Source organism: Pseudopodoces humilis, chromosome 11 (assembly GCF_049639895.1).
Source record: "Pseudopodoces humilis isolate 2021_Gansu_Grassland_sample_001 chromosome 11, ASM4963989v1, whole genome shotgun sequence".
Lineage (NCBI taxonomy): Eukaryota > Metazoa > Chordata > Aves > Passeriformes > Paridae > Pseudopodoces > Pseudopodoces humilis.
In genome coordinates this window covers 21,724,196-21,868,069 of record NC_142210.1, presented here as the reverse complement: position 1 = coordinate 21,868,069, position 143,874 = coordinate 21,724,196, and the positions used below count along the sequence as shown (strand labels likewise).

Sequence of the window (143,874 nt, the reverse complement as noted above, 5' to 3'; positions counted from 1 at the left end):
GACCTTAGATCTCCTAAATGTAGAGGAATGATTACATTATTTTGCTTCCATAAACATTTATTTTTCCATAAGACTGAATACAGTAATGGCTCTTTATTAAGTAATAGTGATAGAAAAATTAGCAAGCTCCTATTTTTGGTTATAATTATCTGTGGAGTTTGTGGTTTTTATTGTTCTCTAAATGCCTCATGTCTGCAGCCCTCAATTTCTGCCACAGTTTTCAGGCTGCAGCCCTGCTTGGCTCAAGCAATTGGGCAGAATGTAGCCAGATTTTGTGGTGATCCTTCTGCATTGCCAAGGGTTTTGCAGTGCTAGGCCTGCTAGTCCCTGCTCCTGGCTTCTCCTGCTCCTTCACCACAAGAGGGTCTGGTTTGGTGGAGTTTTTCAGAGTTTTGCTCTGCCAACCTTTGGGAATCTTGAGAAGGAAAGACAGGTCCAAGCAGGAGTGGAAGAGTAAAGACTGCAGCGAGCAGTCGGGTGCTGAGAGTGCGAGTTGTACAGCAAGGACGATGTATTCCGTGACCTCTTAAGAAAAAAACTGCTCTTAAAATAGCTTCCCAAAGCCTAGAAGGGTATGAAGAGCTTCACCTTAAAGAGTGAAGTTTGGAGTCCCTGTCATTCTGCAAGTGAAGGTCAAGACTGGTCATTCCTGCCTGGAGCGTGTTTGTGCTCCTGGAGTGAAAACTGGGAGGTGCCTGTGAGATTTTAAAGCTTTGGTTGTTGGCCCTGCTCAGGATTGAGAGTTGGCCTTGAGTTTTCAGTGTTGCTGCTTAATTCAGTACAGTAACATTGGAAATCTTCTGTTAGGAAACACTAAATTAGCTCTTGACTGTAAATGGAGGTTATATAAATGAGACATGATAAATCAAAGCTTTCTTTTTTTTTTTCTAAGGGTGTAATTTGTACTGAATAATCTTGGAATGAGTTTTGTGGATTTGGAAGCCGAATATTACAATTTCAATGTGGCAGAAATATGTTTTGGTGGGAATTAATTCCTGAGTAACAGAATTATGTTTGTCTACTCAGCCTCTCTTCTCTCCAAGGCAGCATCTGGCTTATTCTCCTTCCCAATTTTACATTTGGATAAAGTCCGAATGAGAAAACTCTGGGCTGTTCTGCAGCTCCCCAAGTAACTCAGGGAACCCAGTGCTGCTGCAGTTCTTCCCCAGCTCTCTGCTGGAACAGGTCACAGGAAGTCTCTGAATACACAAATGATGTGTTTGTCTCTTTCATCTTCTGACTCTTGGTGAGAAAGGATTCACAGAACCATTAAGGTTGGAAAAGACATCCACAAATCACTAATTCCAACCTTATGTATTTATAATTTGCTGTGTAGCTTGACCAGATGTGCAGACCTAAATCCCAGTAAGGACCAAAAATCCAGGACAGTTTTTAAGTGCAGGAGCTTCTCTTGCTGTTTGGATTTGTGTCATGGTGTGGGGACCTCTGCCCCTCGCTGTGCCCTCCCCAGGTGAGAGCTGGTAGGAATGAGCTGCCTCTGCCTCCTCAGCAGCTCCTGCCTGCGTAATAATCCTGCAAAAACAAAGCAGGAGAGCTGGGAGCATCTCTGCTCCTGTCGAGGTGGGTGGTGGTGTTTTCCCAGCAAGGCTGTTTTCACCACTGCCTTCTTAGCCTTTTCCCATTGCTTCTCCCTGTCGTGTTTGGGGGCTTGGCTTCTGTATTTTTGTTAATAAATTGAAAATACACAGTGGCATTCAAATCTTGTTAAATGATGTTTGGGTTGCCTCATAAAACAAGGTAATTGTGCAATCACAAAATGGTTTAAACATCTGATTTGGATTAGAAACAAAAATGCTGTGTAATTGCTCTCTGAAACTTGTAACTCAGATGAAATGGATGTTATCAGACAGATGTTCTTCTGTTCACCAGCACACTCGGAATCTCTGGCTCTGAAGTGCCAGGATGAGTGAAACATGCTCAATTAGCTCAGTAGGCTGTGGCTAATCCTCCTGCCCAGCCTCTCTTCCCAGGTCCAGCACTGCAGTGGCTCCTGACAATCTTCTCAGGCTCTGGATGAGCCTGGGCTGCAGGACAGACAAGATGGTAAAAGTTTGGGAACAGCACCTCTTACAGCTGCCCCCTGAAATTGTAAATGGGATTTTGTGGTAAATAGGCTCTAAAATGGTATTGATGTGTAAAACCACTCACACCTTGCTATGGAGTTCCTGGATGGAAGCCTCCCAACAAGACTATAAAGATAATAAAATCTGAATTCTTTCAGGAGTTCAACTTTAAAACCCAGCTTAATCTTTTGCTGTCCCAAAATTAAAGCCACTCATTTTTGTGCGTGCTTTCTCTTAGGTTTCGGGCCTGTTGGCATGCTCTGAAGTAAATAAAGTAACATTTCCTAGGGAAGGGCCACAAACCTCCCAAGTGAATGCCACCTCTTCCACCAATCCAAGGAAAATTCCAAAGAAATTTTAGCCTTTAAGTAGTGTACAGGTCTGAAAGGATCACCCTGATAAAGTACAGTTCCAGCAGTCCTGAAATCTCTCTTCTGAGAGAGTCTCAAGTGCTTGGAAGTTCTCAGGACTGTGGAATAAGAAGTTAAAGATGACTGAAAAAAACCTTTGCTCACCAGAGTATCTTCTGGTATTTCTGCTGCACGTTGGTGGCTTTCCCCTCATCCTGTTACGTGTCCTGTTATTGCCAGGCCTTTCTTTAAGCCCAGGATGAGGCAGAAATTGCTTTTTAAGGTAGTGTAATCAGAGATTGTGTCTTTTTGTACTGAGCAAAGCCCAAACCCTGGGTGTAAAAGGATCGTGGTAGGTTTAAAATCCAAAACTTGGTTCTCATTGCCCTTTAATGATGTGTTAACCTGCTAAGACTGGGGTGTTTAATTTGTCTGGCTAAATTTCCCTTGAGGATTCAAATTAGACTCTTCTCCCAGCTCTCTGTTGCTGCTTGCTGGCAGATTTTTCCTTCTATCCTTTTGTCAGTAACGTAATAAGAAATTAATATCCTCAAACAGAAACTCTTTTTATTGCTTAGATGGGACCATATTCTTTCAAGTTCATTTTCTTTGTGGTACCTCAGCTCCTAAAGGCATAGTACATGAGTCTAAAAAAGAGAAAAAGGCAGAAATGGTGTCTGAGGTTTGCATTACTCATCATTCTGAATAAAACACAGGCCTGAGCTGGAGATAAGTGTAGCTGGAGATGCACTGAAGCAGCACAAAGGGTGCATGTAGACATCTCTCTCTTCTGCAGACAGGCTTCCAGGAATCCTTCTTCCTCCAGAAGAACTATAATATCCTGTTGCTGAATTAATTAATTGCTAGGAAAGGGAAGTTTGGGTCATAAAAGCAAATTAAAACCATAACCACCATACCACAAAGCACCTTCCAATTTTATCAGAAACACTGATCATACTTAGAAGCATTTATGGGATCATTTTTCAAGTAAAATTATGACAAACAGAGGAAAGAAGCCATGTGCAAGCAAGGCTTCCAAACTAATTTTAGGAGCCTAAAACAATGAGCAGATCCCAAGATGCAGCATGGGGCCGTAAAGAGATTGTAATTTGTGTAGCTGACAGTCTAAGAATCCATGTGCAGTCATCCTGAAATATTGTTAAATTAACTTAAAGTTGCCTCATGACAAAAATTGATTTTTTTTTTCTCCTTATCAGACTTACCTTTCCTACAGGAGAAAAAAAGCCATTATCATATTTGCTGCATTTAAAGTGTGCCTAGGCACCTTTGATTAAAATGAACTAGAGGTGGCCACGGGTTTATTTCTGGTCAAAACTGAATTTGCCAGCTGAAATTTTGGTGGCTTTTTAGGGGTCTGCTCTGGCTGTGCTGGACAAGTCTGTTGAGGACAGCTGTGCAGGAATTTTGGACTCCTGGTTCTCATTAACCTGCCCAGGATCTCTGACACAGGCAGTCAGGAGATCATGGAAATATGGCATTGCCTTGCAGGACCTGTTTCATTAAAAAAAAAATGTAAAAATAGCCTGTGCACTTGTACTGGACTAAAGAGAGGATTTAACCTTTCCAGCAAATTCGGGTTTACCTGGCAGTGAAATTGGGCCAGATCTTAGAAATGCCCTGTTTTGTGCAAAACAGGAAGGTGGTCATGAATCTGTAGCAGCTGGATGGAGGAATAAGATAATTTTGCAGCTAATTTTTCTGAGGTTTTTAGTGCCTGATTGGTTGCCTTAGAAAGAACTTAGAATTAAAGTTTAGTTTAAGCCACTCTGTTGGTTCCTTTAATGCATTGTCTTCCTTTGGGGTGGAAGAGGAGCAAGTGAATTTGAGCACAGAGCATGAGGTACTTAAGTTCCTGCAAGTCGTTGTGAGGTTTGTGCAGTAAACTGTAAATTACTTATCAGTATTTAAAACTCTTCCATCCAGAAGCTGTTTCTAACTTGCTAATAAGAGTAGGAAGGATTCAGGAAGTAATTTTGATAGTCATATTGTGTGCTGTGATAAGGGAGTTACGCTAATGAGGGCTGACTGAGATTCACTGATCTTGGAAGAGGTAGAATTGGTAATTATTTCATCAGAGAGAAGATGAAACCACTTAGGGGGAAATGGTTGGTGTGGTGAGAGCAGCGTTCATGGGATCACGTTATAGAGGAGCTCAGCATCCCTCCTGGAGGGTGGAAGGGGGTGAAAATGTGCTAAGTGGGAGAGGGGAAGAACAGGCAGCTGCTATTTGCTAAAGTAAATAATAATAGAAATGAGCTTGTGGGGCCTGGGAGGACTTGAGAGCACCAATTGTTATTGGGGTTTCTGACACTTGGGGAGAGCAGGGAGAGCTCTGAATGCACACAGTGTGCAGGTGTGTGGCAGCAGCCTGGGGAGGTGTGGAACTTGAGATTTCACTGTAGGTAGAACAAGAAAGGGAGTGTTTCAGCGAGGAGACTTTGAGGGAACGCGCGGTGGTGCTGAGGCTCTGCTCGCCAGGGCAGCTGAATTCTCCTCCCCTGGGAGCACAGATAGGGCTCTCCAACTCCCTCTTTCCTGCTAAAATGGAAAGGTTTGTGTTTCCTTACCTCACAGGAGAACACTGATAGTAAATTAAGAGATTCTCATGAAATAACATAAACCTAGGACTGGAAGAAACTCCTGGGCCACTGATGGCATTTCCAGCTAGAGCAAGCAGATGTGTCTTATTAATCCCTCTATAAACTTGTCAAGCAATTGCTTTAAAAACCTTATGTTCTGGTATTTGTGTCTTTCTTTCAGATCTTACTGTCACTAAATATTTTTGTCATTGCTGTTGCTGGTTAACCATCTGGCAGCGGATGCTGATTTCTAGTTTTTCTAAGGTTTTCTCCAATTTCTCCTGTTGGGTTTGGGGTTCCTGGTTTAGTACCAGATGTAACTGCCAAGAAATGAAGAACTGAGGGACTAAACCACTATTAATTCTTTTATTTTATGACCCATTTGCAGGCAGCACTTATTTGAACCACAGACTGAAATTTGACTATCAAGATGGAAATTTTGCTTTTTCGTATGTGTTTAGTAAAACACACAGTTCAGAGCACAAAATATTTATAGATCTTGGACTTGTTGTGTCAAGTCCCTGCTTTTTTTCTTTTTTCAGGAAATAAAGTCAGATAAATCTGGGAAGGACAGCAATAGGAGAGGTGAATCACAGGATATCAGATTGGAAAGAGACCTCAAGAATGTTGTGATCCAGCCTTTCATGGCAAAAGCAAGCAAAAAATGCTGTGGTGATGATTAACAGGAACATCAAATGTGAACAACTAAAACATTAAACAGGAAAGAAGAAAAAGTGATGGAGAACCAGGATGAAATTATGTTTGAAAATGGTATTTTAGTTGCTATGACATTTCATTTAAAGGACACTCTGCTGTAGGTGAAATGCAAAATATCTAAAAAAATTGCAGGCAAAACTCTGGATTCTTTTGCACAACATTTATGGACACAAGGTACAGCTTTCCATGGTGTGTTTTGCTGTCTGTTTACATGTAACTAAACCACAGTATTTCAGTTCCAGTTTTCAGAAAGCAAATTTGTGACATTAATGAAACACTCCTTGGTACTATCTCACTTTGTTGTATCTTAAATCCAATCATATTTGTCTATGGAAAGAAGAGAGATTAGCTGTGGTAGAAGACCTTAGGTCACATTTTTCCCCCCATACAGACTTGAGTGCAGTTCTTTCCCCTCCTTTTCTCTTTCTGGCTCAAGAGGAAGCAGAAATGGCTGCTGGTCTCATCTCATTTCTCACCTCATCTTTTAACAGGCTGTTTTATGTAAGTTCATTTTCACTTGGGTTGGTGAAGGTCACGCTCCTCTCTGATGTCATTAACTGTGTGACACTTCTTATCAACCTTCACTTCTGTAATAAATCTCAGAAATGCCAGTTGGAATGTGGGATAAAGTCCTCTTGCTGTCCTTCCATGTTTGCATGTTTGTTTTGTGGGGACTGTAATTATGCTCTCTATTTTCTTTGTTTACAAGGTCAAGGTACGACCCCTGCTTCCACCTTGCCATTCTGGTTGGAATTGCAGCTCCAGCAGTTTAGGTTGATATCAGATATATCTGCTTCCCCTCCAACAGCTCTGAGAGCAGAGAAGTCAACTGCACACTGATATTAAGTTCTGTTGATGCCACTCTTTCTTCGGGCCCCTTCGAGTCACTCTCCAGATAAACATTTCCATCCCAGTTATTTCTGTGTGGTTTCCATCAGTGTAGCAAATTTTTGCTTGTATTTGTATTCCATTTTGATACATTTATTTGAGGCAGAATTTGCGATAAGTGTAATTCTGCACCAAAAACAAGAGTGTTTTTTGTGCTTCAGGCTGCATCAGTTTGTTAAGCATCCTGTCTTGCCAGTTGGATTTTGGATCCTCTCATCCAAACTCGCTTGCAGACTGACACCAGACTTCCAAGAAAGTCTTGGTGTGAGCCATGCTGCCTCCACCCTGGAGCTGTGAGCTGTACAGCTGCGCTGGTGCTCTGTATTTACAAAGTGATCAGTGTGAAAGAGGAGCCATCCCTGTGGCAGCTGCTGCTGTTCTGGCTTCCTGGCCAGGGTGGCAGCAGAAGAGCACATCAGCATCCTCGGTGCCATACGGCTTGAGACTGTTGTGGCGCACACCGTGTGCAAGATGAGAGGGAATCATTTCAGCTGAGTATTTAGGGAAGGCTGGTGGGTATTTTAGGTGACTCTGTGTCCTCATCTCGACCCTTTCTCTGCAGTGTGTCTGCTTAGTTAAATCTTGTCAGCATGAGGGTTTGCGACACGAACCCTTCCTTGTATCGGATAAATCAGTCTTGAGAGAATATTACTCCATTGATTGATTTTACCCCATGTCTCCCCCTCACCATCTCTCCTTCCTGTTGTGAGCAGGCTTTGCATCCTGACATCCCCTTTAAGTTTCTTCACAAATGACTGAATTAACTTTCTTTTGTGAGTCTTATCCTGTGTGTTAGACAAGGCTGGCGTTGGTGGAGCTGCTTTCTAGTTAAGCATTCGTATTTGATATCAAATGCCCCTTTTTAAATGCAAACAAAACATATTCTGCCAAAATGAAAACAAAGCCTGTTAAGCAAAGACCAGGCACACAGGGCTTGCCTGATGTTCAGAAGTTACTTCTTTTTTTTTCTGCTGTGAGCTCCTGTCAAAGCCTGAAATCCATGAAAGTAAAAAAGAGCCTTGATTCACTTCTCGTGCCCTTGGGGAATATACATGGCAAAAAGATTTAAAATTCTGATCCAGCTCCTTCAGGAACATGGCATCTGAGATAAATTATTTTCACTCCACAGCAGCAAGCAAACTTTTACACTGAAGCTGTTCCTTTTGAACTGGTGAGGGGTGTGCAGCACGAGTGCCTCGAGCCACGGGCAGCGAGCAAGCGCCGTCGCCAGCCCGGCTCGGGCTGGTCCCAGCAGCTGTCAGCCTCCTGTCTGCCCTCTGCTATTGATCACTTGGCTGGAAAATGAGAAGATAATTAAGAGTCTGAAATTTAATAGGGCATTGTTTAAAAAACAAGGCAAGGGTCTAGATGGAAAGGATTCCTGGTGGAAATCACCTGGAGAATGCGTGTTTCACTTAACTGCAGGTTTGCCTCATAAATCTTAATGGCTCTGTTCCGTATTCAGTGAATTTAGTGTCAGCAAATTTTAAAACTCTGTCTAAAGTGTCTAATGAATTTATAAGCCACTAGAGAAGATAGGATGCTTTGCTTGCAGCGTGGAGCTTAATTTGATATTCAAGGTCAGCACATCAAACTTCTTAATCAGGACCGTAATGAGGAGAACATTCCTGCTCGAGCAAAGGAGCAACAAATAGGATCAGTGCAAAAAGGAGCATTTACACAGCTGATTAACACGTTCTTGTTTCAGTCTCCTGTCAAAGTAGTACCGAAATTCTTGCATGCTCTTCCATTTAACTGGTGCATTAAAATGTAAAAAAGTTTCCAAGGGATTGGTAAATGGCTCTGAAACCACATCATCCCATTTTATTAGCAAGGTGACAGTGTTCTGGTGCCCTGCATTTCAGATGGAAAATCTGGAACTGGAAGCCTTCCAGTCTGAAAGCATTGGGCTGCAGTAGAAGGAACTTTGAGGAAAGCTCTGCAGAGGAGCTGGGAGCTGCTTTGGGGAATTAGTGAAGGTATTCTGTTTATATTAGCAAATGAAGATAAGAACTCCTCAGTTCTTTCGCAGCAGAGTTAAAATCTCAGTCCTTAGGGCACTCTTTTCAATGGAAAAACAGTCTGATGCTTTAATAATTTTATTTGTACAGCTGATAACAGGAATTGCTTCTGTCTTCACAAGCTGATGTCCAAGGGTTGAAGCAATAGTGTTCAAGTATGGCTGCTTTCTCTGACTGCTTCAGGCATTTGACCTTCACTTTGCCCTTCAACTGGGTTTTTTTTGGCTCTGCATCTGCAGACAACACAAGCAGAATGTCCAAAATTATTTCAGGCTGAGATACTGTCAATATGTCATCAGCTACAGCCCTACTGGGGAGTTTTAAAATTCCTTCCAACACATAATGGATATATCTGTTTAAACACTTCTTAAAATTCTGAGGAGACAGACAAATCCGGCAGAAAATCAATAGGGTGTTGCTTGTGGCTCTATTATTTATTAATTTCAGCACCATCCAGGACTGCTAGGTGAATACCAAAGGCCAGGATTCTTTTTTTTTTAGTACATTATGAAGATAATATCTTATGGGGGTGGGAGGATAATTTGAAAGTCTTTTATCAGATAAATATCTCCAATGGGTCCATCAACTCTACTCCATTCCTTTTGAAGTCTGGGGTTCATTTTAGAGTAAAACCTGGGTATATAGACTAATATTTGCATGGATTTTTGTAAAGTTACTTTTCTTCCCAGTGTTTTATTTTCTCTGAAATTAGAATATGTAACCTTTGGTGTGATCCTCGTGTCCATGATGTTCTGTAATCTTTCTAGGAAATGAACTGAAAAGCCTGGTATATAGAAATATTTCCTTTCCCTCGTTGGGCTATCTGGTGTGCTTTATAAATAAAGAGTTAAGAAAAGCTTCTGCAGTAAGTATATTTATATTGACAATAAATCTGTTTCATCGCAGTACAAGCCATTATTGCTCATCGTGGGTGTCCACTATAAATTGGCAATAGCTTGGGGCAGCTTCTCAATGGTGAATTGTGATTATGAAGGTATTAAAGCCAGGCACTCTCCTCAGAGTAAGTAGGTAGTGATGACTCCATCTGACTTGCAGATCTACTTCCTGCAGGTATTTATGGTCCATCCTGCTGATGGAAGAAGCTGAAATAGGTTCTGTTTGCTGACTAGCTCCTGGAAATGGGGCTTTTCTCAGGGCTAAGCAAATCCAGGCATCCTTCTTTGGAAAGCTGTGATAGCAGGATCTTTCAAGGCCAGTAATGTATTCAGCTTAAAAAAAGAAAATTGATCATGCTTTTAGATTCAAAATGAAATTGCTATGCTGTTGAAAACCAGTGTGAGGAAGCCAATAAACTGACCAAGATAAACCTAAAGATCTCCTGGGAATGGGACAATCTCCTGGACCATTCAAGAAAGTACTGGTAGGAGGGAAGTGTATTCCTTCGCTGCAGAAATGTACCAGTGTAGGTAAAAATGTGGCAGGCTTTGTGTTTTTATCTTTCTCTTTCAAATGCAAAGTGCAAATCTGAATTCTGTGCAGAGCCTGGTCAGCAGCACACAGGGCTGGAAAGGGAAACTGAGTCTAGAGCTAACAACTGCTTTTTTTGATGTATTCTCAGAAGCACGCTGAGGTAGGATGCAGTGGCACTTTTCAGGACCCTGGTGGTCAGCTGGAACTGCCCATCTGTGGGGAATTTAGGGCAGCTGGGTGACCAGCTCCAGTTTTCTGCTGCTGTGGGCCAGACATGCCACCTAAGCCCGCAGATATTTTTGTTTTCAGACCGCTGCTGTGTTTCCATTTCACTCTCTTCCTTTTCCTGTAATCAAGTGACCACTCTTGGAGTCCCCTGTTCTGGCCACCCCTCCATGCCCTGCTCCAGTCTGCAGCAGCTCCTGCCAGCTGTGAGAGTGATTCCATTTCCACAGACCTGGCTGATGTCCTGCACAGTGCCAGGCTTCCATCTCCCTGTTCCAGGTGGCTGGAAGGAGCTCCAGGTGAATGGGCATGGCTGCTGTTCACCCCAGGGCCGTGGGATTCCCTCGGTCTCTGCCCATATTTAAGTTAGTGCTAGGTGCCTGCTGGCCTTCACAAAGTGGTGATTAGTTATTACATTGAATTTCTAAAATGGTTCCCTGAGAGCTTTCCAGTGGGAGGAGGGAGAAGTATCAGCGTTCCCAGCACGTTTCAGATCCCTGGAAGCAGCTGGGATTCAGAACTCACAGTTCATCCTCAGCCTGTGCTGGGGAATCCTGTGGCAGGTACCCTCCTCTTTAGCAGTAATAAACTTGTTAACTAATTGTTTCTAAGACTGGGATTATCCTCCTGTAGCCATCTTAGAACCTTTTTCTTACACCATCCTTTTCCTTCCGTGTACTGAGAATGAAAACAACTTCCTAGAAAGTTTTTCTGTCATTATAATAGACTGAAACATTTTTTAGTAAAACCATAGCAGAAATTTTTAATGCTGCAGTTTAGAAGAAAACTTCTTATGAGGTTTTTATATTGTGTTATTTCAATATTATTTCATTCCTGTTGTTGGGAATGTGCCATTCCCATTTTGGCTTCCATGCTTGATCTGTTATTTGTAATGGGGGTGTAAATTTTGTTTGGACAGTTTTATGTACATTGTAGGTTCTGTGACTTGAGAAATAGTTCAAACTATCTAAAACTAGTGGAATCTGATCCTGAGCTGTGGAGTCAAAGTCAACAGTAAAAATGGTTTTATTCTCATCTGAAATAAAAACATAAAAAGCACATGTGATAGTAGTTTTTAGAACCCTCTTTGGTTTTTTAATCTCAGAGTTGTTTTCTAGTATAAGGAGTCTAAGTACTTTACTATCTATTCATGTGTTTGTATACATAAAATCCCCTTTAAATCATGTGTGGATTAGGTCAAGGTCAGTCAAGGAAGAATGTTGGCCAAACACAGTAAATCATGAAGTCACACATGAAAAAAAAGCTTTAATCCACTTAGCAGGTTCTCTGTACAAGTGCTGTGAACCATTTTGTGCACTGAGTGATGGGGTGTGGATGTAGGACTCCTGTGGGAAATTTATGAGTGGGTATTTGGGAGAAGGTATGTGCTGCAAAGGCAGAAAAATCTCATTCTCATATTTCTTTGTGTTTTAACAGCAATATGCATTTTTGGGTGTTTTTATTTATTTTTTTTTAATTTTATTAATTCTATAGGTGGATTATCTCTGCCAAGTGGACTGTGTAGCTGTCTAAATCTAGTGCAGCTTATTGTTTTATTTGGAATTCCAATTTGCAATAGAAAGTGATTTCTTAATGTCAGATTTGAATTAGCATAGTTTTCTGTAATATATTTGAACATGCAAATATTGTATTCTAGTTTATGGTATCAGAATACCTGCTAAACACACTTTTATCTTCCCTTTCACTAGAAAAGGCATTGTTAACTGAAATATATTACTTTTGTTGGAGACAGATATTCTTCATTTTCAATAATTTATTACATATAAATCTTTGCTTATAACTTCATGAAGCCTTCAGGCTGGAGGCATTGTTGAAGAAGAGTTATAGAAGGCAATAATTTTTTATATGTCCCTAATAAATGGAACTAGGCCAGGTAAGGGTATAAAAAAGTCAATCTGTAAGAAGCAGACATGAAGCCAGTGGATTGCATTTGTGTTCTCATCTGAATAAGAAGCAGTGCAAATGCTACAGAGATTTCAAGGAAGGTTTGTTGTGCATGTGGGTACATAAAAAACTCAGTGAAAGGAGAATTCTTATTCTGGGTGAGTTATTTCTTTCTTCCAAGGAGCCCACGAAGGGGGTGTGCCAAGTGCTTGTGTCCCAATGCACTTTGGTTTTCTTGGCTTTCAGATCCTGAACAACCCCTTAGATCTACGTTTGCAGCTGAATTGTGGATGTCATTTTTCACCAGATACACTTGAAATTCTCTGTCTCTTGACTGTGTGAAGCTGATTTTCCTCATACAAACGCACACACAGGGACAGTTCTCATGTTCGGCCTCACTGTGTGATGCCAGTGCCACCATGAAACCTGAACTGTTTCTGCTGAGTCACAGGGACAGAACAGCCAGGATTATAGAGCTGGGGAGTATAAAATACAAATCAGATTCCATGTTCATATATTTGTATATTAAATAGCCCAAGGAGAACAACAACAAAAACTCCTCCCCTCAGGATTTCTACCCCTGCAGCACAGGCGTCTTCTTGGCTGCTTCTCCAACCACTTATTATCCTAAAAAAATTACAGGTGCACTCTGACACCACCCTGGTGCTGTCAGAGCAGCAGGTAAGAGCCTGCAGTGCCTGTGCAGCTGTGTCAGATGTAAAATCAGCGTGCCAGGGCGTGCACACACTCACCTGAACCGTGCTGCTGCTGGAAATACCCTGTGGGATGGCACAAGCCAGTGCCGTGTCCTTGCCCTTCACATCCCTGCCTGACCTGGGGAAGACACTCAGCTCCTGTAAACCCTCCTGGCTGCATTTGTCAGGGCTCACTCAGTGCTGTTGACAGCCCTTGAGGACGTGTTGCACCCGCTGCTGGCGCTGGGGCAGTGTGACTGTCCCACTTGTGCCTCCTGGGGTTCAGTGGCAGCTTCTGCTTGGCACCTGCACAGCAGCAGAAATCCTGGTTTGTCCTTAATGGGAACACAAGGAGTTGAAAAATTCAGAATTCTTGCTAGTGGAAATGATGGTTTGCAGGTTATTGGATACCCTGAGAAAAATATGTTTCTGTTTGTGCTAAAGCAGACGAGCATCAGGGTCAGCCTTGGCACAAACACAATTGGGAGCTGTGGGAGAGTTCAAGGTTCCTGGTGTTCAGATGTGCAAACAACACAGTAAAAAATGAAAATAAAACTCCATCTGGATTATTTTTTAGGGGAAAAAAATAAAATTACTAACTCTTCCGAATCTAACAACTCTTAGACAGAAGCAGGGTGAGTAGGAGTGTGACCTTCCCCAGGGTGGGGACGTCTCTCCCGTCTGTGTCTCCCCAAGTCAGGGCTTTGCTGTTGGGAGCAGTACTCAGTCTGAGACTCTACCTGAAGAGAAAGATTAATGTGTCAGTGCTGGCTTAAGTTGTCAAGCGCGTAATATTTCTTTTTTTCTAAAAAAGTAATTACTAGTGAAGTAAAGGATGGGTTTAGGCATCCAGAGGTTTGAACTGACATGAAGTATTTGGTGCTACTGTCCTAAGAGCTGATTTATCCTGGTGGGTCCAGAAGGCTGGGGCAATGAAAATATTTCTGGTTACTTTTACTGCTTACCATGCATAAAATCCCTGAAAGAGAAGTATCTGAACCATCCTGAAGAGTAATAGTGGAAAGAAACCCAGGATGAGTGGTTCCTTGCAGTTTGTATTCATCATCTCACTCTCATTGTTTTCTTTTTGTTACCTGGAAAATTCCAGTGTACTATGAATAATATTTACTGCTAAAACACCCCAACACTTCCACTGTGTTTTTAAAACTACAAGCTGCAGACCTGTAAATGAAGTGAACGCAAGGTTATTTGGCTGATTACCCATTTTCACAATGATAGGTTTCCTTGTTGCGTGTGAAAACTGAATGATGATGTTTAAATCACGACTGCACCTTGGCAGCCTTTGAATTTGGATGTGCAGAGCTTTCCTCGAGGTAATATCAGAGCCAGGTAGCACCGAGCAGTAATTGATGGGACTGATCTGCGAGTGAACCCTGCAAGGTGGAAGAAGAATAGCAATGACTTGCAGGAGCTGCAGTAATGAGCCAGGCTGTGTTTCACTCTGCTTTTCTAGGCGTCTGCAGCTGCAGGTTGCACAGACCAACTCCGTGCTGCACAGTAAAGGGCATCCTCATCTAACCCCAGAATTTGAGTTTTCATTCATTTCAAATAGATCTGTAAAGGGAGGGATTTTATGGGCAGTATGAATTCTCTTGTATGTACGTTGTGCTAAAAAGGGATATATTATTTTTCTTTTCATAAATCTTCCCTCTGAGCAAAATCCCTGTGGTATTTGGCACGTTGCTTTTGTGTTGTTTCATACCAATTTACAGGATGGCTTCTTGTATGTAACAACACAGATTGCTTAACTTAGGTATTTAAAGAGTTTCCTTCTGCTAAATAGTCCTTAAACTAATAAAGTATAACCTATGGTTTACTATTAATACACTTACTTCTGAATTTGGCCGTAGTATTTCTTCTACTGAAAGAGCTCTGTGCAAAAAGCTGGCTTCAAACAAGGGCTGCAAAATGTCAGACTCACATTCTCTTATTTTATTCCCTAGCCAATATACTTCAGATTTCAAATGATGCTTTTGCTTACTTCTTGGTATAAAACACTTCACTTGGAAAGCCCCTTTCCTTGGCAGCAGAGGTGTTTCTGAGGACCCTGATGCTCCAGGAGGTGCCTTCAGCAGGGCTCACCTGGCCAGTGCTGAGTTTAGCTGATTGTTCGTGGCTTCAGTCTGGTGACTGTGGAGCTGTGGTGGGATATTTCAGAAAAACCACCAAGTCTTGTAGGCCACGATGAATGAGATGTTTTCTCGTGGTTTTTTCCGTTCTTATCAGTGAAAGTGAGTGTGATGAAAGCAGAAAATTGAGGGGGATTAATTAAATTGGTAACAGCTAAAGTGAGAGAGCCCATCTCTCTGCGTGTGGTGTGACACAGCAACGATGGTTTGCACAGAGCTCTGGCAATACGAGGAGAGTGGATGTTTAATCCTCAATTTCCTTGGTGTTTCCCTGTCCTCTGCTTGCACCTCCAGCCCTGGCAGCACTGCTAAGTTTGAATTTGTTTGAGTTAAGGTGAGGGGAAGGCGAGTTTGTGCTGCTGAAGATCAATGGCAGCACTTTCATTGACTTCCATGGGGTGAGGAAACAGCACCCAGGAATCAGGGATGGGGGAAGGAGTGATGGGCCATTACTGTTTGGATCTGAGGGGAGGTGGGAGCTAAAAGGGTCATGAAGTTTATGCATTATTGACAGAATACCCATAATGACTCCTTAGGAGCTATTTCACGGTGATAAGTGAAGGCCTTAGTTGGGGATGGTTTAATTTATGAATCATTTCTGTGATGGATTGCCTGCTCTGTCAGCCTGGCTGCTGCACTGACTCGGGGTTCTTAATTCATTATGGAACGTTTTATGCAAAGTAATTGCTGTACAGCACCACTCTTCAGAATGAAGTAATGTGGCTGCTTTTCCCCCTCTCCTGCTGGTGAAAGCTTTTGTTCACATTCTGAGCCATGCCCCGTTTGTGAGGGATCATCTGGAAAAGCTCTGCAAGGGAGCAGCTCTGCTGAAGAAAGGAGTTCCCGAAATGCCCAATGTTTTTGCACTTACAGGTCTAATCTTTCAGGTTTCGGCTTCACTTCTGTCTAATGAAGTCTCATGTTAATTCCAGCAGAAGGAACATGTTGAAATTCTTCCTTCACAAATCTTCCAGAGGAATTCAGGACTTGGTTCTGAAATATCAGGGGTGAAATTTAAAAAGGTCTTTTTATTATTTTGGTGGTTTTCCTGGCTCATAATCTCTCTCTGCCTTTCTCTTCTTACTGCAGAACAAAATTGCCCACATGTCCTTTTTTTGGAGAAAGTGAAAATTACTTTTTCAAGCAACACAAAATGAGGGAACTCAGTTTTACAGTGTGTGGAGCCCCAAAAAAGTACAAATGAGTTCTGAAGAATTAGACAAATTCTGTTCCTACCTGCAACGCTTGGATTCTGTGGCCCAGATTCAAGTTTTGTCTTGGTAAATCTCAAAAGAATACGAATAGAGTTTAGAAGGATGGAGAACCCCTGCCACAAGGAAAGGCTGGGAGAATTGGGGTGCCTGGAAAAGAAAAGCTTTGGAGTTACCCAGTTGTGACCTCCTGAAGGGAGTACAGTAAAGATAGAGATTGTTTACAAGGGCCTGGAATGATGGGGAATGGCTTCAAAATGAAGGAGGGCAGGGTTAAATGGGATACTGGGAAGAAATTTTTGCCTGTGAGGATGGTGGGGCCCCAGCACAGTTTCCCAGAGCAGCTGTGGCTGCCCCTGGATCCCTGGCAGTGCCCCAGGACAGGCTGGACAGGGCTTGGAGCAGCCTGGGACAGTGGGAGGTGTCCCTGCCATGGCAGGGGTGGGGCTGGATGGGCTTGAAGATCCCTTCCAACACAGGCTATTTTAGGATTTTGTAATTCCTCCTTTCCCTCCTGATGTGCTGATTTTCCAGTCAGCAGCCAGCCAGGACATCTCCCAGTCCTGAGGCAGCCAGGATGCTGAGCCAGGTCAGGCTGTGACCATCCGGGGCACTGAGGACCCTCTTTGCTCCCCCTGTGAGCCCTCCCAGCAGGGACTGGAGGTTAAAGTGTGAGGTTAAAGTCCTGTTCCCCCAGGCCTGGAGGAGCTCATCTCCTGCACACAGTGCAGGGCCATGCAGGGATGTGGGAGTCAGCCCCAGAATGAGAAGCTCGTTAATATGGTGCATGCTTAATTTATTCTGCCCCTCAGGGGGTGAGTGGCGAGTCATTACTGAGCAAGAGCACAAACACAGAAATCCAAGGCATGGTTTTGATAGTTATTTTAAAGATCTTAATTCCTTCATTCTGCTTTCCTAATTCAAAGCAGGGATGGAATTGTACTATATTCTTCTGGGAAACACAAAAACGGATTCCTCTGGGGGAAAAAATTCAAATTTGAATATAAAAATAACTTGAGTGATCCTTTTTCTTTCCCTTAATATGTCCTATTTTTGAAGTCTAGAGATGAAATCTTGTAAGATTTTTTTTTTTTGTCTTTTTCTTTCAAATAAATGGATGAATAACTTAAAAGTACAGTCCCAGAAATCTTGTAAGAGGGTACAAGCTCTTCTGCCTTGGACAAGATTGATGAGGTTAGCCTGACTGGCAAGTGTGCACTTTACATGCTAATAGCAAGTAGGTTGTCTTGCAGGGAGAAAATGCATTGCAAAGTAAGGGTGGAATGTTTATTAGTCCCAGTAAAGTGCAACAGAGACAGTACAGATGATGTAAGAGGAATGCTGTGCAAGAAATATCAGTCACAAGATGAGGCATGTGTGTTTCTTGGCCAAAACCCCTTTGTTTTATAAGGGGTCTGTGAGGCCTCGGTGCAGACAGACGTCACCCTCATCATCCTCACCCCAGGCTGGCTCCCAGGGGGAGCAGACCCTGCCCAAACAGCCCCATGGCTCCAGAAATCAAGGGTGGGTAAGACCTCGTAAGCAAACTCTAAGGCGACCCATACTTGGTTTCAGGGGCTGTGGGCGCTCGTCTCCGCCGGGTTCCGATGCTCACACGAAATCCAAAATCCAAAATCCTGCTCCTCCCCTGCTTCCAGCAAAGCCTGGGACAAGGAAGAGTTGAATGGGGAGTGGTAAGAGCCTTCTGCACCGGGGGACACCAAGCTCTCCTTCCGCTGGTGGAGAGGGACAGGGGGGAGCGTTTGAAATCTCACCGGCCTTTTTGTCCTACGAGTTGTAAATCTGAGGGAGATTTTAAGGCACAGGGACTGGGAACAAAATGAAATGGATCCTATCCTGATGCTTCACAGATGGTACTTTCTTTGTGGAAAGCACCTTGGTGTCATTGGCTGCAGCTTCTTTGTTTCCTTCTCCACTTTACATAACCTACTACTCACTAAAATCAACATGTGATGAATTTATATTGCTGTGATTTTAGGATGTGGACAGGGATCATGTTTTTTTTATGCTGTACCTACTTTTCTCTAGATTTTCTTCTTGAAGAAGAGAAAATTCAATTAGTTTTCCTTTTGAGAGTGTTGGTTTTATACAAAAAATTCATAAAAAAAATACCCTGTAGTAATGACTGGTTGTCTTAACTATAATTTTTTAAGTTTGTTGGACAAATCATTTGAGTTTTCATTCAGCACAGCTAAAGATTTAGATTGAAGACACTCTCACATTCCTATTTGCCAAATTAGAATGGAAATTTCCAACAAACTCTTGTGGCATTATCAACTGTAAATAAACCAAAGGAAAAGTTGGCAGGAAGCAGGAGATGTCTGTGATGCCTGGTATTGGAAAGGGTTATTTTTCCCAGTGAATGTGGTTCTTATCCTTGTTAATATTTCTCCTGGTTGTGGATCTGATCATATTTCCTGTGCAGGTGTAGCTGTCTGCACTGATTATTCCAATATATCTTGGATTTTGAGTCCCTTGAAACAGGTGACAAGTGTGGTGGACCAAGGAATCAGCACTTGGCTAAAGAAAATCCACTCCATGTCTTTGGGTTTTGGTTCTGCCTCTGGGTGCAGACAGAAAAATGTAAATCAAAGAAGGATGGACAAATAAAAGCATCTCTTACATGATCAGTTGTTGACAGTAATCTCAAACAAAACAAGCCACCTGCTCTAAATATTCTCCAAAATTCACTATCAGTGGCTTTCCAAGCTCAAACACCTAGAAAATAAATAAATAAGGTAAGCCTTAAATTGATACTTCACTATAGAAACACAAAGCTCAAAAACTGCAAGACTCTAGCAAGAGTTTTAAAAAATAGAGGAATAAAATCACATCCCTGCATGCCATTTATCCACATCCTTCCTCATTTGCATTCTGGCAATCAAAATAACCTGCTCCCCAATCCTCTGAACAGGCTTTTCCAGACTCTTTCTTTTTTCCTTTAATTACCCTATTTCCTTCTGGCATGTAACACAGGGTATTGGCTTTTTTCTTACCTCATACTTGAGGTGTAATATTTTTCAGAGACATGCTTTTCTAGAAATATAAAATTTTGTGTAGTATATTTTTAAAGCTGATTTACTGTTTTTCTTTTATTAGCTTAAGGGTTAGAAGCTTTGGACAGATTTTAAAGTGTTTGATCTTTTTTTATTATTTTTTTTTCCCCCTGTGAAGATGACAGTTCATGGCAATCAGTGAGCTTTATCTTTCTGCAAAATAAATATCTCTTAATGTGAGAATATAGTTTCACATTTTCAACAGGGGCCATTTCAGAAAAGGCCACACTTAAAAAAAAATTTGAAACAATGGTAATGATGAAAGATAATCCTTAAGAAAATAATCTAAGCTTTATTCTTTTCTTTTTCTCAGTGCAGATTTTTCAATTTGTAAGGAGAGAGCCAGTGTAATATCTGGGATTTGTAAATCAAAGCGGGAGTCAGGCATGCTCAGATGTGTGAATGGATGTTGGTCATGGAGAGGGCTCATAAGAAAGGAAAATGTTCCTATTTACAGAGGAACTGTAAATTTTCCATTCTTCTTTTGTCTGTTGACATCCCTGTATTTTCTATCTAGAGCACACACCTGCTCTACAGAGGTTTCATTTTGGATTGCAGCTCCGGGTGCAGCTTCAGTGGCTCCAGGGCTGTTCCCAAACCTGGCACTGCCCCTGAGCTGCAGGGCGAGGCTGGGACAGTCCTGAGCTGAACATCTCAAAGTTCACTCTTCAAATTCAGCAGGGGACAACGACTCTTTTTCTACTTAAAAATCAATTTTCTTCCAGTTCCCTGCTTGGCTTCAGCCCCGCGTCTGCCGAGACAGCCTCTGACGGGGCTCAGGCTTTCCTGCTGTGTTCTGCTGGAACTGGAATATTTCTTTGCCCACCTCTGGAGCCCCTTTCCCCTCTCTTTTGCACTGCTCCTTTTTTGTTTCCTGTGTGCTCAGCCCTCCCTGAGTGTGTGCTGTTCTTGCTGTCCCTCTCCCAGGATGGAAGGACCAGAGTAGCTGTTCACTGGAACAAGGCATCACCTGACGTCTCCTGGGTGTGGATAAATGACATTGCATCAACACCTGTTGGTATCTATGGAATCTAAGGAACGTGGTTAATATGGGACACATATAAAAGTGCCAGAGCTATTACTCTCTTTCAAAAAAAAATTAATTTGACTGTGCTGGGGAATTATTTGTAAGAATTAATCCTGTCCCCTTCTCCCAGTGAAAAAGGGGAGAGTTTCTGTCTTGCCTCTTTTTGGAAAGCATTTAACCGTTCAATTAGCAAGTTCATCTGGAAGCATGTGAAAAAAGACACAAGAATCCTCCTGGGCATGCTGTATGAATACCAATACATTAATTAAAATCTACCTAAACATGTCAGTATCATGCAGTTAGAGCCATATCACGGGGCCATCTTTTATCCTAAAGTTCCACTGTACGCAGACAGCTTTTGGTGTTTATCTTTTAAAAAGCACTTTATTTCTGGGGTATAGTGTGTAAAATTCTGGAAGGCTCATGAGTTTATAAAAATGTCTCTTTTCTGCAAAGAAATTGTCATTCCAGCAGGGAGATGTGCCCCACGCTGGGCCCTGGAAAGGCAGGGCCTGTTTGGGTTTGTCCCTCTGCTCTCCCTTCTTTGTTTAAACCATGGAACAACACAATGTAAACACACAGCTGAAATAGCCAAGCCCAAATGTAATCTGTTAATTTTTTTTTTTTTTGCTTTGGGCTTAGGTTTTGTAAAATGCTCTGGAGTGCATGTTCCCAGGCTCCTCAGACTTTGTTCTGAATCAGCAAATCTGCCCCTTTCTCCTCCCTCACTGCAATGATCTGTTCCACCAGGCTCAGGTCTTGTCACCTCATCTGCTTCCCCTCCACTTTCTCTTAACTTTCTCCTGTTCTTTTTAATTATCCTCCCTTTTCCTCTAGAGACCTTCCTACTCAGCTTATAAAAAAATTGCTATTTTGGGACCCCAAATCCATGTGAACTTACAGCTAGAACAGATGCTCGTGCTTTGGCGTCCATATTTCCCCTGACCACTATTACGAAAAAGACTAAAAAAGAAAAAAAGACTAAACCCCAAGACCTCCCTGCTGGCTAGTGGCAGGAATCCAGGAGAAGGATTTTTTGGGGGGAAAATTAGTAGCTACTGCAAGGCTCATGCTAAATTCCAAGGGTGGGAGACCTCACGTAATACTCTCAGCTATGGGGTGAAACTGGGTGCTGTGCTGGCAAATATTTAAAACATGCTGGATTTTATATTAATTTAATATTAATATCTGCTGAAGGTGTTTAAAAGATGTATGGATCTGGCACGTAGGGACATGGTTTAATGGTGGGCTGGGCAGTGCTGGGTTAAAGGTTGGACCTGATGAACTGAGAGGTCTTTTCCAACCCAAAAAATGATGGTTCTGTGGGAATGCAGTGAATCCTAGGGGCAGCAGCATCAGTGCACCAGGACACACATCCAGCCAGCAGTGCCTGTGACCAGTGCCACATCCCTCTGTCCCCTTGGTCAGGGGCTAGGGGAGCAGGGCACAGATACAGGTATTTCACCTGTCAGGGATGGGGCTGCCTTGCCACTCTCCCTTTAAGCCCTTTGTGCCTTATGTGTTGCTTTATAAAGTTCATAAAGTTTTCCCATTCCATTTGCTGTTGCTAGGTGCTGGATATTTTTTTTTTATTTTTTTTTCCATTGTGCTTGTTATGAAGAAGCCTTCAGCAGGCTAAGAATATTTTATAAGGTTAGAAAATGGTGTTAAATGTTAATTAGCAGTTGCATAATCCCAGGTGGCATCCTTTCACATGCACTCGTCAATTTTTAATGAGTGTCACTCGTGCACATCAAACTCAGAATTAGCTTTCTTTCCCAAGTACTCTGTTTGATTTTCACACTCACTTCCCCTCCCCTTCTCCTTTGATGGTACTGACACAATATATCATGCTGGCATTTGCTTTGGTTTCATCTCCAATGCATATTGTCATGTAGCTAGTTAGTTATCTGCAACATAGACACACACTCCTACCCGCAGGAGCGCCGTTCACAGAGACACAGGATGGAGCTTGACTTTTATTTCTCCCTTCTTAGGCGTAGCCTCTTGTAACTGCAAGAAGGAAAACCTGATGCAAAGGCATTTTAGGTTTTGATCTGGGAATTCTGAGTGCTGGAGCTGCTCTCTGAGCTTAGCTGGAGGTGCCCCTCGCTGATCTGAGTTGTGTCTGGGGGTACTTCATCCAAATTAAAATTTGGAGCAGAGAACTCTGTGCGCCCTGGAAATTTATCACCAGCTAAACACGGGGAAGTGTTGTACTTGCATGTATCTGCTCAGTGGTGGGATAATTCCCCACTTTTTCAGTGCATTGTGCTGCTGGAAAAGCATGACCGCTCAGAGGTGGAAAGGAGATTTTTATCCCCAAAACCACCACCAGCCCAGCCCGGTGCCCTCAGTGGGGTGGTTTGGTTTCCCAAAGGGGTCAGGAGTGGCAGTGCCCAAGCCCAGTGCTGGCTTGCAGCAGGTGAAATAGTGTAGGTGAAATAATCTGGTTATTGCTGCTCTCAGGGAGGCTGGGCAGTGCTGCCCGAACAGCTGGGGTGGCAGGAGGTGCACACCTGGTCATCCAAGGGCAGCCAGGCTGAGATGATCCCAGCTCCTCTGGAGTCCATCTCTGGGATTTCTCAGTGCAGCAGAGCTGGAAACTCAGATCTGTTTGGTGGCTTCATGGTAAATAATGGGCCAGCGGAACAGAAGCCCAGATAACTGAATTTTCACCGCTGATCATTTCCATTAGTCTTCTTGCTTGTTAAAAGCAATACTCCATCCCCCTTCCCTTCCCCAGCAGCACAGCTTGGCCCTTAGCTTCTGATTTGATCATGGAAGTAATTTCACTTTGGCCTGCATTTTGCTTTGATTTTTATTTGTTAAGGAAAGAGTTCTTCTAAGCATTGGGATGGTTTTGTTTTGTTAAATGGAGTTGTTAGCTCACTTGGCAGGAGGCTCTGTACAGACTTTGCTTTGATTTCCCCTAAGAATACCATGTGTTTGTAAAATATTGGCTTCTTGACACCATAGTGCCAATGACCTCTCTTTCCAATGAACAAACTCAGCTTTAAATTATTTTTATTAATCAAGATTTTATCTCTTACCAGAGATTGACAGTTTTCCAAAATCTTTTTGACAGCTACTGTTACATGCAAGAGGTGAACCAGAATTAATGATCAGGGGTTAGGGGGGTCTGATTCCTGCTGTTACTTCCCAAAGTGTAAATGGGGGGAAAGCTTGCTGATCCTCCTGTGCTTACACCAGCACAAATGAGATTAGAACCCAGTCGTGTATCCAGGAAAATGAAAATGTCACGGCAATGACTTGTGTCCAACTTGTGGAATAAACAGATCAAGCAGGAGTAATTGCATTTCTCTTTCCCCCTCTCTGCACACAGATACTTTTCACCGTCCTTTGATGATCTCTACAGGAAATAGAGATGATAATAAATATTTCCACACCCTTTGCTAGTTTGCAAGACTAATGTAGCCACTTAGAGAGAAGAAAGTGGCAAGATAATACACAAGGTGTTGAAGTGCCAAAATACCAGTGTATTTTCTGAAAGCTTAAAACTTAAAATGTGGGGTTTGTTGTTTTGTTTGTTGGTTTTTTTTTTTAACTTAAAGTAGCAAAGAGGAAAAAAAAAATGCTGCTTGGTTTTTCTGGTTTGGGTTTTTGGTGTGTGGGGTTTTTTTATCCCAGCAGTACAGAGAAGCCCCAGTCCTGGACAGACCCCAGTGCTGGCACTGTGCAAAGAGGCAGCAGGGATAAATCAAATGGTGCTGCTCTGCCAACTCCCTCAATGCTGTCCTCCAGTGCAAGCAAAAACACAAAACACTCAGATGTGCCCACTGAAACATATTGGGCTTTCATCTTAGAGCTCTTACTGCACACGAGTCTTAAAAGATACCTCTAATGTCAATTAACCTGCTTTTGATCCTTTGTGACAAAAGGCAAGCTGTTGTGATAGGAATCCAGCCTGGAACTTACATCTGCTCTAGAAATGGGAACTCAAATGCAGAGGGTGACTCAAGGAGAGAAATGATCACTGATTTTTTTTTTCCCAGTCTGGATGAGAAGCTGAATGTTGGAAATGGAACGAGGTAATTTGCTGTGGTGGGGTTTGGAACCCCAATGGAGTTTCCTAAAAGCCCCGACCAGGGCACAGCATTTCTTAGGACTGATTTTGGGGTTGTTTTGACTCTCCCTGTCATCCTTCAGGTTTTCATCTTTTCTCTTCAAGAGCTTTGGACTGCCCATTGAGGCTTTGAAGAGCTAGGTACCATTAAAGAGGATGTAGTTTCCAGGCTATTTTTGTTGGCATGCTATCAGACAAATTATCAGCTGCTTCTGGAAGATCTCCAGTCATTTTGTGTGCATTTGTGACCAAGCATGCACTGCCAGGCATTTGCCTCCTGAAAGCAGCTTATTCTTCTGTGTCTGCTAAGCCTTGTGCATCAGCCTTAAAATGCTGCCTGAAGAGCCTGGGAGAAAGCAGCAGAAAGGTGCTCTCAGTGCATTACTTCATGTCCTGTTTCCTGACTCATAATTAGGTATTTTCCAACACACATACTGCAATAAGTGAAACCCATTCATTTGGAGGGCAGGGCTTTTTTCTTTTCTCTCCCTCCTTGCTTTTGAATTATGATTTACTTAATGTAAGATACTCTGCTTTCCAAGAGACAGAAAATTGGTTGCTTCTGCCAATATTTGGAGTTATAAACCATTGCTTAAACTTTATGATGGCATTAATCCCAGTGTATAGATTGTTACTGTGGTTAAGGACTGTCTTATCAGCTTTAACAGCCCTTGGAGTTGCTTCAGGCCATTAAGCAACAAATTGTCTGTAAGAAATAATTTGTTGCATTGCTCCTACCTTGTTTTATAATGAAAAGTATTATATTTAATGTTATGCTTGCCTGGGTTCAGTTGTCACCCCCAGACAATGCCACCAGCTCTTCAGTCTGTGTAACTGGCCAGTTATTCCCTCTCTTGGGAATATAGCTTGGGGAAGGTGACGTGGATTTTAAAGTATTTTGGAGTAATGGCAGAGTTTGCTTGTTGAAATTCTGAGTCCAGCAATCCTGTGTAATCTCTGTTCTTGTGGCTGGGTTTGTTTTTTAGCCTGTGACAGGCAAATGCAGAGTTTTGATCATCCATTGGCACGTCAGTATTGAGTTTTATGAACGCACATGCTTGGCTTACAGAAAGTTGTGACAGAAGAAGGATGTCAAAAGACAGAATTACTGCAGAAATTTAATTATGGAATAAAAATTATTCAATGAAATTAGAAATGTGACAAAACTAGAGTATGGCCTTGTTTCGAATTAAGACTATGGAGGTGTTTCATGTCATCTTCTTGCTTGCATTGTGTTAAATCCTGTTAATTCAAACCCTGATTGACTCTAAGCTTGTTCTTGGTGGGTTTTGTTCTCCATATTTACAGCTTGTTTTGCCAAAGAGAGGAACAAGGGCTTTTTTAGCCCTCATGAGTTTCACTGTAGTTTAAAGGAGGAAGAAGCAAAGGCACAAAGTCAGGAGAGGATGAACAGAACTTGCTTGGCAGCAGCAACATTGACTCCCTGTGTGTGCTATTGACAACAAGGTCCCTCCTGCACATGAAAAACATTCCTGTCTCCATCCAGGGACAGGTGGAGCAAAGCACTTCTCTTTAGCCAGCACTCACTTGGTTTTTCTTGATTCATTCTGTTGGTTGATTGGAAAGAATTCAGTTTCTCTGGAAATGGGCTGAGAAACGCCCCAAGAGCATCTCTGAGGAAGGGCTGGGGGTAATGAACGATTCCACTGCATTGCATCAAGGATCCAGCTGGAGCTGGGAGATCACAGGGGCGGAAAATGCTGTGGGAAAAGGTAGGGAACGTGTTTGATGGTTCTTTTCCTTCCTCCTGGACCATCTCCTAGTCTGGCTCACTTTGAAACAAAGGCTGGATTCCAGCCACACCCGCTGCTCTGCTCCAGACAGGTGTTAGCATTTCACAGTCACTGATTCGGGCAGGATGATTTAAAAACCTGTTCAAAGCCTTTTCTCCTTCTGCCTGAGACTCCAGGAGCCAGCAAACCCAAGGACAGTGCTGTAGAGAAAGCTGTGCCAGAGTGAACTCCATTGATTTTGATGGAGAACTCCATCGATTGTGATGGAGCCACACTGACTGACACCACCCAAGGAATCTGCCTGAAGGGAGAGCTGCATTGGATTTTTTTTTTCCCTTATTACTTGGAGAATTGGGAGGACTTTACAGTCTAGTTAGCCCAGAAATGTGTAAATTTGTTGAAAGACACAGGGAACAACAAGGATGTAATTTGGCTCTGTGGAACTTTCAAGCAGGAAAATGGGAAACTGAGGGGTTTGATTTTCCTTTTAGGGAAATGTAAATCAGAAATAAGCACTGAAATCAGTGAGCTCCACAAATGTAAAAAAGGGAGAAAGCAAAAAGCAAGTCTTTCCCATTAGCATTTTACTTGTATACTCAATGCATCTGATAAAAAAAATCATTTAGAAATAATAAACATGCCATTTTTGCAGTCACATTTCCGAGCAGAACCACACTTTGAGGGCTATAATTGTGACCTACATTTTGAATTATTTGATAAGGCTGACCCCCCATGATGATCTCAAATTAAAATCTTATAAATTACCACTTTCTGACAAATAGGCTTGCTGTTATCATTTCACTCTGACATTTATTCTTTGCTATGGGTCACTGCTTTATTACTGTAAGAGCTTTTGGCCAAGTGCTGTTCCCAAAGCATAGAGAAGACGTTAAAGGTTAATTTCTTGCAAACTGTGAGAAAATGTTATGTCTCATTCATTTAGACTTGCATTACTGAATTTGCATTCTTTTTATAGTACGTGTATTAGTATGTAGCTAAAATCCCTCACAGCAAATCAACCAATAAATTGCATTGAATTGCAGTGCAGTAATGAATTGCTTGTCATCTGGTTTCTAACAACAATAACAAGAAGGTTTTTTATGCTCTTGGCCAGACAATTGACATATTCTCTCGTGGTGTAACTCTGGAGTCTTTGGAGCTCTGCCCTGCAGAGAGCTTGGCCCAAAAAGTTGCAAGTGCCATAAAAGTCCATTGTCATATCTTCATCTGAATGTGCCTGGGGCTGCAGCCTTGCTATAAAAATGATGATGATGAGAGCTTGTGTTTGGTTCCACTCTTCACTGGGTATTCCAGTGGACAGGCAATTCCCCTGGAAATTTGCAGCTGTACCTCAAAGGTAAAAACCATTCCTGGTTGTCCAACACAAGACCAGATGGGCTGATTCCCCCCAGGAAGAGTGTTTGTCCTGCATGTAAACAAGATTCGTTTGGGATTTGACACGGGGACTGTGTATGGAGGACTTACTGGGGTTTATCAGACCTGCTTTTCAGGTGGTGACAAGGCCAGAAGGCAGCAGGAGTGATCTGAATGTGCAATTGCCTTCTGAACACACAATACTCTCTCTGTGAGGGTTTCTTTCCAAGGTATTCATGTGTCCCTTCCCATTGGGAAATGCTGTGGAGGGAGCTGCTAATTGTCACCACACTCAGCTGGTACCAAGGAGGAGCTGAATGACTGTGATACCTTCGTGTTGCCTGCACAACACTTCCCTGGGGGATTGCAATTGTCCTCAGAAAACACGGGGTACAGCACAGAGGTGATAACTGTGAAGGCACCCACACACACCTGGATCCTTCGGTGTTCTCAGAGGAGCTGGGCTGGGAGGAGGAGGAGGAGGAGGCAGGGGAACACTGACACAGCTTTTTACCAGGCAGAAATGATTAAAAAATGACTCATGGTTCTACACCATGCGAGCGATCAGTGGGAGCTCCCTGAAGAAGTAGGTTAATAAAGTTGTGACCTGATTAAGTCACAGATCTTGTCTCCTTGCCCATTGGAGACTGACACCTCCGAGACTTTGCCGTGGCACCAGCCCCTGGTGCAGGACAGGGCAGGCAGGTGAGGTGCTCTGCACTCTGAGCCAGTGAATATTCCACTTTTACCTCGGTTGTTGACTTGGACTAGCCATTTTATTGTTTACCAGTTGGGCTTGCATGCCGTTTCTGCTCAGCATCAGGAAACATCTGTGGGATGTCTCCCAAGGCTTTTGTCATGACTGCTCCGTCTAGTCCTAATTCTCCCCAATTATTTTGGCAATCATGCAGTCTCCCAATGCTGCCAAGTTTGGAGGCTTCAGTAAATAGCAAATCAGAAGTGTAAGGAAAACCTATATATCATAAAGGCACTGCTTCCCTTTGCACTGCGTGACTCAGTGGTGCAGTCAGGGCAGGATGAGCTGTGCTGGGATCATCCAAGGTTTGCTTGGTGCCAGCTTCCAGTCACTCAGAATTGTGGGTTCTCAGGGAGGCTCTCCCTGTGCCTCGTACCAGGGGGTTGGTGTTGCCCACTCCAGGTTTGATCCTGGCAGTGCTGGGGTTGGTTCCCAGTGAGTTTTGTAGCAGTTCAGTACCAAAAATCGAATTAGTGCCTCGTTCCTGGCGCTGAATGAGGGTCACATGCAGGATAAAACCAGTGAAATGTTCTCTCTCAAGTTGTATTGTGCTGTGTTGATACACAACAGGGAGTACACACACAATATGTGAGATTTACATCCTACTCTTTTATGGCTTCACTAGGGTTAAGATAGGAATTGGAGCTTTATGTGTGTCCCTATTTTAACCAGAAAACAGATCTGACCTTTTGAGATTTTATTTTCTTCAGTGTGTAAGTGTATTTTGTCGATGCCTTCATTCTGACTTGGAGTTTTATTTTGAGTTAAGCTCTCTGATAGTTGTCAGTGAAGGATGTAGAACCATGGTTATGAAATTCAATAAGCCACTGATACGATTATAATAGCCTCAGCAAATAGCTGTGACACTCAGCCCTCACAGAGCTCATTTTTTCATTCTTACCTAAAGAAGTGCTAATGAGAACATTTTTGAGTGACTTCTATAACTTTTCTCTGCTTTCTTGTATGAGACTTGGAGGTTTAGTTTGGATTTGTAAGACAGCTTTCTTTTTTTTTAACAGGGAACATCAGGGACTGCAAGGAGAAAAATGATAGAAACATTTTGGAGATGAAAATAGATCAGTATTTGGCACTTCATGCTGCTTAATTAGGAAAACATTTAGTTCTTTTAAATTTAATTATTTGGTTGATGTAAAGAACTGTGAGGATTTTGCCATTAAAGATCTCATTGTACATCAATATTCACATTGATTTTTGGCGCAGTTTGAGATCGTGCACGTTTTTATTCCAGTGCATTCCTGGTGCAGCTCCACAAGATGTTGTATCTGTGCCAGTCTAATTGACAAAGGGGTCAGATGGTGGCACCTTCTGACTCGAGGAGATCCAGCCTCATGTGGGTCAGGTATTTCCTTAAACTGGCTGAAGGGTTTAGCAGCTGAGACAGGAAATACATTTGGTGATGGATCATCCAGTCCTAGTGCCATGCTACAAACTGTGTTAAAGAATAATCAAAGAAAGTGCCTTGAGCTTAGAATTTTATCACTTTGATGACAAAATTATCAGTGCATGCTGAGTTGCCTGTGTCACTTGTGTCAACTCTAAATTTGGAACTCGCTCTGTTTAAGTGGCAATAGCAAATAATTCTTTTTTTAACCTTAGTGGTAATTAAATCTTTATCTGATTTAATTCTGATTGTTTTAAAGCTTTATCATCTAAGTATTAATGCAAATTAACCAATTCAAGTCTTCTGTTGCTAAGGGGAAACACTGTTCTCTTACATCTGGAAGAAGATGGGTTTCCTTATCTTCCTGGAGTCCTCAGCCCAAACTTGCCATGATGAGAAAAACTGGATTTAATTTTAAAACAAATAATGAATGGAAAACCCCATTCAGGCCCTTTGATAAGTAAAAATAACTGATAAAGGATACCAATTGAAAACTGGTTTGTCATGAAGTGTATGATGGGAAGAAATTATTTTTTTTTAGAAATGAAATGTGATCAAGACCTTAAGCCAGGAGAAAGAGGATTTCCCTGTGCTGTACAAGTCAGGCTGGTGACAATTGCCACTTGAGTGATTTAAGGAGAACAAGGAGTGTCTCCCCTCACTCTGTTCTGCTGCCTTGCTCTCCAGCTGCTCTCAGCCCCTCCCTGGGGATGTCCATTACCTGTTTCATTGATAGGAGGCTGTATGAATTTGTCCTCTAGGTAAACACATTTCTATTTTAAAGGGTGCAGAAACTGTGCCAAGTTACAACTAAATAATCAAAATGTGTTCCCAGCTCTTTGTGTAGTTTTTGGCTCATTGATTTGGCCTGTGGTTGGCTACAGTAGATTTAAAACCAGACATGTGAGGCAGTGGAAAATGAGGGAATATCCTACAGTGCCATGGGCTGGCCAGATGATGCAACAGGTTTTTTTTCTGCTGTAAATCCTGACATTGCACAAGTTTAAATTAAATGGAGATTTCAATTTACATGTTAAATAGTGAGGATATAATGTGTAATTTCAAAATAAAAAGGCACAGATACATTATTAAACATAAGTATTCGGTGTTAAGGCTCCTGAGATGTTTGTCTAGGTTATTATTCTTCTAAGTTTAAGTACACAGTAGTACTTTTGGAATATCACTTGCACAGACATGCTATTTCTCTCTGGCTAATGATGATTTACCACCTTTTATTTTATCTTTTGAATGTCCAGGATAGTAGCATTGGCACACTGAAACTAAATCACATTTCTTATAACCTGTTTCATTCTCTTTAACAACATTTGACAAGACAAAGAACAGTACATTTCCAAACTACAAGATACCCATATGTCCTTAGGAGGATATTATGAAACTAATGAGGCACATTTCAATAACTTCAGTCACGTACTCAAAGGAGACAGAAGCAATACATTGACTAGTGAAGTACTTCTGTAAGGAAAAAAATGGTACTTACTGTGTTGCAAGGACTTTATGACCATTTTATGGAGATTTCTGGACCCTGAGATTTAATAATCTTTTTGATTTGTCAGTCCAGTGGAATGACTGTGCTCATGAATTTACTCTAAATAAAATTTTCTAATCATCCTTAGGAAAATTAGAAATATATGGCAGATTAAGGAACCAGCCATTCATCTGCTGGGTTAAACGTACTAACATGAACTTAACAAGCGATGTCGTCTCTTAACACATGCAAAGGACCAAATTATCTGCTGAAAGACTGACATTATGTAAATGTAACATTTGCTGGACCTCTAAACCCTGTGATTAAATTACTGTCTAAATTATTCTGCAATATGAATGTCGCCTACAAAAAGAAAAGCTGTAAAAGAAACGACTGTGACATCTTCTGGGTTTGCAGTATTTCCATAATGAGTGTTTGAGATGAAGGGTTTGTACCTATAGCTCAAAATCTTAATGAAATAAGGAGAAAGAAAGGGGAGGATGTGACGTGAGGAAAAGTTACTCTGCAGAGAGGTAAATTTATCCTGGGGTTTCCACATGAATTTGTTTAGCAGAAGAAGCATGGCTCAATTAAGAGGGGAATTTAATCCACAAATCAAAACTTGTCACTGGAGAGACGCTTCCCCCACCTTCCTCTGTGGAGGTGTTGGGTGATCAGTGGCAGGTAATCTGTTTTCACTTAGTGCTGTGAGAGTGGCACATCTGTAAAACAGCAAAAAATAAAATAGGGAAGAGTGTGCTGAGACGTTGCAAGTAATTATGTCCCTGAAAGGCTGAGTGCAAATTGTTCCCTGCAAAAAGCCAGAATAACCCATCAGTTAACTTGCACTGTATCATTAACTCACCTAAATTGTCTTAACTCCTGTTTCACTCATTCAAAAAATTAAGATCTAGCAGAGCAAATGTGCTCCAGCAAATGGAGAATGTGCTGTTAATTGGCTGCTTAGGAAGCTGTGACAGCAGCAGAGAGGGGCTGCACTTCTCCCCCTGGCACACCTGTGAGGTGAAATTACTGACAGCCCTTTTTGGGTTACCTGGCAAATCACCCACAGCCAGGAGAGACAGCACTCCCCTGAAACCCATAAAGGGCAGGGGTTTGCTCCTTTAGCATCTCCACAAAACCCCAGGTGGAGTCCAGCACAGATGGAAAGCTGCCAAAAGGAGATGCTCAGAGGAAACCCTTGATCTCCACCTTCACTGGCAGGTAAGGGTTCCTGTAAAGCTCAGCTTTATTTCCTTGGTGTGGCTTTTGCTCCTTGGTGGGGACCTTTTCCTTTCTCCTCTCTGTGCCCCTTTCTCAGGGGAAGGATTTGGGGAGGCTGTGGGAGGGAAGAACAGCTCTGAGACCGTGGAGAGGGAACACTCCTGCTCCCCTCTAATTGATAAATATCTAATAGATAAAAGGAGACAAATACATGTCCATTTAGCTAAGGTGGGCTGGTACATGGCTTTAGAGTGGTTGGTTGGGGTTTGCACTAAGGAAGATTGACAGGGCAGTGGGGGAGAAAAGACAGAATATTAACAAACCAGCATCAAGATGGTTTTGTGTGTTTTCAGGTTTTGCCAACCAACTGAAACATCCAAAACAGACTAACTCCACAAAAGTGTCGTGTAGTTTGCAAGACACCTTGTTTTGTTTGTGCTGTAGCTTTCCTTCCCTCCCTCTCTTCCTTAAAATAGGAACTGCAAATTTTGTTTTAGCCCATAAGGCTATCCCCTTCCTACAGAGATATTTGAATATTTATTCACAGGTCTTTATCAAAGACAGTCAGTATGAGCAGTGCTGATTGATGTCAGTGACTCAGCAGGTTGATCTGAGGGGTCCTTTTTCACATGGACTTCACATTTCTGATCAGTTTTGCCTCAGGGTTTGTTGTTATCCCAAGGGAAGCTGCTCCAGATCTCCATCATCCTTAGTGATACTTTATAATTGAGAAGGCAAGTTCCAACACATGGATACCTCTCCTTGTTTTCTTCAGCAGCTTGGTGGGACTTCTTGATTCTTTTTATGAATATTTGTGGCTTTTATGAACAGAAAATGTGGTGTGATCATTTTACCTGCAGTGTGTACTTGTTACCTTTTCTCAGACAGCAGCAAAGCTTTCTCTCATTGCTGTTTTCCTGACAGCCTTCTCCACTTCTTGTTTCATGTGCCAAATCCTGTAACAGGAGGAGCAGTTCTGTGTTTCAGACAGGACCATTTCATTCAGATCCTGAGGAAATCAGGTGTCTTTCTGGATTAGTTCATGTTTCCACCAGGCAATCGTGGTGCTATTTCCAGATGGAAAAGATCTCATTCCCTCAGAAAACTCACCTCTTCTCCCCATCACCTCCATGTGATCTTGTACAGTGAAATCAAGATGGAAAAGGGTTTAATTCATGTGATTTTGTAGTGATGGTACCTGTTGCAGTGTAAACTGCCTCTCAAAGGGGTGTGATGGTTTATTTCTTTTTGCTAGAGAAAGATTTTTTTCGTGAAAGGAACTTACAGTTGTCCTTCTGCTTTCCCTTCATCCAAACCTTCCTGGTGTGGGGGAAGAAAAGCAGAAAAAAAATAATAAATATGTTAATAATCATAGAAGAAACCTTCTAAACTGACCCACCTCCCCAAACCATTTACAGATTCAACCAAAATGCCATTTTTATGTTGAAACTTTCTTTTTATTTATGTCTCTTCCTCAGTGGCCCTTACTGATGTAGCCTGGTCCCTACTCAGCTGGGAGAGGGCTCTGCAGAGGGATTTACTGGTCGTAGCTTTTCCTCTTTGGAAGTGGAAATATTATTTTTTGTGCAACTGTACCAAAGTTACCTGCAGGATTTGCTTCACCTTTTGTTCAAAAAGGAAATAATTTGGGTTTTCCTTTCTCTGTTCCCTGTTCCTGTTTGGTCAATGCCCCATAAATACATCTGAAAAAAGCCCCTGATCTGAGCACTTCAGTTTGTAGTTGAAAATATGAGGAAAATAGGAAAGCACATAAATAAGTGGTATGTGTACTCCCTGTTTTTTTAGTTTATTCACATCCTGAAGAAAATGAGTTGCAAAGGTAAATAGCTGAGTTTAAATGCTTTGAGGATGAGGGCTGGTCCTATATTTGATTATCTCTGAAATATATATTGCTTTTAGTTATCCCATAATCCCTGGCACCTGAGAATTTTGGTCACATCTGGCACAAACAGAAGAAGCACTTCAATTTCTTGCCATCTACCTTAAATTACCCCAGGTTTGCACTTGTGTAACCGTAAACTGAACTTTTCCATTAATTTTTCAGCATTAAAAAGAAAAAGTAGGCTAAACTTCAACTGTTGCAGATGAAGTATTTAGAATAATTTCCCAAAGCCCTTCATAAATGTGACATTGATTCATTGATATACAGACCATTAGCAGTTAGTCTCCTCTGTTCATCTATCATTTCAATTATCTCTAGACTTCCCCAGGGTTTTTGACAAATGGGAGACAATTTGCATTTTGTACATTAATGACCTTGGTGGAATTCGTAATTTTATTCCCCCCATCTCATAATTATACTTCAGCATTGTAGGGGAAAACCCCACAAAACTACAGTGGTCCAGTTTTTAATTTAATTGGAAGCAAGAGTGGGACTGTTGAGGTGAGGGGGGAAAGGAAGAAATAAGGGAAAAAAAAAGTTTAAAAGTATTTTGTGCCTTTTGAAGAACTTTCACCTGAAGATGAAGCAGATTGTTGTAAGTTAAGCTTGGGGTCTGTTTTACAGGGGAATGTTGCCTCCCTGGGCCCCAGGGGAGCAGTTAACCCAGCCTAAACCTTGGCCTAAGGAGGTTTGTTGGTTTTATCCCAAACCAAATGATTTCTTCCTGGAAAAGCTGTCTCTTGGTTCCTTTGATAATGCACAGAAGGAATTTCATCAAGTTATCCCTAAAAAGAGAAAGAAGGAAAAGGAGCATTTCAGAGGTCTGTGGCATGGCTGGATGCTCAATAATCTTAACAATTTCTATTAGCAATTATGGTAATAATACTTAGTAATTGTCTATTCCTAACAAATTATCCTTCTTAGCTTTGTGTTCTGTAGAAGTTTGCCTGTTAAGTTAAACTATTAATTTCCTCCTCTCCCATCTCTTGACCCTCTGGTCTTTTGCCCCAGAGGTGTAATAACCAGGTCTTAGCATTGCCTGTGTTGGTTCACACCTTTCCTGTTTTTTAAAAAATAAATATAGAGAAATACTCACACAATATTCACACTTTTCACTGTTTGTTAATGGTCATAATGCAGGTATCCTGGAGAAGAGATACAAGTATTTAGTAAAATTAGGAGGTATAACTATCTAGTAAAATTGATGGTTTTACACTCCTGGGTGAGGCAGAGAGGCGGTGCAGTGTGGGCAGAAAAAGTGAAATTAATAACTAAAGTATCCTGTACTTGAGGAATGGTTTATTGTCTTACTGCACTCATTCCTTCAGCAAAAAACCTCAGGCCAGCTCTCAGGGTTTTGGGGTGTTTTGTTGTTTTTTGAGAAACGAGGGGACGCGGGGAAGGCGATCACTGCCTTCTCCAGGAATATCCGCCAGGTGTTTCAAACAACCCGTTGCCAGCAGTAACAGCAGCGTGGGATCTGAGATACCAGAGGCTTTGCCTTTCCCTTTGAACACGAAATCTCTGCAGTCTCTCAGACAACATTAGGTGGTAACTGTTGGCAACAGCGGCGATGTTGGGGGCGACGTCTGTTTCTGGCTGCATTTCCAGAACCATCCATAACGTTGTGGTGGATGTACTTTGCTCATAGATCACACTTCCCCTTTGGGCGTCACAGCGAATTTGGCTGCCTCTTCCATGCAAAAAAGTAATTAGCCTGGGTTGGATGTGAGGAATTTATTTTTTGATTGGAACTGAAGGGTGAAATTCCGAACGTGGAAACCTGAGCTGCAAACTGGCATCGACCCGCGGCGCTGCCGCGGTCCTGCCTCGTTGCTCAGGTTTGGGGGTGTTTTATTCACATAGCCGGAAAGATTTTGGTTTTAATCAGCGCTCAGGCCAGGCTGGGATGTGCTCAGGCCAGGCTGTTCAGCCTTGGATTCCTCTGACGTGCATTGTACAACTGTTTTTCCGCCAGCTGAAGAGCCGGCAGCGCTGGGTTTGAAGAGCTTTGGTTAAATGAGATGCTCTGAGTGGTCTGTAAGAGTGAGCTAAAGATCAAGGTAAACATATTCATTGATTTACTTCCTGACTTTTCTGAAAACAGGACTCAGGCTCCAAACAATACACGTGTCTGTGGAATATACTTGTCTTTGCCTACGTGACGTGTGCTGCACACAAGTGTGTGCTGGATATATATTTATTTTTACACAGCCTTCTGGCCCTGTTTGAATTTTTCTCTCCCTAGCAGTGTTTGCCCTTTGCTATCTGTTTTTAATTTTTTGAACATTTTCAATAGATCTTTAAAACTTTGAGTTTATTCCTAGTGCATATTCTGTTTAAGAGATTTAAGTTTAATACTTTGACTTTACTGTTGCTCAAAAAAACAGTTTGTTATCCTAAATCAAACAATCTTAAGGAGTGTGGTGTGATGTAATATTTTACTGTGGTACACACTTTGTTAATAGTGAGGAATGTGAAAATATATGTCAGCTGTTTGCAGGGAGAGAGGTAGAGGAATGCATGTTTTAAGGTGTAAAATGATCCTGTACAAATCATGTAGTAACTTTGAAGTTTTAAATTATTTAAGCTGATGTCTCTCTGCAAACATAAATGCAATTTTCTCTTTGGTTATACCCCCTGAAAAAATAGGGTATGGCTCTCCATCATAACCAGATGCCTGACATCCAGAGAGATTTAAAAGGCAAATTGAGTTTGTGTTGGGAACCAGAATGGTGAGTTTGGGTTACATGAAACTGACTCTTCCTGTGCTGGTATGAATTTCAGCCATGCAGGATTAACAATTTCAGCCCTCTAATTTCTGCCTGTGATCACCTTTGACACCAGTCCACTGGCAAAACTTTGGGATTCCATATTTTTGTAAGGAGAATTCCTGAGGCTGAGGCCTGTGCTGCACGTGGTGAGCACGTGTGTGAGCAGGGCAGGTCCCAGGTTCAAATGCTGCTGTCAGGCTGCCAAATTGTTCCTTCTGCAGAGTGTCTGCCTTACCCCACCATGCTGGGCCTGATTTATTTGTTTCAGAGGAGGGTTCTGTGCTCTTCTGCTGGGAAAGGCCCTGAGAAATCACAGCTCTGCTCCTCATTGTTAGTTAAAGTGGAAAGAGAAAATCCTGTTTCTTCAGTTCTGTGCTTCCAGCTTGTCGCTGGTGAAATCTGCATGGAAGTTAATGGTTTGTACATCTCTTTTGGTTTGTACCTCTTTTTTCAAGCTTGATGTAGCTCCAAGTTTAAGTGCCCTGGCTGAATTCCTCAGTGGAAATTCTTTCAGCTAAAGGATGCTCACCTGGCTGCAGTGCCCGATGAGCAGGATTCAGACCTCTCTGCAATATTTAGCTGCTGTTCAGCAGTAAATTCCACCTCTGACTCTTCAAGGGGCTCCCTTTCAGCAGGGACAGCAAGCAGTAATCACAGTAAGCAATAGTTAACAAGCACCCATTGGTGTCAGATAACTTGGAAGAATTCATAGGACAAATCAGGCAGTGGAGTCTCTGGGAATAACGACTTCCCTTGGGTTTCTTTACCAATTAAATTGATAAAGATTTAATCTTTCTTTTTTTTTCTTCCCATGGGTTGCTTTGCCCTTGACACACAAGATCAGTTTCTGGAAGGCACAGTGGCTGTGTCTTACACTTCTGTAAACTGAATAACCAGTTCCCACTTGTGTCTCTTGTAAACCAGTGACCTGGTTGTGTTTCAGCCACGCAGGGAATGTGACAGAAATGTTATTTTCTATAGTAGGAAGTGGAGTGAGTTTACATTTAAAGTTAGCACAGGATTTTTGTCAGGGCAGTGAGTAATTCTGCCCACAGAACTGCTAGAAAGATCTCCTAGAAATGGAAAACAAAAGATGGGAGAGAATATTCAGGAGGATATGGGAAGGAAGAGAAATTTAACTCATTTCAGACCATAGCAGAGGCTGTTTAATCTAATCCCAAGCTAGATCTGATGATGAGCAAAGTTTCAGATTAGACTGGCAAGGACAGCTATTACGAATAATGATTAATTAAAAATAAGAAAAGAAAATAGGATCCTCCATTTAAATATCTATAATGAATTCCTATTCCAAACTGGTAGCCAGCACACATCATCCTTTTTCTGCTGAGAAATTTTTTATATCCATTTCTGTTCGTAATGGTTCGGGAAAAGAAAAGAGAAAAAAGAAAAAAAGGTTTTCATTATTCATGTGAAAAATGAACTCATTTGCTCACATGCTTAGTGCTGGGGTTAATTATATTATGAAAAAGCACAGTTTGTAAGGAACTGGCTTATTACAATAGGAATGCCCTGAAATTGAAGCTGCCTAATTTGACAGCTTGCTCAGTCCATGCTAGTGTAACACTCAGGCTGTTTGCAGGTGAAGCAGCAGCCTCTGGGCTTGGGGCTTTGTTCCTGCACAGGGGACTGTGGGCAGGACAGGGCTTTGACAAATTCTGTTCTGGGGGTTCCCCCTGGTTTCCCAGTGTCACTCATCACCTGCAGCCTGGCCACTGCTGCATCAGGGACTGCTTTGGACCAGGGCACAGCTGCCCTGGGGTGGATTGAAGTACCAAAATCGGTTGTGGAATGCTTCAGGTGTCCCTTTCCCACAGTGTTGCTGTGGACACAAGGACACTCCTGGATCTGAGACTTTTATTCCACAGGTGCAGACAAAAGGAGACATTCGCTTGCTCAGACTGATGACTTCTTAGGACAGAGTAAAGACAGGGATAAAGCTGGAATAAACACTTTATTCTACACTTCCAACAGGACTTTTCTTTGTTGTCTTTTCTTCAGCTAGAAGCTAAAGCTGTGATTTTTTGTCCTTTCCCTTAATGTTTGGAAGCTGATTTCCAGATAAGCTGTTCTTGCAGCGCTCGGTTCCCATTCCTGCATCCTGCTGGCTCGAGCTCATCCTCTCTCACTCCTGCTGTCACAAACTCAGATTGCTGCTCTACACAGATTTGAGTAATATTACAGCAGAGCTTCCCAGCACCCCACGTTGCACGTGGTATGCCACCACTAACTTGGTAGAATCTGACCCATCCTTACAGGTTTTACCTGGAACAAGCATTTATTTCTGTTTGAAATTGTTCCTTCACCTTTCATGCTGGGGAGCCTCAAAGGCATCACCAATGTGCACTTCTGTCTTTATCTCTGGTTTTGTTATTGCTGTGTTGGATCACTGCCGTGCTCTTCATAACAAGCTGACATCATAAATCCCTTAAAAGTACAGGTTGAGCAGAGTACACAAAGTGCTGCCTTTGCTTCCTTGCTGTTCCTTTTTGATGCCACTGCTGTGGTCTCTGAGCTTGTGTTTGGTCCTGAAGATGTTGGCACTGGCCAACCCATGGGTATCTTCAGGTTATTCACACTTTTATATGACACTGGCTGTCACTCTCCTGCTCTCTTGGCCTGAAAACCTCCATACATTTGCATAGTCTACATTTTTTTTAAAATTTTATTTTTCTTTTGTACTGACAGAGATCTGTAAAAATTATTGTAAATGCTAAGCTTTCAGAAATGATCCAGCGCATTGGGTTGTTTTTTTTTGCTATATCCTTTTCAATTCAGTTCTGCTGACCTGATTTATAGATGTTAACAGGAAGCTGGAGAAAGGGCAGAAGCTCATGTAAATTTTCTTGAGATCCAGAAGCAAGAGAGCAGAGCTGGGGATAACAGAAAATACTAGCAAAGAGCCAGCCTTAGTTCATGACCAAGTGGTTTGCTGACTTCCTCCCCCAGGAAAGCAGAAGGCAGCAGGGTGCAAGGATGTCTGGAGTTCGAGGTGCATTTTGTGAACTCTCCTTTGAGCACCAGGACTTGGCTTGGCTGGAGTCAACCGTGGCACTTGTGCTTGGGGTGTAGCACTCCAAATATCAATCCAGCTGCTAAGAGTCCTGAAGCCTTACTGCCTCAAAAATGATGTTTGAAGAGTGTTTATCTGCCTGCAAAAATACTCAGGGCTTACATTGTGAAATCAGACTTGGAAAGTTCAAAGCCTTCCCGTGTTTGTATGTGCATAACCAGCACTTGTCGGTGCTGGAAGTCAGGTACACTGCAAAGAGACTGCATTTTTAGGGCAAAACCACTTCTAGACTTGGGCTTTTAAGGATGTCACTGCAGAGCCTTGAATCCTTTCTAGAAGGGTTCCATTTTGTGGCATAAAAAGTCAAAGCAGAAAGAAACTCATCTCAGCAGAGCTCTGTTGTGGGGAAGGTGCCATACAGCCATCCAGGCTTTCTTTTATGTTTTGCTCATAACCATCATAGCAGGGAAAGGCAAACACTTGTCTAATTTGATAAAATATCTTTAATTGCAGCAGCAGTACTTGAGGTTTGGGCTGGCTGCGTCAGCTCTGTTTGTAATCACAGCTCCAGCCGCACTCCACAATCAGCGCCAATTGCTGCCAATTAGCATCCACTAGGCTGGCGTTGCTTTATTCAGATGTTCTGGGGTGTTTGGTTGCATTATTCATACCTTGTCTGGGAAAACATAGTTTAAAAATGAGCACCATTACAGGATTTCATTGTACTGTGATAGACCTTCTCCCAGCTCCACCTCTCGGTTTAGATCTAGTTAGTGAACAGAGGAAAATTCGGGTGTGATCTAGGTCCTGCATTTCACTTCTAGGAAGTTGTTCCTGCTTGATAGGGAATTTTAAAGAGATCAGAAGAAATCAAAGTCGGTGTTTTTTCATGTAAGGGTTTGGTTTTGGAAGTCGTTGCTGCAAAATGCCATCAGTGTTCAGGACATTAGCAATAAAAAAGAAAAGTTTTAAAAAGTGAGCAGGCATGTACATGGTTATGGAGGACTGCCATGACCAGGAACAGAGATATTAAAAGGACTTTTAAATGCCACTTTCAGAGCTGAGTCTGGTCTGTGGTGAGGAGAGCTTGGGGTGGTAGGAACCATCTCTGCACCTGCAGCAGGTTCAGAGTGCTCTCTGTAGTGGATGAGCTGCAGGTCCAGTCTAACACAGCAGTGTGTGCCAGCATCTTGGGCTTTGAGAGCTTTGTGGTTTCACCTATTTAAACTTTGAGCCTGTATTTTCCCCCTACAGGATTTCATTCTGACTTCAAAGGAGTTGTTCTTAATGTGAGCAAGTGCAAATGATTGATGAATGTGGTTTTTTTTTCTTCAGATGATGATTTTAATAAGGAGAAATGAATGCTGGCTAAGTATGTTTAACAAGGAGCTTTATTTGCTTTTGGTTTTGCATCTAAATGGAATAAAATGAAAATTTTTAGTGCCACAGTAAGAAAAGGAAGCAAACCATGGGAGAGCCCCACGTTCCTGGGGAACAGGGGCCGTGCACAAACTCGATGCTCTCTGCATACGGGGGTGTGACATGGGGATAAAGAGGAATGAGCACAGCAGTGATTTCTTTAATTTTAAAAAAACCCAAACCAATAAAAAATAAACAATATAAAAGTGGAAAAAGGAGGTGATGACTTGTGGGAGCAGAAGGACCACAGCTGCCAGCAGAGACAGGGGCAGTGATGGGTGTTTGCTGGGAGGTGATGCTCCAGGAGCCTGTGCCAAACTCTCCGATAAGTTTGCTCCACTAATCAGGCGCTTGTTAATAATGACTCAGATTTACGATACTTCATAACAGCCCAAGAAGAAATATTCATCCTGCTATTGACTTTGTGGGGGAAGAAAACCTAATAAAGCATTGAGAGTGCTTAATCAATACCCGGGCAGGGCTGCGCTGACTATCAGAACGAGCAGCTTTGTTTGCTATTCAGGCGGATAATTTATGGTTAGTGCTGGAAGTGATGTATGTAATTTATGTTTTAGAGACAATTACTGCTCAAAGACAACTGCTGCAAAGCTTTTTGCAGGAAACCAAGTAAAAGACAAATGCAGTCTTTGGGGTGCCTGGCAGCCTGTCCGGTGTGTTTGTTCATTACGTTATATTTATGTGTAACGTTGATACATGTGCATGTGTGCTCTATGTTGAATTGTAGCAGTGAGTGGCCTTTAAAGTTCAAATCAACTTTCTCAGGTTTCAGGATTTTTTAGACATATGGTTTTGGTTGCAGACCATCCAAGTAATTAAAAAAAGAACCAAAAATAGTGTGTAAAACTTAAGGAAGTACTTATTTTTTGGATCTTCAACATTTTTTTAAAATTGAATCAGATTATTTAGATCAATAGATGAGAAATTGTGAAATGGGCATTGTGATTTGCAGACACTTGCCTATAATGCCTCCTTATAAAAGCAAATTGTAAGATAGTTGCAGTTCTACACCTTTGTGTGCCAGGCATTAAAACGTATTAAAGTACACATATAGGAGCATTTCAGGTGCAGATGACAAACTATATTTAGACTTTGATCCTAACCATTATCAGGGTTAGGTTCATTTTTTTTTTTTTTACCCAACAGCATTTATGTTTTCTGAGTTAGGAATTTACATCTCTAAATCTCTATAAAAGTCAAGATAAGCTGCCTGTTAGAGAGAGGAATCAAACTGCTTTCTTAAAGATATTTAACATTTAGATTCCTGAAATTGGCCCATCTTCATCATAGTCTCCAAGAGAAGGTCCCAGGTGTTATTAATGAAATGTTGTCTTCCCTCTAAATAAATATGTTGTGGTTGCTGTGACCCCTGATTGAAGCAGGGTGTGTTACCCTAACGCTTTTAAACTAATCAAAATCACCTCCTGCTCCGTGCTGGTGGGCTTTGTTCAGGCAGGATTGCAATAACAATGGGAATGATTTTAGAGATTTTATTCCACTTCAGTGATTTATTACAAGTCCAGGGAGCTCTGACACGCGCTGGAGTCAGCGGCTCACGGGTCAGAGCACGGGTTAACCCCAGAGCTGGGCACCCACATGGCAACTTTCAATGTGGCTGCCTCAAATAAATAAAGTTGCTGCTCATATACAGCTGATAAATGCAGAAACTTTAAATACTGGGTGGCACTTATGAGATCCCCTTTGTTATCTTAAAAATTAGTCTTTATATTAACGAATATGGCGTAAACTTGTTGTATGGGGAAAATAAAAATCCCTTATCCTGTAGGCAGTGAGTAAACTGCTGTGTTCCACTGACCTGAGCACACAACCTGTTGGCAGATTTAGGTGGTGTTTGACTTGGTGGTTTTCCTGCTGCAGAGCTGAGCCCCTGCTCGGTGCTGGTGGAGCTCTGGCCTGTGCTCAGGGCAGGTTTAATCCCTCACTGGATTTTCAAGATGCTGAATTGAGCTCCAGGTGGAGACCCTGCAGAGCTGCAGCCCTCACCAACAGCTCAGAGAGGAGGCTTCTGCCCCAATGCCAATACGTATTTCTGCTTTTCACACTGATTTTTCTTCATCTGCTTTTGAGAGCTGGTGATAGAGCGGGCCGCCGCTGTTAGATTTCAAGTCGGAATTACCAATGAAAACCACTTTGTCCAATATCTGCTTTTACATAAAGCCTTCATTTATTTGTAGGAAATCTGAAATCACCTACATTTTCATGAAAACCTGCTGAAGGGTTGTTTTCCCTGGAGCTGATGATGTGTGACATTTTCAGATAGAATAGCATTAACAAGAGCAGAGAAGTGAAGGGATTGGAATTGTCTTTCTCCATTTAGCATGTAGCTCCTAGGCAGGGTTAATTGGGCAAAGGTGGTCTGCTTCATGAAGAAAAAGGAATTCCCTTCCATATCAAGTATTTTATAAGATTTTTTGGAGAAAAGGCACCTTTTCACATAGTTCTATAATACCACAAGTGCTGGGAGTGTGGGACATGGGCACATGCCAACAATCCATATTTTAACATACTACTGGATTTAAAACATATTGTGGATTTTTTTCCCCCCTCACATGTATGCTAGACAGATCATATATAAAGTTAATATCAAGTTAATCTAGATGCAAGGTGTTTTCAATTATTTTTCCCATGGCAAGATTGAAGGCTCACATCCAGTATGTCCCATGGATAATGTTTTTGTGTTGCAACATTGGCTCTATAAATAAAAGTGAAACATTGCAGTAGCAAACATCTTTTTTTATTTTTGAAGTGCCTACAGCATGTCATTACAGATGGATTGATAGGCTTGATAACATTGAACTTTTGTCAGACCTAACGTGGCAGACTTGTTACGTGTCAGAAATTTTCTGTCATTTTTCTCACCATTCAAAAGGCAAAATATATTTGCAACCTTGAGTGACATTGAATATGGAAAGCAGACAGAAATTTATCATTTGACAGAATTGTTTTTGTTGAGTTTATTTTGACTTTCCCTTTTTTTTTTTTTTTTTCCAGTGGCAAAGCTGTAATCAGATTTTAAAATCCTGTCTACTCTGTTTCAGGAATATGGAACAGCTGATTGTGGCTTGTAAAAGCTCTATGACCCAGCCTTTTACAAATGTAAAACACATTCTTTATAACTTCACATTCAGATCATTTATTTTTGTGCTTCTTTGGACTGAGGCAACATCTGACCTTTATTATGGAGTTGCAGAAAACAGCTTGGCAGGGAGCAGGCAGTGGGGAAGGTCTTGAGCAGGAGACAGGACAGCAAAGGATACAGATGCTTAGAGAGCAAATTTTCATAGCATTAGGGCTAAAACTGGTAAGATTTATTCCTGCTCAGTGTATTCCTTCAAATGTGATTGCTCTCTAATAAATCAAAAAAAGCTTTTTTTGGTGTCTTAACTCAGAAATTAAATCATAGTTTATTTTATGATGATTAGCTTTAAATGAGGTGTTTGTTTTAAAGACATGTGGAGATGGAAAGTCGGGTTTTGCAGTATAAGAGAAGAAGTGGTGGGTTTCTGGTGTAAAAAGCAGCAATGAACTGCATGAAAACATTTCATCAAAAGATGAAAACAAATATTAAGGCAGAGACAAGGAAATCCTGGGCAGAGCATTAAGAAGGTAGGGTTAGAAGGAGGAAATGTAGTTTTCAGTCATAACAGCACCAATAGCTGGACCCACAGCATTTTATGCTGAACAAGGAAGGAAAAGATTTTTAATTGCTAACAGGAACACTCTGCAATCAAAGGAGAAACTTCCTATATATTAGCATGCAACAGCACTGTACACTTCCGAATGGATTATACCCTGGTGAAATCAAGGGAATAATGATGAGCTCCTCAGCTAGAAAGGTTTTATTCCAATATTTTGCTTCAAAATATAGACACTGGTGTTAATAAGTTGGGCTGTATATCCTGGGCCACCTCACCCGGTCAGTATTTTATGCCAGGACATCACGTAGCATTGTGGGCACTAGAGAATAAAGCAGCTCTTCCTTTAATTTGTTTAAAAAAAAAAAGAGCAAGGGGACTTTATTAGTTTTCAATCCTGTTAGTGTAAACAGAAGTCGAAGCTGTGGAGCTGGGTTGTTTTGTGGCTCATTGCTGTTTCTTACCACGAGGCACATGGGGATGTGGTGTGAGCTGGGGGCAGTAAATCCCTCGCAAGGATTATATTATGAAATACCGCGCGTCGCGGAGCCGAGCGCTCGCGTGCCTCCTCCCAGCGCTTGGAGGAACACATCCAAAATCTGTCTCCTGTCATATGCTCTCCCCATCTCTTGCCAAGGAGAAGCGAGCAGACGCACGTTCTTATTTTGGTGCCGTTTGTTTTTGGAGAGGAAGGAGTTGAGGGGGGAGTGTTTTTCTCGGGGAAGAGTTTCTGTTTAAATCGCGTTCCCGTGAAATCGAGAAGAGCCTCGTTGGCTTCACGCAAGTCGGGATTTGGTTTGTTGTGCAGCTCTGAGATGACTGGATTTTGTTTTATTTCTTTATAGCCTGCCAGTGTTTTCCAGTATCGCTGAGGACAAAGGAATTACCATTTTGTTTGTCATTGTGTTGAATCTAACGCTGTAGGGAAATGAGATGGTTTTAGTGGGTTTGTGCCTCTTCAGCTACACTTCAGCGAAAGTTGGTGTTTCACAATGCACTTTTCTTTTAGCTTTTTAATTGTCTGAAACCTCAAAAATTTCTTTTAACCTGTGGCTTTTAGCCAGGATCAGAAATGAACCAGTCAAGTGAAGCTTGAGCTCATCAAAGAGCCAACAAACCTCGGTAAATCGTAGTCTGTAACTCCAAAGGGTTGCAGTTGAACGGCTCTCGCCTCTCTTGCATGAATGTGAAATTCTTTTTTATTATTATTTTTCTTTACAAACTAATTAAATGTTTTTTTTTAAAAAGCCTCATTTCCCCCTTGGGAATGAGGAGCTCCACTAAGACAAACTGCCTGTGGTTTTCACAGTCGTGATGACGCTTATCTTCTGCTGCTTAATCCTCCTCCTCCTGACTTTCCTGCTGTCTCCCCTGAAAGCAGTGTGAGCTCCCTTCCAGTGCCAAAGGCCTGTCAGATCTGTCACCTGCACCCTCAGCCTGGCCTTTGAGGAGATGGGATGTCCACTGAGGCAGATCAAGACATTTGCCCAGAAATTGAAGCCAAGCCCCCCAGAGCCCATTTTTCTCACACAGGTGCAGCCCTGCCTGCCCTTGCACTGCTGCGTGTGGGACATGAGCACTTCAGAGAGCAGAGTGAGAAGGCATTTCCCAGGTTCAGTGTGCATGGAACCAGTGCAGCAAAAACCTGCTTACCATCCCTGTGAACAAATTTTCTGTTTTGGAAATCACCTCCATAAAGTCTGCTGTCTCTGCTCCTGCTCAGCAGAGCAGCGCTGCTGGCCTGATGGTTTCTATCATATTTCTTTGAAATTTCTTATGTAGGCTATTTAAGTAGTTATGTAAGTGAATGTCTTTGCTATTGATTTTTTTCTCTGCCACTGGCTATTTAGTTATTTATTATTTTTCATTTAGTTCTTTAATGTTCTTCATTTGTAATGTGTAAAGTTCTACTTTGCATGCAGGAAAACACTGGCTTACAAGGTGAATAAGTCAGGTGTGTAGATAACAGCACCTGACAGAAAGCAGGACCACAATTGATTTCAAATCCTACCATCTTTCAGAGGTTTCTCATCATCAACCCTAATGGCCAAGTGAGGCTGCTGGAAATGCCTGTATAGAGGTGTTCCAGAGGTGGAAGGTGGTGAGCCAGGTAGAGCCTGCAGCCAGAGCCAGGTGGGCTCTGCACTCACCTTCTGTGCAGAAGGGGAGGAGGGAAATCCCACCCTTGCAACTCTTAGAATCACAGAATCTTTTAGGTTAAAAAGACTCTTAAGACCATTGAGCCCAACCATTAACCCAGCACTGCCAAGCCTGCCCCTAAGCCATGTCCCCAAGTGCCACATCCACTAATGGTGGGGCTCAAGGATCTCAGAGGTGCTTCCCAACTGTAATGATCCTATGATATCTGTCTTTTAAAACCCTCTAGGGATGGTGAGTCCACCACTTTCCTGGGCACCCTGTTCCAGTGCTTGGCAGTCCTTTCAATGAAGGAATGTTCTGTGATACCCAGCCTAAACCTCCCTGGCATGACCTGCTTGAGCAGCAGGGCTCAGCACCGTAGCTGGGAGTCGCTGCTCGGGGGCTGCTTCAGGCTCCTGGGCTGTTTACCTCAGAAACTCTCATTTTTTCACATCAGCCAGACACAGCTGTCCTCAGATCTTCAGGTGCTGTGGTCAGTGCCCTCTCTTCACCGGCTGCTTGTGCTTTCTCCCGTCAGATGTCAACGAGTGCACCACGGAGAACGGCGGCTGCCACGACCGCTGCTGCAACACCATCGGCAGCTACCACTGCAAGTGTCCAGCTGGCCAGAAACTGGGGGAAGATGGGAAATCCTGTGGAGGTAATGCTTTGTGCCATGTCTTACTGCTGTTTTAAGGAATCAGCAGACTTAGGAAGGGGAAGGAAAGGCTGGCTTTTATGTGGAGCCAGCTGAAGAGGGTGTGCTCAGAGGTGTCGGGGGTGCAGATCTTCTCATGTCTGGATTATGAAGATGTAACTGTAAGAACACTTCAAAGGGTTGGGGTTTTGTTTTATTTTGTCAAAAAAAAATGTTATCACTTAACCTGGATTGGCTGTGCCATGTTCTGATTATGGGATTTCCATCATCAGTTTAAAAACTTGAAGAAAGTGTATACGCTTGATAATATTTCATCTGTCTCTAAAGCAAAATGGTTCTTATCATAAAATACACATACATTTTCACATTTCAATCACAATTCCACAGCTAGAGATTAACTGAATGAAAAAGGATTTAAAACCACATGCTATGTAAACCCATTTGTCTTTTTCATAGGGGAAATTTAAGTCTAGTTAGTGCATTATAGGGTAAAATTCGTTCTTATGCAGACACTCAGGTTAGAACACACAGTGAATTATGGTCAGACTTCCTAAAGGTGCTTTGGCAGACAGGGTGGGTGTAAACAAGCCCAGATGATGTGCTGACCTACAGTCACTACATTTTGTGCATTATCAGGTGCTGCAGAAGGTGGGTTTGAGGTAGCCAAGGTGTGCTGTACTGCGGGCCAGGGCAGTTCCTTCTTCCTGAGCTCTCCCCAGCAGGTAACGGGGATGTGCTGCCACGTGATGATCTGCTGTGCTCTGCTGTGTGCCTGGGTTGCACCTGCCCTGCATTTACTGCTGCAGTAAATGCATCAGTGGTGATATTTTTTTCATCTCGGGGCAGCTTTTCGTGAACTGTATTATCATCTTCTCACAGGACGCTGTGTCCTCTGGCTTTTCCCATTGCACAGTATCTCACAAATTCCTTTCTTCCAAGATTTCATTTTACCATTGTCCAACTGCTTTTTATGGTTTGTGTAAAACACTGTATTTCTTGCCTGTGGTCATATGATTTACCCTAACTTTATAATTTATGTGGCTGCGCTCCTTTTTTTCCTAAAAAATGATGGAATTATTTTCTATGGCAACCTATGAGTTGAAATCCACCTTGACAGTGTAAATAAGCTGTAGATGGTTATGCTATTTTGACTGAAGTATTTAATTATGGTCCTCCACGTTTTCATTTCAGCCTTTGGAGAGCACAGCCCAGGAATATCATTTATGATTCACAGATCCCTGCTACTTCACCTCTCTTGCCTCTTTGGGGGACTGACTGGCAATAAGCCCATGAGCCAGTGCACAGATCTGTGTTTTGATGACTTCTTACTGCTTTCAGTGCATGAAAGTTGTCCAAACCCCAAGGTTTTTGAAAGCAGGAGTCCTACTCATTATAATCCTTAGCATGCAAGAGTCATTTTTCCTTTAGACTAGTCTTATTTTGATAAGTTAGTCAAATTAGTGTTCCTTCTGCACAATTCAATTCTTACAATACGCTTTAAATTCTGGCATTTGCACAGTCTTTAAAAACTCAAACAGAGCTTAAGGTATTTGGTTTTTGTACGATATTTTATCTGACCAGGAGTTTCAAATGAATATGTTATTAGCTGTTTTGAAGCCATTTTTTTGAAATCTTCAGGCAAAAATGGAAAACCACAATGATCTGGAAACCCTCAAGTCACAGAAGAGAGTGAACGTGGTGGTGTCACTAAATACACTTCAACTTTTACAGAGGTGACAATGGCAGGGAGAATTTGGCTGTACTGACCTGCAAGGAGGCAAATTTCAGCCAACTTCTGGCCACCAGGTGTTACAATGTGAGTAACTGAGTGGTTGGTTACTACGTGAGGGAAAAGTGAGCACCCCAAAAAACTGCATGTGCTGCTGGAAGGGCTTCCAGGGCGTGAACTGGGGTTTTATTAAATCCTCTGCGTTGCTCAAAGGAGTTGTTTTTGCAGATGGGAGTAAAAAAGCTCCTCATTCAGGTTAACCAGTGGTTTTGGAGGAATAAAGTTTATTGTTGTTCTGGGTTGTTCTATTCTTTCTGCCTTTATAGCATCATTGTGCTTTATGTTACCCCTTAGTCTAAACTCAGGCGTTAAATAGATGTGCACTATTGTTCTGCTCCCATTATTTGTCTCATGGTTGGTTTTATTTCAGTGGTGCCTGCAATGATCGATCAGTGTATGGGGTTTTTTTTGTTGTTTTTTTATAAGCCAGGGTACAAATAAGGTGTATTGTTAGAAAAGCAGCATGGAAGTAGCACAGATTTTATTCAGCAAGTCGTTATTGCTGGAAAGATTGATCGTGTTTTTCAGAAACAAAATAGAGCATCCTTCTGACAAAAGGGAGAGATGTCAGGAAAGAACTGTTGGGTTTTTAAAAATATTTTGTAGCTGTTTCATGCTAAGGAAGGGAAAATGGATAAAGATTCACTAACCAGCAATGTGCTGAAGTGCACTGCTGTTTTGATCAGGCGTTGCTGGGGGTTTGTGAGCGATTTCTTTTGGAGACCCAAAGGCCTAATTTCACAGCTTGAAGGAGCTGACAGTGCTCAGCATCTCCACCTTCTAGGGGGTCAGAGGTGTGTGCAGGATACAAGGCTCCATGAATACGCACAAGACAACAGCATAAAATAGGTGAGATAATCTTAAAATAGTTATTGCTATAAGCTTTGATCAAACCTTCTCCTTGAGTGATTCTGTGGCTGGTTGGACCCGCCTGGGGAAGGGGATTGAGCAGCACAGCCTGGGACACCCAGTGCTGTGGGGTCTATCCTCATTCCAAGGGCTCCAGAGATATTTCCTGGCTATTTGTAGGGATCTTTCCTGACTGTTTGGGGGTTCTTATGGCAGGATATGTCATTCAGAGTTATGTGGTTTGTAAAGTCTTACTTCACTTTGGTGAGGGATGCTTGAATCGAGAGGCAGGCTGTGGTGAGCTGCAGGCCTGTGCATCTCCACAGAAATGCCAGCCAGAGCAGTGACCTGATTAGCCTTTCAAAACTAATTATCTCCATGTTGTACTGCAGCTTTCACTCTCCAGCCTTCATGCTCAGAACTTCAGTTTGCTTCTCTGACAGAGAAATATTTCCTGGCAGCGCCTGGCGTAGGCATTACAGATTGTGACAGAAAGCTCCTGCTTCCCTCCCGCTCCTCGTGTGCCTGATGGAAATGAATGATGAGATGGGATTTGGCTTTCAATCACTGCACAAATAATGTGACAAATTAATATTTGACATCTACTCATGCAGGACTGTCAGGCTGGTGCCGTGCCCTGTGCATCCGTGTGGTGTTCCTGGGGCAGCCTGGTCACGGGCTGTGACCTGCAGAAAGGTGTGACCTGGTCTGAGGAAGGGAGAGGAAATGGGTGTGTGTCCAACAGCTCCTTGTTTGTGGAGCAGAGGTGCCACTCTGTCAGCGAGATAGGCTGTGAAATGCAGAGATATCCTCGTTTCATATTTTATTCTAATGCGAAACAGCTCTACTCGAGCATCGCAAAATGCAGAAATGGTATTTTCTGAACATAAATACCATGTAAAATGGTATTTTAAATGGTAATTTTAAAGCTCAGTTGTTGGCACAGGTCCAGATCTGTAAGGGATGCTGAGGCTACAGCTACAAAAGCGTGTTTTCACACATGAATAAGCTGCAGAAGTCAAGTAGAAAAAGGTCGTGATCTTATGTTAACCTTCTTTGGTAAACTGTCATTTCTTATTTATATTATTGTGCTCTCATCTGTCAAGGCAACTGAAGGGACTTAGAGACAAGTGAAGTCCTGTGATTAACTGTTGATGAAAAGCAGCTCCTATTTTGTTGATTAGAGTGATGCAATGGCTGTAACCCCATCCCCGGGGGTTTGGGTCAAACCTCGGAGCTCTGGCAGGTTTCCTGACCTTTGCCAGGGGGACTTTGGGAGCAGAGCCAGAGTGTGACAGTGCAGGGCCACCACTGGTTACCCCACTAATGCAGGAGTCACCAGCATCACTGCTGGAGCCTGATCCCAGGGCGGGGAAACTCCCCAAACACCGTTTGTTGCCTTGGAAGAGTCAGTGGTGGGCTAAAAGGAATAGTGAGGGACATGTCTGAGAGCCAGGGAGGGCTTATTAATATGGTGACAGCATTTATTAAGTTAATAAGGTCTGAGATACAGCTTATTCCTGTCAGATTCTGGTTTTGTTGAAGAGAAGAAATGGTATTTCTGCATTTGGGATGTTTTTCCTGCCCAACAAATCAATGTACAGGTGTCTGCCATGTTCTGTGATAAATAATGAAGGACATAATACTGTGCACTTCAAGGGAAATGCCAAGGCATTTTTATTGTATTTATTTCATTTTTATTATATTTATTTCATTTTTATTATATTTATTTCATTTTTATTAGAACAGGAGGAGTCTACTGGAAGGATTCAGGACGTTTCTGCGTTATCTTAGGTCTAAAAGTTTCATTTGATTCAACACACCGTGTTGGCAGGCCATGACACTGAGGTACTTATTGCCAGGAGCACTTCAACAGAAGGAGAACTAGGAGAATATATTTTACAAAAATCAAAAACTACCAGCTCTTATTCCAGGTGCAACAAGTACCACACCAACTGAACTCAAATCTTACAGCACTCAAGTGAAGGCTTCCTTAGATGAGGTGAAACCACCCAACCCTCTTCATCTTTCTCTATTTCAAGACCTTGTCTTGAGACGAGGAAATAAATCCAGTTGCAGGAATTGTATCACAATTATCTAATTGTCTGTAACTGAATTACTCTGTCCACCTAACGTCTGCCTCCTGGAGTGAGGGGAATGGACAACTCCACCTCATCACCTCAGCAGATCCTGGGTGAACCATCTTGATAACTGAGGCATTTCAGGGTATTGGAATTTTACGGCAATTCTAAAAAGAAGAGGAAAAGAAAAAGACTTGTGAGAGGAGAGAAGGTAAAACCTAATTTCTGATTTTTCCAAGCTTGTTGTTAGTGGCTCTCAGGTATTCTGGGATTTCAGCTTGGGTTTTTAGAGCTAAGTCAGATATTTTCCAGTATTTATTGTTTCAGAGTATAAAAAAGATCAGCAGTAATCTGCCAAGGAAGAGTAAACATTTTTTTTTCTCCATTAGTTTGTACATCCAGAATACTGGTAAAGGCCTTATATTTGCAGTGAATTCAACAAGAAGCAATATCTGTTTTCACATTTAAATATTAATTATGTTTGCTCCTACCTGTCAAATCATTATTTTTAGTCATGAGTAAAAAGCTTAATAACTGCTTTTGATTTCAGATCCCAGTTGGTAATAATAAAAAAAGGGTTCTCCTACTCCTTTTATAGAAGGAACTGTATAAACTGAGATTAAGGATTAATTGTGCATTATAAACACTGTTTGGCATTGTGGTTTTCTGGAGACTGTTGGATTTAAGCAGGACTGAGTGATTTTTGTGCAAGGCTGCGGAGAAGCTCTGGGCAGAAACTGCTGGAGATGTTTTGCATTTGCAAACTTGATGGGGAATCTAATTTTATTTCTACTCCCAAGTCATTCTTTTGGAATTCTCAGTTTCAAGCATTTCTCTGAGAAGGAATGATGGCTGGAGGTTGTTCCTCTGACCTCCCTCGTGCTCTCCCATGCTGTGTTGGGTCTGGCTGGGATCAATAATTGCATGGAGCTGCTACACTCTCCCAGGCAAATTGTGTCATCTGTCTGCATTTGTCTATTCCTGGTAGTTCCACAGCAAAAAAGTGCTCCAAATAAGTAGCAAAAATTACAACAGATTCAAAATGAGAGTAACACTGACTGCAGCCTGTTGGACTTTTAAGATGAATTACCTGAGTGCTGATTCCTGGCAAGCCTGAGCAGGCAGGAACCTGAGCTGAATTTTAGGGGCTCATTCCAGGCTGGCAGTGGCTTGGCCTGGGTGGTCCCCTTGATTTTTTGTGAGCCCTCCCCAGCAAAAACCACTCAGCTCCACAACCATCTCAATCTTACTAAAATACATCAAATGCTAAACTCAGGAAACGCCAGCATTTTGTGTCTGTTTCTCTTCAGTCAGGGAAAGGACGCATTGCTCAGGCCAGAGCAGACACTTCCCACCTGGTTCAGAGCATTTCTGTGTTGGTCTGGGCTGAGAAGAGCAGCTGATGCTCTGGTAACTGATTTATTGTTGAATTTTAATTGCCCTGGCTTAGTTTCTTCCCGATTTCCGCTTGGCTGTTGCTGAAGTCTCCCCGCTCCTCCCTCACGCGCCGAACAAAGGCGGCTGCGAGCTGAACCACCCAGTTTCTCACATCTGCCATCCCTCGGGGTAGGCAGGCTCACAGTTATGACAGCTCCCTCCAAAGTGAGCACTGCCATTGAAGGCTTTATCCTGGATTCGTGTTTTCATGGATCGGAGCTGAGAACAGGCTGAGTCAGTCTGAAGTCACTTTTTAAGTAGCAGTTTTACACACACCAGTTGGGTCAAGGGTATTATTACCCCAATCCAAGGCTCCAAAGCAACACTCGAAGGAGTCCTACCCAATAGCCCTTGACTTTTAGGGAAGACTGGGACCACTTGCATTTCAAGGATTATATGATTATTTCCACATAATCTTGGTAAATCTTTTTCTCCATGGAGCTTGTTTTTTGGTGCCTAGATTTTTGCCTTTGAACGCTTAATTCAGCTGCGGCGTTTTAATAACAGCCTTTTGCATAAACAAACGGCGGAACTGGCAGTTTAATTTTCAGGTTATGTCAGGATTACACAGGGTTAGGTGTAGTGCAGCTTGTCACCGTGTCACACATTCCCTGCAGCTCAACTTGTGCCACGTTCCAAGGCAGCAGCATCTTTCAAACAGCGACAGCGTTGCTCGCGCCCCACGGAAAACTGGCACCTTTTCCCTTTGCGTTTCAGTTATCAGCTGAATTATTGATCACTGATCTGAAGGGGAAAGCTTGTTTCTGGGTGTCACAGGTAGCAGCAAGCGCAGGGCCCCATCTCCATGGCATCTGCCAGTGCCGCCCATATGGTGCCGGCGGCTCCCTGTGCGTCACAGCTGATTATAGACTCGGCACACGGATGGCTTCCCGAGCCTTCCAGCTACCTTGTCTTCCTCCAGCTCCACCAGCTGGGAGGAAATATGGAGCAGGAACCTCAGCTTGCCATTTTCCTTGGAAAGGAGTGTTTGTGGGACGTGCGGGGACAGTGACCGTCACCCCCACCATGGATGACTCCAGGGCCCCAAACTTGAGTTTGTGCTCACAACAAAGTTGGGCAAAAAAACTGGTCTGGAGAGATTTCTTTGTCCAAACCACTTGATGCATAAAGCTGTATTGATCAGCTTTTGATAGTGAAAACATTTCAGGTTCAGAAATATTGCAGTATTTGCCACATTGCTCAGGGACTTAATGCTTTTAATTAACGGAGGAGCTGTGAATAGTTAGATGAAAAGCATTCTAGAACTATGTGAAAAGCCTGTTATTGTCCAGATGGAAGATAATATTTGGAAATAATGTGACAAAAAAATGATAGACTGCAGTACAAATATGTTTTGAGATATTTCTAGGGCTCTGATTAGTTTATATTAGCTAGTTTTTTACATTTATGACTACATCTGAAAGGCAAGTTATGGAGAATGTTAACATTCCAGTGGGCTGATTGACAATAATTAGTTTATTTTGAAGGAAAGGAAAGAAGCACGGTATTGTTGGAGCTGACTAATGTGAATTAAAAGCCAGGTAATCTTTTCTGCAATTACAGAGATATAAAGATTGCTGTTATCAGAGAAGAAAATCCACTCGTACTTTTAAGAATCATTGTGTAGGAAGAGCTTTGCAAGTCTGAAATTGAGGCTCTGGTCATGGTCTCCAAAATTACACTTAGTAGTAATTTTATGCAGAAGCAAGACTTTTGAATACTTAAATTATAGCTTGTTTGTAGCAAGGTATTTACCAGCAAATACAGGCATCTTATAAACAGCACATGAGTCATCTTGGTGTTCATTTCGAGCACATCGAAAATGCAAATTGCAGCTGAATTATTCTTGTGTGGAGAGGCAAGGCTTAGAAAAACCTTGAATTCTTACTTTAAATGGAAATTGTGAGAGGAAAAATGTGCACATTTGCCTTTCAGAGGAGGGTATTGTGCAGGGTGGCTACAGCTTTCTCTATAGCTTTGCCTACAGGCTGCGTAAACAAGAGCTAACGGCAGATACGGAGACGGGAAAGAGCACAGCTCCTGAGTGGTGTTTGTGTTGCTCTTTGGGAGCATTTAATACTGTTCTTCACCAGGACAGCTAAAAGAACTCCCTTTTTTATTTTTTATTTTTTATATTTTTTAAGATTTTATTATTATTATTGAAGTGCCTGTGGATTTTATGAGCCATCTGATACAACCTTAAAAAGCTTTAAAACAATTTGTGATAAAATCTAAGGCAAACAGAAACCCGTCAGCTTCTCTGTTCAAAGCCCTGGCCCAAAGGAAGAGATCCAGACATGACTGTCAGCGAGATAGAAACTGCTGGGAGAGCTACACTGCATTATTAAAAGATCAGTAGTTTGATCAACATCATATTGGATTACTCAAACTTCAATTACAGGAGGTACCTGAGGGCTTTAGCTGGGATATATTAGAAGACCAACTTGAAGTAAACCTGCTGTTGTTGCCTCTGTGAAAGGCACACCTGAGAGCCTTGTGAACAGTTCCTGTCCCAAAAGGGATTCGGTGTCAGCAAGGAGTTCAAAAACAACTAATAAAAATTGGAGCAATCAACTGATTAATTTGATGTGAATTTTAATCTCAGGAAGAGGAAGAAAAAGGGAAGTAAAATAAATTCTTCTGTGCCTGGTGACATTATTCATACAAAGACAGGGTGAGAGAGTTGGGGTGGTTCAGCCTGGAGATGAGAAGTGTCTGGGGAGACCTCAGAGCCCATTCCAGTGCCTAAAGGGGCTCCAAGGGAGCTGGAGAGGGACTTGCAACAAAAGTATGGAGTGATAAGAGAGAGGGATATGGCTTCAAACTGAAAAAGGGCAGATTTAGATCAGATGCTGAGAAAAAATTCTTCCCTGTGAGGATTGTGAGGCACTGGCACAAGTTTCCCAGAGAATTTGTGGCCCATACCTGTAAGAGTTCAAGGTGTCAGGTTGGACAGGGCTTGGAGCAGCCTGGGCTAGTGGAAGGTGTCCCTGCCCATGGCAAGGGGATTAGAACTGGTTGATATTCAAGGTCCTTTCCCACCCAAACCATTTTGTGATTCATGATTAGGATCCAGCTCTGGAGGTTGGCATGGATGGGTTCCGGATGTGTTAATGTCACTTCTCTCTTCTCCCGGCAGAGTCTCTGCAGAGTCACACGTGATTTATGTCATAAAGGAAGCAGAGCAAGAAAATCTCTGTGAAGTCAGCCTTTTCTCCTGGCAGTTTGTCTTAGGCTGTCCAGGAGCTGGGATGGCTCCAGTGGGGGATCAGTGCTTGTGGTGGCACCTGCAGAGGCACCCCATGAACTGATGGCTGTAGAGCAATGCCAGGAGCCAGCTGTGACACAGGGACAGGAGGACGTGCTGTGGTCTCACTTTTGGAGTGGCAGGGGTGGAGCTTGGTGAATGGTGCCAGTGCCCTCCCTGTTCTCCTGGCCCTGCACAGCCTTGTCACAAATCACATCTGCATTTCCAGCCAGCACAGAACATGTTCTGTAACCTGGAAACATCAGATTAGGAAGGCGTTTGCGTGATTATAATTTTCTCGTGCACGTTTTACCTGCTGCGTGTGGAAAACGCTTTTCTCCGCATTCTGCTGTAACAGAGACAGGGAGCTCAGCAAGTGTGCATTAATACTGCTGCTAGCAAAATCCAGGTGCTCTCATCACATCAGGCATTTCTTCTTTTATTCCGTAACTACTCTTGCAAACTGCCGTATCCTGCCGAGAGAAGATGCTGATGGCCCAACACATAAACCTCCTTAATACAGCTCAGATCTGAGTCCACTCAAGGAGTTTGGGCAGTATCATGCTGTCACTTATTAAGTGCAGGCCCTTGTAGAGATCCTCTCCTCCTCTGCCACCCTCCCAGCTCACAGCAGGGCCCAACTGGGTTGTGCTGAGGAGCTCTATTTAAAAATTGATGGACCCATAACAAATATTCTTTCTGCTGTTCTGCCCCACATCAGAAATTTTTTCAGGGGTGTTGCAGTAGCTGCTGATAGTGGTGATCTCAAAGTCTTTCTCCTAAGCAAAAATCACCTAAAATTTTGATTGTTGTCTTTAAAACATTCCCTTCCAATTTCCCTGTTTGCAGCCAGCACATTTACCTCTTTTCTACTGGAAACAGTGACATTAACGAAGCCGGGTTTTTTCAGTGTGTAAACAGGTTTGGTTTTTTTTTTAGGAGCCCAAGTTACCCTTTTACCTGGTTTGTCATTCTTCAGCTTGTACTCCCTCGTTATTTCATGTGGTCATTCGCTTATCCTGGCACAGTTCTCCACTGAGAGTTTGTGTCCATCTGTGTGGGTTTCGTGTTGATGGGAGTTGGAGTCGTCAAGGGGGTGCAGTTGCCAAAATATCTATTAGTCTAACCCCACTGTGGAGGCTGGAAACCCTGTCACTCTTCCTTTTTGGCTTTTCTGTGCTGAGATGCTGTGTACTACACCGAGATCCCAAAATGGATCATTCTTTTTTGTTTTAAATACTTAGAGTGGAGAAAAACGTACTTTGTGAAAAGATGGAAAAATGGATTTCTTCATGGCTGTGTGAAAACATCAGAGTGTTGTCTGAGGTCTGTCCGTGAAATTATCTTGTTCCTTGCTTTAATTCTATAGCCTGGTTTTCTTGCAAATTGTCTGGTTTCAATAATTGCTTGAAACGTGTGTGTGTGTGTATATATATATATATATCTGTGTGTGTATATTTAATGAAGAATTCCTTGAAACTCTAATTAGGGCTGCTTGACTCCAAAGCAGTTTACATATCACAGGCTTACACAGCTATCAAACAGATGCTTCTCCTTTTTTTTTTCATTCAGCTGACATTTTCATTTTCTCTGCATATTTTGAGCACTGAGCAGTGATGTGTTTTGACTCCTGAGGCTACAGATGATATCAAAATGAGGATTAGAAATGAAGCTTTACCTGTCAATTAAGTTGTTAAGCTTGTCCTCCACAGTGTCTACACTTTGAAATGGCCTGTTTATTGAATTTGAAATAGTTTTCATTCTTGACTTTGTTTAAATTGAATGGACAGTTCTAATTATAATCTTCAGGGTTTTCATCTGCAACATATGGTTTGCTTTTAGAGCTGTGGAAGAGGGGCTCTTGGATGTTTATTGAGCTAAACCACTGTTAAATATCTCGTGAGAGAGTGGCATGTCAGGCATTGAGAGTAAGCAGAAATGGGCAGTACAAATGCTGGCCAATTTTCTCTTTTCACATCAGTCTGTCCAGGAGATTTCCTGGGGGACAGATGAGAAATGAACTGTGGTGGCAGGGTCCAGGCATTGGTGAGGAACAAGTCACCACTTTAAGTGGTTGCCTTGTGCCAGTCTTACCTTGAAAGCAATATGAAAAGAAAGAGAAAGAGAGAGAGAAAGGAAGAAAAAAAGAAAGAAAAGTCCTAGAGCATCTTTGATACATTCCTCCCCCCTCCAGAATTCAAATTTAATGAATTCAAGTTGCCAGGATCTTTGTCAGGTCAATGTTGTTCTTTCCAGACACCTGTGGCCCCCACTAACAGGGTTTCCCTGTTGATATCTCACAGCAATTTATTCATCTGTTTAGTCTCCAGTCAGGCCAGTGACAGGCCAGGAAATGAAATCCAGGTCTCTTAGACTTGATGGGGTGGGTTGACCCTTGCAGTGCTCACAGAAGTCTTCTCCCCAAAAGCAAGTTGTGGGGCAGCTCCTGCCATTCCTGCTCCATGGATCTGCCAAAAACACCATGCCTTGGAGATGCCTCTGTCCTTTTCCCTTGGAAACAGGCATCAGGAGATGCATCTCCTTTCAGATCTGGACATAAATATTTATTACCTAACACAAGGTCCCATCGATGACTCTGCTGTTCAACCTTTCACAGCGCCATGATTTCCATCCTTCGGGGTTTTCTGTGTAGAGAGAGAGGAACCAGGAGAGAAGTGAAACCTGGCCTAGGTACAGCTGGAAGTCCTTAAAGCTACCTTAAAACAGTCCTTAAAACATCTGAGGTTTTCCCAGGTACAGGGTAGAAGATGCCTCTCCACAATGGACCAAATCTCCAGGGAGGTCTGGAGGAAGGACTGACAGACAGTGAGCCTGGTACAAAAACCTGTGGTGGTTTAATGCCATTATTTCCCTTCCCTTCCCCATTTCCAGGGGCAGGGAAATAATTAGATAACTTGTAAAGCCTCTTTCTGTGCCTGCAAAATGGGTGCTGGTAAAAGTTGCTTTGCATTAATCCCAGGTGAAGAAATGTAGTGGAAAACTGGCTGCTCTGACAAGGGCTCTCCTTCCTTGCGAAATCAGCTCGCAGGGGCTAAATTGGATGAGGAATCATTAACCTTGCCTTTTAACCAGTCTCTTACCAGCCATGACGTGCTCCTTTTGGTTTGCTGAAGCCACTCCAGGAATAAATCCTGTTGGAGCAGCCTTGCCTGGGACACCTGGGAGCGAGGAATGTGAGGAAGCTGCCGCGCTCGGGGCTGACCCGGCTGGCTCGGAGCTGGAGCAGACAATGGATGCTCATCTAATCCGTGGCAGGGGCCAGCAAAGGGCAGAACAAATAGCTGAGGAGCAAAAATAAAAGCCTGGGAGCACTAACAGTTCAAAATGACCCAGCTGGCTCTGCAGAAGCACATTTAGCTATGTTGAAAGCTGTTTTGTGGAGGTGTTTTAACACCACGTTCTAGAAAACCACTCAAAGGAGCTTGTAGCATATTTCTGATGCTTTGTGAAGCGTTAAAAAAAAAAGCCCCAGACCAGGAGTTTTGCAGTTTAAAACCTCCCAGCCACCCAAAAACTGCTCTTTTCAATCTTTGCTCCTTAGAATATGTTTTTATTTGTATTAACTATTTATTTATTTATTTATTTAATTTTAGGCTTTGTTTTGGACCAGACTTTAAACTTGTACTTTCCTTCCTAGAGTCAAAACCAATGTAAAACTTCTTTCACTGTGGAAAAGATGGCCAAATATTTTTTCTTTCAACAGGAGTTTCAAACCCCCTCCAATCAAATTTTCAAACCCTGAAAATCATTTTAGTGTTAGTAAAAGAGAAGTGATCCTTTTCAAAACTTCTGCTGGAAAAGCAAATTATGGCATGCTTAGTAGCGAGTGCATTTGTGAGGGGATTCACACTGGTTGTCAAATTTGGGGCATTTCTGAGCTTGAGACTTGAGCAGTTCTGTGATTTAAGGGAAGCTGTGAGTTGAATCTGTTATAAATTTACTTACTTCTAGCAATAACAGGGGCTTATTTTAAGTTTTACTTTATAGAATAATTTCTGACTTTTGTGATCAGTTTAAGAATGTCTGGGAACCAAGCCTGTTTCCCTTGCTTCCCATGAGTACATAAATTATTTAATTGAAAAACACACTAAATAATGTGTAAAATCCACCATGTAATTAGTGGGGAAAGACCATATGATATTTTCACTTCATAACTTTTGTGAGGTTTAAACACCCTTTGGAATGTAGAAAAGAGAGTAGTAACAGTGTAGTTACAAATAACAGAAGGCAAAGCACTGTCATGCATCTTTGTTGATTTAAAATATCACATTAAATAGCAAACAATCAGAGTTTTCTTATCAGATGTATGGAATGATCTGCAGCTGAAGAGACTGGGGGAGCTGGTCGGGGCCAGAGAGGGGTGAGCCAGATTGTTGGAACTAATTTCCAAATCTGTGTTGGAGTTGAGCAGTTTATCTACTTGTGATAATTTTAAATAGAGCCCCTTAAGGTTTCTTGTTGTGGTACTTTACTTAAGATCCAATCTTCCCTCTTTCTCTGTCACCATCATTCCTGACTGTTCCTTGCAGTATTTCGTGGGGACCAGTGATCCACAGAGCTCCCTGGGAAAAGAGGGGTCAAAACCTTATTTTACTGAATTTTAAGATAATGCTGCAAAGACAAGGCCACATTTCATCTTTCTGGCCAGGCTTTTTTAAATAAATCATCATTGTAATTATTTTTAATTATGATCTGACTTTAAATCCATCAGCACAGGTAGGGGTTTGTGTTTCTCTGCTTCTGCTGGTCTCACCCTTTCTGCAGCAAGCTGGGGGATTGTGGTGGCTGGAAAGTGGCAAGGTTTGTGCATCATTCTTTCCTGTTTTATGTAGCATTCCTCAGGCATTCAGTGAAAAGGGTGTAGTTATGCTTCTGTGGAAGCCATTTGGGCAGATCCACAGATGGTGTGTGCAGGTGCCAGCAAGGACCCAGAGCGGGCTCTCACATCAGCTGGACAGAAATCTTTCCATCCACATGAAGGCTCTGGTGTTTGTGGGGTGGCTGATGCTCACAACAGTTTAGTCTCTGCCTCTCCCTGTTGTTCTCTGCTTGACAAATTGAAGAGATTTTGCCAAAAGCTAATTAATAAATAAATAATCCTGAAATGATACTACCATTAGGGTTGGAAAAGACTTTCAAGATCAAGTCCAGCAGTCAGCCCAGCACCACCACTGTGTCCTCAAGTGCCACATCCACATTTCCAGGGATGGTGACGTTTCCATCACTGCCCCAGCATCCTGTTCCAATGCTTTACAACCCCTTCCAGGAAGAAATTTTCTGTAATACCTATTTTAATGGTGAGGTTGGTACTGTCCAGTTCTGGTTTCTTTCTCCATCAGTGCCTGGGCACTAGGAAGAGGAAGTTTTTTGTCTGCTTATCTCTCAGAAAATACTGATTCTGAACAGTTCTCAGTCTGCAAATTTTAATAGTCAGGGGAGGGAAAGCCTGTTCATTTGTCACCCTCAAGAAATGCCACTAGCTGGGGGAAGCTCCTTGAGAGGCAAACCTTTGGCACATCATCTCTCCTCCATTCAGGATTCTCAAAAAGGAAGCTTGTTATTCCTCTGTTTTTCTTTTTTTTCTTTTCTTTTTTGAGTTCAGTTCTCTATCTTTGCATTTCTTAGTGGTCTAAAAAGCAGGGCTTTCTGTTAGTAGAGAATTGATCTGGCAGCATCTTGTTTTCTTTCTTCCTTTATAAAAACCATAATTGCAGCTTCACTAATTATCCATGTTTATTAGTGCTCTCTGTGTATGTTTGAGGAACTGATTGATCATAGCTGTTCCTGAGCATTTTAATAATGATATGAAAAAAGCTGCTGATGTGATGGTCCTGAATTCCAAACATGCAGTCACACAGCTCTGTACTGAAACAGGTTTTGGGCAGGGCAAATGGACTTTTGTCAGTGCAGTTCATCAAATCAATTAGGGACCAACCTCCTTGGTGATTAGCAGGGTCCTCAGACAGTGCTGTGGAGGATTTCACATTCTGGAGCTTCACCTGTGGGATCTGCTCGTGGCAAGGGCACGGTGCTGGCAGTGGGTTGGCATTTGTATATCACATCCTCGTTTATTGTGTTTGGAACTTGAGGTGTTGGGATGGAGGAAGGTTCAGTCCAAGTGCACAGCCCTCAGGAGCATGAAGAACTAAAAAAAGATGATTAACATGGTGACAAAAATATTCTCCATCTTGGGAACACACAGACTTTGGTTTGTATGACTGTTAGTTAATTCCTGATGAAAGGGGAATAAACAAGGACGTGGTAAGGTACCTTCAGTGGGGAATCCCCCATAAAGCATCCCTGAAATGTTCTGAAGGTGAGAAGGAGAATATCCACACACCACCTCTGCTTTGTTCACCCAGCAGTGTAATCTCCTTGGCAAGACAGCCTGGGGACAGCACACAGCTCTCATTTTCCCTCTTGTCTCCATGCAGTTGCTTTCATCACAGTCTGACTTGTGATAAGCAAGCCATAAGTGGCTTGAAATTCAGATAAGCATCCTAAATTGTAACTATAGAAAGTCGAGCAGGAAGCTGTTCCAGTTTGATCTGCACTGGAAACTAATCCAAATTTAATCACAGATACAGATACAATCTTCCATAATCCTGTGATGTTCTAGAATTGCAATGGAAGGGCTTTCTATTTCAAGAATACTTTTAAATATTATTATACATCTACTATTCTAGAATAATTTCATCTTTCTACAGCTATTCCTAAATAGAAAAAAACATGGCCACTTGTGTACCTACAACAGCAGGAGCTGTTGCTTCGCTGCTGTATTTATCCTTTACCAGTACAGCAATTTGAACATTAAAGTCCAAATAGTTTAGACTTTAAAAACCTTCAGATGTAGTTCAGGCATTTATATCAGTGTCTGCTTTGCAGACTGCTCCCCAGACAAAATAATTAGGGAATTTTTTCTGCTGTAACTGGGGGCGAAGCTGTTTCCTGGCCTTCAGATGGAGGAGACGTGGAAAGGCGACTGCGCCTTGCATTTCTCTTGATTTTATCTGTAGGATGTGAAGGAATCTTTCAGCATATAATCCTTAAAATATTGATCTTGCAGAGGAAGTCTGGGGCTGGGAGGGATCATCTGTCATCAGATTTGCTGTTGATGTGGCCTCGTGGAGCTGCATTTTTCAGCTCCTGGGTCTCGCCTCCGCTTGCTGCAGGGAGTCTCAGGCTGGGGCTGGGTCGAGCTCATGCACACAAGTGGTTTAGGATCTTTTATTTTCCATTGAATTGTGCTGCCTTTCAGCAGGATCACTGCTTTATGGCCCTCTGGGACGTGCCAGCACAAGGGAAACGCCACTGAGGGGTGCAGAGCTCCCCCATAAACCAAGTCACTCCTTTAAATCTCCAAATGGAGACTAACAAATATCACTATCTCCCAGCTCGTTTTTATTAGCTGGACTATTTTTTCTCCTTTGTAAGTGCCAATATCTGAACTTAAAACTGTGTTTGGTATATGAGAGAAATTCTCCAGCTGATCGTAGCCTATAAAATTAAAATATTGAAGTGCCCAGTGTTTGAGTTTATTGAGGTATAAATACTAGAACGTGGTGTACTATGTGGTTCAGATGCTTCCTAGTTCTATTTTTCTGAGTCTTTTTGCTTATTTTATTTCTCTGACACTCCATACAAAGAGTTTCCTGGGTTTGGTTTCATCCTGGCATTTTTCAGCAGTCTGGTTCTTAGCAGTATGGAATTCAACAAGGTGAAAAACGTTTTCTGTTTACTGTTTACATTTTAAAAAGCAAAATTTCTGTTTAAAAAAAAGCATATTCCAGATGTCTCTGGGCAGTTGGACATGTATGCAGTATACAGTCTAATAAAACAACAAATACAGCATTAGAATCAGAAAGTGGTGCATGTTAGCAAATGGTCTGAATTTAAACACCAGTCAACACCAGGGCTTCATTTTAGGGGAGGGAAATTCACATGTGAAGTATTAAAATTTAACTTCATAAATACATTTCCTTAGGAGCGGGATATGCATTTCCAAGTCCTCTTCCAGTTAATTTTGATTAGATTTTCTAAAATGGAATAAACATAAAAGCATTAAAAGATGTGTAAACCATGAAAGTTAAATGCAAAACAGATACAACCACAGCACAGATATGAAAGCCAGACCCTTTGTTGCTCATGTGCAATATGGGGGGAAATTCCTTCACCATGGACTCGCTTCCACAGGAGCATTGTGGACTTATCTCCCATTAGATGGTTTTAGAACGTGATCTAAAGGGCAATTAAATCATCAGGAGGCTTCAGTGTTGAGATGGGGGTTCTTTAGAGATGTCTGTTGCAGGAGGGATGCTTGGCTTGGGGAAGAAAATATCTTTGGCATTTAGGATAATTTGGGACCAGCATTGCCCCTGGGGGAGATCGTGGGAGGTGGAGTTGCTATCCCTGGGGACTGCTAAGGAAAGGACAGACAAAATCTAGGCAAACATCTGCCAGGTGAATTTTTTTCAGGGAATGGACTAATTGACCCTTATTTCCAATGACCCCATGTTGATTTTTAAGGTAATGGTGTCAACATGTCAATCAAATGCTATTTACAGTAGCCCAGCGTTGCTGAAGAGGTGCAAAAACTGCTTATGTGGTACTTCTGGAAATTCAGTTTTATGATTCTGTCTTAGACCTTCACCTGTTTGCTTAAACCTTTCTTGATCTTTGCCCATCATTGTCCATCATTTTCAGATGAAACTTTGCAGCAGAGCTCTCAAGCTGGTTTAATGCTTGTTTCCCTCTTCATTTGACCGAATGTAATCCTCTAAAATCCCCTGAAATACGGAATGCTACCTGCTTAGCTTAGGAAAAAGTACCAGCAGGAGCTCACATCATTTTCTGGGAGGTTGTCTGAGAAGATGCTCTGGCAAGTTTAGGTGAACACAAGGAGGAACAGGACACAATGTTTTCCTCCTCCCTGGAAGTGTCCAAGGCCAGGCTGGATGAAGTTTGGAGCAACCTGGGCTAGTGGAAGGTGTCCCTGCACATGGCCAGGGGGTTGGAATGAGATGAGCTTTAGGGTCCTGTCCAACCCAAGCCATGCTGTGATTGTAGGGCAGGAGACACAGAAAATGTAGCATAAATTCCTCACTCTTCTAAAATTTTCTCTTTAAGCTCTCTGTGCTTTACATGGTTGAAAAAGAAATGGGGATGGAGAATGTGTCTTTTTTCCATTCATCTCAGTTGTACCTGCTCGTACCCCCGAGAAGAAATAGGATTAAAGGCCTGATGCAAAGGAAACGTTCATACAGCAAGTTTTTTATAAAAGCCAAAGGTTTGACCAGCAGTTCCTACAGGCTCAGATGTGTTATCTAACCCTAATTATTCCCCTGTATTTTTCTCTTGGCCTCAATGAAAAAGCCATGTCACAAATCACTTTAATTAACAAGGACTTCAGAAGCAGAGACTACAGAGCCAGTGCCTGCAGGAGCTTGGAAAAATACCATAAAATTCCACTTTTCTTTGCTGCAAACTGAAGTAAACAACAAGCCAGCCCGAGCGCCCTGCCTGCACCGTGGATGAGCCAGGAGAACCAGGGTGTGCGTGTGCTGGGCTCTCCTGCAATCCTTCCTCACTGTCGCCGCTGAAGATGAATAGATCACACAGACACAGGTCGAAGTGTGGTGAAAAGAAGAGAAAGTTTATTTTTCCTCCCAGGATTTATAGTTTTCTGACCATGGCCAGGGATTGGAGGGTCAGGATAACACTTTCCCACTGGACTGGCCATGAGAGATGCCCATCACAAGACGTGTAACAGAAAGAATGTACACATATCTATGTTTACAGTTACTGTCCTGGGAAAGTCCTTAGAAAACTATGTTAGCAAGCTCAGAAGCTGAGTTTTCAGGGCGACATCTCACCCTTTTTGGTTTAACAAAAAGAAAAGAAAAAAGAAAAATGAACAAAGAAGCTAGCAACATTATAAACAATCAAAAGGATAAATAACAGGAAAATACAATACTCCATACAATCAGAAGGCGGTAATTTCAGGGTGATACCTCACCATCTCCCTTCCTCCTGCAGACGTGGATGAGTGTGAGGTGCTGAATGGAGGCTGCCAGCAGGGCTGTGTCAACACCCAGGGCTCCTTCCAGTGCCAGTGCCGGGCGGGATTTCGGCTCCACGCCGACGGGCGCACCTGCATCGGTAAGGAACCGCCTCGCGTCCTTCCAGCGCTGGCTTTTCCCCAAGTGCAAAGGTTTCTAGACTTCTCCCATCTGAGTTTTAACTAAATATCGTTACCCATCATGGTTCAAGCAGCCTGTGAGGATTCAGGTATTGCCAAATTTTATTTCATTTCAGGGTTTTAGTTTTTTTTTTTTTGTTTGTTTTCATTGGTTTTTTTGTTGGTTTTTTTTTATGGTGTCTCATGTTGTTGAAAATTCTTTTGCAGCAGGCATTAAGAAGCTTAGGGAGGGTCTTCATTTCAAATGACAACTGGTTTTTTTTTAATTCTGAGTGCATTTTCTTTGTGGCACATCTCCCTGCGTGTTCCAGCACTGCCCTGGGACTTGGTGATTTTATCCAGGCTAAATGATTGTGATTTATGGGGTGGAGTTACCCTGTGTGTGCTCGTGTCAATGAGAGCACCATGGAGCTCAGCCATGACACACTGCCTGTTCATGTGCAGAGGATTAGCAGCTCTGCCCTCAGAAATAAACCCTCTCTTTCTTAGGTTGGACTCTCAAGGCTGACACGAGGCATACCAGAGTTAATTCTGTGTGTTGTTAGAAACAATAATATGAAATACACAGTTCTTGTATTGCATTTAAATCAGTACAAAAGTCAAAATTTTGAATTCTGCAGAAAGGATTACAATGTTCTATCATCTGGGAAGAAGGAAAGGGCACCTTTTGTTTAAATTTTTAAACCTGATTTGAGGTAATACGGGAAGAACAGTCAGGTAGAGTCAGACCACATCTGCAGAATAAGTTCACTCAGTTTGGGCATTGTCTCAGTTCCTGCACAAAGTCCCTTGGTTGTGCTTAACTTCAGCCAGAGATGTCATCAGTCATTCCTGGTGTTATCACAGCAATACATTCACTGGTACAACCAGGACACAGGAGGTACCAGGGCTCAGGCTGTGGCAATAATGGATTTTTTTTATTTTAAAACTTACCCTTTTGGGTTTTTTTGGTTTATCACATACAGAGACTTTCAGTGTTTTGGTAATTAACTGCAATTAAAAATGTGATGAAGTCTCAGTCTTTTCTTGAGTGTCTCAGTTGGTGAAGGATTGGACAAGGAAACACTAAAGTGAGAGGGAAAAAAGAAATAATGTAAAAGCAGAGTGGTTCATAATTAACTAGAAGCAATTGTGGTTTTCTGTGAATTAAAAGAGAAATTAATCTCACTCAGATCAGATCTGATCTGACCAGGGAAGACCCAGAAGTAAAATAAGTTTTATTTGAGCTAAATTACTCCTTCTGAATAGTCTCATTGGTGGTGGAGTTTTATACAAAAAGGGGACTAAAGGGACTTTGGGGGGAAAAAGAGAACAAGAACTGTGTGATAAAGGCAAAAAGTAGGTGTTAATGGCAATTAAATGAATTTACTTGTGTAATATGTAAAATTTTCTGTGGACATAAAATAGTTAGGATTCCTCTTGCCTCAAATAATCAGAAAGCCCAGTTTAGCTTTGTCTGAGCTGTGAACGATACCAGAGAACAAGTTTTCATTTCATAAATGTAAATATTCCCAAGAAGTTATTCAAAATACTTCATACAGTGATCAGCTTTGTTTGCAATATCTCAGAAATTATCAAGGAGAAACAAAAATAAATCCTAAGATGAGAGACAGGAGTTTCAGAGAGCTCTGCTATCTTGATAATGGATGTGCATTATCAAGAGGCAGGATATTGAGTCCTGTTCCAGCTGTTTGGACAAGACACCAAAATAAATGGATATAATAAGCTCTCATGCATTGGAGAACAAGAGAGCTACTAATTGATGAGGACAGGGAGAAGCTTTTCCTATAAATCAGGAGTGCCTAGGATCAGGATTTGGGCAGTAGCTGCTTGTTGGGGGTGGAGAGTTTGCCCCTTGTGCAGCACCAGGTTGTGCATTCAGCTTTCATCACTCATCTGGTGAGCAGCAAAGCTCTAATGCACCCCTCCTTTGAGCTAGTGCAGCTAAGCAGAACATCCAGCATTTCAAACAGGCTTGGATTAGCAGTGGTATTTCTTCCATGGATACTTCAGAGGAGGTAACGATCTCTCCTGCATGCTGAGAAGGAAAAGGGACCACGTTCTGGCACTGAGCTGTTTATGGAAGGTGATTATCTCAGCTGCAGAAATAAGAAACAAGAGTCCCTTTAGACAGGCTGTTCTGAGGAGCCCAGTCCAGATTGCTGTTACGTTCATTCTTTCCACGTCTTCCTTTTCTTTTTTGGCAACTCTGTGTTTGTGGGAACAAAAGTGCCAAAATCATTTGAGGGGAAGCAGATTTTGCAGCCTGGATGGCTTGGAAATCTCCCATACATAAGGAAGTGGATCTATCATCTTAAAAGATATTCAGCCTACATCTGAGGACTCAAAAACCTTTCTCATGTGATTCATGGAATAGTACTGAACTTCTGTCACAAGTGTTCCAGTAAATCTGCTCCTCCTGCCACCTCATCACAGGATGATTGGGATCCTGACTAGTTTCTGGTGGTCCGTCCCTCTACTGCCACTATGAGCCTTAAAATACATGGAGAGAGGAAATCTGCTTTTGTTGTTCTTCCTGCTCTCACTGGAAACTTCTGCCCATACTCTAAGGCAGAGTAATCTGCTCATACTCTGCTCAGACCCAAAGACTCTCCAGAGTGGGTTGCCTTGTTCAGTGATGACCAGTGTGTGAAAGCAAACTGCTCAATTCCTGAATCCTTTGATGTTATCCAATATTTCATGCCACGATAGAACCCCTTCTCCTTCAATGCTCCTTTTCTTCCTTCAGCTTTTTGGTCCCACAAATTTTTTCTCAGCATTGAATTAATTTATAAATACACGTGCCAGACCAAATATTCACTGCAACCCTGTCCAACTTTTTTGTTTGTTTTGTTTGTAATGCCTTGATTATGTTAATGCAACGAATTCGACTTCGCTGGAGTTGAACCAGATGGTATCTGAAAAGCTGAAACTCAGAAAGAACATGTTTATTGTGGTATCAGGCTGTGGGTTTGGATTGTTGTAAATTCATTGTCTTCAGTGGAATTTATTCCTGTTTGAACTCCTGGAAGTGAAAACAGGGCACAGCCGTTAGACCCTGATTCATCTCTGGTGCCAGCTGTTACCTTTGATGTCTGCTTTATCAGGAGAAGCTGTTGAGGTGCAGGGTTTTTGATGGAGATTTTAGCACACTAAGGCTCTTAATAGAGAAAGTAACAAAGAAAATATCTCTACAACTCTATAATCTATGTTTCTCAACATAAATATAAGCCCTGTACATCTGAAGTTACATTTCTCGTCATTGCCAAAGTTGGATTTAAGGTGATGGAAAACATTGCATGTTCTAACCTTATAGTTGCTGTGCATGTATCTAACCATGGCTTCAGACCCAGCTCTTCGTAAAAATATCACCTTTATTGTAAAAAATAATGGGTTAAGAAATGTGTGTTTCTTAGCTGTTATCAGGGGCCACAGGAGAGCGGGAGAGGGACTTTTTACAAGGACATATTGTGTCAGGACAAGGCAAAGAGGCTTTGAATTGACAGAAAGCGGGGTTAGATTGGATATTGTGAAGGAATTGTTCCCTGGGAGGGTGGGCAGGCCCTGGCACAGGTGCCCAGAGCAGCTGTGGCTGCCCCTGGATCCCTGGAAGTGCCCAAGGCCAGGTTGGACAGCCTGGGACAGTGGGAGGTGTCCCTGCCATGGCAGGGGGTGGAATGAGATGAGTTTCAAGATGAACCCAAACCGTTCCATGATTCTGTGATCCTTTGTGTTTCTCACCTGGTGTCTCCCACCAGATGTCCCCTCCCTCTCTGGGCATCACCTGACATCATCCCCAGCCTGTCTGGAATCCACGTCAGGGCTGGATTTCTACCAGATTTCGAGAGTAAATCTTTGGAAGTGAATGTCAGGCCATATTTCTGCCTGTGGAGGTGCTCAGGCCTCCAGCCACGAGTCCCTTTGTGACAGATGGAGTCAGACCCACGAGGTGCCAAGTCTCTCCCTTTCTCTGATCAGAGACGTGTTGCTGGCTCCTGGCAGCCACCAGCACAATTCATCCTGGCCTGTCCCTGGAGGCTCTTCTCCTTCAGTCTGGCACCTCCTCTCAGGGATCCAGCTGATGCTCAGCAGCAGCGTGACAAACCTGCCCTCGCCGCTCCAGAGCAGCCCCTGGCTCCCTGGCCACCGGCAGAGCCACTCACCAAATTGGGATGCAGGATTTCACACCTGTCCCCTCCCACCTTCAAATCCTCCACAATTCTCATCATAACAGGTTGCTGCTTATCTCCCCTTGCATCCAAGTTGGCTCGTGCCCAGAAACCGAGGGAGAAAATGGCACTTATAAAAGCCGACGTGTATATTCTGTCACTTGGATTTAAGATGTTTCTTGTCTTCTGAAATATTTTCATCTTATTTGAATATTCTTGCTGCAAAACAGGTCTTTGGATACAACTGTGCAGGGAGCTGGAAGCTCAGGGTGTATGGGGTCTGCTGGCTCCTGTGTAACATGAGGCTGCTTTCGAGTTCTGTCTCTGACAGGGCAGAAGGTTTGTGGGCACAGGTGGAGATCAGAAGCCAGGGTCAGCTTCCTGTGCAGTGAGGTGCCTCCTGCCGTGTGTGCAGCCAGGAGAATCTAAAAATTTGCTTTTCTCTTCACCTTTTTAGCACATACTTGACTGCACAAACTCGGTGTTTGCTAATTGGTGGCATAGGGTGAAACAAATCCTGTAGAAGGTTTTGCAACTAACATTTACTAATGTCCATTACAGATAAAATGAAGAAATATGAATATTGCTAAAGTTAGCATCAACAAATAAATATCAAAGCTCTTTGCTAACTTCATTAAGTTCAGAGTTTGGTACATTCCATGAAGGAACAAAGAGTCTTTCCAGCTCCTCATAGAGAATACAGAATCCCAGAATGGTTTGGGTTAGAAGGGACTTTAAAGCCCATCCAATTCCACCCCTGCCATGGCAGGGACACCTTTCACTGTCCCAGGCTGCTCCAAACCCTGTCCAGCCTGGCCTTGGGCACTGCCAGGGATCCAAGGGCAGCCACAGCTTCTCTGAGCACCCTGTGCCAGGGCCTCCCCACCCTCAGAGTCAGGAATTTCTCCCTAATACCTAATTTAAATCTCTCCATCCTGCATCCCTGCTGTGGAAATGCATCTCGATGCAGCCATGCACACACACTTCCATCAGCACAGCACAATAGCAGCACCAAACCATCACTCTTATTTTTACATGCAGCGTGTGAATAGGTGTGGATGTGTGTTAACATGTTTTGTCAGGAGGAGAAATGTTTCTCTAAAGGCCAGGGATATGTGTTGAACAAAAAAGAATATTAACTTGCTTGGGTGAAAGAAGCAGCATCTTTAAAGATCTACAGAGGACCCTCTGTTCCTCTGGTTTGCTGTGTGAGTCTGTTCTGTAGAGCTTGTGGCTTCTGTTATTTGAATTTTTTATTTATGAGGCTGAGGAAATCAGCCTGAAAGACAATTACTATTTTTAATCAATGAAAGCAAGGAAAGAAAAAGATAATCAATGGGCAAGTGCCAGCAGGGCTGTTCTTTTTTCCTCTCCTCGCCTCGGTGGATTGGCAGTGCTTTGGTGCTGTCAGATCAAAGGGTGCTGTGCTTCAGTCAGCTTTACAGCCCTTAGATCTCACCTGCTTCCCCCTGGAATGAGGATTGCCCTGGTGTGGGACACGGTGTCAGCCCAGCTCTGTGAGCACAAGGGAGGGCAGTCACTCCAGGGTGGGGACAGCTGCATTTGTGAAAGCTGCTCAGCGAGGTTCGCCTGGTTTTGCTGTCATTTATGGATTTAAAATAGGAAATAGGTTCTCCCAGGTTGTTGATGTGCATTCCTTCACTGCTTCCTTGTCTCCAGCTGTCAATTCCTGCAGCATTAACAACGGGGGCTGTGAGCAGGACTGTGTTCAGCTCAGTGAGGACCACTACAAGTGCCAGTGCCAGCCAGGCTACCAGCTGAAGACAGATGCCAAGTCCTGTCAAGGTGAGTCCTGTGCTACCTGCCTGAAGACACACAGTAAAGGCAATTTAAAAGACCCCAGGATGATGTTTTGGGTCACTGTGTTCATTCCTATTTTTCCCTGTGGGCCAAAAGCAGCTTTGGTTATTACTTATTAACAGGATTTAAAAAAGCATGTGTTTGAGGTGTGAAGTTCACTTTGAATCACAACTTTGAACAAGATTTTGGCCTCGTAGATCCCTGGCTGTTCCCTGCACAATGATGGTGATGACATAGGTTAGGAACTTAATCGTGATTTAATTCTAACATTTTATTGCTCATCAAGTTGTATATAGAGTTGGCCTGCATTACATGTTTTATTCTACAAAAGGTCTTCTCTTTACCTCCTTTTGGCTTATCAAAGTCTGATTCATTCATCCTCCCCTTCAGGTTTCTAAGCACTCTCTCAAGCAGAACAGCAATGCTACCTTTGGGTTTGATTGTTGCTTTTCTTTTCTTGTATATCTTAACATATTCATCAGTTTTGAAGGCAGCCCCCCCACTCCCCAACATGAGCACACACACCCTTGAACATGCCAGAGAAAGATAGGGCCAAATTTATGGATTTATTGAGCTGAAATTCCTGTCACAAAACCGTTTCCATATGGCTCCTCTTCTGCTCGGAGATTTTACACGCTGTGGATGAAGTGTAAGTAAATCCTGCTGTTCAGATGGCTCCCAGCTCCTGCTGGGTGCACAGAACTCTTCCCCTTCGGTTTGGGCCTCCCCAAATCCTGCTCTCTGTGGGGGCTGCACCTCAGGGAGCACCCACAGCCTGGTGGCCTCTCTGTCTCTCATGGGGTGGCCACCTTTTGTCCCTGAGATTATCAGAAAGAGCCAGAAAAGGGGAGCTTTAGGGAGCAGGGGGTGTCAGAGACCTCCCTCCACGGTTCTCCATCCCGTGTCCAAACCTCTGCAGATGTGTCTGGCCAGCTGGCTGTGCACAGCCTGCACAGGACTTTGGGGTGGGCTTTCTGGAGTGGTGGGACAGAGGTTGGGTCAGAGGGGTCTGAGTGTGGCGGTGCCAGGTGGGGTGGGAGCTGTCCTGGAGTGGTCACGGCACAGTTCAGGCTTCCATGGACCACTGATGCTCTGTCTCAGCTGGAAACCCTAAAGGGAGAGCTTTTGACACCACTGTTCACCCCTTCACATGGTGAGGCTGAAGAGAGTTTGTCACCAACCCGTAATTACAGAACACTGGAGAGGGGATGGTCAGCCTTGTCTGCAGGTGTGGCATTACCTGGGTGCCTGCTCACCCCTGGTGTGTTTGAATCAAAGTGCAGCCCTCCCCAGGGGGGCAGCTGTGCTTGGGGGGAAGGAGGATCTGTCTTGTAAGCAGAGCTCAGCTTGCAGAATGAAAACTGAGTAGGATGATTTCCCCCCCATAAATACCTCGGTGAATGAATGCCTGGGAGAGAAAAGTGCTGGGTAAGCCCATGGACAAGATTTTTACAGGAACAAATGCGGGTGAAGTGGTCATGAATGCATTTGGGTTGTCAGTTCAGAGATATTTTAGGTAGAAGAGGTGGGAGGAGGTGAATCTGGCTGGTTTTTTATTGTCCAACCAAAACATAGCTGCTGGAGTCATGGTTTGGATGGAGAAACCACAGTGAGTGTTTGCCACAGCAGGTGTAGGTGTTGTGCAGGTGTGGATTCATCCCTGGGGACTCCTTGGGAGTTAATCCTGCACCCACAGCCCTGGAAAGCCTTAAACAGGCAAGCCTGGCAGTTTTGCTGTTTACCACTGGATATTTTCTCCAGTGTGAAGTCATGGTTGCTGTGAACAAGAAAATTAATTTGACAAGGCCCAAAGCTCTTTTCTTTAGATGCTCTAGAGGTCATGGCAGACAGGACTGGAGATCCTGTTCTTTACAGCCTTGTAGTGAAGGTCTGGAAGGTCATCCTTGGAAATGTCCAAGGGCAAGCTGGATGGGGCTTGGAACAACCTGGGATAATAAAAGGAGTCCTGCCCGTGAGCTTTAAGGTCCCTTCCAACCCAAACCATTCTGGGATTCTGTGTCCTGAGGCACCTGGGAAATGAAATGATGCCAGTAAATTTTTCACCATGGTATTTAACAGCTTGGAGTAGAGCTTTGTAGGATGGAGTCTGTTATCTAGTAAAGTTATTAAATGAACCAGTAAGAGGCAAATGTGTGAAAAAAGAACACTAATGAGTTATTTCTGGCTTTTCCTGAAACCTGCTTCTAACAGGAGCATACATATCACTGGAAAGCAAGTCAATCACTGATTGCCTTATGTCCTGAAGATCTTTCCTTTACATACTTACCTCATCCAAGGATTTCCAAGGCTGCTATCTTTATTTGAATTACTATGTTTTGCTAACGTCTACCCTGTAATTTGTTGTTTGCCTGTTGTCATGTCACAGAGCATTACAAGCTTTACTCCGTGCTGTAATCATTCTCAAATTAAAGCTTTAGCTGCTCTGAAAACCTTCATAATATGCAGGTTTAACAGATGCTGTTTGATAGTGATTTCATTTAATTTACTCAAATAGAAAAGGAATCGGCAAATAACTCAATATTTCATATCAGCAAGGAGTGAGTTCTTGCTTGGAGCTAAATCCTTTGTAGACCGCAAATTGTCGAGCTGCAGAGCCAAGTTGTCAGCCTTGGAAGTGTCATGCACGATGAAGTGCTGCTGTTCCTTGGAAACCTATTTGCAACCTATCGTGTCAGAAGTCCAATTTCAGTTCTACATCCCTAACCATGCCTTTTTTTTTAAATTTTATTTTATTTTTTTTTTTTAATACTGTCAAGTCAAACTCAGCCCTGCCGACTGGAACGGTTTGTGTGTCGTGTGTTCTCGAGATGGCAGGAGGTGACATGAGGGAGTTTGAGGGTGTTCTGTGGCAGCTTCCTCCTTTACCAAATGGTGGCACAAAGTGACACTTGGCTGCACAGAGAAGTGACAGAAAAAAAGCCCTGTCCCATATTTAAATCCACATGAAGCAGAGGTTTTTCTCTCCCATTCCCTTCTCATGTGCAGTCAGTGGAAGAGCAAAGCAGCCAAGTCCAGAGCAAAACTCCTTCAGCCCCTCCCCAGGGCTCCTCAAACCCTGACCCCAGTGTTGTTGAGCTGATGGTGACTTTCCTCTGGGGCTCTGAGAGAAGATGGCTTACACAGAGCAGGGGCTGGAGGCAAGTGAGGAATATTGGTCATCAGTCTCAAATCAGACAGTAATTAGTAAAATGCTGAAACTGAATTAGAGCTGTAAAGAAATAGGTATAGCTTTTAAGAAGTTTTATTCAAAGTCAAGCAGAACTTTAAAGGATACATTTTCAAGGTGTCCTCCAAATTTACCTGTGCAGTGTTATCCACCAGAATTTCGGTGTAATGAGTTTTCTACAAAGCAAATCCTCAGCCTGGTGCAGAATGTCAGATCTCAACCCAAGTCAGACCTGTCTGAAAAGTCGTGCTGGGTCTATTTTGGGGTGTTCCAAGTCTCTGTGGGGGCAGTACGCTTCCAGCAGGTACATGTTCCAGAAATAAACCCATAAAACACAGTGAAAGCTTCGAGATGGAGGCTTCTGTAGGCATTTCATGAAAGTTTTTCTAAGTACTTGCTACTTAGAGCAGCTTATCCTTGAAAAGGTATGTTATTGTTCAAGAGGGGGAAAAAAGCCTTGATGTACAACATGAATGGCATATGTTTATAGACTGAAAGATGTCTTTGGGGGTTCTTCAGTGTTTATTTCCTATCGAGCCTTTTAAATATTCATTGTTTTGTGGTGAACTCCATCATTGCATGTGTTTATGGATTCACACATACTGGAGTGCTAATTGCTGTTGTTTAGAGAGAACTCTTGAAATCTGTTCAGGTACAGCAAAATAACAATAAAATGTACTTTTTTGTCCTACTTCCAATGTAATACAAGCTTGGTTTCCTGCTGTTTAAAGCCTCGTTGCTGCTCTGTGAAAAATGTTGTCCAGCAACAAAGAACATCCAGAAAACAGCAGCTGTACTCACCAGCTGCTGTCACATTTTTTTTCCCCAGTCTAATCTCTTAGAGCTACTTCGTTGTTAGTTGTAACAATGGCAGGTAAGACTATTTCCAGGCAAAAAGTGACCTTTCAGTTGACAGTGTGCTCTAATTGGTTTCAGTGATAGACCCCTGCACAAGTGGGAATGGAGGATGCTCACAAATCTGTCAGAACGAGAGAGGAATTGCAAAATGCGGGTGTCATCCAGGGCATTCTCTTTCCGGAGACAAAAAGTCCTGTTTAGGTAAGAAACTCTGGAGTCTTTATTGTGAAGAAAGTTATTCATCAGTGCTCTGGCTTACTGAGCTTAGTGAGTGGAAAGGGATATGTTATACAAATACGTGTGTGCATTTTGAAACAGCGTTTCTCTCTGTGATGTTCACATCAGCCCACAGTCTTGAAGGACTTTTTTAGTGGTGACAATTCCTCTGTGATCTCCTAAGTCATGCTTTCTAGCAACTGGGTTTGTGAATGCTGTAGTGTTATTCTTGCAGGGTCCCTTTAAAATAATGTCCCAGATACAGCTCCTGGAAAATTGGTTCAAGTAAAACTCTGAACCAGGTCACTGAAAACTATTCAGAATTCAAAGGGCTTTTTAGCTGGAGAACTGTTTCCATATTAATGGAGAAACTACTGTGAAGGAAGAAACCATGATGTGTAAGATTTCCAAAGAGGGGAGCTTAAAAAGTTGAATTCTAAAGTCCTGTATTTAGTCTGGGGTTGTCAAAAGGATCTGTAGTGTTTCTGACCCAAAATGTGGGGGAATTGGAGGTCAAAATACCTGCTTTTCTCTTGCAGTGAAACTCTTGGAAGATAGTTTAGTAGCTTTATGAAGTAAAAAGCATTTATGGACTTGATGGTGCGCAGATTTTTAATAGCCAAGTCAGGATTAGGGTGTGTGTGTGTGTGTGAATATATCTATATATATATCTATATATATATATATAGATAGATAGATAGATATATTCAGACACTAATTTTACACTCCTCTTTTGGCCAAAATCTTGTTGATATTTAAATTATTGTTTCATATAAAGGGTGCTGGGTACCTTTCAAAATATTTACTTCCTACCCTGAGTATTTTACTCAGTTGCCTGTAAGCCCTTCTGTGAGTAGAATGGCAGATCTTAGAGATTCTCTCTTACTGGAATTACTCATGAGTAATTACTGAAAATCAAAACTGTTTTCAAGTAATGTACTGCTAAGGAGTGGATGGAAACAACAGTGGTTTTAGCAGTAGGGTCAGCCTGTTATTCATTTTATCTCAGATACACAATGACAGTTCTGTTGATTTATGGATAAACTGAATCACTGAGTTAACTTGCAGTGTTATATATTGGAACAAATTTTCTCCCCAGCCTCATGGCAACAATCTTTTGAATCATTAAGCAGCATGTCTTACCATGGATATACAATTATTGGTTTTTGCTCCTAGAAGTTACTCAATGTCTTTTGCAAAATTCAAGCTGTTTGACTCTCTGGAAACCGAGCTGGAAGGAGACAGAGGGCAGCTGAAGTGTCATACTTCAGCTATTAGCTGTAGGACAGGAAGAAACCTGTGCAGGATGGTAGCTGTGGTTCAACTTTCTATTTTTCTATTTAAAAAGAAGAAGAGAAAAGCATATTTACAGTGTTGGCCAGCACAGCGTACTCACCAACTGACAATTAAGAGAAAAAGGAGAAATAACCCATTTTATTCTTAGCAGCAGCTGCTCCCATGGCTGCTTCAGAGAAGCTGTCATTTGTCCTGAAATTTTCATGAGCCAGTGTGTGGTGTTTGCAGTGCCTGGGGCCTCTCTTTGCAAGGATCCTGATTGCATCCCTCAAGCTCCTTGTGCTCAAGTGCAGGGGCCACGAGCACAGCACTGGGCACAGCACGTGTGGAAGGACAAAACTGTTAGAAAGTGGTTTTCTGGGATAAAAAGCGAAGAGCTGCACATCACACTGCTCCCTGACACTTTCAAGACACTGACCTGGGATCACTGCAATAAATAATTTCTATTTTGCCAGAAAGATGTCAGAATTGGAAGGAACAGGAGGCAGATCCCTGGTTTTCTACGTGTGATCCCAGTCTTTGCATAGAGGTTCTGTGCAGCTGTATTTACTGTAAATTTTTGTGGGTTTGGTTATTTTTTAACTAGTTACTCCTTAAAAGTGCTTTCATGTTCCACTGAGATTTTAGGACGATGGACACCTTTGGGGGCATTTAACTCCAAAATACAGACCAGCAAGTGTGAAGCTGAGGAGCAGCCTGCTTGACAGAGGGCTGGGGGAAGAGCAGTCTCCCCACTTCAGGCCCTGCAGCTTTTCCTTTCCTCACAGGGGTGGGGAAGCTGCTGTGGGTGCAGCAGGTGCCTCCCCACTGCACTGCTCTAGAAGCAGCTGCAGGATTCAGGGATGATCTGTCTCCCTTGTCCCTGCTGAAACCCAACCACCACTTAATCCAGATCATTTGACATTCAGAAAATAATCAGCTATTTCCTGATCCTCTAATTTAACTATAATGGCTTGGAGAACATGGTGATAGTTTCAGAGTTTTGGAAGTTTCTTCTGAGTTCTTCACACAAGGTCTTCTTTTGCCATTGCTCTTTTTACAGGAATAATAAATAAGTTGCTTTGGCTGATACTGCAAATATAGTGTGTGATACTGTAAATGTTCACACTGAGAAGTTCAAGGTCAATGGTGCTCAGAAAAAAAGATTGATCTGGAGAATAATGTGAGTGTAATGTTCCTGGGTTCATGGGGTGCTGTCCCTTGTAGACAGACCCCAGGATAAATCCTTCAGCAGATATTTGGAGTTGCAGCCACATCCATGTAGCACAGCATTATTTTTCATTTCAATCTCCAGCTGAACGACTTTCTCTCTGCTTGCAGACGTGGATGAGTGTGCAGAGGGCAGAGCCAGGTGTGCCCATCGCTGTGTGAACACCCCGGGCTCCTTCAGCTGTGCCTGCAGCCCCGGCTTCGAGCTGGGCGCGGACGGGCGCCAGTGCTACCGTAAGTGCCCTGCTCCCAGCCTCTCCTCTCTGCTCCCTGCCAGGCCTCTCACTCACTGGGATTAGCATTCCCAGCAGAATAAATGTGTGCAAAAGCTCAAGCTTAATACTGTTTTCTTCCTCTGCTGCTGGGTTTGCAGGGTGACACGTTCCTAAGCCTGTGTTCACAGACCTTAATTACTGCCTTTCAAAGAGCAAATAGCCCTGTTGGTTTATCTTCAGAGTCTGGTGAATTCTGCTGCAGAGCTACCAGAATTCTGCTGTTCTGTGAAATGTATTCATTCCTACCCTCCTCCTCCTCCTCCTCACAGCTTTCTTACAGATCTGATGCAAGAGAAAACCAAGATGTGTTCTGCTCTTGTCTTTACCTGTCTGGCTTTGCATATGTTTCTCCCGAGATTACTGACACTACTTAAGAGGGTGCCTTTTTTAAAAAAAAAAAAGATAGATTTGGGATGAAGAAATAGTTGAACAGCTCAAACTTCCCAAACTAAAGTGAGCCTTGTTGTCTTTCCTCACGTGCTTTCCTCTTGCCAGCGGGGTTTCTTAATCAACACGGCTTTTCTGGAGAGGGGGACTGACTCCCGGTGCTGCTAGCTGATAGGTGATCCCTGGCCTGCCCTTGAGGGCAAATTTAGATTAATAAAGGAGGTGATGTGGAAGAGTTTGGGTTATTATGGACCTAACATAAGCTCCCTGGAATGCAGACAAAAGCATGACCTGTTTTAGCAAAGAGGTGGGCAAAGATCATTCAATCTAATAATACTGTGCAAGAGCTTTCAGCAGAGCTTCCTTAGGAAAATACGCTGCATGCCAGAGAATGAGTGCTTTATTTAAGAATGTGTGTGTAAAAAATAGTTATTAAGAATGAAATCCAGTTTCAAGGCATTAACATACATTAAAAACAAAACCCAATTATGTGAGAGGCATCCTGGAGAGTTATTTCATAGGTGTTGGGGATCTGTGAGTGGTGCAATGGCAGAGGAAATGTGATTAATATATAGATACGCAATCTTCTGTCATGGGCATAAAAAAGAGGTTTAAACCACTTAGATTTCATTGTGCTTTTCTGATAATATTTTTTTCTGGATGTTCAGCAGATCTCAGGGGATGGTGATTCTCTGTGCCTCATGTAGAATATTGCAGAGCAAACAATAAAAATAAAAACATCCTGCATATATTTATGATCAGGATTATCCCAGTGTTTGAGCAATTTACAATCTTTGTTTATTCTTTCATTTCCCCAGTGGCTGGGGAAGAGCTGGTATTTCAGCTTTACTGATGAAGAACTGAGACAAAGTAAATGATGAAGATAGTGTATAAAGTCAGATTCTGCATTTAATCGCTATGTTTACTAAATCCAAGCTTAACACACTGGACAGGAGACACGATTTCTTCTCCCTGGTGCAAATAATCACACTGTGCATGAGATGTGGATATATTTATTCTCTTAATTTATACCCTCTTCCAGCTGGAATTATATTTCTTGTTGGCAAGCAGGTTGCTCCCTGGGAGCACAAGGAGGGGTAGGACCAGAGCCCAGCAGCACAGATGTGTCTGGGGAAATTCTGTGCCAGATCTGATGGCCACCACTCTGAGCTGGGGTGTTTCTGGAAGGACAAGTGGCTCCTTTAGCAAGAGTGTTTCTCAGTTCCCCTATGTAGTAGGAGAAATTATTTCCTCTCTAAATAGCTTTGTAACAAGACAAGCTGGATAATCCTTCATGAAAAAAAATTTATAACTGACCTTATGGTTTCTTTTCATCCTGGAGAAATCATCTGATGAAGTAGCTGGGTGGAAATGAGGTGTCCAGGTGTTCCCTTTTTGATGTGAGGGCTCCCACTGGATGTTCTGAGCACTGTCCAGTGCAGCCACATGAGGAGAGCAGGGACGTCTGTCAGGGCAAAGGGGGCTGGCAGTGGCACTGTACCACCCTCAGCCATAGGGGACAGTCTCAGCAGAGCTGCTGCGTCCCCCTGGAAGGGACATCCAAGAACCAAAACCTGGAGCTAGTTTTCATTGTGGTTGGGTGTCCATTTCACCAGCAGGGCTCTGCCGAGGAACTTTCAATGCCTTTGTGTTTGAGGGATGTTTCAGTGTCCAGCTCTTTGCCATTGCCATGCAAAACTCAAAGCTGCTCTTTGGGAGGTGTATCAGGTTGGGTGGAGAAGGCTGACCTAGAACAGAGGCTAGACAGAATTAATAAAGTTGGTATTTATTGAAAGGCCTTAAAGGACACACCTTGGGCAGTACAAGAGCCTGGTCACAAAATTAATGACTGGTCATGAGGTCTCACATTTTTATAAGTTTTGTCCATCTGCATATCAGGGTTAATTGTCCAATCACTGCTTCAGCTTATGAAGTCTCATCCTTCTTGATTTCTCTCTTCAGCCCACTGTTGTTTCTGCTTTTGGACCTGAAAGTTGTAACAATTGTCCTTGGTGTCAAGCTAGAAAAGAGAGCTCACTGACACTTAATATGAGGCTTAAAACTACACACCTAGGCACCACAGAATATGAGAAATAGAAAAGCAAAAACTTAAGGCATCATGAGGGGCACCACCTGGGCTCCTCAGATGGTTCTGTTCCTCCTTTGGGGCAAGAACTGTGTCCAGACAAAGCATAAACCTGAGGAAACCTGGGGAGGCTCCTGTAGCAGGTGGCTGCTGGAACACTGGAGCAGCTTCACATGGCTGAATTTGAGAGCATCCACCGTTCTGACACAAACACCTGGAGCTCAGTGACTCCAAAGCCTGTTCTTCTGGGGAGGGCGTGTGAGCTGATTATAGTCACCGCTACAGCACTCATGGCTGCTGTTTTACAGCATGATCCCCCAGTGCCTCCCCCCTGGGCTTGCTTTTTAACATCCTTTTGATTTATTTCTCTGCAAGGCATCGAGATGGAAATTGTGGACAGCTGCCAGGACGGGAACGGCGGCTGCTCCCACCAGTGCGAGCACACGGCAGCGGGACCGCGCTGCTCCTGCCACCGCGGCCACCGCCTGGGCACGGACGGCAAAACCTGCACAGGTAACCCGTGCTGGGAGCAGGGAGCAGGTGTGGAGGAGCCCTGGGAGCCTGCAGGAGAGCTGTCGCTCAGGGAAAGGCTCCCCGTGCCTTCCCTCCTTCTGCAGGCGTTAATTAACGCCGTCCTCCGGCGCTGCTCCGGCTTGCCTGGCTCTGGGAGCTCGCTGGGATGGGGCACGAGGGGAGGGAGTGGAAGTGACACTGGTGCATCACCCCCGTGTCTCACCATGGGCAGCCCGAGCATCACAGCCCTGACTTGGTTTCCCTTCCCAGCTGGTGGCTGGGGCAGCGGCACAAGCACAAATTGCGCTCGGTGCTGCAGACTCTGCCGTGTTCCCATCACACTGGCTCAGGGCTGAGGTGACACCTCTGCCTGTGAGAAGTCTCACTTGGGAGGTGAAAGCAACAGAGTTAGATTTGGGTTTATTTCAAGACAAGAGCTTAAAAACTCATTCATGTTTTAAGCAATTCCACGATGAGATTCTTTTTGTGTGTGTTTGTTTTATGTTTTTGTTTTGTTTATGGCTTTTGCCATGCAAACTGTGTCTCGTTCTGCTTTGGGCTTGCTGTCGCTATGCCACTGCAATTTTCAAGAATAGCCAGGAAGAGAGGGGGGATGGAAAAAGGATCAGGCACCACAGAGCAGTGTAGTGAGATATGAGATGATGAGAAGAGGTAGAGAGTGGGAGCACTGATGAGTGTGAGAGGCATTACAGACAAAAGGAGTCTTGCAAGGAAAAAAAGCCAAGTGCAGGAGAGAGGAGGAGCAGGGGAGGAGGGAAGCACTGAGGGCTGCAAGGGCGGGTGATGATGGAGCTTAAAAAGCAAAACAGAAGAAGTTTGGGAGGCAGATTTGGAGCCAGAGCCTCACAGGGGTGGGTGGGTTACACAGTCTTGTCTGTACAGCTGACAGGAGGCAAAGCAGCCTCCTGCCCACATCCCAGCTCAGTGACCTGCTGCTGGGGATTTCAGAGGGAAGCAGATACTCCAGACACAGCAAGGGAAGGGGGAGAACACAGAGGAAGGCTGAGGACATGAAAAGTGGCTCTTAACAGCAAAAATCTCCTTTTTGTTGGATGCAGATTTTGCATTCCTACACAAAGGGGCTGCTGCTGGAACCCAGAGCGAGGCATCACCTGATGTACTGCAGAGGAGCTCAGCTCGTGACATCTCTGGAAAACACTGCCTTCAAATAACCTGCATTAATCATTTTCACACTGACCTCCTCACCTCCATTGATTAATTACATTTTCTTTCTCCTGTCCCTGTTTCCTCATAAAGTTGGTGCTCCTTCCAAGGTTAATTGAGACACTGACCTTTCCCACCTGCAGCTGCTCAGCCAGGCCCTGTTCAGAAGCATTGTGCAGACTCAGCACTGACAAGGTGGCCCTTGGATGGCCACTGACCTGCTCAGCAGCCTGACAGCAGCCAGGAGCCTGCAGTGCACAGATAACAGCTCAGCTCTCCTATCTAATCACCACAACAGTGGTGTCAATGATACCAATTTCTGAGCGGGCACAGAGCAGGAGGAGGCAACAGGAAATCAGTTATCAAAAACTACAATTGATCCTTCCAGGCTGCTGCTGTCCAGCAAGTGCCTGGTTGGATCAGAGCATTGCTAGTTTGCATTGAATAAGGTTGAATGTAAAGAAGTCTAAATGGTCAAATGTAGGTTACTGTTAAACAGAACACTTTTGAGGACTGGTGGGTCCTTGCTGTTGTCTCTTTTCACAGAACCACAGAATATTCTGAGTTGGAAGGGACACGCAAGGATCACTGAGTCCCATTCTTGGCCCTGCACACGCCAACAACCCCACTCTGTGCAAAGAGAAGTGGTGTCCAAACCCTCCTGGAGCTCTGGCAGCCTCAGGGCTGCCTGGGGAGCCTGGGCAGTACCAGAACCTTTCTTGAAATCCAACCTAGAACTCCCTGGCACAGCTCCAGCCCTTCCCTCAGGTCCTGTCCTTGGTCAGCAGCGAGACCAGTTGGTGTTCTCTAAATCCCCTCGTGGCAGCTCAGACTTGTAGAGGAGAGGCCTCTCCCGGGACATGGAGGCTCCTGGCTGCTGTGGGAGAAGGTGGAAGGCAGGTGCTGCCAGGATTCGGGGTTCAGAGGTGTTTGTGTGGTTGAAGGGAGGTGTAAAGCGGTGAGAGCTGCAGCACAATAGCTCTGAGCAGAGCTGTGGCAGCAGCTCAGGGTGTCTCCATGTGCTGCCCTTTCCTTGCAGAGGTGGATGAGTGTGAGACTGGAGAGTCCTGCTGCTCCCAGTTCTGCATTAACTACGCGGGGGGCTACGAGTGCGCCTGCCAGGCGGGGTTCCAGCTCAGCACCGACGGCTGCTCCTGCGACGGTGAGCGCGGACTCAGGGGCTGGGCTGGGCTGCAGGGGACCTTAAAGCGCATCTCATTCCACCCCTGCCATGGCAGGGACACCTTCCACTGTCCCAGGCTGCTCCCAGCCCTGTCCAGCCTGTCCTGGAACACATCCAGGGATCCAGGGGCAGCCACAGCTTCTCCGGGCAACCGGGGCCTCACCACCCTCATGGGGAAGAATTCTCTCTTAATATCCAATCTAAACCTTCCCTCTGTTAGCCTAAAGCCATTCCCACTTGTCCTGCATCATTTCATGCCCTTGTCAAAAGTCTTTTAGTACCAGTGGCTCGGTCTAACTAATCACAGCCCAGGGTAGAAGAAATGCTGTCAAAGCCCTTTGCAGGGATTTGTGGGCACTGCCCTAATGAGAGTCACTGACCCCGTGCCAGCTTTGCTGATAAGGTTTTACAAACGTGTAATTTCCACTCCGTGAGGCTGGAATACAGGAATAACCCAGAATCCAACATGGGGAAGTGGGGATTTGGGAGATGTGCCAGCAGAGAGAAACCTTCCCTCCTCTCTCTATGGACACTGTATATTGATGTGTGTTAAACACTCCTTCCACAAAAGAAGAGCCCTCAAAATAACTGAAGGATCAACTGAGCTTAACAGCTTCAAGCATCTGTTTTCACTCGAGACAAAAACATCAGTGAAATAATCTGCTCCCTTTTGCCCTGAAACGTTTTCATACCTCCAATACCAGAGAGAAACCGAGAGCCCCAAAACACATAAGAAAAATTGTGTTTTCTTATGTATAGAATAATTTGTCAGACGCAGCTGGGCACAGCATGGGCTCTCCAGGCAGAAGTACTTGCTCCTAATCACCATTTATGTCTGGATTTTCTAGATGTGGATGAATGTCGTCTGGATAATGGCAACTGTGACCATTTCTGTGTGAACTCCCTGGGGTCCTACGAGTGTGCCTGCAAGGAGGGTTACAGGCTCGGGGACAGCAGATGGGCCTGTGTGGGTGAGTTCTTCTCAAAACTTGAGGGCCATTAAGCACTTCCCACTGATTTAAAATGTGATTTTGGAAGGGGGATTTTCACAGATCCTGGGATTTTGGGAGCCCAGCTTGAGCCATCTCTGAACGTGGCCAGGGTAGGGCTACGTGCAGTGCGTGGATCCAGGCTCATCCTCCAGTAATGGGTTTTGCCAAAGATTAATGGCAGATGAACACTTAAATCCCCTGGACATGTTTGAAAACCTAAAGCTCCTGGTTTAGAAATAAATACTGTTTTGACACTTTTCTTGCACTATTTGATGAAGCTTAACATCCTGTGGAAAAAAAGAAGGTAGCCAGATTCTTCTTTGAACAACCATGGCAATTTTTCCATTAGTCAGTGACGTTACTCTGGATTTCTGCCAGTGTAACCAGTCCAGAGTTTAGCAGAGCAACTCAATTTTATAACCAAGTTTAGCAACTGCTAAACCTTAAGCCAGAGTTTGATATTCTGACCAACACCAAAAAGAAAGCCAGCTGATTTCCCGTCATTTTAAGGCTCAAATTTTAATGTTTCTGAAAATAAATTGCACAGCCGGCCTCACTTTCTATTTGTCATCTCCAAAACGGGCAAGAGTAATGACCTTCATTAACTAAAAATAATCTCAGACTTCAAGTGAGGAAAATGAATCTCCTCATTTCATTTTGATTCTACAGGAGCAAAGATTTTTTCCAGAAGAAAGAAAAGGGAAAGATGGGGTGGGGAGGGCGTCTCTCCTTTTCTCTCTATTTTGTATTGGATAGCAGAAACTCTGTAAGTACAGATGAGAAAATGCCTGGGCTGGGACTGCTGGGCAGAGGTGTGGCTGGAACATGTCATGGCATCATAAGAGTGAGGAACAGACGTAAATGCGAGGCTGTGGAGGCAGGCTGGGGTGCTGATGGCTGTGTTTGTCCTGCCCTAGGTGTGGAGGAGGAGGATGCGGAGGAGGCAGCGGGGCTGGCCGGCGCCCCGGGGCTGCAGCTCCGAGGGCCCCCCCAGCTGCTCCACTACGCACTGGGACCCCTGGCTGAGGATGGAGACCCCCGAGGGGAGCTCACCCTGGTGCACAGGGTCGGTGAGTCACCAGCAGTGCCCTGAGCCAGCACAGCAAACTGCGGGGATGGTCTCAGGGAGAGGATTTGGGGCTCAGCATCAGGAGGAGGGATGAGCGTTGATCCTGCATCCTGCCCGTCTCCATGCCGGTATAAGGGATAAGGTGTTCCATCCCAAATGGGACGTGTCTGAGGAGCCAGGAGGCTGCCTGGATGCTTTGGGAGGGAGGCAGGGGAACAGTGAGCAGCACAACAAGCAGTGGCTGGGAGCTGCTTGGAAAACAGGCTTCCCCAGGGGCAGCAGCCAGAGGGAACTCATCATGCCGGGGTGAGGATGGCATGGCTTACTGCTGTGCCCTAGATCCCTGGGGAAACACTCCCTTTCTCCTACAGCTGGGAGCATGGCTCCCTGTTTACAAACCCTTTTATAACAACTGGAGGCTTTATGTTTAAGATATTTGCGTTTTTTCTGTGTTAAAAAGGATCCTCTGAAGATTGAGGTTTCCCCTGACTCTCTGGGAAAAGCACCAACCCATCCACGTATTGCTCAGCTCAAGTGGTGGCAAACAGCACAGGAGCACCCACTGTCACAGGAGTGGGTGCAGAGCAGCTTTGCACCCACCTGGGCTGTGCATGATTCAGTCTTTCCATCCAAAACTTCACCATTTTAAGAGTATTATGAGGTGAAACCCAGTGTTTGCTTTGTGCTGAGTGCTGGTGGATCACCAGGGCGGTTTTCTTGTTTTTTTCCTGTGTGCGTCCTGTGATTTTTATATAAACTCTATAATTACCCATCTGAGGACTGTGCCCTACAGGCAGAAATCAGGAGCTGGTCTTGACTTTAATAAAAAATTAACTTATCTTTATGAACAAAACTGTTGAGACCCTCCCAAATCACACAGCATCCAGCCGGACTCAGCGACACCGATAACCAACTGGGAAACTGATAAATGAGATAACCACAGGCAAAATTATCAGGCCTAGAAACCACAATCAAATATTTATTGACCACTTTTTGCATGTTTTATTTATATTTAGCCACAGAAATTTGGGTGTTATCAGTCACAGCTGAGCAGCTGCACTTTTTCTAAGGCTCAGACTTTGCAGCATGCAGCGGTTTGTATGAAAAGGGGATGGAGAAAAGGAACTTTAAATGGTTTAGTAAGTTCTTTTACCTCCCAAATAGCAATTTATTCCTTGTATTTTCAGACATGGTTTTGTGCTGCTATCTATATTATAAAAAAGCCTGCTTTAGCAGTAAGCTGGTGCAAGTAATTAAATATTTTCTTTAACTGGAATGACTTTTTAAGGTGGAAGCATGATGTTTTTAATGGTAGTTTGTATTCTCCTGAAGTATGAATTTGTACCCCGTTCCAAGTGGGAGCACTGGGATTCTGAATGTCCCTGAAAGCTTGGGCATTTGTTCAGCTACAGAAAAGGGAACAGTTGGGTGCTCAGACCTAGAGAAAATCTGGCCTCACACAGAAAACTGTTGGTGAAATGCAACCAGCCTGTGACTTACTGTGGGCTGAAACAAGCTGCCAGCTCACTTTCAGGTGCTGTTAAAAATCCCCTTCCAAAAAGCCTCCAGCCACAGCCACAAAGCCTTGAAGGCTGTGTGGATGGGATTCTCAATGCCACTGAAGTATTTTATCAGACAGTCACTTTATTTTGCATGCCTGTCTCAACAGACCCCACAAGGAGAACATGTGGGTGCAAGGGATAAAAGGAGGGTGGGAAAGGAGAGGAAAAAAATGCACTTTCATATCAGGTTTCCTATATAAAACTCTTCATATCCATGAAGAGAAGAGACATGATAAATGTGTATTTTGCTTTGTTTTCCTAGAACACTCAAACTATGTGGTTGAAAATATCCCTGAACTATGTTTAAGTAGCACTACATCCACTTACTGCAATAAAACAACAGGGATAGCCTAGCAAGGAGAAGGAAAATCTCAGTAAATTCTTCAAGTTATATACAACGTTATTAAGGTGTCATCATCAGGTGCAAATTGACTTTTTCTCAAGGCAAAACTCTTGCTTTTAAAAAGTAGCTTGAACTGCTCTTTGCTGGAGAACTACAGAATCCAGGGGAGTAAATTCCTGCTGCACTCCCAGCTTTCCTTTTACTCAGAGTCAAAAATGTGAAGAGGGAAATTCAGGAGCGCCCATTTTTCTGTGCCGAACCGGCAGTGTTTGTAACGCAGCTATAGATAAGATCTTGTGGCACTGTTTTTGTCTGGCTGCTCACTCAGCCCTGTGTGTTTTTTTGCTGTCAGTGTGCCTGGGTGACACGTTTGGCCAGGACTGCAGCCTGAGGTGTGAGGATTGTCTGCACGGGGGCCGCTGCAACAGCGAGCGCAGCGGCTGCGTCTGCCCGCCCGGCTGGGCTGGTGTCACCTGCAATGAGAGTGAGTACAGGGGCTTGGAGGGGGAATGATCCTCCTGCAGGGACTCTGCAGGTGGGGAATGGGACCAACCCCTTGTACTTCTCATCTGTGAAGCTCCTGAAAGAGCACAGCTGTATCATAATCAGATTTATTGTTCCTATGAAATAGGAACTGCAAGTGATGCTGCAGTACGCAGAGGTGCCTGTGCTCCAGTGAAGGTCAGGACAGAATCATCCCTGTCCTATATATTTGGCTGCTGTTCATTCCTCTTTGCTCTGCTGCTAAAAGCCAAAGTTTGCTGGCCATGCTTCATTCCACAACCTACCTTGGTGACTTCCAGAAGTCTGTCCCAGCAGTTGGGTGGACATGTGTGTTCAACTTGAGCTTTTCCATTGTAGCATACCAAGATATCGCCTTTTAAATTCTTTACTTATGTTTTCTATTTCTTTTTTCCCTTATCATTCTTTTTATTATTAGCATCACTTTCTTGGAACAGTTATTTTTTCATATTGGAAATGGTATTTTTTTCAGAATTCTGTTGCCAAGTCAGTGCCCTTTATAATAGCTTTTCACTCTCCTTGCTCCTGTTTCCTGGCAGAAGATCTTTCTGATTCAGAAGTATGTGTCAAAACCCATTGGAAAGAGAGTGGTGATTTCTCGATGCGCTGTTCTTCATCTGCAGTTTGGCAAAACTTGTCTGCTGCTTGTCTGAGACATCATACAGCAGATTTCCTGTTAGAGATGGGTCCCTCCATTTCATGGTGTGTGACATGATGGCCCATCATTCTCAGAAAGTCTTTGCTGTCACTGGTGAGACAAAAAAATCGATGAAAATTTATTACTTGACATCAGTAGACAGCACTCTTCAGGTTAATTGCCATCAAGATTGTTTAGGAGACGTCATCAGATGGACAGAAATGTAGAAAAATCAAGCAAGTGATTGAAATCAGCAGTCTGCCCATGGCTATTTTGGGAGACTGATGGCAGGTTTGGTTTGTAAACACTGGGGGGCAGCTAAGAGAATAGAAATGGGGAGGATTAAAATGATAATTTCCAGTCTGTCTAAGACAGTTCAGACTATCAAGTGAGGGTATTCTGACTTCTATACCTGGTGTGCTGGTAGTTCAGGATAGATTGTAAAAGTTTCAAGGAAGTATCCAAATAACAACATTTCTGATATATATATCTGGAATTCACCTCTGGAATTTAAAGAAATTTAAAGGACTGTGTTATTGAGCTAAACCTGCTGTCTGATGAAGTCAGCAGGAACAGTGATAAATACAATATCTAATCTGTGTGAATTAGTCACATGGGATTGCTTTCACTCTTTTCTCTTGCATTTTTTAATATACAGCACAATTCATGGGTTTAGGGTAAGCTAAAACAGTGGAGAAAACTGGAACTAAATTTCTCTAATAATGCACCAAAGAACCTGAATGGAAATTGATGTGAAATGTCAACTTTCTTAATGTACATTGATAAAATGTCAGCAAAGTCAGATGACTCCAGCAACTGTATTCACTCAGCCAGCTCAGGCTGCAAACAGCAGAATGAGGCTTCATCTCACAGTTTGTTTTTGCTGCTGTGGATCCACTGCTGCCATGATCACCTGGGGAATTTCAGAAACTACATTTGAAAAACAAGATGTTGTTTTCATAATAGTGCTTGGGAGAGAAAAAAATAATGCTTAAAATATTCATCTCCAAGTATTCAAAGCTGTGCTCTGATGTTTAAGCTTTGGACTTGACAGGCAGTGGTTTTTGAGCCTGTGTTTTGTGGGGAGGGAAGCATGTGCAGTGGAGGGGTGGATAAATGACAGTACTTCCCAAAACTTGGTTAATTCAGTGTCCTTTGAGATGTCCTAGTAAATATCAGGTGGATGTGCGCTGCTTTAGAGAAGAATATAACTTTGTTTAGAGCCTGCTCAACTAAAAGGACTCTCTCCTTGCTCAGTTTTCACAGAATCACAGAATCAATTAGGCTGGAAAAGACCTTTGAGATCAAGTACAACCTATGACCCAACATCACCTTCTCAACTAGACCATGGCACAGAGTGCCACATCCAGTCTTTTCTTAAACACCCCCAGGGATGGTGACTCCACCTCTTACCAGGGCAGCCCATTCCGATGCTTTCTGTGAGGAAATTCATCCTGATGTCCAACCTGAACCTCCCCTGGTGCACTTTAAGGCTGTCCCCTCTTGCCCTATTGCTGGCTGCCTTGGAGGGGAGATCAGCCTCCCCCTGACTGCACTCTCCTCCCAGGGAGCAATGAGGTCTCCCACGAGTTTTCCAGGCTCAACATCCCCAGCTCCCTCAGCTGCTCCTCACAGGACTTGTGTCCCAGACCCTTCATCAGCCTTGCTGCCCTTCTCAACCACCAAAGCCCTGTTGTGCTCCTTTACAGCAGCCCTTGATAGCTTTCCTGGTGTGCTCACGCTCCCTGCTCTCTCCACAGCCTGTCCCCCCGGCTCGTTCGGCAGAGGATGTGCCGGTGTCTGCAAGTGCCAGAACGGCGGCTGGTGTGACCCCGGCACGGGGCAGTGCCACTGCCCGCCCGGCGTGCTGGGCCGGCTCTGCGAGGACGGTACGGCTCCAGCTCTGCCTCAGCCTCCCCACTTCTCCCCCCTTGTTCCTTTGTTTTAAACAATGAGCACAACAGGGGGTGAGAAAACCCAGTGGCCGGCGAGGCAGAGCCCCAGCTCGGCCACAAACCACTCTGGGGTTGGGGCTTTGACCCTCGGCTGCTGATGCCTTCCTGTGTTTGTGCACTCCAAAGGTTGCCCAAAAGGTTTCTTTGGGAAGAACTGTAACAAACAGTGCAACTGTGCCAACAAGGGCCACTGCCACAGACTGTACGGAGCCTGCCTGTGCGACCCCGGGCTCTACGGCCGCTTCTGCCACCTCAGTAAGTCCCCGGCGCTTTTCGGATCCGTTTCACGTGTGCACAGCGGAACAGTCTGCAAAAGATCCCACATCACATAAAGGGGGCTGGCAGAAGGAAGGAGAGTGACTTCTTGCACAGTCAGCACTAGGACAAGGAGGAATGGATTTACTAAAACAGCAGAGATTTGGGTTAGATGGTAGAAGAATGTTCCTTGCTGGGAGGGTGGGCAGGCCCCGGCACAGGGTGCCCAGAGAAGCTGTGGCTGCCTCTGGATCCCTGGAGGTGTCCAAGACCAGGCTGGACAGGGCTTGGAGCAACCTGGGGTAGTGGAAGGTGTCCCTGCCCATGGCAGGGGGGTGGAATGAAATGGTCCTTCTGGAACCTTCCAACCCAAACCATTTTATGATAAAGTGAGCAAGACTTTGGGTGCTGCAATGGGCTGAGAGTAACAGGAGGGCTGGACTTCTGAGATGTGCCAGGAAGCCCCAGGAACTTCATGAATGTTTTCCTCTAGTGAATAATCTTTGCCATAAGGACTGAGATTTACTGATGCTCAAAGGTTAGAATTACAGGTGGGCTGGAGAGGTTAACATTAGGGTCACTGCTGAGGTTGGAATCTGGTTGGAGCTGGTTAGTGACTGCTGATGAGTTGCAGTGGGAGATGGGGAGCAGGGTTGGCTGGGACAGGATGAGGATCAGACATTAGATGGAATAAAAAGAACTAAAACAAAAACTTGGCAAAATAGATGGTCGAGTTTCTTTGTACTTACAGGTTTTGTTTGCAAAATATGTACAAGACCAAAAATCTTTTGTATTTTGTTTTGGATTTTATTATGAAAGCTTTTGTCTTGGATTACACCCAAGTTTTTTTTCATTCAGAAAATCAGCTGAGTTTGCTTTGAAATGTTTCTGGTTCTTGTATTCACCACGGATGTCATTGCTTGACATGAAATGAATGACCTAACACAGGAACCATGTAAACTCTTCTTTTACCCACCCACACATGAACAGGTGCTGCTGTAGGAACAGGGATGTACCTGCTGAAAGCAGAACAGAGGTTTTGCTTCTTGCAGCAGTTGCATTCTGCAGCAGCAGGCAGTTTCAGCCAGCTCCTGCATAATGCCAGAGCTGATGCTTCCTTTTCTTCTGGCTGCAGCCTGTCCCAGGTGGGCCTTCGGCGCGGGCTGCTCGGAGGAGTGTCAGTGTGTGAAGGAGCACACGCTGGAGTGCAGCCCCAGGAACGGCTCCTGCACCTGCCAGCCTGGATACCACGGCAAAAAGTGTCAGAAAGGTACCACACACAGCCAGGTTCCCCACATCTGCTTCCTCCTTTGTCCCAGAAGCTTCTCCTTCCTCCACCCACCCGCTTTGTTTGGCTGCTGCTACTCATGTATTCATATCCTGCTAATGATTTTGTGGGGTTTTAACCCTGCTAGGCTTGCAGGGACATCGAGGAGAATAGAGATTAAGAATTGGAAGAGTTTTAGCCTGGTCAGATGACAACAGAAATCCAGAATCCAAATCCTAATACAATATTCAATAATGAAGATGATGTGAGTTTTTATCTCTGTGCTTTTTTAACACAGTCAGTAAATAAGTGGTGAAGTCTGTGTTTTATGGCAGTGAGGTGATTTGAAAACAGGTTCAGTAATTCTGCTTTTCCTTCAGATTTGCAGCTCTTTGAATTCAACTTGCTCTTTGTAGTTTTTGGGGGTAGTTCAAAGAGAATTGTATCCCACATTCATGTTTGCATGTTTCAGTAGCCCTTTCCAGACAGCAGTGGAGTAACACAATAAAGATTCTCCCTTCAGATTCTTCTCTGGCCAGGCAGGACTGTGTTGGATTTATGGCAGTAGTTCTGGTGGGTTTGATGGAGAATAATAATGAAAATATTTAATATTTTTATCATTCTTGGTGATGGGCTCAGTTCTGACAAGGAGCATGCCTTGCCCAGCACTTGCTGTGTGCCAAGGCAGAGAGCAGCAGAACTTAGACATATAAGAAGAGAATTCTATAATGTATTTAATTGAATACATCCTCAAGTATTCTAATTGAATAAATCTTTAAGCATTCTGCCACTCTGTTTCTGGGTTATATTTAAGCAGTAACTTCTTTGAAATGTAAGCATTTATTAAGTATTTACACTTGGTTAACAACACCTCTAAATGTACATTATAATATATTCTCTGCAAGTTTCTGCCCAATTATTTTCTGATTTTTGTTCACTTCTCTTAATTTTTCCTCTTTCTTATACATGTTCTGTGTCTGCTTCTATCTCCAGAGTGCACCCCGGGGTTTTATGGGGCTGGTTGCAAACTGAGGTGCAGCTGTCCTCCTGATGTCCTGTGTGACCCTGAGACAGGAGCCTGCAAACATCCGTGTCCAGCTGGCTTTCATGGAGAAAAATGCCATTTGTGTAGGTAGTCACTGCATGTTTCCCTGGGAGATACACTTGGGAGGGGAAAGCTTATTCAGGAAGCTTAGGTTCAGATATAGAAGTTGCAGATAAATGGGTACATTTGTTGTTGATACGAGTTGGCAGTTCCCCTCTGAAACCAGACTGATATTTGGAGCCTGGCAAATGTTGTCTCTCTCTCTCTCTTCATCTCCCCCTGCAAAGGTCAAGGCACAAAGCTGAGGCCTGTTACCCAAACTAACATTTGTCCAGGTAACAACAGTTGCTTTTAAAGCTTCAGGCACAAATTTTGCAGGGCTCTGCTGCAGTTATTTTCAGACCACCAGTTGCTCAGACACTAATGCTAACATGGATCACTTCTACCAGCACAGCTCAGGTTAAAATTGGTGGTCGTGATGCCTCCTGATGCCTTCAAAATGCCTCTAACCATGACTTTGGGGTTTTTTGTCCAGCTTGTCAGCCTGGAAGCTTTGGAATGGGCTGCAGGAAGAGGTGCAGCTGTGGAGGAGCCCCCTGTGATCCGAAGACAGGGCAGTGTGTTTGCCCAGCTGGGAAGACTGGTGCTACGTGTGAGCAAGGTGTGTGAGGTGCTGGACCAAGGTAGGGAGTGCCTGGCTTTGGGAGACCCGACAAGAAGTAAAATTTTGCTGTTTCCCAAACCAATAAACAGACAAACTGTGATGGAAACTGGGAGAGAGCCTCTCTTTAGCTGTGTTCTTGTGCGCTGCAGTTTAATGGCAGGGCTGGTAGGTCTGTAGAGATAATATCACAATCCAGCTCAGTTTTGCTATTATTTTTAAATTCTTCAGGGTAACACCAGTAATCTGTGGCTGTCCTGAAACAGAAAATGGCACTGGTTACACCTCATGTGCTTTTTCTCCAGATTGCCCAGATGGCCAGTGGGGACCAAACTGCCAGAACTCCTGCGAGCCCTGCGCCAACGGGGGACAGTGCAACAGGGAAACTGGAGCCTGTGACTGTCCCCCTGGCTACACTGGGCCATCCTGCTCTGCCAGTGAGTCCTTGCCTCAGCCTTCCCCATGAAAAGAAAGTCAGATTGAAAATTCAGGTTATGCTTTGATTTCTGCCTTATTACTCTTTTGTGAGATAAAGCACGCTGATCTGAGATTAAGTGCCCTTCATCTCCCGGAATTCCCCAGGTTGGATTTGACATTATTTGTGGGAGGGAGATTGCAGATAAATGCACGTGATCAACTAAGCTGCATCCCAAATGGATGGTATCATTAGACCTAATTTATGGCAAGCTGTACTTGGAAATAGAGTGTTTAACAGCCACAACACTGGGGCTGTAATCCTGGCTGTTTGGCAAGAGGTGTGAGCTGGCCCACGTGGCATCGTTCTTGAGTTATGTTTGCAGCAGCACTCCTTGGAGTAGATAATGCAGGATAAAATAATACTGAAGATGAGGGAGCAGTATCAGTGCTATCCCTGCAGCCAGAGACCGTGGGAATGCCTTCAAGGAACTGTCCTGTGCTGCCTCTGGGTGTTAAAAGGCTGCTTGAGTGTGGCTGTTGAGCTCTGCTTTGTTCAAGACCTTGGTGGTGGCACGTTTTTAATTCTTATTAGCCACAAAATGGCTTTTGGGGAAGGTTTTCCTCCTCTGGGGAAACAGCCTGATGCACAGGAGTACCCAAAAGTGGCTCAGGCTATTCCCACGTTCCAGGACTCAGCCCCAGACACCCGGGATGCAGATCCCAGATATTTCTGTGTTGCCATCTGCATCCCTGGATTCAGCTAAACCTGTTTTAGGGGGTGAGCTGTCGCTGTCAGTTCGGGAAGATGAGTCTGAGGCTGGGCTGTGAGGCAGGTGAAGTCACAGCCTGTCTGTGTTTGCAGCCTGCCCCGATGGGCACTATGGCCCGAGCTGCGTGTCGCTGTGCAGCTGTGGCAGCAGCGCTCAGTGTCACCACGTCACCGGAGAGTGCTCCTGTCCCCCGGGCTGGACCGGCCACGACTGCAAACACCGTAAGTCAGGGCACACGGGATCTCCCGGGGACTGCACGTGGAGGAACCAGCTCTGTTTGCTCTTAGCTTATTACAATTTTTTAATATCGTTTTGCTAATCTTACTGCTTCTGAAATGGTGTTTTTGTGGGTTTGTACAGCCTGGGTGGTTATAATCCTTAATTATCCAGGTTCAAAGCATTGAAATAGATGGCTGATGAAGTGCAAAGTATTGATATAAGCTCTTATTTCAACACTATGGATCCCTTTGCCCAATACCATCTGTCCCGTCAGCATTTTGACAGACAGACAGTTTTGTTTTTCATTTTCAGTGCAGATTAGTTTTGAGATTAATTCTCCATTTCTCATTTTGTTAGGGGGAGATTTATTCAACAAGTGAGTGGCATGTAGAGTCGTGTGTCTAAAGGTCACTTTTTAACTTGGGAATATAAATGCTGTAAAAAATTCTGTTCTCTGGAAGAGCAGAGCATCCTTCTGTTGACTTTAGCATCGCTCTCCATATTGGTGGCTGTGTGAGAGAGTAGATTTGCCCTTTTTGGATGGCACCATACAAATGTGAAACCATCCTGCTTGATTCCTCCCTTTTCCTGTGACACATCTCTTCTGTTTGATTCATTGTGATGCCTCTTGCAAAAAGCCAACAGAAACAAACCTCCTTCTAAACTTGGTCTCAAACACATAAAATCATTTAATTGGCAGTGTTGACAGCAGCAAGTTTTGCACCTGACTTCTCAGGCTCTGCACTGAAGAAAATGCTGAGAAAATCTGAAGTTTCCACCCATATGAATATTTTAAAAATCAAACCAGTTGGTAGTGTGTAGAGCCACAGAGATGGCTTTTCACGACTCCCTGGGCCATCTAGAGAATTGAGAGACCATGACAAAGGAAAGCTTTTATTTCTATTCAGTGTAAGATCTGAGAAAAATTGTTTTGCAGTGATATCTCGGTAAGGCAGCTCTGCCAGCTATTGCAGACCAGGCATTAAACAGATTCCCAGCTCCAAAACCAGGTTTCTGTTGCCCTAATTGGCACTTTCATCTTCTTCCTTACTCAAAAGAAAGAAGATGTTGTGGTACATTGTTGTAATTGTGTCAGTGCTATGTGATTTTAGGATGAAAGCAGTAAGTTGCTTTAACAAACATTGTGAGATTCCTTTGTGTCCCTGCTGCATTTCCCGGTATTCTGAGGAAAACATGGAGGGTGCTCCCAAATCTGTCTGGTTAAACCCATTAACTATTCTGGCTATGCAGATTTCTGTTTAGGGAGTCAACAGCTGATATTTTATTTCCATTAAATTACAGATTTGTGATTGATGGGGGTGGATTCACAGAATCACGGGGTTGGAAGAGACCTTTAAGATCAAGTCCAACCCATGTCCTAACACCTCAACTAAACTGAATGCCACATCCAGTCTTCCTTTAAACACATCCAGGGATGGTGACCCCACCACCTCCCCAGGCAGTTGATCCAATAAAACACTTTTTCCTAGCATCTAAATTTCCCCTGGCCCAGCTTATGAATGATTAGTTTTATGACTACGATTGATTAGTTTTATGCGGATGGGATAATATCTGCCTGCGTCCGGCTGAAAACAGACCAGCAAAAAACCTCTTTATTTCCACAACCTGCGCCTGTGCTGCAGCTGGGAGTTCAGTCCCGAGCCATTTTGTGCATTCTGCATTCTCTCACGCAGCAGTGCAGCAGGGTTTGGGGGTGGTGCTGGATGTGACCCCGTTTCCCTTGGCAGCCTGCAGCAGCGGCCGCTGGGGCCAGGGCTGCGCCAACTCCTGCGCCTGCGACGGCGGCGACTGCGACCCTGCCACAGGCACCTGCTCCTGCCAGCCGGGATTCACCGGGCAGCACTGCCAGCTCAGTAAGTGCCAGCCTCCCCAGCACGTGCACCTTCCCAAACCCCAGCTCTGGAAGTTGTGTTTTCCTGGTCATTCCCCGCAGGAACGCTCCCCCGCTCTGCCCGGCGCTGCGCTCTCGCGTTTCACCAGGGTTAGATGCTTTCCCTAATTTGATTTCCAGAAAAGGTATTTTCAGCCTTGTTTTGGACCCAGCAGCTATTTTTAATGTTAGGATCTCGTGAGAGGGATAGGATTGATGTATTTTTGGGTTGTGGCATAAGAGTTTCTGTACTGGTTTTATTTATTTGGTTTTAGGGCAGCACTTACCCTTCTTAAATCTCTGTTTCAGGTCAGGCATATAGAAATACTTCACATGTACATAACAGAAGGAAAACCAGGAAGTTTTGGAGTCCTGTATTTATTAACAACAAAAATGTGTAATGGTCTTATCAGAGGCCCACAACCCTCACCTTAACATTCACCTCCTGATGTCAATAGTAGATGCTTCAAGCATATGAAAACAGGCTCATAGTCAATTCCTCATATGTCTCCCCACGTGTCATCAATTTCTCATCCAGGAGCTTCTTGAGACAGAAGCAATATCTCTATATTTAATGCAACTTGATTTTTTATTTTTTTTTCCAATTAACGTGCCTATTTTCTTTTTCATTTCATGCAAGCATTTGGAACCCACTTCATCTTGTGGCAGTAAGTTGCATAGTTAAGCTGCTATTACTATTATTATTGATTATATTGATGTTGTTAAATAAAATAAACATTTTATCAACTAGTTTAACAATCTTACAGTAGCACAGATGTAGCTACCAGAGTCTCAGTAGCGTGGGCAGGATTAACTGCTGGTGTCACACAGAAATGTCAAAACAATTAATCTGGAACCGTGACCTGAGACAAGAAAGCCTGGAAAGTTGATCTTGCAGCCCTTGTTGCTGTTGGCACAGAGGGAATGGAAGGACAGTGTGTGGGGAGGACCAGCTCCCAGAGAAGGAGCTGCCAGCTCTGCTGCTCTTTCACTCTTGATCTCTCCCAAAATAGCATCTTTGCAGAGAGAGAGTGGCCACATAGCCGCTTGTAATCCTCGCTGGGAAGGGAATCAGTGAAGCCATCACCATTGACAAAACATCTGGCAGTTCCTAAAGTTCTTTCTGTGAGCTTTCTCTTCTATTTAGTCTGCTTTTTACCTTCTTTTGTGTGTGTATGTATATATATATGTTTAAAATTGCACATATGTGTGTGTTTGTGTGTGTGTGTGTGTACATGCAAGATTATGAAAACCATAGTTCTTCCCATGATTTTATGCTGCCTTGGAGGTGACATCTTGATATCTTGAAATATCCCTTGATATTTCTTCTGCTCCCCAGGCATTGCTACCGTCTCCCTGCAGGTTGGGCTCCTTCCCCAGCAGGAGCTCAGGTTCTCTGTTGGGGTGGCTGGATCCTGACACGCATCACAGCAGCCTGTGCCTGCTGGAGCAGGGGCAGATTCTCTGTGCTGTGGACTGTGAAATCATTTGTGAAGTGCTCTGACCCTTTTCCATCACCTTGAAAAGCCTCAGCTCTGGGCTAAACACTGTGGACCTGAAGGGAGCTCTGCTCAGAGCCCCACACCCCTTGCTGCACTGCAGCACCGTTTCCCTTGCACAATTCTCAGACTGAAATTTCAGCTGAAAAGGAAGCATGGAGAAGGATCAAGCTTTCAAGGCACAGAACACCTCTATGTATTTATTTGCTAAACAGGGATGTGCAGCTTTGGGAAGAAGAAGGGATTTCACCTGTGAGTGCAAAAAAATAAATTCCAACATACATTTAAACAATGTCCCATTTTTTGACTCTTTGAAAGAAAAGAAGTACTTTGAAGAGAAAGAGGTACCTTGCTCTTCTTCCATCTCCCATCCCAACTCCTCTGTAAAACAAACAGTTGGCAGAGTCCCTGAGCTGCAGGAGCACCTGAATTCGTGCCAGCTCCAATCACTGCCCACCCATGGCACCAAACAAACAACACCAAACCCACCCCCCTATTCCAGACATGGAGCTGTCTTTGAAGACTCTCGTTTTCTGTTCTCTCTGATTCCTTCCAGATTGCCTGAAAATCACTTTGTTGCTGTAAATGCTAAAATCATGGGCTTCTAGAAGAGATTTGGCAATAATCTCCATAACTCATTTAGAGGGATGTTCACAAGACCTTCAAACATGAGTAGAGGCCCTGTAATACTGTATTTAGCCAAGTCTATCTCTATGTTTCAGCCTGTCCAAAATATTCAATGTGAATTAGGCAACTGGCCCTGTTCTTAATTGATTTTCCTATAATCCTGGAAGAAATTATTTTCATTCTCAAATGTTTTCTTTCTTCTGATGGCAAGTACCATGCAAATCTTTTAAAACTCCTCACATTAACTGCTGTGGAAATGTAATTGTTAATCTGTCCCCCAGATGTAATGTTTTCACTTGGATTTTTCAAAGCAGAGCATGAAAGTAAAGTGTGCAGCATTCAATTTAGAGCTTTGTGAAGGCAACCAACACATTTCATATTTTCTCCAGCTTTCTGGGGAAAGAGGATTTACAGGAAAATGGAGGAGTTTCTCCCCTCCCAGCTGATGAAGTCCCAGAGGAGATGTGCACATAAGCAACTCCAGACCAGTGGGCAAAGTGTCATTGTGCAGAACCTGTGAAGTCTCAGGCTTTGTTAGTTTTCTGTGCAGAATTTAGTGCTTCAACACTCTGGAATTTTTCTAAAATAGATCTTAAATGTAGCCCAACTTACCTGAACCTCAAGGGCACATTCAAATCTTAGTTTTAAGCCGTTACCTTTACGCCTTGATTATTTTGGAAATAGATTTCCCATGTATGAAAAAACTCCCCATTGATCCCTGATCTGCTCTGGCATTAACCCATCATCTGGTTGTGATTCCTGTGCTGCAGGGTGCCCCGAGGGGAGCTTTGGGCCGGGATGCGAGTCCAGCTGTCAGTGCCAGAACGGAGCCGCCTGCGACCACGTCAGTGGAGCCTGCACCTGCACGGCGGGCTGGACTGGAACCTTCTGTGAAAGAGGTACTGCTGCTCCCCCTGGTCCCTTCAGGATTCATGGAGAATTTGTTTTGGTTTTTATTCAGAGAGCAGGTTTTACAATTGACAGCACTGGATCTAAATAAACCATTGAACTTTATTGGAAGCCGATACCGAAATGTGAACTCCCCTCCTAACTCAGCAGAGCATCGTGCTGGGTGCCAAATGTCAGGCACATGTTTTCACATGGTTAAAATTAAATATATGCTCAAGGCTTCTGCTGTATCACATCTTTATGGACACACTTTTCAAGCAGAGTACCACAGTTTGAGCACTGAGCAGGGAGATGCTTGTTCAGCCGTATGCTTGCTTGTTTCTAGTGCCTCCCTGAAGCGATTTCGAGAAAAACATGAATGTGTGCATCATCCCTGTGGAACTCTTTAAGAACAGATTCACTTCTAACTTAAATATGTCCAATACTATTCTACCTAATCTTCTATTACTTAGTCATTTGGTAAGGTGCTGGAAATGCTGGACTGGATTCTTTAGCTATATTATGGTGAGTCAGTCTGTGGCATTATCACAGGAGGTTGCTGTCGTGCTGCATCATTTTGCAGATTTTTTGTATAAAATATACAAGAGAAACAACACAAGGCCATTCAGGCACTGTGAAAGTTCTGTGTAGGTGATTGAAGATTCTGCAGATTATGGTACTTGAACCAAAGTCACAACTATTTTTCATGGAAAGCAGCTTTATCTGCCGGTTTCAGTGGCGAGGATGGAGGGAAGTGGCAGCACTTGCAGGCAGCTGCTGCCCTCTCATGGGAAGGAAGATGCTCCACAGCCTGACCAGGAATGTGGCTAGGCATCCACCGGCTGGAGTTGCTAGTGCTTGTTGTTGTTTCCCTCTCATTCTTACCAGGGACTATTATACAAAATAAATACTCTTTCCAAGGCTCTGCTGCAAATTTCACCTTGGAATTCATGGTATCTCCGCTATGTCCCTTTTAAATATAATTTAGCTGAAATCTGTTTTCCTAAATCTACTATTTTTAAAAAAATTATTGTATTTTTATTGGGGAAAAAAAAAAAGAAGTCATCTGTGTTGCTATGTAAATCTCTTCATTCCAGCAGGAATTATAATGGGAACAAAGAGGCTAAACATCCTTAGGTGTGAGGTATGTGGAGAAGACTGGGTGATTCTATTGGTGGGAAAAAAAGAATAAATCTCAGCTTCCAAATCAGTCATGTTGGACATTTTTATCTTTTTTTAAGTCCTGAAGGAAGATTGTGGAGGGGAGAGTGAAATTCAGCGCTTTGTAAAACACCGTTTCCGCATGTTTTCTCTCAAGAAGGCAGTGTTTGCTCTCAGCTGACCTGGGTTACCTCTTAACTTAGGAAGTTTTAACCAGAACAGTTTGGCAGCTTCCAAAAGACGCCGAGGGAGGAAAACATGTGGGTGGTTTGCCCTTGGTAGAACCTTCTTGGCACCTTCTCTCGGAGGAGCTGTAGCGCTTCTGTTTCGAGTGACTGGGAGACTGGCAGGGTTTCCTTCTGGCAGGGATGTGCTTTTTGCCGTCCTCTTGGCAATCCACCCACGTTGGCCAGGCTCTGTGCCTTGCAGGCAGAAATTCACATCGAGTCCTGGCGCTGCAGAGTTGCCTTGGACTTCAAACATCCTGCTGATGCCTCAGCCCGTGGCTGGGAAGGACTTCTCAGTCATCACAGAGATGTTGAAACTGAGACTTTTGCACTTCTGAGTTCAAAGTCCTAGGAGAAGACAGCCCCTTACAAAAATCTGATTTTGATTGATATTAATAATTAATGTCACCCCTGCACAACAAGGGTGTTTGAACATGCAGTTGTTGCTTTTGGTATTTTGCATTGTTGCAGCATGGAATCTGGATTCAAGCTGAGACTGCAGAAATACCAAAATTTGCTATCGGATTTTTGGTTTTCATTTGGGGAAAATTTCTTTTCATTTTGGTGGGAAGGTGCTTTTATTTTCATTAATTTGCTGCCCTCAATATGAATTAAGGCTTCATAGGTTTAGGTACCAGCCTCTGTTGCAAGACACCACTTCAGTGACCATTTCCAAGCTTATTTGCAACAAATTTAGTAATCTCTTATTAATATTTATTAGAATTGTTAATGTAAACTTAATCCTTGCTGAGTCTCAATCTATATATGTCTGTCAGTAATACAGATAACAACCAAAGCCACATCATCATCATCACCCCCCAGCACAGGACAATTTCCAAGCTCACCCATAGCAGGAGACACTTTTGCTCCAGGGCTGCTGTTTCATGAGACCTTGCTGTAAATTATTCAGGAGCTGACTGAACTTCTGTGCTCTGAGCCACAGGATGCTGACAAAAGACCTCACACTCTTCAAAGTACTTTTGTCTGTCCATCAGCATCTCAGTTCTGCTCTGCCCTGAGTCACCTTTGATCAGCTGCTCTTCATCTGGTACCACTCAGTGGTACTGCTGCCTCTGCAGTTGTGCTGTGGTCACATATAATAATGATGGGGAAGAACAAAGCTATCAAGACACTCTCTGAAAGAAAATTAGACGTTTCTGAAGGTGGTACATGCCTGCTCCATCTTTCAGCCCTGCTCAGTGCTTTGTGAAAATGAACCTTGTGAATCTTGTGACTCTTTCAAAGGAGTTTCAAAAGCAGCAAAACTGTTTCAGTTGCAGAGTAGGTAACGATGGCAAATGAGGCTGAAAACAAAATAATCTACAAAGAAATTATTTCAGCCTGTGAGAGCAATCTAGGAAAGGCTTCCTTCCTTTGAATTTTCTTGAAAGCAGCAAGTGATACAAGCAGAACAGTGATGAAATAATGTATGTCTCTTCACAAGGCCTCGCATCACCAAAGGAATGAATCATTTTTGGTGGATGCTGCTAGCAGTGCCACCAGCCAGCTTCCATATCTGAGTGGAGAATGTTATGTGCTTGGGCAGAAGGTGCCAGAGGGACCCAGGGAGTTGTGGCTGGTCCTGAACTGAAGCAGCAGTCAGTGTCTCTGCACTCCTGGGCTCTGCAAGGGCAGGGATCACAGCAAAGGTGGCTTTTTAAGTCCTTTCTGTCCTGTTCTGCAGCATTTGGGGTATGTGGCCCACTGACAAGCACTGATCTTTATTTTCACTGCTCTCAGCACTGGTACAGATAAAAATTGAATCCATGGGGCTGCTCTTCCTTAGTCCAGGTTCAGTTCCAGATGTAGGAGCAGAGCTCCTCCAGCTCCCTGGGGTTGTTTTGCTACGTTTAATTTGTCTTGGGTTTCCTTCCTCATTCACTTTGCCGGTTTTTCATTTCAGCACTGAACTGCACCACTGTGGCTTAGGTTCACTGTAAAAGAATCTTTAGAAGAGCATCAGGACAGTAAATGGGAGCAGAAGTTTTGCATTGCCAAAAGGAGGGAGGTCAGCAGGGATGGCTCTGGAGTCTTGTATTATGTTGAATTATTTCCTCTGTCCATTACAGAGGCACAAGGAACAGCTTGTGTGAATCCAGCTCCATTCTCTCACTTGTTTTATGGCTTTTCAATATTCTCAGCCCCGTTTTCCTGTGCAGGAATCTGTTGCTTGTGTAAAAGGGTAACATTCTTCCAAGATGCACATAGCAGAACTGGGCAGGCTTAACCCTTGATACATCTGTGAAAAGACGAGATGGAGTTTATGCAGCAAAAAAGAAGCAGGAGCTGTGCTAATAAGGAATGTTTTGCATTTCTAGCTTGTCCAGACGGATTCTTTGGGATTGACTGCCACCAGGTGTGCAAGTGCAAGAATGCTGCTGGCTGTGACCACGTGCTGGGATCGTGCCACTGCCTGCCCGGCTGGCTGGGGGAGAGCTGCGAGCAGCGTACGTACACCCCTGCTCCCAAACCCCTCTGGAAATGGGGATACTGCCCTGCCAGGGTTCACTGCCAGATAAGTCACCTTCCTTCCCAAAGATGCCAAAAAAGGAAACTATTTTTGGTGGCTGTGTAAAATCATCAGCTCTCTTTAAGTTTTTTTTTACTCAACAAACATGATAAGCATCAGGTTTTAAATAGCAGAGCTGTCTCCTGCCATATGACAGCTCCCTGCTTTTTATTTTTGTGTGACATTAAGTGATTAAATGTTGTGTATCTGTTTCTGGTGTATCTCATCTAATTATCAATTATAAAGTGTCAGATTACAACTGTGCAAAGTAGAAAAATCAGAGCTGGGAGCATTTTATTTGAGCGTGGCAAAATAGTTTTTAAAATAATTATTATAAAATCTATTTGTTTTAAAATAAATATCAGCTTCCTAGATGTTCAGAAGTATGGATTATCCCACAATTTTTCAGCTAAACAAGTGCTTGTGAGTATAAATATATAGAATTGGCTATTCTGAGAAATTTTTCACTGCATTTCATGGGAAATTAGGTTATTTTCTTTAGCTGCATGGCTTTACATATGGAGATCACTGAGTCTGTTTGCAAGGTTTAGCAAATAAGTGGGTTTTTTTAAGATTTTCAGGTTTTAGCTTCTCAACTTCCTTGTTTTCTTTTAGGATGATGTCATGGTCTAAACTTGCTTTTGAAAATATGAGTGCTGTCTGCAGGACTGGGGTGTAGAGCTGGGCTCCAGGGCAGCTCCACAACGAGCCAGTTCTGCTAGGGAACACTTCTTTAATTCATGGGTCATGGCTTTCTGCAGTAGAAAAGTGGTTTAATTTAGAAAATCGAGAGAAATGTGGCTTGTATTGAGGCAATGCTGTTGCCATAAAAGATGATGCCATACACTCTTTTATCATCAGCCCTGTTTGGGGGCAGTGCTTGCTCTTCATATTTTCCCCTCATTTTCCCCCACCACTCAACACAGCTTATCTCCTGAGAAGGCTTCTCCTGCAAAATCCCCTGCTCTTTTGTTTACAGGCGGGTCAGTTCTGCTGAATCTTCCCAATTTTAGACACTTTTTCCAACATCCCACCACTGCAGGTTTTTGCCTCCTTATGACACTTGGCTGTCCACCTCCCACCACCTGAAGATGCTGGGGGTAACCCAGGCTTTGAGTGTAGATGAACAGAGTGAGCACAGAACAAAAGCAGACCAGAGTCACTTACCCATCCCACAGATCAGCAGAGGTGCTGCTGAACAGGTACAATATTTGCTTGGTCACAGCCCATTCTTCCTGTTGAGCCACAGCATTGGCAGTGTGTCACTTTTCCCCCTCCCCAATCCTTAGCATTAGGGATGGGAAACTTTGCTACATATTTCATTAAATTCAATTAAGAAATGCAGTTCCTTCTCCATGGCCTCTGGTGCCCTGCCCTACTCACATTAGGGGAAAAACCCTATTTTTTATCTTGTGCTAGAGCCATTAGACTTTGTGCTGCGTCGATTTATTCCTCCTGCTGGTGAAGGTGCCAAAGCCTCTGAGGCGTCTTGAGAGAGAGGTCAGTTAACAGTGCAGGGTGTCTCCTCCTTTTCTCTTGGCTAAGTGAGGGATCTTCATTTTGATTTTACAACTGGGCCTCATCCACGCTGCTCCAGAGCAAGGCAGCTAGGGGTGGGAGACAGCTCAGCACTCCCCATCCTCCCAGGGTGTTTAATATTCACCTTGCCTGTTCCTGGGACCCGCCAGCCCCAGCAGCTGGAAGGACAGCACTCGTGTGGAAGTAATCAGATTGCAGGCAATGTGCTAGAGGATATTGAGGAATAATTTTGGCATCATGGGATTTGAATTGATCCTAAGCCAGCCATGCAGTGAGTTTTATACTCTGCTATCTAATTACAGGCAATCCGGACAGTGATGCCTTTTGTTGAAGCTGCCTAATGCTTTCCATTACCAGACTGTGGGTTTCAGTTGTTTGAAAATGAATTATGTTAATCTGGGCTGAAATCTGCCAAGCAAGCTCTGCCTCAGCTTCAGTTTGTGCTCGGAGATTTTATTTGGGGATTTTTTTAAGTGTCCACCTGAGGTATTTTAGGTTTCCAAGAAAGAGGCTTAGGAAAAGTATGTTGCCTATTCTCTTATTTTCTTTTTTTTTTTTTCTTTTTTTCGTTGTTTTGTTTTAATGAACTGGTTCACTGAGTGCTGTGATACAGAAGTGAGGACCTGGTATTTGGCATTTCTTTGTGATAGAGATGTAACCTTCCTTTCTGGATACTCCATCCCTGGAAGTGTTCAAGGCCAGGTTGGATGGAAGGAGCAACCTGATGTAGTGGCATTCCTGTTCATGACAGGGGGGTTGGACACTGACGATCTTTAGGGCCCCTTCCAAACCAAACCATTCTGATTCACTGCAAATTCATCCAAAGTTTGCAAACTTAAATAAAAAACAACCAAACCCTCCAAAAATCTCATGTTGCATATGGTCTGTAGCAGATGTACACAATTCAATGTCTGAATTTTGCCTTAATTCTATCAGTACTAAGCATGCCTCTTTCTGGAGCTGTTGGAGCTCAGCAGAATCTTCACTGAAGTGGCTCCTTGTGGTAAAAAAGAGACCACACTGGTTTGAAAAATAAATTACTTCAGAAAAATTTGCTCAGCCAGAGGCACTGATAACAGGGGTTTGACATTTCATGGTGTGTAAGCACTTGAATTTGCAAATTCCCTGTTCTTTTAAAGCTAAAGCTTCATTTTGTGGAGAATAATCCACAGAAGTCACTTGAAAACAAAGCTACTGGACACCCTGTAGAACATTAGAGCCCATCAGTTTCCTGTGCTCCTGGGCACTTTTGATGGCTGTTGACTTCTAGTCTGGCAGAAAAGTCTCCAGTTTCATGTGTTCCTTATTCTGTGTGCAAAAAGGGATTTTAAAGACTGCAAAGAGATAAATCATCCTCTTGCAGAGGAAAGACACCAAGAGGAAAGTTTTTAACCAGGAAGAAATCTATTAATTTAAATCTTTGGATTAAGTTATCCCTTTTGTATCACTGTGAAGAAGGAAAAGGCCCAGGTGTATTTGCACATTCACTTGTGGAACACCATGAAATAGCTTCAGTATATCACTTTTTTCCCTTAATCTTCAGAAAAGTACTTTGAAAATCAGGATTGTCCCACCAGGAAGCAAAAAACATTTGTGTCTACCCAGTAGAATAGTTAAAATTTTCTTCTCCAGAAATTTTTGCTTTCTTACCAGAATTTTCACGGAAACACTCTATTGTCTTTTTGGTAAGTGTAACAAGAGCTTTGCACACATACTCCAAAAACCTCACACAAACCACTGCTAACCAGTCAGGGGATCTGGTGATGAGCTGGTTTTTCCTTTGGCTTGGTTGTGCTACAGTGCTGGTCTCTATTGTGGAAATATTTAGTTCTGCTCCCAAAAACTGAGCCAGAACTCTGTAGATGTGCTGAACTTTTCACTTGGCAACCAAGCTTCATTTGCAGAACAAACTTTTAGCTGTGATGGGACTGAGCTCCTGCTCTTTCTTGTGGTTTCAATGTGGACGAGGTCCAAGCGATGACAAGAACGAGCAGTGTGGAAAAGAAGTCCTGGGAGAAAATGGTGTCTGAGAACCAGGCTGAGAAGTTGGAAGCTCTCAGATGGGGAGAAAAGGGCTGAGAATGGCTCAGGGGCTGTCAGCCTCCAAGATCAAGGTGGTTTCACACCTCCCTTCTGTCCCCAGGGTCTTGCTCTCCCACAGCACTGCATCATGTTCACATCATGATGTTCACAACACCCTGAAAGGCAGAGAAGTTCGGTGAGAATTCATTGTTTAGCTGTGAAACATGGAAGATACCACATTCAGCAAGGGCAGAACACTCTCCTGGGTCTGGGATCCAGGCTTTATTTACCTCTCCAGTGCATTCCAGAAGTGCTACAGGGATGAGGGGCTCTGACAGGAGCCCCTGCAATGCAGAACAAAAACAGTGCAAGGAAGAGATACAGTTCCATCACCCCTCTTTGTATTATTTTGGATGCTATCCGAAGAAAACAAGGTAGCAGAACTGTTTGTTTTCCACCATTCAAAGCTATCCAAATCTCCAGTGCAATGGAGACTGCAGGAATTTTATCACTGCCATTTTTCATGGGCAGCAGCACTGAAAGCAGAGCATTTGCTCGCGAGATGACTGCGTTAAGTTTTCACCTGGGAGCCAGCTGCTTAACCAAACTCATTGAAAATATCACCCCTCTCTGACCAAAGAATGAGAGTCTGGCTGAGCAGAGGCACCCAGCTGTGAAAAATGAACACTGAAAACAATGAAGTTGTCAGTTCTCTTACCAGGATGCAAATAAATACCAGGGCTGTCAGGCTGGCAGTTCTGCTGGACCATTAGTTTAGCACAAAGACGTTCTGCAGAGCAGGGGATGACAGCTGATCCATCACCTCCAGTGGTCCAGCCCCTCCATAGAAACCCCTTCAGAATGGGCTGTGAAACATATTTTTAACCCACATTATTATGTTAAACTTTCATAAGACACATTATCTCTAAACTGGGAGTGTTGCAGACGTGATCTTATTACGTGTGGAATTATTTTTTTTTAAATACCTTTTGCAGTTTATGTATTGGCTGCTCTTGTGGACTTAGCAGTGCTGAGTTAACAGCTGAACTTGATGATCTTAAAGGTCTTTTGAAACCTAAATGATTCTCCTATTGTCTCTAGAGTCAGACATGGTTAATATATGGGGTTTTATGTTCATTTATTTATTTATTTCCAGGGATGGTGAAGTCACCATACCTTGAAGTGCTCAAAAAATGAGTGGACACAGCACTTTGAGATTTGATTTAAGGATCACGATGGTATTTGACCAAAGGTTGGACTGATGATCTTGAAGATCTTTTCCAACTTAATGATTCTGTGATTTTATATGGGCTTAGGCGCTCTTATGATGTGAAAAGTGTCATTGGAGCACAGCTCCAACCTGATTTCCCTGGCATTGTGTTGCATCTCGTGCTTGCTCTGGGCTCCCTTGGACGCTTCCTGATGGGGTTTTATGGAATTCTGTCGTTGCAGCCTGCCAGGGGAACAGCTACGGGCCAGGCTGCAGGAACACTTGTCACTGTCACAACGGAGCTCTCTGTCACCACGTAACTGGGACGTGCCTTTGTAGCCCGGGCTGGAAAGGAGCCACCTGCCAAGAAGGTACAGCTGGAAATTCAAACCCCTGCCTATGGATTATAGGAGGGAAAAATAAAACCTGTGTTTGGGGAAAGCTCACTGGTATTTTAGCTCTCAGCTCATTGCCCTGTGTTGTCACTGGGTTTGGATCTGCACTGACGTGAATTGGTCCATTAAATTAATCCGTGACACTGTGTTGTAGGATCCCAGGGCAGAGGGGTGAAACAGCCATAAACTGGAAAGAGAGCTGATTTTGAAGGCTGATGAAGGGAGAAAAGGTCCATAAACCTCCCAATTATGATGCTGAAATAAAGCTGTTTCTTTTCCATGGCCTGCTTTACTGTCCCATGCACCAGACTGATCCTCGGCATTACCTTGTGCTGTTCCAGACAGAGCCTAAATCCAGAACATGTGAAAGGCATTGAGCCTTCCAGCCTTGGCAATCAGACCCGTACGTGAGGCTCAAACACAAGCACAGCTCCATGAGGAGCTCCATAAGAGGAGGCTGGCAAAGAGGCTGCACTGTGGCATTGCACATCCTAATCCATGCATCCCAGGCAGTAGGAAAAGTCTGTCCATGCCCCTTGCAGAAGCTCCTTGTTCTGTGCCTTCCCCACGAGGTCCCTGGGGTGGCAGCAGTACCATGGAGCTAGGAATGCTGCTGTGCATGCTCCTGGGTGAGCCGGGATTTAGAGTCAGCACTCGGACTCTCCCCTTCAACATCCCAGGATTGTTAGGGAAAAGGAATGAAAGCTGGCAGGGGTAGAGTGATATTTAAATGTAGCACATTCCCCTTTTAAAACTTGATATGAAGAGGCCTTTCCATGAAGGATTTAAAAATTGGGAAGGTACTCAACTGTTCCTGATGACATGTACAGCATGACCTGAATTTTAGTTTTCTCCAAAGGCCGCAAATACAAAACTAATGCAAAAGTTACAAAAGATGTTTCAAACACCCCTTTTTAAATACATGTTTGGGGATTTCTTTTCTATGTGAAGTGAGGAGGTAGAATAATTGTGTGAGGCTTGGACAGCCATCCTCTGGTGCCTGTACTTTTCCAAGGTGAGAGCTTGCCCCTGTTTTCATCTTAAAGAGGTGTCACTCTGGCATGTGGCAGAGGTGTGTGTTTTTTTGCCAAAAAATTAGGTTCTATCCATAGAAACTGGTTGTGATAGGCATTAATAGACTTGCCTAATTAAAATTTGGTAAATGGTGAAATATCATCAGCTAGGTGTGGGCAGCAGGAACCAGTTAGAGAAGGAGCTGTGATTTTAAGAGGACTGTACAAAGAAATTCTGAGAACAGGGAAATCAAGAACTGCACTCCCCACTGTTGAGAAAGCTGGAAATAACCAAAGAAATGGGTTTTGTGGGTACAAACAGAAAGTCTCAAGGTTATTTGGTGGGTCACTAATTTGCTTAATCACCTACTTTGTTCCAAGACCAGTTTTATAGTGGTTGGAGTAATTCCTTACTGATTGTGTCCCCATTTTTGCTTGGTTGTACCTCTCAGAGCATCTTCCAAGGCCAGAAAGGCTGCAAGGTGGGAGAGGTGGTGCTGAACCTGTGTCCTTCTGCACTTCCTGATGGAAGTTTTTCCCTGCCTCCCTTCACAGCCTGTCCCCCCGGGTGGTACGGAGCAAACTGCCTGCAGCGCTGCCTCTGCCACGGCCAGGCCACCTGTGACCCTGTGAGTGGCGAGTGCCAGTGTCCCCAGGGCTGGACGGGGACAGCCTGCGAGCTGGGTGAGTCTCACCACCTCCTCCAGCCCTCCAGCACCTCGCTTCAGTCACTCTGAAAGGAAGTTCACTTGAGCTGGGGTCTGCTTTGAGACAAGCCAGAGGAAGGAGACAGAAGAATGGAAAAGTTAAAAAGTTAAAAGAACTGGGGTTGATTAGTCAGAAATGAGAAGGCTGAGGAGAGATGTGATATTGGTACTTGAACATATCCATGGTGCTGGAAACTTGCTGGGCAGAGGAGATGGATAAGCTGTTCTTTGTCCTTTGGGAACGGGGAGGATAGGTAATGAGCTCCACTTAAGGAGAAAGAAACCCTTAAAGATGAAAATGCTGTATTTCTAGATAATTTTGCCAAGGGAGGCTTCAAAATTTCCTTCACTGAAGGTTTTTAGGCCCAGTTTTGGTGGCTCATGATGTTGCAGAGGCGTGAGGGAGTTCCTGCTGGGGTTGCTGCAGCCTTGGCCCCCCATCAGACTCCCACATCCCGTTTCAGAGTGTGAGGACGGGCAGTTTGGAGAGGGCTGTGAGCAGAACTGCAGCTGCCACCACGGGCTGTGCGACCAGTCCTCAAGGAAGTGCCTCTGCCACGCTGGCTGGACTGGGGACCGCTGTGATGTTGGTAAGCAGCTCCTTCTGCAAATCCTTCATTTTAACCATCAGCCATTTCTGCCAGTTTTCTATTTTCTGTCTTAAATTTCCAGGATTCTGCAGGCCAGTCAGGATTTATGCCTTCTCACCCCATCTCAGACCCACAGGCAGGTCTCTGCCCAGCCATGCCCTTGTCCAAATCATTTTATCTCCTCCTACCTCTGTTCCCTGCCTTAGAAAATGAAGGTATTTCTCTACCTTACACACGCAGGGAAGAACACATGAAAGGGAGGGAGTTTTAAGGAGAATTTGCCAGATCAGCCACCTCTGTGGGTCATTGAGGGGAGCTCAGCAAACTGGACTGTGATGGTTCAGATAGTTCAGATGTGGCACATCACGCAGATTTGACCCAGCTGTTTGGCATGCTTAGAGCCATCTGAATCCCTGAAATAGGGATGAAATCTCATTCAGAGGTGACTCAAAACATGCTTTCAGCTCACCCACTGAGGTGCTGTGCTTTTAGCACAGCTTTCTGAGGTCTCCTGAGGTGCTGAGGACTCGGAAAGCCTCGGCCACCGGTGGGACCCGTAAAGCCTTCTCAGTGCCCACCTCCCTTTCTCTTTGGTCACTTTACAGGGACCTGGAAGGTGGAGGCAGTTCCTGGGCACAGTTCAGACTGCTCAAACAGCTGTCCCTGTGTGCACAGTTCTGTCAAAGCAAACAGCATCACCCTCTCTGTGGAGCCTGGATTTGCACTCCAGGCCGTGACTCGGTCTTTGCAAACTTTGCTGTGCAGACTTGTTAGCAGCCAGCATTAAGCGCTTCTAATATTTTTAATATCTTCCCCTTCACTGATATTTTCTGGCCACGCAGTCTGCTAAATATACTCCTGAGCAGGAGCTGGGGCAAGGAGGATCCTGGCTGATGGCCAGCGGAGCTGCCGGTAGAACGCTCTCTCTGCTTGCCCCCAGCCTGTCCCCCGGGATTTTTCGGGAAGCGCTGCGAGGAGCGGTGTGACTGCGCCCACGGCTGGTCCTGCCACCCCCAGAGCGGAGCGTGTCACTGCCACAGGGGGTGGCGAGGGAAGCACTGCGACAAACGTGAGTGAGGGCAGCGCCTCGCCCTGGGGCGCGCGTTCCGCCCGGGCCCGCAGCTCCGGGCCCGCGGCCGGTTTGTTTGCACCCCCTCCTTCCGCGGGGCCGAGCGGGAGCTGCTCGCAGGGATGGGTGCGTGGAGGGGGTGGCTTTGTCCCGTCCTGCTGGCCCTGACAGGCTTGGTGTCCCCTGCAGCCTGCCTGCCGGGTCGCTACGGCGCGGGGTGCGGGCGGCGGTGCCGCTGTCCCGCGGGAAGGCCCTGCCACCACCTGACGGGGGCCTGCGGATGTCCCCCGGGCTTCACCGGCCACGGCTGCGACAAGGGTGAGTTCCTCATCACACCGCAAATACTTCCCTCGGCAGCTAATGCATAAATGGATTTCTCGATTCAAAACATGGGGATGTGAAGCCTGAAGAGGGAAGGGACAACACCCTGACAGGAGGGAAGATGGCCAAGGGCTGCTTGTCCCTCGGCCAAGGGGTTTGGCCAGCTCTGAGCTCTGTGCCAGCGCAGTTGGGGCTGCTGGGGTTTGCCCTCTCTGTGCTTGAAGCTGTTGCACTGGCAGGGAGCAGCCAGGGGCTGAACTGCCCCCAAATGGGCTGAGGATGGAGTGGAGCCCAGCCCAGCCCTGCCCACTGTGCTGTCAGTAAAGCAGCAGCTCGGCTTTTCTTGGCCTTGTCCCTGTGCGAGGCTGTCCTGCTCTCAGATCTCGTGGAAGGGACATTTTCTGGCTTTTCTTAGCATGGAGTTTGGTCCCCCAGAGCTGTCTTTGGAAGCAGGCTCCTGCTCTGACCCCAGCTGCAACACCCTGGTTTTGTTCCTCCCCACAAAACTTTCCCTGAGCCCTGTTTTAGCCAAAGGAGAACCAGCAATAAATAAGAATTGAAAGGACTGACATCGGTGTCCTGTATCCTCCACCAGAGGACTCTAAATGCTGACCCACAACCAGGGCAGCTTAATGGAAATGAGATGTAAGAATTAAATGTGGAAAGTCCAAAACCTGTAGGCAATGTGGCTGTCAGCAGGCAGAATGAAACCAGTGGAGATGCTGATGTCACAGCAGCTTTGCAAGTTTAAACTTCTGCAAAAGGTAGAATGTCTTTATCCACATGCCTGGTCCCTTGGGAATTATACTGTTATTTTAGTCAATTTTACCTGACATTTCCCTATGATTTTTTTTTCTAGTGACAAGAAAATTGTATCTGGCCCTTGACAGTTGGGCACAAATTGACTGAACAAAACAAAATCAAGCAGTCAAGTAACCCCCAAGTAAATGTAATAAATCCAAAGTCCCGGAGGAGAGCGTCATTCCGTAGGCAGGGATTTTATTTAATAAATTTCAGCCCGCTCTTTGTTTGAGTGCTATATTTACCAAGACAAATTTAATTTATTGGTTTGCATTTCTTCTTCCCAAAGCTTGTCCACCGGGCACGTATGGGCAGGACTGTCACGGAGTGTGCCAGTGCTCTGCAGAGAATCAGGAATGTCACCCTGTCACTGGCCACTGCTCCTGCAGCCCGGGCTACCACGGGGCCCACTGCCACCTCCGTGAGTATTTTTGGGGGTTGCTGCCTTTCTGACAGAGAGCTGAGTCTTGCAGGAGCATCTGCTGGTGCTTTGGGTTCATCTGTCTCAGTACAGTGACTGAGAGAAGTAGAGGTTAATTATAGTATAAAAGTTACAGTATTACAAATAAGTTGCAGTACAGGAAGTAAGCATAGGGTGGGTTAATTGACACTAAAAAATGTAGTTGTATTACTGCAAGGAATTAATTTTAAAAAACATTTTCTAAAAAAAATGAATAATGTTGGTTCAAAAATGTAATTAATTCAATCCTTCAAATTAATTTTTAAAACCACCAGATTTACCAGCTAAATTCTTTCCAATCTCGTGCCACGCCAGAGAATGTAAAGATCATTCTCTGCATTGCATCTCTCAGCTACACCTGGATATTGCACAGCTCTCTCATTTCCAAATACCAAATCCAAAATACTTCCCGAAATCTCTGCGTGCTCAAGTAAGGACAAATGGTTATGAGAAAACAACAAGCTGAAATTGGCAATAAATCCAAGTGATTCATAAAGTCCTTTCAGTTGCAGAGCCTTCTGAGGAGCAATCAAATTAAACCAACTGTTACTCTGGATTGAAAAATGGTGACTAGTGTAGAGGACAAAATGCCAACTGGCCCAATGCTCCATCATAAAAAATATTCCCAGATCCACATGGCTCATGCCGGTATTTTAGGACATCTGTAAAGTTGTTTCTGGTGGAATGTGGCAACTGATAAGAAACATATACTAAAGCAGCCAATAAAGGAGACAGTTAATTACCTTTTTATTTACAACTTTAATTTTGGTTTTACTCCACGGCTTGTAATAGTCTCATTTAGAGGAGAAAAAAAAGAAAAAAAAAACAAGCTGTTGTCTTTCTTGCTCAGTTTTTCTCTCTTTGGTGAGTGTTGATTTCTCTTTCTTGGGAATCCAGCACAGTTCTGTTTGGCTTAATTGCCTTTTGGGCTGACAATTTGGATACAAAAGCCAGCTGTCACATGTGCAGCTCTAGTAAGGGTTAAACCACTGTTTTATAGAGAACAGAAATAGGAGAAAGACTCCCTTTAGAGATGGGCCTTTGTATTGCCATCACATCATCACATGTTATTCTTTAAAATATAAATTATAAATAAAACACAAAGGATTGATTCTGTCCTCCTCTGTGCATCAGTTTTTGCTGTAAGTGAGATCGAAATCTGGCCTTCAACGATGGGGCTGGAGCCATTTGGATCCATTATATATTAGATTATAATAAATGTTATAGTAGAGCAGTAGTGGAGATCAACTATTTAACAGGATCATTTTAAAAGACTTAATCATGGTCAGCCCATTACCTTTATGTAGCAATTTCTCTGTAGCCATTACCTGTGTGTGTAGCACTAAATCTCTCATTACAGTAAATGTCCTCAACCTTACTTAGATACTTCAGGTTTTATTTCAGAATTTTAAAATTTAAACCATTAACAATTACACTGAAGTTCTGATAGAGAAGGTATAAAAAGATTTGTTGCAAAATAAAATCTGTGTTTTGCTGTATTCAGGGGGGATTTTTGCCATGGATTTCTGTATAGTTGGGATTAAACCTAAAGATTTGGTTTAGATTTGAGATTTCATAGTGTTTTGTACTCTGACATTCCAAAAATATACAGAAGATTCTTAAACAGAGGTTATTAGATATTTATTGGAGAAATAATGAAATGATGAAAGCTCACAGAAAAATACTCATCTATGTTGGTGTTGTTCCTGTTGTCAGGAGCTGTGCCACTCATAGACAGCCACACAAAACAGGAGAACAGTTAATTGTGAGTTATTTCAAGTTTTGGTCAGTGGAGGGAGAGACTGTGGGACTGATGCTGAAGTGACCTACTGAAAACCAAGGGTGTCTCGCGTGACTTTGGTGGGAATACTCCAAGTTCCTGCTGTCCTCACTGCAGGGAAAGCTGGGGCTGCTCCAGGGTGAAGAAGCTCTCAATAGAATATTAAAACCAGCGCAGGGAGCGGCTCCCAAATGGGCTCTGGTCCAGTCAACATGTGGTTGGATGCTGCTGGAAACAGTTTCTGGCAACTGTTGCCATATTTATAGTACAGTGAAAAAAAGGTTCAAGAAAGTATCTATAAAAGGTGTAGTTGGCTGGGAAGTCAAATTTCCAGGAGCCAAGAGCAACGGGGCTTTCATGTTCTCAAATTTTGGAGTGAGGAGCTGAAAAAATCTCTTGGCAGGGTCCAGAGCAAGAAGACAAACTAACAATAAGGTTCTCATCACTTGTCCATAACTTGCTGGATGGGCAGATCTACTTGTTAAAAGGAGTAAAAAGCAGTAAGTGGTGGTGGAATGATTTACCAAAAAAAAAAAAAAAAAAAAAAGCATGGTATGTTTCTTTGACATTGACTGGGCCGGGAGATCTCACCAGCTTCACCCTCAAGCTGTAGGTGACAGGATGTGTCAGAAGGGATTATTTGACAATGTGATTAATAGCATTGGTCAGAAAAGCCTCAGTATGTGCAATTGCTATGGAAAGATTTAGGAGCTCTTGGTCATGACAAACCCACTCAAAGCAGAAGGAAAATCAGGAAATGAGGTGGAAATCTAGCTGCCACTCTTTTGTTCGCAGAAAAAACATAAGTCAGAAGTACAGGAAACCGTTAAATTAGAAAATGTCTTTATGAGATAACTGGTGGTGCAAGAATAGCCCTCTTTGCAAAGGCAGAGCCTACTGAAATGGTGGGACATGGTGCAAATTGCCCTTGTTATCTGCATCAAAATTCTTCTGCAAAGTACTAACAGATGAGGTGGCCTTGTTATTGGCCATGTGCACATTGCAGCAGCTGAACATGCCCTGAGTGTGCTGCTCCTTCTCGAGCCAAAATAGAGGAAATACTGCAAGGACAAAGAATCTGGTAAGAAGGGAATTACTGCATCCTGTTCAGTAATGGAGCTAACTACTGCTAGCTGTGAGCTAAGGAATAGCTCTGACAGCTTTGCCAGGGAGAAGCAGCTGTCTTTTGGAGTCTGGGACACAGAATAAAAAAATAAAGGAGAAAATCCAAATGATGACCAAAAGGAAAAGAAGGAGGAAAAGAGATACTCACATAGAGGAATTAAATCATTGAATCTGGATGAGTCCTTAACTTCAAGTCTTAGTAGGAATGAAAGAGGTGTTGCAGGGCTCACTCCTTGATGCCAGGGCTTGCACGTGAAACAGATTTTGCATCCTGGCAGATGGAAGCACTGATGACAGAGCATTCATTGAGAAGAATCTGTGAGAAGGGCTGGGGAGAGTATTTGCATGTTATAGAAGCATGTATCTGTTTAGTCCTGATGATCTGCTATCCTGGTTTGAGCAGAAGCCAACGTTCAGTTTTATTTTAAAAGGCACCCCTTCAAAGCTTCCCCATAAGCTCTTCCTCACTATTGAATAGTTCAGAAAAGCCAGAGATTTCTCTAGCCACTCAGGCCATGCTTTTGTGCCTTTAGGAAAGACAAAATACATGAAGTTATTTATGCACAGATTGCAAGGGATCTGTTGCTTGGAGACGTGAGCAAATATATTTTCAACCAGGTTTCTAAAGTAGCCAGACTTTCCTTCTGCCAGGGAAGAGAAGGAAGGGGTGAGCAAAGAAATGACATTTAGGGGTAGTAGCACAAGTGGAACTGTTGGATGATGATCATGCTGCTCAAGCACCAGCTCCTTCTTCCAGTCCACTGGCAGAAATGGCTCACAGCTTCTCACTGACTTGGGCAAACCAGGTGGCTGCTGCCCAAAGGAAGAGGGAGAATGACCCCATCTCTCTGTGTAGGAGGGAAAGAGGGAATACATTCATCTGGAACAGAAACCCCAAGAGGAAAACCTCTGTAGAACAGGGCTTGCTTTTCTTGCTGCTGTCACGTAAGGGGAATGGGAGAGCACAGAGGCACATTGTCCAAAGCAGCCATCTGCTCCTCAATGCCTACTGGCCCTCTGGAGGTGATTAACATTAGAAAATGAAAATCAAGCTTCGATTGAAAGCAACAAAGTGCTTAAGACATGAAATGCAACAGGCCCAGTAGCAACCTAACCTAATTGCTGGGTATTTTTTCTTTTAAAACAGGGTGTCCAAAAGGTACTTATGGTTCAAACTGCCAAAATCCCTGTAAATGCATGAACGGAGGCCACTGTGACCCTGCGTCAGGAACGTGTGATTGCGCTCCCGGTTTCATCGGAGCCAACTGCAGCAAAAGTAAGCCAACATTCGTGTTCTGCTTCTGTCAAAACACAGCAAAGAGAATCATTTGCATAAGAGCTTGTCAGAAGAAAAACAGACAGATTCCAGCTACCTCTTCCTTGAATTGTAAATCAGGATTCCAGCTTTGTAAAAAATCTCTTGCAAAATATTTTCCCTTGCTCCTGCATGCATAGAAGCAAGGACACTTACCCCAGGATTATAACCTGCTTGTCCAAATTTATTTCTAGAGCCAGCTCAGCATGAATTGCTCAAGTTCCTTCTTCCTGTCCAAAATTTCAAGGTTGAGAAATTATCTCAATATTTTGCTTCACACTGTGGTGCCATTAGTTTCAATAAATGTGAAAAAGATCAAATTTTGTCATGGCAAAACTGGTAAAGACTCCATGGCAACCCTACTACTACTTCTCTGTTTCAGAGCGAAATGGTGTGGCTGAATTTCTGTGCTGCTTCCAAAGCTCTGCTCTCTGTGAAGTTCTCTTCAGCTTATTCACAGAAAGGCAATGTTTGAATGTTTGGTTGCCCATACCTTTGCTCTTCCCTGTTGGGCAGCATCAATATTAAGGAAGGAAAGATGTTTTAAACTGGGAGGATGAGCAGCTGATATTTCAGTTGTACATTCACTCTTCTGATGGGAAAGACAGTAAATATTCCATGTGAAATCATGGATTATATTTATAATCACAGGTAGTGTCAGAAGGTAAAGCAGTTGTGTCTTTGGGTGGGTTTTGGCTTCATAGTTGATGCTTTGAAGTGCATTAGGTGGAATAAAAACAAAGCCAGCTCTTCCCCTAAGGTGATGGCTGTGTTAAAAATGAAAACTGCCAATGGATCCTCTGGGTGTTTGACAAATCCTGTGTTCCTCCAGCTTGCCCTGAGAGCCGGTATGGGAAGGACTGTGCCCAGTTCTGTGCCTGTGGCAGAGGTCAGTGTGACCCACGGACTGGCGAGTGCACCTGTGCCCCCGGCCACACGGGACCTGCCTGCCAGCAAGGTAACAAAGCAGGACCCAGGTCACCTCACCAGAGGGTGACACGTTTAAAATACCCAGCAAATAAACTCAGTGCCAAACATTGTTCACAGCCAGTTCCCTTTGCTGATAACGCTGCAGTTTGCAGTGCTCAGCCTCCATCCCTCCTCGCTCCGTCACCCAGCCTAATCCTGCCCACACCTCCCTGCCACCCTCCGTGCCAGGGCACCTCCAGGAAGCTGAGAGGATATGTCAAGCTCGGAGTGTTTGGGTGAAATTGATAATAATCATGGAGCAGTGTCCCACCACAGGGAGACACTAATGTCTTGGGATGCATTTGGGGAGCATGTGTCTGTATTTATTCCCTGTCACCTTCATCCTTTTCTTGGGGTGCTAATTTTTGGGTTTTTTCAAACTTTGTTAATTCTCTGTAGTGTGTCCCCAGGGACGATATGGCCCCAACTGCCACCTGACATGTACCTGTCAGAACGGTGGCATCTGTGACCACGTGGATGGCAACTGCACCTGTGGGCTCGGCTGGACAGGAAGATCCTGTGAGAAAGGTGATTTCCTGCTTCCATGGCAGTGGATTTGTACACTCAAGCTGGGGCTTGCAGTGTCCCCAGACACCCACAGACAAGGACAGCTTCAGAGCTGCCCCTAGTTAGAGCTTCAGGTCTTTTCTCAAAGAAGTTTCCTCCTGAGTCCTGCTCATTAATTCCCTTGCACATTCCTTATTTCTTCTTCACTCCATTATTTCTTCTCCTGCCCAACTTCTGTGTTCTTTGTTCATAGGAATGTTGGGTTTTGTCTTCTTCCAGGCGATCCTCTGAGCAGCAGAAGCCTATGTCTTCCTCCTCAGTGGTTATGTTCTCGTTCATTTGACTCTGGACTGGAGTTGAATTTCCCATGTATTCACTTCCCAGATGTTTTGACAACATCTATCCAAAGTAACTGAGATTATCCTGCTTTCTCACCCTCACTTCTCTATGACAGCTGTCTCTTGTGCAAGACAAAGCACTCTAACAGAATAAGCTCATATCCTACTCCAGAATCTCTCCTGTCAGCCCAGACTTCCCACAACTGTCCTGTCCTCCCAAAAACTATTCTGCATTTCTGTGTTCCTATTTTTCTCTGTAGGTAAGAGATACCTGTATAGTTATGGACTTAAATGTTCAGGAAACCACAAGTTTACTGGTATGAAATATAAGTAAATAGTTCTGAGTACACATTCAAGACAAATGCCATCATTAAATCATAACTGCCATGGCTCAAGCTCCCCAACACCCTCCCAAGCTCTTATTTACAGCACCTCTGTCCCTGACACCTGTAGAATATTCACCTCAAACTCCATCTGTATCCGTACCAAGAACTGGTTGTTAGAGGGGAGTGTCCCTATATAAAAGTGTCATATAGAAATGACACTTTTTAGCAGCATTCTGAGATGCAGTTGTTTCACTCTGCATCTGAAGAGACTCAGAGCCCCACCGTGCATCTGTGTGCAGAGGTGGAGCAGGGAGGAAAGGAAAGGTGCAGCTACTCACAGTGTGAATCCTGTGAGGATTCAGTGGGCAGTGAATGTTCTTTGTGGACAAATAATAATATTTATTATAATGTTTATATGCAAATAAAATATTTGCACTTCATCAATATCTGGCTGACCTAGCAAAGGGCAACTGTGTCCATTTCCATTTGTCTGTTCCTGGAGATCTCTGTAGTCACCCATAGGCTGAGTTGGGGCTGCCAGACCTCAGCAGGGTGGTGCAGGTGTCCCCACGTGGAGTAGTGGATTGTGGGTGTGTCTCATAGATAAAACATCTCTGGAGATGTGCACACATTGTGTAAGGGACTGTGTGTTGTATCACTAGAGAGAGCTTCACTATTTATCTTTCGACAGAGGGAGTGAAATTATTGGAAAATCGAGTCTTGATCTCCACAACAGTGTGGGATTGAGTATGTTGTGACTGGAAATCAAAGACAGCTAATCAGGCATCCTTTTAATAGAGATGAGATGTGAAGTTCCTGGAAGATCCTGTCTGGCATTTGCAGAGTTCTCAGTCTGATTATTTGGACAGCCATGCTCGTTTAAGTTCGTCTGCCCAGATTCAAATTATCCCAGCAGTGGGAAGTTAACTTATTCAGAGATGATGCTGAGGTTAATTATATTGGCACAGTCCCTTCTGCATGACTTGGCTTTCGGTAATTTGAGACGTGTTTGGTTCTGTAAAAGCAGATAGCTCATTATACATGGACAGACTGTTGCTATGTGTGAAAAGGATCCTCCTGGTTTTATTAGGAATTCGAATAGTGTGAACTCCAATGATAACACAGAGGAGGAGTAGCTTCATGTTTTCCTTCACACTTTTTAAGTGCCTAAAAGAAAATATTGCTGTGGATAAAGAAAGAAAAAAGAAAATCTAATTTATGCCATTCACTACAAGGCTTTACAACACATGGTGCGGGTTCAGGATCGAGTCTGTGAAGAGAGAAATTGAAAAAGGCAGGCTGTTAAAAGGATCAGGAAATTGCTGTTCAAACATCTATATAACATAAAAGATTTCTCACCAAAGTATGTAAATGCATCATCATTGTGCAGAAATCCTGTGTCTTCATAACAAATATTCTTTGGTCTGCAAATTATTCTCTGGGTATCATCTCTTGACAATGCTATCTATCACATATGAGCTTTTCTGGGTGAGGGCAGTGATTGTTTGTCTGTTTTTCTGTCCATGTCCTGCCAGCAGAGTGTCTCCCCGGGAAGTATGGGGCTGGCTGCTCCTTGGACTGCCTGTGCCAGCACAATGGCACCTGTGACAGGTTCACAGGGTGCTGCAGGTGCCCCGAGGGTTTCTATGGCCACTCCTGTGAGCACAGTAAGTGGAGGCACTCGGGGTAATTGTCACAGGTCTGGGGTTTCAGAGTAGTCAAAAATAACCTCACTGGTTCAGTTAAAATCTTGGGGATGTCCCAGATCATCCAGCTCCTTCCAGATCTTACATGTCTCCGATGCTGGGTGGTACAAGTTTAAAAGCCCATGGCATTATTAGAGTTAAGTATCATTTTTTATTGGTTGCCAGGGAATGTCACAGAGAATACAGAGGATTTGAATGATGTGTATGATTTTCTCCATGGACCTTCTTCATTTTAATTTTTCAGGATGCCCCCTTGGATTTTATGGGCTGGGCTGTCTTCAGGCCTGTGCCTGTAAAAATGGAGCAAGCTGTGATGCAGTGACAGGACAGTGCCTTTGTCCTTTGGGTTATCACGGTGTCCACTGTGAAAAAGGTACTGCTACACCTCTGATGGGAAAGAAAAAAAGAAAAGGGGAAAAAACAACAAAAGCAGAACTCAAATAACCTCTTATAGTTACTGAAATATTTGTTGGGAGACACTTCTTCCATAGTTTGAGCTTTATGAATATCCTGAAACACTGAATTTGGGACAGATTTCCTGTTATAGAGCTGGGTGTTCCCATTCCCTTATAAATTAACTAATCTGGTTCCAATTAATACAGTGAAAGTCCTGGTCTCCATGATGTCTTACAGCAATGAGTTCCACATGCCATTTATTAAAAATAAGTCCCTTTTGCTGATTCTAAATTTGCTTCTAAAACTCCAAATAAGATTATTAAATAGGTGCATGTCAAACCTATTGAGTGTTATGGAGAGGTTTTCTAGAGAGTTCTAATTAAAAATAGAAGTGCCAGCTACATTTCTGGGACAGATTTACAGATAGCTTTGAGAAGTTAGATTAGGCAACCCCAACGGAAGGAGAGCTCATATAAATATTGTGAAAATTGCACTATGTTTTATTCTTCATTAAGCTTGGCATTTACACTGGTTAATTTATGAGCTTTCCTCTGAGATCTCCTGGGAAAACTCTGGGTTTAATGTTCTTGCCACTCAAACTGCATCTGAAAGATTCTCTTGCTGTCAGGCTGTGACAGGGGCTGGTTTGGTGAGAGGTGCCAGCATCAGTGTGACTGTGGAGATGCTCCTTGTGATCCAGAGACTGGGAAGTGCCTTTGCCCACCTGGGAAGACTGGAGAAAAGTGTGACATTGGTAAGGGCAGTTTTTTTTAAGGGCTGGACTGTGTGTAATTAAACCACTCTGACCTGTTGGTTTCAGAATAACTGTTAAAGGACATTTGTTCAAGAAATTGTTCATTGTAGAAAATTGCTCTTTAGGGTTATCAACACCTTTATCAGCAGGCTTGTACCTCTTGATTTAATCAATATTTAAATTGATATACTGATAGGAAAACTGTTCATGGGTCAGCTGTAAAATGTCATTTACCCTAAGGTTTGGAGAACACAGGCTGGAGAAGAATAGACCAAGAAGTTTTGCAAATGTAGTGGGGAGGACTCCAGAGGGTGCAAGGGCTCCAATTTCCACACTGACCCTTTTCAGACCAGTGCAAAAGTATGTCCAGCTCTGTATTTGCTTCCCCTGGAAGCAGGATGGAATCTCCACAGATGAGGGTAGTGGGGCTGCAGCAGCTGTGCTTGCCCCTGGCCTTCAGAGGCAGCCCAGGAACTTTTAACCCAAATGCTTGGGCTGTTGGCCCACAGGAGCAGGATTCTTCAGTAACAAGGATATAAAAATAGGTGAGAAATTTTTCCTGTAGGGAAAACCGTCCCCACTGCTGTACCCTGATGGGGTTGGGCACAGGGTAGAGAGGCAGATTCCTGAGCCAGACTCTGGTCACAGCTGTGACTGATCATAGTTCAGGGCCAGGTTGGGCAGAGCTTGGAGCAGCCTGGTCTGGTGAAAAGTGTTCCATGCCCATGGCTCGAACCAGATGAGTTTAAAGGTCCCTTCTAACCCAGGCTATTCTAGGATTCTGTGGTTATGATGGAGCAGGTTTAGGGCAATCACTGAAATAAAAGGAATTGCAGTGGTTAAACTGAGTGTCAGAAAACATTTGTGATCCCAATGCTGTGACAAGCAAGATAAAAGGAGTGAACATCCATGTGCTACTGTGGAGCTTCACCAGGAGCCAAAATCCTCCTGAGCCCCTGGGACAGAGGGGAAATATTTTTTCTCCTTTTGTTCTAGGATGGGGCAGAAATTGATTGAAGCAGGCTGTTATTAATACAGATTGCTGTGAGCTTAAGCATTAGTGCAACTTGTAAAACTAAAATGGAAAAGCATTTGATTCCCTCTGTGCAGTGTCCTGTGGTCAGGAAATGAAGCTCCCAGTCTTCAGCACTGTTCCAGTGGGAACAGGAGCCACCCTCACTGCCCACACAGCCCCAGCTGTCCACGGGCCTTTCCAGTAAAATTTTAGGCAGAAGTGGAACGCAAGGGGGAAGCTCAGCACCAAAAATGGGAATCGAGGTTTTCCTCCTTGCAAACTCTGCAAGTCTTTTTTATTTTTCTTAAATCAGTTAGGGTAGCCCCCATCCATGAAAAGCTGTTATGGGGTAGGTTTTATTTGCATTTTTATTTTCAATTAGGCTCAGTTCATCTGTGATATAACTGTGAGCAGCTGTGACTGTGCAGCAGCCATAAAGATAAAAGGCCTGATTTTAATTTGAACTCTGGTAAAGCACCCATTAAACAGGCAAAATGTTAATTAAAAAAAAAAGGGGAGAGAGAGAGAGAATATAACAGATTTTTATGGGCGTTCTTTTTCTGTAGTAAATTAACATTGCAGACTTTCAAACAGATGTCTTAAATACACATTGTTATTAACATGAAAATGTGGTATTACATAAATTAAAATCAGGTCCAGAGGTGTTTGGGGAGACCTTTTCTCATAACATTTCCTAATTGAAAAGGCCAAGCTCAGAGCGCACAGGGCAAGTTCTCCCACGTGCTGGGGCTGCAGCTGATGCAGGGCATCAGGCTCAGCAGGACTTTATTTACCCGAGGGTGCTCATGAGAGAAGGCAAGTTCCCTGCTTACAGGGTTTTTCAGCAAGGTGAGGACCTTTGTTTGCTGTGTGTCTCACACCCTGCTTTGTGACCCTGCTGCTCACTGTCCTTTCCTGCCTGTCCTCTGATGCATAAAAAATTGCAGTGAGGACTTACCAGCCTAGCTATGAAATGTATTTGCATTTGGAGGTGAGGTTTTTTTGAGAGTTTAGTTTGCCAGGAGGCAGCAGAATTGTGCAATCAGAGCAAGACATGAGTATCTATAAAATGGATTAATTCTCAGTGTCACATTCTGTGAGAGAAGGCTCTTGGCCAGCACGCACTGACAGCCCAGCCATGCAGGAGAGACGGGGCAGGAGATAGTGTGGATCCAGGATGCTGACAGCAACTTTCCTGAGCAGATCCCAAGATGTTCTCCATTGAGCTGTCAGCCCCTGTTTTTACACCAGCAATGATTTCCATTCTGGGAACCTCTTCAGGACAGCTGGGCTGCAGCTTGGGCAGAGCATGCGGCAGACAAAACTTGACGACTGCCGCGCTTTCCCAAATGTCATGTTTTACTGTGAGCAGATGTAGGTGTCTGAGCAGCTTCCTGATCCCACAGAAGGGGGAGACTACCAGGAGTGTTCACCCTCTCCCAAACCCTCCTGTCCTTGCAGGGTGCAGGCCAGACCAGTACGGCCCCGGCTGCTCCCTGCGGTGCCAGTGTGCCGGCAGATCCCGCTGCAATCCCCACAACGGCAAGTGCGCCTGCCCAAACTCCTGGATGGGGCCAACCTGCAGAGAAGGTAACCAGGCTGGGGGTGCAGCCTTTCCTGGTGGGATAAAACACGTGTGGCCCATGCTGGTGGTCAGTTTGGATGGGAGTGTCAACCCATTGGATTGTTCAGATAATTTCTCTTAATGAAATAAGAGTACAAGAGGGAAAGTTTCCTCTCGCTTGTAGTTTAATCACAGTTCCTCCTTTAGTTCAGGAATAATTTTGGGAACCTTCTAATTTGGAGGTGTTTTACAGTTTTGCCTACACTCTGCCTCTGTAAGGAGGCTGCTGTAACTCCCTCCTCTACCTTCTTTTCAAGGCTACCATTTATTGAATTATTTAAGTGTAAATTGTATAATCTATATAATATTTCAGTATTAGGTTATATGGACCTGAAACCGTGTTTCTACTTAATTCTCTAGGTGGCCCTCCAAAGCTTCCTTTTTATGAAGAACAAGCTCAAGAAAGAGGGAGTATTTTTCCAAGAGCTCTACAACAGTAACATTTGGACTAATAAATGAACTGTTTTATATGCACAGACGGTATTTGAATTTGGATATGAAAACAGTTATTCAATTCAGCTTGAATTGTACTGAAGTATTCACACTTCTTATGGAAGACTACAGAGGCCATTTAGTAGCTGGATCCTTTTAAAAAGTTGAATCTGTTTCATGTGCTCATTCCTAGCCTCTTGCCCCTCCATTAATCTACTCTGGACATTCTTTCTGGTATTAATATAATTCATTGCTTGAAAGCCTGGACATGTTTTTAATCAGACCAGCTCCAAAGAGTACGGGGATAAGCGGCGTGTAACACCTCACCGTGGAATGAGCCAGACTCCATATCAGGGACTTTCTAAACCCACTTGACAGCCAGCACCAAGTTTGAAGAGTGTTCCACAGATTATTTCTCTACAGATTCACTGGAAAATCACATTGCACAGAAACTAGAGGGATTCATCAAGTTAATTCCTCTTTGAATAACACTGTGTGTTTTAGAGAAGTATGCAGTCTAATTCTGAACTTGCAGCTGAAGAATCCGCCACAATCCAACAAGAGTCCTCAATACATTGTTAATTTATTTAAGAGCATCTTCTGCATTTCTGGTGTGGTTTGACTGATTGGAAGATCTCTGTCTGAATCTGTCTTCCAAAGAGCGTGGTGTCATCTGCCAGACTCTCCTGGCATTGTGTCCTCACATCTTACCAGATTAATTTCTCAGTGGTTTGTCAAGCCAAGCTGTGCAGCACTTCTCATAAAACAGTGTATTTGCTGATGCAGAAAAGGTTTTATCTTAAATGGAGAAAGCAGATAGAAGAGGAGAGGTGCTTAAAGATAATATTTTTGGGTTTTGGGCTTTTACTGAGCCTTTTTATTGTTTTTTAATCATCTTACAACAGTTCTGATCCCATTCAATAGCTGCTGGTGGCCACTTCATAGAACAGAGATGTTTTGGTGCTATTTTGTCTGTTCAGACAGGTTTTCTTTTGATATTAAAAATATGTCATTATAAAGAAATGTATGTTCTGTATTTTAATATTCTGAGTTAACCAAGCTAAAAGATTTCAGTGTCTCTTTATACCTCTCTGTAGGTTAGGAGTTACAAAATCTGTGTAGTAACCACTTAATTCTTACTGTATCAAAACTGCACTTAAGAAGGGGCTTCAGGGCCATAGTAGACACAGAGTATGGGCAGTTCCAGCTCTTGTGCTGACATTCCATTCACCATCAGAACAAACTGCAGCTCTGCAAGAGCAGGTTTTTGTTTTGCAAGACACAAAATGACAATAATTGATGGTAACTTGGGATTTTTGAAGAAGTTCGTTGTTTTGGTTGGGTGAGTGATGAGTTGGTGAAGCAGGATCCAGGAGGTTGGATGGGAAGGTGAGCTAACAATTTTCCCCATGGTTCACCCCAGGTCTTAAACACATCTGCAGTCAGTAACTGTCCAGGCCAAAGCACATGGCACTCATTCCTCTGGGAGTTTATTTCAAACTGTGATCTGTGGGAGGCAAGACAGTTTTAGGAGGTGTTTTCCAAGCTTCATGGAAGTCTTATTGTTGTTACTCATCAATTTGTAGGTATTGAAAGTAAAGGTATTTGTGAATGTGTCAAAATTAATTAACTAACTGTGCTTTCAGCCAGAAAATCACTGGGGCTGATGTTGATCCCTTTTAATTTCTTCTGTAGAGGTCAATGAATGTCACTGGAAAGTTCATTCCATGTAAATGTGGCAAAATTATAGTCCCAGAAGTGTGTGACTCTCAGCAAGGCAGTGACATTTTGAATGTTCTTTTGGAGGTGTGATGGCTGGGGTCTGATCCTACAATTATGTGAATTTGGGGCAATTTCGCTGAACAGGAACCTATAAATTTTCTGTGAGACAATGAGATACAATCTTAGCAACTGCTAAGAAGAACAATTCAAGTTGAGCAGTTGACATATTTTGATCTTAGCTCTGTATTTACTGCAGAGCCAAACTACAGCAGTAGTGCAAGTGTCACACTGTACTCAAGATTTTTTGTAGAATCATCGAGTGAGTAAAGCTGTAGAAAACCTCTGAAGGTCTGAGCTTCTCTTTAAAGCCTGGTCAGCTTCAGAGTCAGATGGGTCAGAGATTAATCATTCAAGTAAAATTTCAGAGATTCATCCCAGCTACTTTTGAAAATCTCCAAGGATGGAGATCCCACCACCTCTTTGAACCTGTCCTAGTGGAGATTTCATTTTCTTCCCTTTTATTCCCTGGTTTCTAATTAGAATTTCTTAAGCTTCATCTTTGGTCCACTGCTTCTCATCTTTCAGTGTGGATCTCTGAGGAGCCTTTGGCTTCCTCTCCCCCACACCCCCATGGGGTAGTTGGCTACAGCCTTGGTCTTCTCTTCTGAAGACTCCCCATTAGCTCAGTGACCCTCACTGGCCACATTCCAGTACATCAGATGTTCCAGTTTGTTCCAGCTGCCCAGAGACTGGTGTGGTTACTCAGCAGCTCATGCATAAAACCCTTTACACTGCTGTCAGACAGCAGAATGGATCAAATGTACTGTTTTTCCCTTATTTTAGTAGACTGGCATGTGATTTGAGCAGCTAATCAAAGGGGAGACCCTTCTCAAGCCATTTTATTTACACCTGTGTATACTTGTTTACATTTTTCACAGTACCTTGCTAATAGAATTGTAAATATGTAGTATAAGGAAATAAAAGATTGTTGTATTAAGTGTTTTTAAAGGATGTCATGATTTTAGGTACATGATGAAACACATATTTTAAGTGACTGAAACTGAGCCTGTGCCAGTGAAATAAGAGGCCCAAGCAGATCTGCTTTGGGAAATATTTCAGCAAACATTTTTTCAAATCAGAAAATGCCAATTCATACAAACCACTCCATATGCAAAAGACTTTTTTATTCAAAATGCTTCTTGGCTTCTTTATGTTATTACCTTGGGAAAAGAAGTTCACTTCAGTGCCATCAAACAGACCATTCTGATTTATGGTTCTGCATGACCTTTTGTTCCAAAACAAAGAACAGTCAGATACAGGTAAAAATCAGAATTAAAGATTACAAAAATATTAAAAGAGGAATTTTGATTGGAGTAGTTGGAATGTCTTACCTTGGTTCTTATTTTTTCATAAGGCAGAGAAAACTTTTACAGGATTTTGTTTTCTATAAGAGCCACACTTACACATTATTAACTACTAATTAAGGAATTTTATTTGCTTCTGATATTATTCTGATTCTGCTCCTTACTACAGTTTAACACATTAATGTAATTCTTTGCCTACAAAGCAGTCTTTATTTGACAGGGTTTTTTAATGGAAAGCTGACTAAATCAGCTTTTCCAGAGATTAATTTTGTGGCAAGCAAGTATAGTTGCTACTAAATTAATACAACTCAGCTTATTTGCTTCATCAGATTCCAGTGAAAGAGCATCAGGCTGACACAGTCCTGACCACAGCACTGGGGCTTGTTGAAAATGAGAGTGAAAAACTCAGTGAAAATGGGGTTTTTAGTTAAATTGATGCCCTTCTTCCTCTTGGTGAAGGCTTTTGCTGGCTCCCCATTTCCCAGGGGGCTGAAGTTAATTACCCTTCCTTGGAGAGAGCGCTCTGTGTATTCCTCTGTAACACACTTGCACTTGCAGATAGCTCCTTTCAGAAAGACACTGGAATTATTTCAGCCATGCAGTTCCTGTGCCAGCTCCCCCTCTCTCACCTTGTGTGCTCCAGATAACTTCAGTTGGAGTGGGAAGGAGTTGAGTGTAACTCAGTGGGCCCAGCAGAACCTCGCTCGCTGAGAATTCATGAAACCAGAACAACGTGTTTTAAGTTAGACTTCACTAACACTATCCTCATAGGAAAACAATCAGAATTTTAAAAATTCCCCTCTTCCCCTGCCAAAAATTATTATTCTACTTTTATCCTTTTTATGTTGAAGAACCATAGCTATTAAAGTTTGCCCAGATTCCTTGCCAACCATATTATTTTGATTGGCTGCAGGTTTCTGTTTGTGTAAGTAATAACCAGCATAGTGTCAGGCGTTGCCAACGGGACAAACATGGAAATAATACCTTCATGTCCTTCCCAGAAGAGTCAAAGACACATTTGGGAGCCATCGTGGCTTCATTGTGCAGCTCAAACAGGGACTCTTAGAATTTAGCTTCTTATCAGAGCAAAGTAAAGCTTAGGAACAATCTTTGAGAGTGCTGGTGGACCAAGAAACCTCCATCCTCCCATCCTTGTGTTAATATTCTTATATTTAGGCTAGAAACCTTCTCAGTCTCCAGCTTTTGAAGGATTTTTCCTTCAGATTGACCTGACTGAGCAACTCCGTGCACGGGCTGCAACTGTGCCCAGTAATTCTTTTGCAAGGTCACAGCTTTAAATTCTGTCACTGTGTAAAGCAATTTCCAGCAGTAAACACCAAATCTCAGCCTTGTAGAGCATAAATTGTTCGCTCTGTTCTTTTCATTGCTTTTAATAAGCACTCACATAGCAATATTATGTCTCTGTGAATTTGTAATCCCTCTTCAAGGAATGTGTGGGATACATCTCAGATTTGTACTGTACTTTCTGTTGTAGATGTGTTGTAGTGAAAGGATGCTGATTTTTTTTTTTTTTTTAATAAACATGTCATTAAAACTTGGTATTCTTTTTCCCTTATTGCTAGTCTTGAAGCAACAGTTTTCTGTTGTGGATGAGACTTTATTCTACTGAACTAATTCACATTCAGAGCAAACAGGTTGAACTCACACCTGCTTTTAATAGTTTATATAGAATAAATAATGGCCTGTGCCCAAATGGGTCTGTTTACAATCCCTGACCAGGGCAATCTGGCCAGTGGCTGAGCCTGACAAATAGAGCTTTCTGGCACTCAGACTCCAGAGTATTAGAAATATTCAAAACACAGCATAAATCTTGCTGGAAGGGGATGGTTATGAAGTGTAACATTTTGGGAAGACACGGGCACGGAGCACTTTGAAGGTATTTGAAACCACACACCTGCAGCCTCCCATCAGCCTGCTTGGGCACTTCCCAGAGCCCAGCTCTGCCAACAAATTGCCTGCTTCACCTTCAGGGTATTGTCTTCTCCCATTGGCAGGAGCTGAAGGAACATGTGTGCCTGCTTAATGCCAAATAATGCAGTGAGAGTGTGCTGGTTAATTGAAAGTAGCAGGCTAAATTGAATTCAAAATGTGTGACAAAGGGGGAACGGTAGATCAAGCTGTCAGGGAAAAAGTGGACGGCTCTGGGTTGCTGCTTTCTGGGAGAGCAGGATTGGATTCCTTTTGAAATTTCAGGGCAAACGTTTCGAATCGAGCTGTGTAATACTGCAGGGTTCTGTCTTGCGTGATTTACTTCACTCTTCCTGCAGATTTCAACAAGGAGCAGAATAATTAAGTTCATTCGGTTTGTCATCTTTTTGACATATGTTCTAAAAATAATTCTATAATCCTTGCAATTTATCCTGTAATTTCTTTATTAGAAACCATATTTATACTATTTAAAGAAGCTGTTGATGTTATTGCTGTTAACCTCTCAGATTGCTGTTAAAAGCTGATCAAAATCTAGACAGAGAATATTAAACCAGAATATTCTCAATCTCTGCTGAGTTAGCATTGATCTGTGTTTTAAACCTTTAAAAAGCCATGCCTCTGCAGCACTTGAAATGTTCATAAATCATGGAATGGTTTGTGTTGGCAGGGACCTTAAGGACCATCTATTTCCAACTAGATGTGGGGCAGCCACAACTTCTCTGGGCACCCTTTGCCAGTGGGGTGATGATGGTGAGTGCCTCACCATCCTCACAGTAAAGATTTTTTTCCTGCTATCTGAGATATGTGGGACCACGGTGACCTTGTGACTGTATCCAGGGAGCACTGTTCCATGGGATGGTCCCTCAGCATCTTCAGAAATCATTATCCCAATCTGCAGCCAGCACTGCTTATCTCTTCTTTTAGTCAGCACTACAAGTTCACAGGGTGCTCACAGAATATGCTGTATGCATGCAATAAAAACAACCATCCAAACCCCATGAACAGTTTAAAAATGGCTTAAAAGTGCTGTATGATAAGGCACTGCTTTGTTGATTCCTTCAAGCCTGGTAGTTAAAAAAAAATACAACTCAGTTGTGTTGTTTTATATATGAATAAAGATGTCAGCAAGTAGTCATCTAACTGTCCGTGCCATTTGGCAGTATCTAGCTTCCTTTTCAGTAATAGCCCAATAAATCTTTATCATTCACTAAGCTGATGACAGCAAAACATCTTGAGAAGCTGCATGTGGTGTAGATACTATAGTTAATGCTTAAATGCTTCATGCCATCGTCTACTGGGTGTTTTTTCCCGTCCAGATGTAACATCCTGGTTTAAGGCATGTGCTGGCTTCTCCCTCTAGTGATTCCAAGAGCCCAATGATAATTAAGTAATTAATTAATTAAGGTCTGTTACCATCTTGATCCACAGTTACTGAGATCCACCTGCTCAGGTGGCCTCACTGACCTCTTCCCAAGAGCAGTACAAGCAGTACTTAGCAGCTGTTGCTGTTTGGGGTGGGTTTTGCACTTTGTGTTTTCTTTCTGCCTGTAAGTCCTTGGTTCATCCAGAAATCCAGGGTTTGTCTCAGCTCTTTGGAGGTGGCCATGGAGGGACTCCATGGCCTCCTTCCCAGCAGGAGCAGCACTGTGAGCTGGGCTCATGTTGGCTGTGTAAGTGGAGCCACGTTTGGGGTGGAAAGGCTCCATGTCCCACTGATTCTGCCCTGCTCCCATTAACACCAGCCTGTCATTTCTTTGTTATTTGTAAGTCTTAAAGCGCCATAAGTTACTTAAAAAATGACTTAATGAAAATTCTCTAATTTTTGCAGCTGGAGGAGGCTTTATTCAACCAGAAATCCAGTTTTTTAATGATTTATTTGTCCTCTAAGGACCACATTAAGGTTTCTTGCAGTACATCATCATCAAAGAGCAAGATCAGTACAAGCAGAGACTGTGGGGTAATTCCTGTCTGTCCATTTGCTTTTTTTTTCCCTTTTCCCTGACATTTCAGCTGTGGTAACTGTTGTGGATCTTGGCCTTGCACTACCAGGCACAGGGGAAGGCTGCTCTTAATTATTACTTGATGCTAAGGGTATATATGAAATACAGAGCAGCAAATAGCATCACATTAAATATGGGCTGTATCCCTGGGTAATGAGGGGTGGGAATGCTGCAGGAACAGCAGCCATGGATGGCATCACTCTGCTCAGTCCTCTTGTGGAACCCTTCACCCTCTCCAAAGTAAGAGGTTTGAACAGGCAGCTTGAAGGACTATTAGGACTGCTCACAGTCCTAGTTAGCATGTTAAAATATTTTACAAGAACCAGTGAATTTGATCAGAAAATAGTTATTTTTGGCTGCCAATGTGGCAAAACCACTTAAAATACAAACTCAAGAATGTGTTGAAAGGAATCAGTTTGCCAGCACAGCTATTGTTGTAGCAAAGTCTCTGCTCTGATCCAACAGGAATCCTCTCTTTGAGTTTTATAACTTAAAAAGTTAACGTGGATGTCAAGCACCTGGAAATCTTTATGTCTTTGAAAAGAGCATTGGTAGGGGCTGGGTGGGTGTGGTTTCTGGTTGCAAACTCTTGCTCTGGGGATTTCCTTCCCTGGGGAAGATTTGAGGATCGATTTGGTAGTTCAGTGTCACTGCTTTGATAATGTGCTCTCTACAAGATGTGTGGTTTGGTGCATAAGTGTTTGAATTTGCAGTGGATTTTATTTTTTTATTTCTAATTAGAAAAAAAATAATAAAAAACCCTTGGCTTTTTTGGCCTTTTTAAAAAACATGTAAAGAACCCCAACCACCACACAAAGGTCCTCTAGAGAGACAGGGCTGTCTCCTTTGAGAAAAATCAAAAAATGCCTGTAAGCAGTCAGGACAGAATGATTTCAGCAGTAGAAATCCATTTTAATGCATGTCTCAGTGAGGGCTTGTGCAAGCAGAAAGCCCCTGCACCCTTCAGGAGCTGGAGAAGGGATGGATCTGCAGCCCTTGTTACCTTGAGTACATAAATGGTGCTTCAGCCCCCATGCTGCAGCATCACGTGCCAAGACAGGGGAGGTGTGAAAAGCATCATGACCAATAAATTAATGTTTTACTTTGAGTGGGCATGAGGGATGTTGAAAACTGGGTTTCTTCCTGCCTCTGCTGCCAGCAAAACAAAGCTCCACACAAGAGGGTTTGAAGGTCCCTCTGGGGAAAAATGCCATTGCCAACTCCACCAGAGTGCCTTGTCCAAGTTGCCCTGAAGGAATCTCTGCCAGAAATACCTGTTAACAATAAGGAGCTGTTACTGTTTCACAATTATTTCCCCAAGTATTTAATTGCTCCAGCAGTCCCCAACACAAGAAACTGGCAGATATTAAATGCACAATAACTGTGGAAACCTCAGGTCTGTCTGCAAGTGCCAAGACCGAGGTAGTGCTGCACATCTGCAGGTCTGGTGAGGACTCCGTGTGCAACCAAGAAGAATAAAAAGCTGGGGCTCTGTCAGTCGTAACTACAACTTTTCCAAAGAAAATCAACATGATTCTCATCTTTTGTGGAAGGAAGCTAAGCCAGAAATTACTCATGGCAGACACATCCCAACTTTTCTGCACGGAGGCTGCTCTGGGGAATGAAGGATAGCAGTGTTGGTGGCCAGTCAGGAGGGATTGTTTGTAATTTCCCATCCCCAAGAAGGTGCTGCTTTTTCACTGGCTTCAGACCAGATCCAAACTCATAATTTACCATGGGTGTGATCTTCCTGCCTCAAGGTGTATTTGCAGAGCTCTTGCTTGGCTTCCCCTTGTGGATGTCAAAGCTGACCATTACAACTGACAGAAGCCCACAAACTGTAGCTTCTCTGCCTGATATCAAGGCAACACTGAAGCTTATTTTGATATTTTATCTTCCCCAAGTGAGGAAACTGCAGCGCTGGCACAGCACCTTCGATATCTCTGCCTCACTCTGCAGGATCTTAAAGACAAGGCTGTGCCTTGATGGATGTCAGAAAGGGACGCTGGCTTTTGAAGTGGTACTGAGAGCCTGTCTTCATTCTTGAGCCTTGATACACCTTTTCAGCTTGTAAATTTAGATATCTGCCCAAATTTCATCTGCCTGATAGAGTTTATGAGCTACTTGACAGCAGAGCTTCCCAGCTCCTGACAGGCTGATCATTGACACGGGACCCACGGAGCAGTTCCTGCCGGGTGCAACGCTGCTGGGCTCTCATGTTGTGACATCCACTGCTTGCAAAAGATATTCATGGACTGCCACGACACAGGCTGATTCATTTTGCTTGAGTTTTCAATAGGTGGATTCAAACCTGCAGGAGTCAAGAGGGAGCTGGTCTGGAGACTCCTACACCCTGGTAAAAGCACCAGTCACTGAGTGATTTGATAACCAGAGCACTCCCTATGGCTATCTTCCCACAGGCTTACAAATACAGCTTGAAGGTTTGCTTATTTTTAACTGGAATGAGCATATTGGTAATTTGCATGATTTTTTTTGGCCTCCCAAAATGTTTGAGAGACTCAGTAGGTGGCACCCTTTCTATTCCTTTATTTTCCACCAAATGTCAAAAATAAGTTGGAGCTGGAGCCTGTGAGTGTGTGTGTGTGAAACAAGTTCAGTAAAAATGTAAATGCATATTTGTCTCCTTAATTGAATATAGTATATTGTGAAATCATTACTGTCAGGGCACACTTGGGTTTATACAAATGCTTAAGTAAAGAAAATATATAAACCTAGATTGACTTGAACAATTTGAATGTGATAGGGGACATCTGTGTTCAATAACATCACTTTGGTAAGCGGTGTTTAATATTTCATGTCAAAGCGAGGAGAGTAATAGAACGGCGTATTTTCAGAATTCTTAGATTGCTGAAGTTTATGGCATGGCATAATATATAATCTGTCCTTTGTCAAGCTCACCAGAAAGAGCCCTACTGCAGCTGAAGATGTGAAGTGCTCTAATATGTATGTTTCTAGACCTCTCCCCGCTTGAGGAATTAATCTTGGAAGGTGCTGAGTGCCCTGAAGTGCCAGTGAAGTCAGTGGGATTTGAAGTTTCTCACAGCTCAGAGAACAGGGATCCTTACAGGGGCTAATTACTCTCCTCCAGGAAAGCCCTTCAGAGCTCCTCAATTTTTAGTGTGTGAGGAGCCCTCTTAAAGCTGGCATTAGCAACGCTGCTGGGACAGTGTCCAGAGGTCCAGCTCATTCCTCCGTCCTCTGATAAAATGAGAGCTGCTCCCTGGCCTTGGGAATTCAAAATTTGGTGAGGAAGAGGTGAAAATGAGAAAGTTCCTTGCCCAGGGGCAAATCTGCCACCGAGGGCTGAGCCCAGAGTGTCCCAAAGCGGATCAGAGCCTTCCCTGCTGGGTTTTGGGGGGTGGAGGAGGAGGAAAGGGGCACCCCCTCATTCCAAGTGGACTCCATGTACAAGTACATCACCAGCTTGGGAACTCTGGCTGCAGAAAGTTCAAAGGAAGAGAAACATTTTAAAGTATCTTCCAACTCTCTTATTAATGAGTAATTACACTGATGTTCTTGGATGAATTTCCACAGAGTAATTCATCTACAAACAAATCTTTCTTTTGTATTTCTCCACTCACACCCCCCACCCCCCCCCAAACCCCAGTCTTTTGTTATTTCATTTTTAGGTGAAATTCTGTAGTGAAAGGGGCCAAAAGAAACATGCTTTTCTGAGCCTCATGCTGAATGTCTGTCTGGATAGTTTCATTTTAACTGCAGCTTGGGAAAAAAAAATGTAAACATGGTGTGAGTATCATTTTTAAGCTGAAACTGTTTTTCCCCCGTGTTCAAATAGCATTATAAATGTTTGCTCAAAAGAGGCATATTTATTCATCTAGCCTCTGAGAGAACACTGTGTGCATAGGTAGCAATAAAAATGTGTTAAGGGCTGAGAGACATTCCCCTGGTAAATGGCTTTTCTCTTGACCTCCTCTTAAGCATCTTAGCGGGGCTCTGCTGCTGCGTCTCTGAGGAAGTATGTTTGCACTGGGGAGGAAGAATTTTTAAAGTTGCAGAGTGTTACAAACAACTGTGAGCAAATAATTGTGGGGGTTTGGATGTTTATTTTTTTTGTATAATGTTGGGAAAAAAATCTCTTATGAAAAAGACATGGGGTACAAAGCAGTCACACACATTTGCAGGTTGCTCACAACGTGCTGTGTTTTGCAAGTTGATTTATGCAGTTTTTATTCTTTAAATTTTTTTTCTGACTAATTTCTCAACAATTTTTCTTTTTTTTTTTTTCAGTGTGACTATTCACCACTCCTGTGTTTGATAGCTGAGTCTACCTGCAAGGGTTGTTTAGTATGGAGAAAAGGAGAATCAGGGGGACCTTATCACTTGGTACAAGTCCCTGACAGGAGGTTGATCCCAGGTGGGGAGTGGTCTTCTCTTCCAGGTAACGAGTGATATGGCCTCAAGTTGTGCCCAGGAGAGGTTTGGGTTGGATATTAGGGAAAACGTCTTCTCTGAAACGGTGGTCAGGCACTGGGACAATGCAGGGCAGTGGAATCAGCACACCTGGAATTGTTCAAATAACATGTAAACGTGGTGCTTAGGGGCATGGCTCGTGATGTGCTTGGCAGTGCTGGGTTAATGGTTGGACTCAATGGTCTTAGAGGGTTTTCCAGCTTAAATGATTCTCTGATTCTGTGCATATTCAGATATAGAGCATGTGGCTTCTCTGGCACATGAGATTACTGTCCCCTGATTACAAGCCTGAGTCTTTTTGTGTGCAGAAATTATTTCCAGTGACTCTTTTGCATGAGACCGTGGAATTGCTTTTCCATTAATTTGGTTCACTCCAATTTTTGTGGAAAGGAAATGCAAAAATAAGGAAGGACTGTAGCAGAAAGAAATTCATCAGGCTGCTTTGCTCACCCAACTCTCTCTCCTATCCAATTAAATGTGCACTTGGCAGTTGTCAGACTGAATAACTCAACTCGCCACAGAAGCTGGAGATGGAAAACACCTGCTCAGACCATCCCCTGTCCCGTGCAGAGCCATTTCCCTGCAGGACATGGGTCATCCCTAAATCCTGCAGCTGACACACAATACACAGCCTCAACTGGCAACATCCTGTCCAGAGCTGCACTTCATAAATCAGGGGCAGGCCCAGTAAATCAGCCAGGAAGAGCAGTTACCAACGCTGTATCTCCCTCCAGCACGGTTTTCTTGGAGGAATCAGTGGCATGTCAGAAATGATTCTCTTACCCAAGCACTGACCAGTATCTCCACTGTGCCGTATCTTGCCAAGCAGGAACATAAGCAAACACTCAGGTCTGCACTGGGGACTTGAGCAATCGCCCTGCACAGCCAACATTCCTCCCAGCTGTTTATGGGTCCGTCACGGGGTCGCTGCTGTTGCTATCGATAGCTGATGTTGCTGCTGCTGCAGCACTGTGTCATTTTATCGTTCCTGGGTGGGAGGATGAGTTAAACGATGAATCTGCGCATATTTGTCACGATGGGAGCCTCCAGATTGCCGTGTTCCTATGGAAACCTGGCCCTGGTTTGGCTGAACTGGCCCCATCGTGGGTGCTGAGCACTCAGAACAGGAAAAAAAGCTGGCGCTGGGCTCTGCTTGGAAAGCTGCTCCCAGATGTATGGATGTTTGTTTATTTTTGCATTTAAGAGGTCTAGAAAACTGCACCAAGATGCAAAATAGCCTGTAAGAAACAGTCTTTGCAAAGAGTAATCCTCACTGATTGGCATAAAGTGGGTATGTATTCTTTCCATAAATTTTGGGTAAGATTAAATTACAAGAGGCCTAAAAGGAAAGATTTGGAATAAAAAAAATAAGCCTAACTTGGCCAAGGTTGTTAGTTTAGAATATATGTAGTGCCAAAACAATACAAATTGCACAATTTCACCACACAAACCCATTGCTTAACCCATTCTGCCTTCATCAGACTCCACAGAAGCTGGTGATGGACCAATCCAGTAGAGATGGGCTTCACTCTGGTCTGTGGCAGCTGATGTCCTGCTCCTGGTTATGGCTTGTTCAGCTCCATCAGGTAATACTGCACATTGCAGGGTTATTTCTGCCTCACCTGGTGAGTATTTTGAGTACAGATTCCTTAGGTACTAATCAGAAATGGTGCACCCTCCTCTCTGCTAGACGTGGGTTGGAAGCAAGCTCTGCTGAAAGGCTGCTGCTTCCCCTTCTGGAAAAACCCAGCGTTATTGTGTGTGCCTTGCCAGGCCTCAAGATGAAGTTTATCCATGTGAACTTGGGATATCTGTAACATATGGTGACATTTTCAAATCCTCACCATGCTGGAGAGTCCGTGCTGTAATGTCACTGCCACGCCGCCGGGATGCTGGCGGAGCAAAGGTTAAATTGCACTGGCCAAATTTTAACAAGTTATCACAGTGGCCCTGGGAAAACTTCAGCCTTGTGGTTCTCTGAAGACTTTGAGGTATTGTTAATTAAATGACTGCTGTGCTTTTACCTCCCATAAAAAACTTTGCCTCCCATAAAAGGTTTTTAGCTTGACGATGGATCAGGCAGAACTCCTGGCCAGTGTCTGCCTTATATTGCTGCTGGGGCTGTGCAAGCAACACAGCCCCAGTGCCAGCACCCCAGCACCCCAACCCAACTCTGGCTGGCTGGAAGGGCTCTGAAACACCAGCCCTGCCTCCCCTTTGGTCAGGAGGGAGACAGTGGCAGTAATTTTCTGGCTGATGGCCGCACCAGGCGAGATGGGAAGGGCATGAAAACATTCAGATTGCCATGAGTGAGAAGCAACACAACATCCATATTGCGTCTCTTGTTCTTGGCATTGCAACAATGCATAGTTTTCTGTTGTCTCTGGAACCACTCAGGCCTGTAATGAATGGAGTACCAGTGATTGGAAACGGTCCTTTCAAGCGGATGTTTCCATTAATTTGCTTTCCTCCTTAAACCTTATAATGTTGGGGTTTTTTTTCAAGTGTCGGCAGAAGGGCTGAAGCATCTCTTGATCTTGCAAGATTGTGTGTCCATGTGGACCAGTCCAGGCACTACATGGAATTTCCAACACAATATTCACTTGTTCTCCAAGCTCTCAATGTTTTGATTGGTTCATTTCACTGGGACTAAAAAGGGAAGACATCCAAGGTCTACATTTTTAAAAGTGATTGCAGACAGCGATTCTGTTCACAAACATGGTATATGTACAGCTGATCTTCAGAAAAGCTGAGGTGGCCTCCTGCTCCATGACTTCAGGCAAAGTTATGGTAGTTTTCTCCAAAGAACTGAAAAAAATTAATGGTCACCCTTTAAAATAACTCTCAAATATTTAGAGTTGACTAGGACACTTCAATTAAAACAAATCTTTAGAAAACTATTTTTGAACACCAAAATCCTGTGAAATATCAGATGAATTTAGACCATCCCTTACATTGTCTTCCCTTCTTACTCTGTGATTTACCCAAATCATAGGAATTCTGCTGGTTTTAACATCCCAGTGGTCAGGGGAGCTCACATATGGGAGAACTGGGATTACAATCTTCAGCTGAATGTGTTTGAGCAGCGATTTAGTCTTGAATTTCCTACTGCCAAAGGCCGAAATTCCAGGATATTAGCAAAGTAGAAAAAGTTGTCAGGCATCTATCTTGTACTGTTGGAGAGAAAAAGGTGGGAAAAAAGAGAAAGAAAGGGAGAGAAAAAGCCCTTGGCTTCATCCCAGTGTGGAAACCTTTTCCCATCTCAATTTAGCTGAAAAAAAGAGCCAAGACTAACAGCCAATCCTTGGTAACATAGGGACCCCATTCAGAAAACTGTTTAATCCCATGCTTAAGTGTACCTATGGATATGGGTTATGTTCAAATTT

The 143,874-nt window shown here is 43.5% G+C and overlaps 1 protein-coding gene across 1 annotated transcript; it reads left to right on the top strand.

The window, feature by feature from the left end:
- The first annotated feature begins 43,347 nt into the window (after positions 1 to 43,347).
- Positions 43,348 to 133,336, top strand: LOC102105066 (uncharacterized). Its single transcript, XM_088061149.1, has 36 exons — positions 43,348 to 43,352; positions 47,653 to 47,657; positions 47,944 to 48,066; positions 67,523 to 67,645; positions 73,535 to 73,660; positions 77,799 to 77,921; positions 80,553 to 80,675; positions 83,565 to 83,702; positions 85,927 to 86,049; positions 86,919 to 87,041; positions 87,980 to 88,132; positions 90,389 to 90,520; positions 92,956 to 93,084; positions 93,277 to 93,405; positions 94,541 to 94,675; positions 95,666 to 95,800; positions 96,253 to 96,378; positions 96,684 to 96,815; positions 97,658 to 97,786; positions 99,533 to 99,658; positions 102,572 to 102,700; positions 106,396 to 106,524; positions 111,600 to 111,728; positions 113,321 to 113,449; positions 113,937 to 114,062; positions 115,003 to 115,131; positions 115,321 to 115,449; positions 116,543 to 116,674; positions 120,766 to 120,894; positions 121,766 to 121,891; positions 122,302 to 122,430; positions 124,612 to 124,740; positions 125,024 to 125,152; positions 125,804 to 125,929; positions 128,406 to 128,534; positions 128,929 to 133,336. The coding sequence occupies exons 1-36, from the start codon at positions 43,348 to 43,350 to the stop codon at positions 129,006 to 129,008; spliced, it is 4,347 nt and encodes a 1,448-aa protein (XP_087917275.1). The 3' UTR covers positions 129,009 to 133,336.
- The last annotated feature ends 10,538 nt before the right edge of the window (positions 133,337 to 143,874 follow it).

Excerpts from the sequence above, each read along its gene's own strand:
- LOC102105066 (XM_088061149.1), top strand. Across the intron at positions 96,379-96,683 it reads TGGTGCTACGTGTGAGCAAG|ATTGCCCAGATGGCCAGTGG; the intron begins GTGTGTGAGGTG and ends CTTTTTCTCCAG. Across the intron at positions 125,153-125,803 it reads CGGTGTCCACTGTGAAAAAG|GCTGTGACAGGGGCTGGTTT; the intron begins GTACTGCTACAC and ends TCTTGCTGTCAG.